This window comes from Toxorhynchites rutilus, chromosome 3 (assembly GCF_029784135.1).
Source record: "Toxorhynchites rutilus septentrionalis strain SRP chromosome 3, ASM2978413v1, whole genome shotgun sequence".
NCBI lineage: Eukaryota > Metazoa > Arthropoda > Insecta > Diptera > Culicidae > Toxorhynchites > Toxorhynchites rutilus.
This window is the reverse complement of record NC_073746.1, coordinates 138589030-138733208: the sequence shown is the minus strand read 5'-3', so window position 1 is coordinate 138733208 and position 144179 is coordinate 138589030. Positions and strand designations below refer to the sequence as shown.

Below are 144179 nucleotides of genomic sequence, written 5' to 3'. Positions count from 1 at the left end.
GTGGAATGGAACAGCCAGCATCTGATCCAGAGTTCGTCGTTGAATCCGGGTGGGAGCGTTCAGTGACATTTTTGCAAGTAGGCTGGGACAGTCAGCTTCTCCATTCAAAATCTTCGCTGCAAAGACTGCTTGTTGAACAGAGCGTCGTTGTTCAAGGGTATCCATTCCCAGCAAGCGGCACCGATCAATATAAGGAGGGAGATTAATGCGATCCCTCCAAGGAAGCAAGCGCAGGGCGAAACGAACAAATCGTCGTTGTATGCGTTCAATCCTGTCGATCCAAATAGCTTGATAGGGACTCCAAATCACTGACGAGGATTCAAGGATTGATCGAACCAACGAACAGTAGAGCGTTTTGAGGCAATGCATGTCAGTGAACTCTTTAGTTGTCCGCATGATGAGTCCTAGCAATCTTTTGGCACGATCAATAGCTATGGAGCGATGATCATTGAAGGTCAGCCTAGAGTCAAGCCGAACTCCTAAGTCTGTTACTTGATGCATTCGTTCAATAACTATATCATCAATTTTGTACTCCCAGTGGATCGGATTGGCAGAGCGACAAAATGTTATCACGGAGCATTTGTTAATACTGAGCATCATGTTGTTCAGTTTACACCATTCGACAAACAGATTTAACAGGCATTGTAGGTGAACGCAGTCAGCTGGGCTGTCGACTACGTTATAGATTTTGAGGTCATCAGCATACATCAGTCTACAACCAACACCCAATAGAGCTGAGACATCGTTGATGTAGAGTGCAAATAGTAGTGGTCCGAGATTACTGCCCTGCGGGACGCCGGAATGGTTTTGAAACCATGTTGAACTATATGAGCCAATCTTTACACAAAGCTTCCTGTCGTAAAGGTAGGATTTGAGCCAGTCCACATAAGCAGCCGAGGCACCAAGTTTAGAGAGCTTACATAGCAAAATCCGGTGGTCAATTCTATCGAAGGCGGCTTTCAGATCGGTGTAGATGGCATCAACTTGTTTGCCATTCTCCAGGTGGTTAATACATTCGGAAGTGAATTGGAGCAGATTTGTTGTCACTGACCTACCCGGGTAGAATCCGTGTTGATCCGTGGAGATGTAAGCTCTCGATTGAGAAAATAGATGACCGTACATGATAGTCTCAAACAACTTAGAGCCAGCACATAGAAGTTAGAATTTCAATGCATTTTTTGAATACGACAGCTGGAATTCCATCGGGTCCAGGAGCTGTGGACGATTTTAATTTCTTTGCTGCAGTATGTAATATTTCCTCGGTTATGACCGGTAGACTCAAGTCACACATACTACCCGGAACAGCGGATGCAGCAGACTTAGCTTGGCCCATTGTCGCGCTAGCAGTATTGAAAACGCTTACAAAATGCTTTGCGTAGAGTTCACATTTATCCGAAGCATTAGTTGCAACTTCATCAAACAGAGACACCGTAGCAGGCACACCATCGATACTCTTGCGTTTAGAGTTAAAAAAGTTCCAGAAACGTTTAGGATTTCTATGGAGGCTACTTTGCGTTTTGGCAACGTATTGCTTATAAAGAAAACAGTTGAGAGTCCTGTATGAATCGCTAGCGATTTGGAAACGGAGCTTATGGACGGGGGTTCGTAGTCTCCGGTAATGACGCTGACATGCATTCTTTTTGCGTTTTAGAAAATGAAGATGTGCATTTCCCCAAGGCGGTTTGGCAGGCAATCGCTTTTTTGGAACGTTAGAAGCAAGCCACTGTAAAATAGGATTGCTAAACTTCTCCACGGCAAGGTCCACATCAGTGCAAGACAAAGCATCTGTCCAGTCAATATCGGCCAAAAAAGCATTCAATGCAACGAAGTCAATGCAATTGAAATCCAGTTGGGGAATGTCTTCGTGCTCAAACAATGACTCGCTGCCGCTAAAGACGAGTGTTATTTCTAATGGTGGATGAGGACGATCGATTTTCACTATTGCAACAGCAGCTTCGTGAACAATACATGAATCAGCATTGGAAAATACGAGATCAAGAATGTGATTCCAAGGATTCAAAATTCCGCAAAATTGTTTCAGATTCATCAAGGCCATGTTATCTAGCAAGCAGGCACTTGCCGTTTCCACGCTGTTGGTATCAGCAGTTACAAAGTTTGACTCTTCAGATTTCCACAGGAGATTAGCTTGATTGAAATCACCGCATACGATGATTGTATCACCATCGCGGGTACAATCAAGAGCGTTATTGTTTGCATCGACAAAACGCCTCATATATAAAACGTTAGCACGCAGTTCGGGTGGGATGTATCCGGCACTAATGAGTAGGTTCGTGTCATCGATTTGGACTTTTGTGAACACTAGTTCGAAATCTAACTCAGCGCTGCACATAGGAGATGAAGCCAATTGACGACGAACGGCGATGAGAACACCTCCTCCAGATTTTTTAGTGCTATTATGAATGTTCCGATCATTCCTGAAGACATTGTAGTTATCACCAAACAGTTGTACTGATGTTATTGATTCGTCTAAATTGGTCTCCACTAGAATGATGATGTCGTATTCGCATCCACTCACAGCCAGGAAGATCTCATCCATTTTAGTACGTAGTCCCCGGACGTTTTGGAAATACATACACACTTCCCCGCGATTAGAGGGCTGAAACGATTGCACGGATGGTGATCCGTCACCGGAATTACCAACAGATGAATACTCGCCTCTGACGGAGGTGCAAGCACCTCCGCCTTCCATTGAAAAACGCCCCACATCACAATTTCTCACAATATCGCTTCGTTGGACATAGGCGAAACATAGCACGTCACGACCATCATGTTCACATAGTACGGGTATAGTATCATCATTCGGCTGCAACGGGCGAAGCATTTGTACGGGATCGTCAATTGAAAATAAAAAATACTCGCCATTGGTGGAGACGAGATGATCTCCACCGTCCACACGACATCGCCTTAAGCTTGAATCGGGCCCATAGCGTTGTCTAAAGGGATCTCAGCAGGGACCCTATCCGGACGACGCTTAGTCGAATGCTCCATAAACTCCCTAAACAGTAGTCCGGCAGGCCACGTAGAAGCGTCGAGAGCAATGTCCCGGTAAGAAGGGTTTAGGCCGATTTTGAAAGATACGTAGCTCAATTTAGTCACGTCGGCATCTTTTGCAACCAGACGCACTACGTCAGCTGGCTCAGTGACGTTCAGGCAGCGGGAAATAATCAATTGAACATCCTCAACATTTATCAGCGGTTGAAATCCAGAGAGATACAGCCAAAATTTTGGTGCGGGCGGTGGCGGCACAATGAACTGAACAGACAGATCGGTTAATTGTATTGGATTCGTTCCACGATCGGGTGGTGTCTGCACTGCTTGTCCGTCATTTCCACGACGTCGTTTCACTCCTTGTTGGGACCAGTTCAATGTACCTTGTGGCCTGGCTAATTGACGTTCATTGGCAATGTTCTCCACTTGTTTAGTTAGAGATTCAACAAGACTGGTAAGCTTCTTCACTTGACCAGAAAGCTCATTCAAATCAAGCGGCGATTGCAATTGCGAACTTGTTGACTCCTTGAGGAATGAGCAAACACTTCGACCATTAAGTGTGCTTCTGCATTTGGGACAAATGAACATTGCTTTCCCAGTCGAGAACAGCTCTTTAAGCGAACGATTGTTGAATCCGCAGCATTGCTGGCTGATATGGAAAAACGTATCACAAAAGCCGCAGCGAATTGGTTCCAGATCGTTGATTACCAAGCTGCATTCTCCGCAATGCCTTTTATCCATGTTTTGTTTTGCTCACGTTCGGTAGGTGATAATGGTCACGGGGCAGCAAGATGACAGACGACAATGGGAGATGATGTGCTGTGATGATGAATTAGGTGTCGAAAACTTGCAAGTTGCGCGAAATCCGAATGCACTTCAGTGTCCAGGAATATGTTGACAAAGTATACAGGTACAAATAAACAAAGACGTTTAACTCGATGTAACAGTCACAAAAACAGTAAAATTGAAGCACGATGAAACTGTACTAACAACAACATTAAACAGTGATGCCAGATGATCTTCGTATATTCTCAACCGTGTTTGTTTTCCTGACTACATCAATTCCTCTGTACATTTTAATCTGTTCATGAAAGAGAAATTCCAGATTATCTTCGATCGGGGTTCGTTCCAACGATCTTCGGTGCAAAGTATGGGCGTGTCACTTGTGATAATATGTACTTTACTGATGGTCGAATTTTTTAGCACTTCCCACAGTCTTCAGTATCCTTGCTCAATGTATATTGCTGAATTGACAGTGATTCACTGGGCGCTGGACAGCGTCGCCTCACGACCTGTTGAACACTATTACATTGTAACGTATAGTCTTAGCTTTGTCCAAGCTATACGTTCAGTGAGGCCAGAAAAGTACTCGCTGTACTTCCTTGAGAGAATACGAGAAATTTTGAGTGCTTTATCCAGACGCTGTTATGTCATTACTTTTGTCTGGGTCCCATCACATTCCTCAATTCCGGGTAATGAGAGGGCTGATTCATTAGCAAGGGTAGGTGCGATTGAAGGCGATATTCATCAGCGTCAAATCGCCTTCAATTAATTTTATTCTTTAGTCCGTAAAAATACCATCGCTAACTGGCAACGCAAATGGAACGAAGATGAATTGGGCCGGTGGTTTCACTCGATTATCCCTAAGGTTAGCCTCAAACCGTCGTTCAAAAGTCTGGACTTGAGTCGGGACTTTATTCGCACCTTCTCCTTACTCATGTCCAATCACTGTTCGTTAGACGCGCAACTTTTTCGTTTTGATTTTGCTGACAGCAACCTCTGCGTTTGTGGCCATGGTTACCGTGACATCGAACACGTTGTTTGGTCGTGTGAGGTGTATCTTGTCGCCAGATCGAATTTAGAAAACTCCCCAGAGGAAGGCAGCCCATGGTGCCGGTGAGAGACGTGTTGGCTAGGTTAGACCTTGATTACATGTCCCAAATATATGTATTCCTTAAAGCTATCGAACTTCGTGTGTGATTGTCCTTATACCCTTAGTTTTTCCTTTTCCTTTTCCTTTGTGAGAGATCGGATCCCTTCTTAAGAATAAGATGAAATGTAAATACATATTAGATATAAGATAGGTTTAATAATTGATCGTGATGAGTATGATTGAGAGTGTGAGTGTGAACATTGTCAGCATATCCTCATATCCCCTCCTTTTCCTGAAGAAAATATGTCACCCTACTAAACTCGAGTCGACCGCGAGTAATCGGTTTCCTATATTATTAACATTAGAATTAAGGAAAAATGTATATATACTAGTAACAATACAGTAAGGAGTTCGGCTCCTTTAAAACTGAGTCTGTAAAAATAAACGATTTAAATAAAAAAAAAATTGTAAACACTTTCTGATGGTTTTTTGAAACCCATGGCGAATCGATGAGGCACAATTCAACGGGTAAAAGTATAAAAGACATCATTTGCGATTTCAAATCTTCGTTCATTTATAAGTCACCGGATCAGCGACCAATCACCTTTTTTTTTAATTACCTTTCTCAAGACATTGAGATTCTTTAAGGTTTATTTTAATTAATCTCTCTCAAGGCTAGGGGCTAATGAACTGTGAAAGGTTTAACACTAGTACTAATATCATTTCTACTTCGGTATCACTATAGCCGGTGAGTAGTCAAAGGTCTTTGTGAAGGCTGAGAGTTAATTTTGATGTTTCCGAATTTCACTTTTTGAAGGCTACGAGACAGATTCGATAAAACCGCGTAAACCAATGATTGTTTCCTGGACCAACTTCTACTATAGAATCATTTATTAAATTTCACTTTATTCTAAAATAATATCCAAAGCGATTAGCAGGCGATCGTATTTATCAGAATCAAATTTCCGAGAAATCATGAGATACTCGGGATACTTATCCGTTAAAGCATAGTAATCGCCTGAAATGCTATCGTACATCTCAAATGGGGAAACATCTAATCCCTTACGGGTATTTTAGATGTATGCGTAGTATTTACGCAAGAGAAACTTTTCCTGAGAAGTAAAACCGGATGCCGGATAGAATACTAATTAATAACTATTTCAAAAACAGCTAGAAGTCAAGCAGACTTTCAAAAGAATGCCTTAATTCAAATGCTTTTCAGATCCGGCAAACAGGACTGGTATAGAAAGGTGACCTTAGAATCAATATATCAGCTAATGAGCCAGACGTATTCGTCTACATCGAAAAAAATACAGTAATTATTGAACCGTGATATACAACCTACGATTGCTGCCAAAAATAGAATATCATTGAAGATGAACAAAATTCCTGCTACGAGAATAGGGCTCAACCGCAGGTTCCTGATTTCATCTAACCGCAGGTTCCTGATTCATCATATTTGATGGTGTGTTTAACATCGAAACAGGTACGATATCAACATATAAACACAGATCATAAAATAAGCGTTTTGTATTCACTGTTGTATAAATCGAGTATGGTTTAGCCTCTTCCAAAGTATGAAGCATCCGATTATAACAATCAATAATTATGAATGAAAAATACTATTCACGGACTTTTCCATTTTCCGTGGGCAGGCTAATTTCTCAACGATGACTTGGCTTTTTCCTTCAACATCCAACAGCGTTGATTGGACGAGTAACCTAAATTAACCGATGAGCAATCAATGCGCCCCATAATTCTATCTATATTGGATTTGTATGAACCATTCAAAAAGAGTTCCGCCACACATTTGCCCCAAACATTCACAATCTCGCACGATTGTTGAACTCCGATCCGATTGCTCCAAATCGGTAACAGCTGTTGTTGGTTGCCCTTTCTATTTTTGCTTCAAAGTGGCGCTAATAACGATTCACGTTTGTCGATGGCACACGGTAAGTCATCAAATGAGCATCAAGAATATTAATACCAGGAACAGCAACAGGTTAATTGTAATTGGGGTTGATATAATAGCATGGTTGTATGAAGATGAGTTACACAATCTCACAATTATCCCATTCCATGAATTTCGTGCTCTGTAAGTGATGTTATTGAGGTTGCGCGCCTTTGTGGAGTTCTGTAAGTAGAGTTCCGCAGGTTCAACTTTTTTTTCGATACAATGTTATAAAACTGGCTAAGCAGATGAGAGATCCGGGTGCGAAATGTGGAGACTGTTGCAACTGTGCGAGTTTTGAAATCAAAACTGGTTCTTCCTGCCATCTGGGGTTCTGCTTTAGCATCTTCTGGTGATGTTGTATAAATTGTGGATTATGGGCTTATGAAAGTGGTACGTGGGAAGAGACTAACCATTCGTAAGAACATATGAGGTTTGGTTTTTTTTTTTGGAACAAGTTGTTTTTATAGAGACGGATATACCTCTGGGATAATCTTGTTTAGAAATTTACACAGGGGAATAACAGCGTGCTCATGTTTAACAAGCTGTTAACAACAAATAGAATGAATGAACACGCAACCTTTAGTATATTCCACAGAACCACGCAAGTTAACCTTCATTGTTTGTGACGAAAGTAGCTTAATGATGAACACGCGAGACAAGAGTAGGTAACTGTGTAAGGCGACACTAATTGTACTGGGCAGATATGCAAATGCGGAACGGCACAATCATGCATAGCTTTTAACCTCACGCACCATTATTTGTCAGAAGGATATAAAGCGTGAGCCATTCATTGTTTTTAGTGTTTTTTTTGCATTAATTACTCCCGAGTTGAGCTCACAATTAGGTTCAGTACAATACAAACAAGAAGCAGGACAATCGGATAAATATCTTTTATGTGTTCATGCTAAATTGTTAACATCAATGAACCGGCGATAGAGGTAACAAATTTGGCGTTTTATGATCATTTCGCATAATTTTTCAGTCTTTTACCTCTGGAATTTCCGACTCTGGAATCTACGAAGCTACAGTAAGGTCAGGAAACAATTTAAACCGTTACGAAATGTGTTTCCTTCCCTGTAGAGAATCATAATTAAGGTATTACATAAATCAAAACACGATCGAAACTCATTAGCTTAGCATGATCGCATAGAGGAAACAATCAAACACTATAAAACTTAAACAAGCGTGAAATGCTGCTACTTATTCGAGTCCGTGTGGTGAGTGGTGTGTTTGTGTGAGGTATGCACGAGGCATGTCCATTTTTTGACATCACCCCGTTATGAGCAGTTTGGGGCATCGCGCTGTGATATGCAGTTAATAAATGGTTGAACATAAAAAAAAATCCTACAGTTTGCATGTTGCCAACAAGTGACGAATGGTTGCACGCAATGGTAGCCATGCGATTAAACGGTTGGGGTGGCTTAAAATTAAAATAAAAAGCTGCGTGTGTGCCATTATGACGAGCGAAGGAAAGAAATGGGTCTGAGAGTGAAAGATACTTCGTTACTCTTGTAGTTCATATTTAGTGGTTATATATAATTTTTGCATGTGAATCTGTGAACATAAGGTTTTACTATTCACGAACGAACCACAAGGGGGTGTTCGACACCTTAGTATTTGGTGTGCATTCCTGATCATTTTGGGCATGCTGTTTTGAAACGGCTGCGTGGGTAATAAATTGAACAACGGCGCAACCACTTTGTACGTGATGTTTGGGGGCTTTAAGTTTATGGTAACAGATCATCACGCCCATGTATGCGTATGGATATGTAAGGACCGTATGTTTAGTGGACAGTTTGTGGTTGAAAGATGCATTCATTACAAGAAGTGTCATAGAGAAAAAATAATTGAATGCTTTGTACTACGCGATTCTACGACATGATACGGCTCTTAAAGTTGGTAAAAAATGTGGTGAACAATACACTATTGTTGTAAAATTGGGTCAGGTTTTGTTAACCTTATAAAGTTGGGACTGGAAAAAAGGTGTCAGCCCTGAAAGTTAGTATGTACTATGGTAGACTGATACTGATGTTGATGTTTTTAGCTCACAGTTGGAACTGCACAATTGATATCCTTCTAAATGAATTTACGAAGGTCGTTCATAAAATAAGTTTCAGTACCTCAGAAACCACGGAAAAATAAAGTTAGGACAAAAACCAAGGTGATTTTCGTAATCTACGTTTTATTTTCTATTTTTCTACATAATCGCCGTAACGTTCGAGGTATTTTTCATAGTGTGGTACGAGTTTATCTATTCCGTGCGCGAAGTGCGTAGCGTCCAACTTTTTGAAGTACGATGTAACTGCGTCACAAATTTCTTCAGTGTTATCGAATTTTTGGATCAGAAATTCTCTAAGATTTGTTTGATATGCTATCGTGATTCCCCAATTCTCAAACACGGTTTAAATTAACGAAAACTGGAAGTCTGTGACAGCAATAAGGTTTTAGTTATGCATCGGTGAGTTACCTTGTTGGGGACGGCGTGTGAACTTGTAGGTGACTTTTTTCAATCGGTCATTTACTTTTAGTTAATTCGAGCACTGATCCCTGGTTAAAAGTGGCATCAAAGTGCAGTGTATTGAAAGTCGGATGTACAAAAGGTATTTTTTTAGAGGTGGATGCTATGTTCTTCTGTGAATACTGAAAATGAAAGTTTGTTCTGGAACGGTTGCTGTCGCCGCCGCCCGAGCCGTCATCACATTACCAATTCGGTGATTACTTGATGTTATTTCAATACTTTGAAACTGTATTCAACTGACAAGCTCGATAAACTGTTCAAAAATTTGTACATCGTCAATAACGAGCAAGATATTTGGTTTAAATAAGCGATCCGCTATTTGAAGCCACACCACTTCTCGTTTGTTGGTCATCGAAGCAACATGGTTACCGCAGAGCGTCGAGCGGGAGAAGATTGTTTTCTTGTCGGGTGAAGGAGGAGTATGGAATAGAGTTTCGTTCCACAAGGGTCTTTCTCAGGTCTAGAGGCGGAAACCAAAAATAGAATCGAATGAAAACACAGATGCGAGTGAGCTAGCATAACACAACGAGCGGATATCATTAAGCCTAATGCTAATTTCACACGCATACACACACAGCTCGATACAAGGAGGGGAAGTCCTCCGAGATTTTTTTTGTGCTAACGCGGATATGGAAGAGTATCCAGAACTTTGGAATAAAGATATACACTACATTTATTTAGATAAACGTATATTTCATGAAAGTATGCTTTCAAATACCAGCAGGGTGACATTGTAGTTGCATGTTGTGGGGTTCGACCACATCTCAAGCGGAATATAGGAGCAAAAGGGTTCATTTGATATCGACATCTGAGTGGGAAGGAGAAAGTCTGATGCGAATTGAACCAAATAAACGAGAAGTGCAGATAGCTTTCGACTCTACTCGACTCTTTCGAGTTTACTGAAGTAATAAATAAATAAAAAGCTAAAAAGATATTACAAAAATTTTGATGGATTCTGAAATAATATCCGAAGTGATAAACAAGTGAATTGAATATTATAATTCCGTAGTTCTACGTCGAAAACTGCGGTCGTGTCCTATATACAACCCATTACAATTTTTCATTTCAATTTTCGATTTTTTTGGATCGATTCATTGTACCCGAAAAAGTTGTGAAGATCGATCTTTTGACGTAGGACTACGTTTTTCATTTATACTGTTATTGTGTAAGTTCAAAGTTTCGAAAACGAAAGCGTTACGCCCGAGAACGAGAATTTGAGCGTTAATAGCTACTAAACAACTGAACGAAATGGTATGATAAACACTTCATTCGAAAGCTAAAATGTCTACGCGTTATATACTTGTTACTTTTTGATCTAAAAAGTTGTTTCAAAAGCCCTAAAATTGCCTTCAAAACAGGCTATTGAAATCACACCAATCGGTATATGAGCGAGTGCCGCAACGATTGAGGTACGATCGCTGGAATGGATGGATGTTTCCCTTACACAGACTTCAAAACCATGGAGCCAGGGGAAATTGGTATAGCAAATTAGATGCAAGCCGCGGGTACTTTTGTACCCGTTTGCGTTTCTGGAAATCGAAATGTTTCCCTAACACAGATTTCAAAATCATGAAGCCTGGGGAAATCGGCATTGCAAAATAGATTCAAGCTGCGGGTACTTTTCTACTCGCTTGCATTTTTGCAAACCAGAATGTGTTTTCCCAATACAGATTCCGAAACCAAGAAGTTGGGAAAATCGGCATGCAGATACATTCAAGACGGCAATACTTTTATCCCCCAAGCATTTTCACACTCTGGAATTCTTTTTGTTATCACGGTCTACAAAAGCAGGTACAAATGCAACGCTTTGGCTCGATTATTCAAAACTGCATTGGAAGATATCTCTTCATGTCGCCAGCTCACTGAACTTCTACGCATACCGTTTGATGATTAGGCAAAATGTTGATAACTATTTGTTGCGACAACTGTTACCATAATGCATGAATTGACTTAAATTGGGATTTGTTTGCAATTGAATTCGTTAATAGTTTCATTCATTCACTAGTTTAATCAATAATTTAATCAATACACACAAAAGACACAGCGACGATATCGTACCCAATGAGGAACATCCGAGTTTGAAGAAATACAATTGATTACTAAGGCATCGGCAGTACTACGTCAACATTGCAGTTATATCATAGGTATAACCCAACCTTAGTTTTTCCTTTGATTTTTTTCCATCTTAGAGTTTTTCATGTATATCGATTTTAATCTCACCACCTGACAAATTTTATAAACATGAAGTCAACATTTGAACAGCTTTCGAGGATGTGAAATCAGTGATAGTAAATAGGATTGGGCGATTTTGAGTAGACATTCAGAAAATCGATCTTTTCTTCTTCCATTTTCGATTTTTCGGATCGATTCTTTCTACTTAAAAAAATTACGAAAACGAACTTTCCTTTTTGATCTTTCCGATTTTTTTATCTCAGAAAAAAACATTTGTTTTTCAGTGAATATTGATTTGAATTCCACCAAAAACCACTTGACAAATTTCATAAACATTGGATCCCTTTGAAATTAGCGGTCGTAAACTTAGGAGAAGCAATTTTGTAAGTTTGGTCATTACAAAACAAGTGGTCACAAGTTATATTTACACCATCACATTCACTAGGCTGACAGTGAAATTTGTGACGAGATGGGATGGTGACATCAATCCAGCTGAAGCGTTCTTTTCTAGAACTGGGACCACTACCAAGATTTCGACTAAATGGGACTACTACTAAGATTTCGATAAAAAAAAACGTATGACACGATTGAATTCAACGGAATTATTGTCAGCGGAGCTCTGGATGAATATCAGTTGTTGAATTTCTAATATGTAATAATTTTTAGTTAATTTATTTAATGAAATAATTCAATGATGGTTCAAGATGGATGCCCTGTAAAATAAATATTTTCTGGGTTTTCAAGCTTCCTTTGTGACCATGATTTTGAGAATAAAAATGAAATGCCTTTGATGCTTTAATAGAAATGTGAAAAGTTTATTCCACGTTTAAAGAAAAGACAACATATTACAAGTTTTTTTTTAATCAGTGAATTGATCCCTACACCGTTTAGAAAATCGATCCTTCAAGATCGATCTTTTTCTAAAGATCGTCCAATACTATTTCAGAACTCATCAACCAATTTATGGCAGTTTTCATCTAAGAAGAGTTCCAGGGCCTTAAGCTTTACAACAATTCTGTTCATGGTAACCTCTTTTTCCTGCATGGGAAAATTTCTTGATGGCTGAAACGGGCTAGTGTATCGTACTCACCAGATATTGCTTCACATTACCACTTGTTTAGGTTTCTGCAAATTATTCTTACGGGTAAGAAATTTTACTATTTATGTAGCATAAAATTTTGAAGCTAAATAATTGCGAAAAATTGTGGAGATAAACGGGGCATACATAATTCAATAAATGTTTGCCTTCTTTTTAGAACGATGCTTTCTTTTTTTCCTAAAATCGGAACGAACTTTACGGAATTAGGAATACCATCTGGTCGGCGTTGAAAATCAAGACAACTTTCACAGTACGACCAAATCATTATCAGTTTAGTATAGTATAGTATAGTATAGTTTTGAGATATAAATAAACAAAAACACATTGTATGTGAGGTGCACTTCAAGAGACCTAAATACTTAAATCTATTTATTTAACGTATTTCTCGGACGATCCATGCGGTGAAAATACTCCGGAGGTGATGTTTACTGTTCTATACGAGAATAGAAGATTTTTTGGCGGTTTCCGAGCTATCAAACATCATGCGCAATAGTGCCGGAGACAATTTATGGATTTTTAGGTGGTCTTCGTTGCCTAATTGGTTGCGTGTCCGCTACTAAGGAAACAATCATGAGCTTATAACTCAGGGTCCTCAACTGACCATTTTTGTGTGTTATTCTAGTTACTACGTCCATGCATCAATCAATGCATCAATTACGCTACATGTGAAAAAAACAACACATACGAACGCATTTAAATTAAAATTAGAGCAAAAGTTGGTCTCAAAGTAATATTTTTTTTTCAAAATTTCGAAATGCCTGAAAATATTTTTTTTTCTGTAACGCGAAAAACACTCTAAAAATTCTGAAAAAACACATATACCTGAAATAGACGTAGGAAGAAATTTGGATACAAACTAGAGTAGTACTGAATCTAAAAATAAAAAAAATAAATTTAATTTAAAATAAAAATAAAAAATAATTTGATTTTTTTTAGTATTTGATTTTTTGATGAAATAATTGTTTGAATATATTGAACGATACACGTTAGTAAGATGTATTTTCAGTATTTTTTTTATATTTTTGTCTCAAAGCTATTGAGAATGGCGTGGAAAAAAACGAATAGGTGCATTTTTCACCATAGACCCTATGGTGTACCATATAAGAACTCAAATATATGGTACTACTGTCAAAATTTTATTTTTAGTACGCTATACAATATTTTCCATACAGCTGTAGATTTGGTTTGGGGCACTTTTTTACTTCCTTACCCAACCCTTTGGAAATGTAAAAAGAAATATTTTTGACGTAGAAATACGTCTTTCAGGAAGGGTGCCAAATCAGAAAACAGGTCACGTTTTTATGAAATAAAGTTAAGGTTAATCACTTTTTTCACTGTGAACGAATTCTCATGATTTGCATACCAATCGAATCGGGAATTCTCTTAGATTTGTTTGATATGCGATACATTACAATTCGCTAATCTGTAAACGGTTTAAATTCATGAAAGCTGGAAGGACTTCCTTTTTTCCCATACATTTGTTCTGTCGATTTGTGTGCTAACCCTGCTCGTTTTTTGAATGGTTATAACTCGAACATTTTTTAATAGACTGGAAAGATGTTTGCATCAATTGATAGGAAATATTTCTACGCGTCCATCATAGTTAATAAAATATTATTTTTCGTGAGATGAACAATTGGATAACTGTAAAATGTCAAGCGTTTTCTAAACGCCCTAACTGCCAAGCTTTGATTGGCCCGATTAACGGTTTCCCCAACACATACTTCTAAATCGATGTACCTGTGGAAATCCGGTCTGCAAATATACATGCAAGTCGGAGGTACTTTTGTTCCCACCGAGCTTGGAGGAATCCGCTTTGCAAATACATGTAAGTCGGGAGTATTTTTTGGTGTTGAGCCGGTAGAGTCGAATGAAATGCAAAGTTTAAAGCCTCTCAAAAACAAAGAATGGAATTGGTGTTGAGTACCTTTGTACTCGCTTGTCGTCGTGCAGACCGGAATTTGTTTCCCCAAAACGTACTTTTATACTGAGAAGTCTGGGAAAATCGTCAATTCAGATACTAGATGCGAATGAACTTTCGCGGTTCGAGAACTACGTAAACATGAGTGTGCAATATTTTCAGAGGGAAATGTAAAATGATCGTTTGACAAATCTTCCGTTCACATATTTTGGTAGTCCTAGGCGTCATATCAAACGTAAAAGGACGTTCATCAAATTTATTTGTAACGAAGAACATGATCTATTATAAAAATTTCGATGCATTCTAAAATAATATTCAAAGTGGTAGACAAGTGGATTGCATAATAAAATTGCGTAGTTATACGTCGAAAATATGCGGTCGTGTCCTACATACAACCCCTTACAATTTTTTTGTACCGCGCAACACTGAAAAAATCACACATATCTAGAAAAGCAATTGGAACACATTTAAATATGAATTAGAGTAGTACTGAATCTCTAAATCTCGAAAAAAATTTTTTTTTCTAAATCTCAATATTTTTTCAGTACTTCAATTTTTGATGATTTGTTTTGATAATTTTGCTTGATACACCGTAGTGAGATGCATATTCATTTTTTCTTCAAATTTTTATCTAGAAGCTTTTGAGGATCGCGTGAAATAAACGGAAAAGTACGTTTTTCACTATAGATCCTATGTTAAACCACATAGTAGTTCAAAAAAAACCGAACAAAAATTCATATTCAATTTCCTGTACAATATTTGCCATACAGCTGCTGATTGGGTTTGGGGCACTTTTTACTCTCTTACCCGGCCAGGCCCTTTATCGGCGATAAGGAATTTAAATTCTCTCTAAGACGGATCATCGTGAAATTTTTACCGTCGAAAGATACAGGTTTTCCAAAAAAATTTGATGTCTAGGTTGGGGAAAAAGTAATCCATTACTTTTCGGTAGCTGGCTTCAGTGATCAATATCTCGCGTAATATCGATTATACAATTTAATGTTTAGGCTGGTTATAAAGGCGACATTTCACACTAAACAAATCCATTGCTGTTTTTTTGTTTTGCATTCAGTTGTGAGTTACAGGGTGTTAACAGTGGAAGTTAATAAAGAGCCAATTCGGTACATTTTACACTTTTCCTTTTGTAATGGCGAAAATGCAAGCCAGACCACTGAAATTGTGGATGGTGTTTACGGTGCCGATACTGTAACAGTTAAATACGTCCAATTAATTTTTGGCAGACTTATCTCACTTCTTAACTAGGCGAACCTAGCCAGAATATTCACCTGCTCCCGGGCATCTGAATGCCAAAGTGAGACTAGGCTCTGCGGAATGCACGTATCTGCATGCTCGTGCTTTTTAGTCCTAACCGAGGAATTGTCGGACCACCGCGCAGGCGCTAAGGATAACGACTTTTGGATGCTGGCCAATTCCTTCTCCATGTTCAACACCTTTAGCGCTTCCAGAAGAGTCTTCGGGACAGTTCCAGTTCCAGAGAGGACGACTGGAACAATTCCTGGGACCTCTCTTAGCCCCCACAGTTCCTTGAGCTCCACGGCCAATGGTCGGTACTTGCAAATTTTGCGACCGTGGGTCTCCTCCAGATTCTGGTTCAGTGGAATAGCGACATCGATTATGGTGACGCTCTTGTCGTAAACCATTATATCTGGGCGGTTGTGGTCGGTCAGAAACGCTCATTTTCCAGGACAGATGCGGGCAGGTACCGTTAGTTGGGTACGTTGTCTTCCAATAGGCCACATTGGAGCGCCAGTTGTCGATGGACAATACGGGCCACGTTGTTGTGGCGCTCGTTAGGGCGGCGTTGGCCAAACGGGATAGCCTCCCATAATCTGCTCTATGTTTTCCTCTGTTTGTTCTGGAGCTTAGTTCCCTCTGCACGTGCTGCTTGATCTCGTCGATTTCCGTTATGGAGAGCATGTTGTTGCGTACTATTGCTCTACGCTTCGCGTTCATCGCGTTCTGATCAAGCCTCCCGACGAACTCTGGATACGCTTCCTCGAACATTGTGAGTATTCGAGGGCGACCGCTCATGTCCGTCGCCAAAGCGGTGCAGATGTAATGGACGCGGATCACGAAACTATTCATATCGTGTGTCCACATGATCCGTCGCCTAGTGGTACCCACAAATGTGAACGACTGTCGTCTGGCAGTCGCAACACGCTTCGTAGGTCCAGCGTTTCGTGGGTTCCAGGCAGCTTCGATAACCATTCGGAGATATACAGAGAGCCAATGAACAATGGAAAGCGGAAGTTGTAAACGATTGTTGATGCTCCTGGGTCCCATTTCGTAGGCTTTTAGTTCGTTCTACAAAAATGTTAGGAATTCTTCTTTTTCTAAACCTTCAAACAGAAAGTTACGAATTTCGTCTATCGAATGTTTCAATCGTGTTAGATTGTACTATACCGAATGTAGAAATGAACATATACTGAGAGAAGAAATCCGAATTTCAATAACTTATTTGAGTTATCTGAATATTATAAGTAACGTTCACTAAATAAAAAGAAAAACCAAAAAGCATTTGATATTTGTTCTGTGATACAGTCTAATCTGTTGATTAAATAAAACGTGTTTTTTTGTTACTCAAACAAATCAAGATTTTTATTATTCGATTATGATGAACAGGAAGGCCTTGTGGCATTCTTGTCAGCTGATTCGCATGGTTAACCTAATTTCATTAATTTAGACATACTAATTAGGATTAAGATTCATTGCATAAATAAAATCCTTGAGTCAAGATTATAAATGTAACCATTCACCTACCGAGTATAAATATAATTATTCACTTCACTTCGCAAGTACCCTCAAATCGTTGTCTGTCGTTAAAAAAACAGCGAACCGCAATTGATTTGAATACAGCGTAATTAGCTAACCCACTCGATTAGGTCAAGGCTCGTGGCGAACGAAAGTAAATCAGACTCAGGTCATCTGATGATTACCAAATCAAGCCTCATTTGCCGGCGCTGTTCTCCTATTCTAATAAGACGGTGCATCACGACTTGCCTCTTACTTTTCTTGCTGCCTAATCGATGGTTCGAAATAAATAAATAAAATTCTCAAATTATCGTCACCTCAGCTCCGGGCATCCATTAATAGTCGCACGGCTGCCTCGTCACGGTGGCCGCTACGGGTGAGAGGAATCTTTTAAAAAGTTAGTTCCATCCAATGTCATCTTCAGAGGAAGTTTTTGTAGGTGCTGAAGAGTTGTTTTGTGCCTGCAAGGAAGACTAGTACACTATAAGTTCAGATGTTGCAATTCCTGCTCCAAAAATACAATGGATGTTAATGCTTTACTTCCCGTTCATCTGCAGAAATTTACACTTTAATGGTTCTAAAATCTAGTTTTAAACACTGATGGACATATTGTCTATTTGTATGCAACAAACGAGGCATTCATAGTTGGAGTATATTTCATCATCGCTGTTATTTCAAAACGACTGACAAGGTCGTCTCACATTGGAACATGCACATGAGCGACTGTATCTCTCTGGTGAAGCAGGGGCAATATTTTGACCATATATCTCCGAAGCTGTGCCTTTCCGTCCGGAAAGGTGCATGAGGCCCCTAATAAAAAAATAGCCAGTTGAGGAACACATTACGTCAACTCAAGAGCGTGTTTTGTTGTTTTGTGTTTTTGTTTGTACAGCAATTAACAGTTTGAATTTATTGAAAATGTGTGCCTTCAATAGGAGGAGCAAGACACCATCCCGCGTTGCATAATCATAGAAAATTGTCATCGAAACTTTCACTTATTATTTACAATTCACAATTAGCCGGTAATGCGGTAAGTGCTCTCGTAGGCAGCCATCTCTTTTGAAACGCGCATCAAAAGAAATCGCAATCGATAGTAATGCAATTTACTCGCTGGAGTAAATTTTAATGATTGCATGTTTAAATAATACGCGAAGATAGCACTGAGGCACGTAGCCATGCAGATTGCCGTTGCATTTGGCAGTTATAATTGAGAATACGTGGAGTACGCACAGTGACTAGTAACTAAGAGTAGTGCAATCATATTATGCAGTTGAGTTGCAGTATTCTCGGCACACATTCACAACATGATGAAGACAGACATGACAGATAACAATAAAATGGACAAGGTAGCAATGTTTTGCATAATGTCTACGCTATTTCGGAAGAAAAACATGTGATTTTTTGCTTCCACTTCGAAATGCCAGTTCATGACCTAAAGATATATTCTGCATTGAGAATCAACCATTACAGGTTTAAATATGAGCTGTAATTTTAGTTCAGTAAAAAATTGTAAGGGGCTGTACCTAGGTCACGACCGCCTATTTTCGACGTAGAACTACGCAATTATATTATGCAATCCACTTGTTCAACACTTCGAATATTATTTTAGAATGTATCGAAATTTTTGTGATAGATTATGTTCTTCGTTACAAATAAATTTGATGAACGTCCTTTTACGTTTGATATGATGCCTAAGACTACCAAAATATGTGAACGGAAGAATTGTCAAACGATTATTGTATTTTACATTTCCCTTTGGAATTATTGCACATCTCATGTTTACGTAGTTCTCGAACCGCGAAAGTTCATTCACCTCTGGTATCTGAAATGACGATTTTCCCAGGCTTCTCAGTTTAAAAGTACGTTTTAAGGAAACATATTCCAGTTTACACAACGATGAGCGAGTACAAAAGTACTCAACACCAAAAAATACCCCCGACTTGCCCCGATAATCTTTCGATTAATCGAATACTTCCCATAGAAATCGGTTATTAATCGAACGAATACTGCGCAACCAATAATCGAAGCGAACGAACAATTTACGTCGATTAATCGATCCAAACCCAGAAAAAAAAAACATACGGCTGCTTCAGTTTTATCCTGAATTTTTTTGAAATTCAATCATTATCTTTGACGCTCCCCTAAATTCGTAAACGAAGCTTAATTCGCGTTGACTGCATTGAGCTTCATTTGCATTTTTAGGAGAGCGTAAAAGATAATAATTGATTTTCAGGCGGATTGAACACCTTTTTTAATTCCAAATGGTTTTCTAGTAAATGAGAAATATTAGTCTAACTAATTATTTTTCTCAGTGTGACGATTAATCGATTAAACGACTGTTTGGGGCGATTAATCGTATCGAAGAACAAACTGCTGAAAAGTATTCGATTAGCTGATGAACGATTAATTTCAAAAATCGGGGATTACTAGGGGAAATCAGGGAAAAACCGACACAGTGGGTAGAATCGACACATCCTGATTTTTTCAGTCAGAACCAATTTTTTTTAAATTGACCGATGTCCCCTGTACACACTTGTTATTTCTTACATTTCGAGATACCTCACATTTGCGGAAGTCGCTTTGCTGTCAAAACAAACAACAAAACAAAACCGACCAGCAAACATAAGACAGTCCATGTAAAATTTCTCTCGTGGAATTCGAGTGTTTAAGTCGGAACATTGTGGAAAATTTGATACTTTTATGAGCTTAATTCATTGTAGATCATTGTTCAATGTGGTTTTTGAGACAGTAGGTGGTGTTGTTGGATATCAATTCTCGATAATATTGTTTTGAAATTTCGAGTCTATTCAGGGTAACACCGACACCTTCAGTCAGGGTAAAACCGACACCTGGTTTGAGTTGCACAGACAGGAAAAATGCGTTCTTACTTTTTGTAGATGCCTCTTGTTTATATTCGAAAGACAAAACGGCAGGGCTAAACTAATAAAACGTTGAATCGGGCATGTCAACAAAAAAAAAAGTCTGGCAGAGCTCATGGTATCCCTTCGTTCAACGCCCATCGGCACATTGCCTAAACTGGCATCTTAAAGTGTCCACATAGCATATAGATAACCTCTTAGTACTTTGAAATTATTGTAACAAGTTTTCATTCGTTTCTTCAAAGGTATCGGTTTTACCCGAGAGGGTGTCGATCTCACCTGCACTTCCATTTATTTCACCTGAAAATATAAATTTTTGTATTCTATCAAAATTCGAGTACTATTCAAAAAATGATCAACAGATACTGTAAAATGGCCAGTTGAAGAGAGGTTCTGTAACGATTTGAAGTCGAAGTCACATGGTAGATATTGGAAATATGTGGAAATTCTTAGGGTGTCGGTTTTTCCCTGATTTCACCTACTTGCATGTGATTGCAAAGCGAATTCTTCCAGGTACATTAATTTTAAAGTCCGTGTTAATTAAGGAATGTTCGAGTTATAAGCATTCGAAATACGGGTAGGGTTAGCACACAAATCGGCTGAACAAATGTATGGGAAAAAAGGAAGTTCTTCCAGTTTTCATGAACTTAAACCGTTTAGAGCAGGGGTTCTCAAACTGTTTTGGGCGAGAGACCCCTTTTCCAGAATGAAGTGATACCAGAGACCCCCGTAGCTTAATTTCTTCAAAAATCTCTAGTTTTTTTCTTATTCATACATAATACTTACCAATTTAAAAATTTTGCGGTTGATAAAATGAGAAAACTTAACCTTATTTTCTTATTAAAAATCAACAAAATAAATATATACATGAAATTCAGTAATTATCAAGTGTAACTAATAATTTTTAACACTCCTATACTCGCGCATTGGTCTATCAGACCGAGAAATCAATAATTGGTTCATTTCTCAGAAAATATCAGCACTACGACTTTGCGATTCTCTCTAGCTTCGTTATTCGTCGTTCGTCATCGTTAGCGTATCGCATGTGTTAGTAGAAAGGGGACGTGTGCCACTTTTTTAACACTTTCGGTCAGACACACCGACGCGAGTATAGGAGTAACTTTTTTGGACAAGTGCATTTTTTCATATTCTAGAATATTGTTGAATGAAATGTATAAATTAATGTTAGTAGCCTGGAATCTTTATTGAATGTAATGCATAAGATCATTACCGGACTATTCTTATTTGACTTCAGTCACTTTTGTAACTGCATTGAATGGATCCATATATGAACTATTCGTCGATATATCGTCGTTAAATTCATCTGTTCAAAAGCAAAATCCAAATGTTTGACTTTCGTATAGTATATTCGCTAAACATAACGGCCATACATATACAGGGAAACTTCGATATAACGTACCCTCGATATAACGTACATTTTACCTCGATATAACGTACACATTTCCAAAGTGTAAAGGAAATTTTTTTCAATATTTTTTTTCTGATAAAACAATGAATTATCTGTATTGTGATGCTAAAATAAGTTTTGTACCTTCAATCAATTCCGAAATACAGCTGGTTTTGTGATTCCGGATTCTAAATGAATTTAGCTTTAATCAACAGTACGAAGGTAAACATCATGAGAAAGGCTGGCTTCGTCTTCTGATTGGAGTTATTAATTAACTTTACTAAAACAGCAACACACTAATGCATTATAGACTACGTTTGTGAGTACTTTATTATGCTTCGATATAACGTACAATTCGATACAACGTACAATTTTGAAAGTGAAATGTACGTTATATCGAAGTTTACCTGTACACACTTGTGAAAGAATTTCACTTGTGGAAGAATTGTAAAAAGTAAACTATAGACAAATCGGTGGCTTATGGTAATTTTTAACAGTTACAGTTTCGGGGATATTTTTTTTAAATGGACAATGTCGACAAAAAACAAGAAACAGAAAAGGAAGTTCCTAGAAATCCTTTCATGTCATCTTTTTATGCCCATAAAAAAAATGACATTAATTCTTAGTTTACCAAGAATACAGAAACAAAGAATATTAGAACGGTAACTTTATATTCCAGAACCTTTATCATCTGGTAATTATTACACAATGGCAACATTACAGAGAAGTTCAATTTTCGGTCTGTGACACCGTGCGCGAGTATACGTGTTATGATTTTGCACGCGAGTACAGGAGGGTTAAACACACGTTACTTATAAATACTTAAGTAGATAATTAATTTTTGAAACTAACTTTAAAACCGCAAAGTAAAGATAAAAATATGTTGCGGAAAAACGTAATCCTACGTCAAAAACTATGGGTGGGTTATACCTAAAATACAACCGCAAAGTTGACGTAGGACTACCGTTGGCTTAGTAGACATTTGAGTGTATTGATTAAACAAGTGATTAAATGAAACAATTTCCGAATTCAGATGCGAAGAAATCCCAATTTAGGTCAATTCATGTATTGTGAAAAGATTACCTTCTTTGTTGCAAGTCGTATGGCATGGTGCCTTGTTCATCTCATTCATTTCTCGTGGACTTCCGTTGAACTTCGAGCACTCAGTTTTGATTTTGACATGTAAGTTAAACGCATAATGTTCAATCGACGTTATCGACGTTATCGCAGCAAATTGTTATCAGAATTTTGCCAAACGGAATACGTAAAAGTTCAATTAGCTGAAGACACCAAGGAATGTCTTCCAATGCAGTCTTAAATAACCGAGCCAAAGCATTGTATTCATACCGCTTTCGAAGTCTGTACATATTCCCGAGTGTAAAAATGCATGCGGGTATATATTTGCATATATTTGCAATGTCGATTTCTCCAGATTCCTTGGTTTTGAAGTCTGTGTTGGGGAACTTAATCCGGTCTGCAGAAACGCATGCGAGTACAAAAGTACCTGCATCTTGCAGCTATTTCTTCTTCTTCTTTTTTGATTTTAAGAGGGTTTAAACTTTTCAGTTCATTCGCCTCTTGAAAAATTTGCATATATTTCGCAATGCCGATTCCCCCAAGCCCATTGAAATCTGTGTTGGGGAAACTCATCAAGTAGCCGCACCTTGCATCAAATTAATGTGGCGAGTGAACAGAATTGTATAAAAAAATTGCATTAGGCATTAATCAACGTAAAAACGAAAACCAAGAAAACCGTACATTCATAATTTTCGGTGACAAGTAACCTAAACGCTACGCTCTTTTAAATTATTTTTAATCACTTCATTTAAGTTCACTTTCACTGTGTAATCACGTTGTAATCTCTTGAATTAAATTAGTCGATGAGTGTATTATCATTCAGGGTTGAAACTCAACCAAGAAAACCAGTAAAACCAGGAATTTTCATTCAAAACCAGGGAAAATTGGATAGATTAATGTTTTCAATTGTTATTTAAATGTAGTGCTCTTGTATGTTTTATATACATTGATCTTCAATCAGAGAGTCAACGGAGTTTTCTTCTCTAGTCGACGCAAGATTGATTTTTCATCTTCCAACAAACACAAACATGAAGAATTACGCCATTTTTTTTGAATGATTTATAATTCAGGCTGTTGAAAAACGTGATCAATCACTAAAAATAATAAAAATGATAAAAATGAAAATAGGCGCTGTCAAAGAAGATTCAACAAAAATCGCAGTCGTGGATACAATTCAAGACAACTGTAATTAGTCCATTTCCACTGAAACGCAGAATACACGCACGAGTAAGGTCGTGAGCTCATTTGGCCAATGTTCCTCAGCAAGTAGTAGACATGATCCCATGAAACTCTAGTGTTCTAGTGCTAAGCTTTTCCCGCATATGTTTCCGGACAGTGGAATGGTGCCAAAGATGCGGCTCAGCAGAACTAAAATGAGCTACCTGATCACATACGGTATTGAGCCATACTTTTTGAATGGCATCCTTCGTTTAGTAGAAAATTGCAAGGATATCGTTATCGGATTCGACGAAACGTTAAATAAGATTTCACAACAGCAACAGATGGATGTTAGCGTTCGTTACTGGAATGAAACGAAGGGAACGGGTGGAATTCAGGTACATTGGCTCAGCTTTTCTAAGCTCAACGCGTGCACTGGACTTGTTCGGCGGATTGGAGAAATATTTTGAAGCTAAACCTAGTTTGAAGTGGGTTAACTCAGAATGGACGGTCCCCATGTTAATTGGAGGGTAGTGAAGTAGTTGAATGAAGAAATTCGTGAAATCCGAAGCAGCTAAAACTACGAGCTCACGAATATATTTAGGTAGCTGCAGTTTGCGAGCTTTGACAATTCATTCTAAGAAGGAATGAAAAAGACTGTTTGGAAAATTGATGAATTCCTTCAGCGCTTATACAGCCTGTTTGAGAACGTTCCGTTAAGATGTGCGGAGTATTCTTGAACTATTGGATCGGCTGAAGTTTGGCGGAGTAAAATGGATCGAAAACCAACCGATGGTATACATAGCCCTTGACATGCTGCCGTACCGTAAAACCTACGTAGCCACAGTCTAAGCACAAACAAACTTACGTTCCCAAGTACAAAGATACACATCCAGATTTCCGTAGGAGCTTTGTTGCTGTTTTCACAGCCAGTACATTTAGAGTAGTTGCAGAGGCTTTTGAGGATAAATTGTTGGGGACTTTTCTTAACATCAGCTATTCTTTGTGTGGACACCCACTGGACAACATCGTTGCTGGACGAGCTGGACGGCGAGGGATCGAGTGCCTTTCTCAAGGCAAGTGGATGGAGGGGTAGTGCTGGAGTACAGTAATGTTTTCAAAGGGCCTTTCTCAAGGCTAGAGACGAATGAACTGAAAAAGTTTAAAGTCTCTATAATACAATGTCTTACCTTAACATCAGCTGCTGCAGTTCAACCATTTATGACGAGCTTTCAGAGTGACGAGCCTATAGCACCTTTTCTATTCGAACTGACAAATCCTTCCAAACCAGTAATGAATAAATTAATCAAGACAGCACTTTTGAGAGGGAATCTGAAGTCCCTTATAAACGTCGATTTTTCCGATGATTCGTTCCTGCTAAGCAGCGGCTGAAATTGAAATATGATTCGCTGTAAAAGTTGCAATCAACAGTGTTGTGGAAACAATCAAGTTTATGAGGCAAATATCTTGATTTTTGAAGCACAACAGCACAGCACAAGTTATTAGCGCATGAAAAATGAAAAATGCAAGGAATGCTGTGTATTGTTTCCGGGTTAAAAGTGGCTTCAAAGTGCAGCGTATATCAAGCCGAATGTATTAAAGGTATTTTTCTCGGGTGAGAGCTGTGTTCTTCGGCGAAAACTGAAGACGGAAGTTTGTTCAGCAACGCTTGTCCTTGCCGGCAATAATTTTGTAGTCCTACGTTAACAATGCGGTCGAGTCTTGGAAACCACCGTTCAATTTGTTTTTCAGCTGTCCAAAATGTAAATTTTCATTTCAATTTGCATCACGACTGGTTTTTATAAGGGCGTATCCAATATAATTGACTTTTTTTATTCGAGCAAATCATTACTCAAAAATGTTGGGAAATCAATCAACTATTTTACAAAAATAACATTGTATTTACAAATAACGTTGTATTCATGTTAAAAAATCTCACTAAAAAATCGAGTTCAATATAAAAAATTTTGATAACTCAAAACATGTCGCCATTTACCAAAATAATCCATTGATTCTCCGACAACTTTGCCGTACAACACAGTTCAGGCAGACGTCTGGATTCCGAGTTATTATTATAGCAAAGAAAAGTCAATGATTCTAGATATGCTCTTATAAAAAATCAGTCGTAAATAAAATTGATCATTCGATAATAAAAATAATGATGTTGGTACCTGCTACAAACTTTAAAAAAAACATGGAAATTATCGGGCAACGGCCGACTGATTTGGCGTGGAATTGCTCTATAATCCGTGAGCTTCACGAATTCTCACACTCGAAAAAATCGGTTTTCCATCTCTGTAAACATCTGCACCTTCCGATTTGCCAGTTGCAATAATTCTTTGTTACATATTTTTATTTCATAAATTATAACTTCTTTGATCATTGTCCACTAATCAAACAAAATATGTTCATCTATTTGGAATATAATGCTACTTTGAACACCTGACCATTTAGGAATTGACTTAAATACAATTCATACATTCTATTGTGTTTCTTCTACCCTTTCATTATTCAATGTATTCCAACGTAGTATCGAACAAATGATCACAGTTTTAATAAATTTACCATACTATGTTCCACCTGAATTAACAAGAGTTTTAAGAACAGTTTGTGCCTCGCCAATCGAAAATACTTCTCCCCTTTCTAATAAAATGATCAAAATTGAAAATAACTTCAGCAACATTGTTTCTTCTAACGAAGCCGATTAATGTCTGAAAGGTCACTAGCCGAAAGAAACCATAGTTTGTGGCGCGGGTTTTCGATCAATTCGCATAATTTTTTCTCTTTATACTCAAAATATGGTACAGATTGATAACAAAGAATGGGTGGGTTATATATATGATATAACCGCAAAGTTGACGTGGGACTAGCTTAGCTTAGCAATCATTTGTTTGTATTGATTAAATTTTTGATTGAATGAAACAATTTCCGGATTCAATCGAGTTCAATATATTTGCTTTGTGAGTAAAGAGATTGATTAAATGCCATGTAAGGTCAATTCAAGCATTGTGAAAGATCTTCGTTACAAATAAATTTAATGACAGTCCTTTTACGTTTGGTATGATGCCTAGGACAAAATATGTGACCGGAAGAATTATCAAACCAATATTTTTAATTCAATTTACGGATTACGTCTTTCGGGAATATATTGAGGTACAAATTGAAAATCGAAAATTGCGCACATCGTGAAAATTGTCCAATTTCAAACGCTTATTGCTCAGTCATTTCATGATGGATTGATGAAATTTTTGCGTCAATCGATTTCGGCACTCCATAACAATTTTTTATATTAAAGAAAATAATATATGTCATGAAACTAACTATCGAACAATCGAGAAATCTCATCCCCTATCCTATCCGAAATACCCTCTTTTGATTGGTCGAAATTGATGATACATGCGGCGGTTCCCTAACAGAGACATCAAAACCAAGCAGCCTGGGGGAAATCAGCATTGCAAATACATGAAAGTAGGGGGAACTTTTGTTCCTACCGAAATGTGTTCCCTAACGGAGACATCAAAACCAAGCTGCCTGGAGGAAATCGACATTGCAAATACATGAAAGTAGGGGGAGATCTCGTTCCTACCGAAAAGTGTTCCCTAACAGAGATGTCAAAACCAAGGTGCCCGGGTGAACTCGGCATTACAAATATAGTCGGGGGCATTTTAAATTTTAAGTAAGGTGAGTGATACGATTAATTCTAGCAAATAAAATTTGAATTTGGAACTTTAATGTTGGTTGCTTCGTGAAATTTCATATCAATGACCGATTGTGTATTGTGAAAAAATTTAGTGTAAGGGTAAATATAAAATTGTACAATTTTACAATTTTATATTTACCCTTGTACTAAATTGTGTTGTGTTAAAAATGACTTAAAATATGAAACGATTTATTTCTATTTTCATAAATAAAAAACAAGGTGTGTTCCCGCTCGAGAACGGGTCGTTCGGTTTAAGCTGTCTGTTTTGTTGTGTTCATTTTCACCCAAAGAAAGTTTATACGGCGAGAAAAATGGAAAAGTGAAGAAATATTAGAAAAAGTGATTTCCCATATGCTCTACATATAGTATAGTATAGGTGTTGTTAGTCCAATTAAAATTCGCATTGGGTTGAATAAACACTCACAAATCAAGAATTATAAAAGAAAATTACTTTTTACATTTCAAATATGATTTCTCTATATTAAAGTAACAAGTTTTTACTGATGAGAAAAATTGATAATTGCGTTCGGTATTGATAGTTTTCTTATATTACATTGGTGAGTTTATTTTCCTTTATTTCATCCATACATAACACAGGAGGCATCTCGTCTAGGATCACAGAGGGCGGTTTTCATCATATCTCATTCCACTTCGACATCTTTTATCTGATACGCACAATCCAACGACTGTTTACCATACTTCTATCATCATCACTCGGTAAACACTGGTGGAGTGAACCAACAATACCGAATAACCAAACAAAACGGCCCTTTTCAGGGCCACCAAATCATAATTAAAGAGTTTACCGATGTAATTTTTCCAACATATCCAAAATCAACAGACAGCCTAACGGAATCCTACGTCAACTATGCGGTCGTGTATCGAACACAACCCTCCTATGACTTTTACATTTTCATCTCAAGTTTGCATCTCTCAAGTGTATGTACTTCTCGAACCGCGAATTTGCTTGATTTGATGAACTTCAGACACTCAGTGCCAGAAATTCAGTGAGCGGAAGATATGTAGGCATATCCTTCAATGCATTCTTGCAACCATGTAACAACCGGATAGACCATGCGACCAGAAAAACAACGTGATACGTGATTATTACAAGAAATAAATATTCGCTCGATTAAGCGAATATTGAAAGACAATTATTCGAATGAATCGAATATTGAAAAATTCTCCAATTAATCGATAATCGAATAAATGAAAAAGTTAGACATCAGTATTTGCAATGCCAATTTCCTCAGACACCTTGGTTCAGAAGTTTGTCTTAGGGAAACACATTTCAGTCAGAACAGAAATGCCCCCGACTTTCGTGTATTTACATGTCGACTCCAACACTGCTTGGTTTTGAATTCTGTGTTAGGGAACACATTTCGGTGAGAACAAAAATCTCCATACTTCCATGTATTTGCATTGCCTATTCCCCCAAGGCTGCTTGGTTATGATGGCTGTATTGGGGAAACCGTAAATCGGGCCAATCAAAACGAGGTAGTTAGGGCTTTTAGATAACGCTTAACATTTTACAGTTATTCAATTGTTTATCTAATGAAAAATAACATTTTATTAATTGCGATAGATACGTAGAAATATTCCCTGTCAATTGATGCAAACATCTTTCCGATCAAAGAAGAAATGTTCGAGTTATAATCATTTGGAATCTTTCATTTTTTCCTGCATGTTCTGTGTTTAGGTTTTTATTTTACCCCCCATATTCTCCGGTTAGACGTAGTCCCACGTCAAAAAAATGGTAGAAAAAACGGTACTGTCCCTTTAAAAACACTTTCCAACTTCATTTTATAATGTGGTGTAATATTATCACGCATTTATACAACAGCACCAGTGACTATGTGGATAGCGCAGTCTAGTAAAATAGCTTTGCATTGTTTTGGGTACTGACGCTCAGTCTGAGAGAAAGAGAAGTCTGCTCCAATACATACAAACATTTTAAAACATTTGAAAAGGGTGATTTGATTTGTTCAATTCACACTTCAGCATTCTTTCTGTCGAAGATGATTTGTTTTCTGCCAACGCTAGTTTGGGTGTATAGTCATATTTTTAATTTTTAATTTAAAAAAAAAAATTAACATTATATTAATAATTAACCAAATTTCATCGCATGTACAGCCTTTTATAATAATCCCCACCGTAAAACGGCCACTAGGAAGTCTCATTAACCCACTGAAGCCCTGGGGGTAACCTTGCGCCTGCTGGGTCAAAACAAGTCCTCCAATCGCTGTGTCGTGATTCGTGAGATTGAAAACGAAAGTCGTTGTGTAATAGCACTGCAGCTATATATGGCCGAGTGTGAAGATCCGATTGAGTTTGGTCTGGCAATAGATTTGCGTTCTGTCGTCGGTAGTTGTTTACAGTGCACCGTGGGCTGACTATTATTACGCTGTTAACACTCCACTCCCATCCCTAGTTGATGTCAACAAACATGTGTATGAATGGACAGTGTTGTTATGAAAATGTCGTTTACACACCCGCAACGGCGGCAATGTGAGGATGTAACGGCCTTACCAAGGAAGACCAGTATACAGTTGGTTTGAATGGTCCGCACGAAATTTTACCTAATGTAAGCGAAATAGATGAAAATGGGTGAAGTTATCACATCAGCATCCACAAAGTATGTGTTTTGATTGTAACCCAATCATCAGCCCATTCGAAGTGCTAACCACTTAACTTAAGCTTCACATCAATGTCTCTTCTGGTTTTTAGAGATCATCGCCGACAATGTGGTAGATTTTGTTGTTACGGGAAATGTGTGAATTTCTCATGAAAATAGCAAAAAAAGAAATGCACTTAATACACTTGGGCGGGCAGCTCGAAAGGCCAGAGGGCAACCACAGATGTACCATAAATGTTGCTGCGGGGCAATGTGATTACACGGCCGGGCTGGTGGTTACAAATGTTGCATCAGTACCAACCGCGACTCGTGACGTTGGTGAGGAAAGTTGGACGTCGTTTGACAGATTATGTTATGGGAGATTAGCGCAGAATACGTCACGCTCTCCAAGTAAGCGGCGATGATAAATGATTGTCGGCATTTCTATAGGCATCCCTACATAATCTTAAGTAACCGTCACAATTTAACCTGCTGCAGATAAAAGGGCCAAGTGTTTAACTTTGTGATGGATGTTTGTTGAAAATAACGGACAGGTGGGTTGAGAAAAAATCAACTTTGCTCATTTTCAGCAATAATCATTATAAATCGTGTGTGGTGTAGATCAGTTTATTACTTTAGCATTTCCCTGATACATAATATACTTTCAACAGAAGGAAGTGTGTACTTAATTAGCTTGAGACCTTTCTCACCCGGGAGCGCTGTGGAAGACATGCCAACTCAATACCCCGAATGTTTGTCCAGTCACGTCACGTTCCGTGTTGCGCTTCCCAACACGCGCAGTACAAAACGGAATGTGCGCGAATAAAAGGGTGTCTGTCAGTGGGCTCGCCGCACTATTATGTAACCGTTTACATCGGCACATCTGTGACCTTACCGGCCTCACCAACCGAACCACTATTTTTTTTTCTTTCTGGCTGATGGTACCATCCTCTTATGGATGCATAAATTAAGAGATAATTTTCGGTTAATATGTAAATTTTAGCGTTTGTGCTTGTTCGTTTTTTGGTTGTTTTTTTTTGGATCTCTACTTTGCTGAATTTGTGAAGGTAGCCATTTAATCAAACGGCGTTTCGCTATACATCAATTATTCATATATTATATCACTTAATAGTCTTCAAATCAACAGAGTTTACATACGAATGATACATTTTAATGACTATATTAATTATATTCAAACCGGTTCTAGCATATTTCACTATTATCTTTTACCTGACGATAGCAAATATTTCTATTAATGATAAATTCATAAATTCAATTAAATTCAATTGAATTATTATGGTTTGACTTTAGCAAAACCGGATATGATATCAACTAGCAGATGTCAATTTCAATATTAGTCGTTTGAGGCAAACTGTCCTCCTGAATTAAATGGATATCAATAATTTTAAAGATTTTGTCAGGTTGTGCCTGAGGTTAAGCTTGAGTGGACTGTACATTCGGTCAAATATGTACCGGGAATTTGTATTTTCGCAGAAAATGCTCTGTTTATTATCCAAATTAGGGATTGCTTTACCGTGCTAAAGCTAGACATATCTATATATATATATATATATATATATATATATATATATATATATATATATATATATATATATATATATATATATATATATATATATATATATATATATATATATATATATATATATATATATATATATATATATATATATATATATATATATATATATATATATAAATGGATTTCTGTCTGTCTGTCTGATTCTTATAGACTCGGAAACTACTGAACCGATCAATATGAAAATTGGTATGTAGGGGTTTTTGGGGCCGGGGAAGGTTTTCGTGATAGTTTGAGACCCCTCCCCCTCTCTAAGGGGCGGCTGCCATACAAATGAAACATAAATTTCTGCATTACTCGAAAATTAATAAAGCAAATGAAACCAAATTGGGCATATTGAGGTTTTAGGGTGCAATTAATGTTTCTATGATGGTTAGACTCTCCACCCCCTCTCTAAGGGGGGACTGCCATACAAATGGAACACAAATTTCTGCATTACTCGAGAATTAATCAAGCAAACGAAACCAAATTTGGCATGTGGAGGTTTTAGGATGCAATAAATATTTCTATGGCGGTTGGACACTCCTTCCGCTCTCTAAGGGTGAGCTGTCATACAAATGAAACACAAATTTATGTATAACTCGAAAGCTAATCAAGCACAATTTGGGATGTAAGGGATTTTGGGTATAAGAAATGTTTCTATAATGGTATGACACCACTCCCTCTCCATTCCAAGGGGGCTCCATAAAAATATCACACATATTTCAACCAAAAATATTCCAGCCAAACAAGACAAAAGAACATTTTCGGAAAACTCTGAAGGAAAAACTAAAATTCGGAAAATTAAATTCCCATATGTTCTACAATTACATAGTGACAAGTGGTGTTAGTCCATTTGATGTTTGCGCTAGCGAAATTGAAATGATGTGTTGATGAGAGCAGAACTCGAGGAAGAAATTGTCCGATTTAGGGCTGTCTTTAATCTATCTTATTTTGTGTATCAAACATTTATTCCATGTAACGGAGAAACATGTTATTTACAAGCGGTTGAAAAATCTTGAACGAGAATTGTGTCTGAAAATAATCTGATACTATAAAAAATAAAATACTAGGAATTTTATAGTAAAAAGTAAATTCAACGGAGACGAATAGAAGATCAATCAATGAACATTTCTGCGATTGGATCCATGAACATGCGCTTAGTAAGAAAACATGGATGTGATAACGAAAAATAAATTTTGGGCGGTACGAAGTTTGCTGGGTCAGCTAGTAATACATATATTTGCATCTGTTTACTTCCCCCCTGATCGTGCTCAAATTAGTTGTTATGAGAAATTCTTCGAAGTTGCTGCAAATATTTTATGGCACCAGAATCAAAAATCAATATATACGGACATTTCAATCAACGAAATACGGACTTTATCACTGATTTTGACAATGAATTTATCTAGCTTCCAGTTGTTGGTGATAATGAGACTCTGCAATTTATTTTTGATAAAATAGTCGATCTTGGGTTGAATCAAATAAACAATGTTCATAATCGACAGAAATGCTTCTTGGATTTCTTGTTGACAAATATGACCGAAGATTTTTGTGTGACTGAATCATTAACTCCACGCTGGAAAAATGAAGCCTTCCACACAGCTATCGAATATTTTATATTTATAGATAACACCCAAAAACCATTTGAATATGAATTCGAGGAAGTCTCTGATTACACTAAAGCAAATTACCAATCAATTAGGTGTAAGCTTAACTATATCAATTGGCAGGATATATTTAGAAGTGTGGAAAACATCGAAGTAGCAGTGACGACTTTTTACTCGATGATCAATGAAATTATAGAGGAGGATATACCAACAAGATGAAAAAGAAGAAATATAAACACAATACAGGTAAACTTCGATAAAACGTACATTTCACTTTCAAAATTGTACGTTGTATCGAAGCATAATAAAGCTCTCACAAACGAAGTCTATAATACATTCTTGTGTTGCTGTTTTAGTAAAGTTAATGAATAACTTCAATCAAAAGACAAAACCAGCCTTTCTCATGATGTTTTCCTTCGTACTGTTGATGAAAGCTTGATTTATTTAGAATCCGGAATCACAAAACCAGCTGTATTTCGGGATTGATTTAAGGTACAAAACTTGTTTTAGCATCACAATACAGATAATTCATTGTTCTATCAGAAAAAAAATATTGAAAAAAAAATTCTTTACACTTTGGAAATGTGTACGTTATATCGAGGTAAAATGTACGTTATATCGAGTGACGTTATATCGAGGGTACGTTATAACGAGGGTACGTTATATCGAAGTTTCCCTGTATATTCGATTTGGTTTAATCAAAACATAAAGAATCTAAAAAAATAAAAAACAGAAGGCACATAAAATTTAAAAGAAATACAAATCTGACGCTTATCTCGAAAAATATCTGAACGTTTGCGAACAGCTTAACTCAACTGTTAAAAGCGCTTTTGAAGATTACAACTTAAAAACAGAGTCGGACATAAAGTCTAACCCGAAAAGTTTCTTTAATTACATAAAAACAAAATTGAAAAGCAATGGTTTTCCATCACGCATGCACCTTGACGAGACCGTGGGGAATGACCCAGAGAAAAATTGCAACCAACATTTTTTCAAGAAATTTATATTGAAACAGCTGAGGAGGACCGAGATCGTGACTTCTTTGCATTTCTTCTAGAATTTCCATGTGATGTTGGAGTCAGAAAACGAACTTACATTTAAATTTTTAACGCATTAAGTAAGCTTGATGTCTCGAAAGGGCCAGGTCCTGACGGAATTCCACAGGTTTTTATAAAAAATTTGGCATCTGAATTAACTCATCCACTTTTATGGCTTTTCATAAGACATGTTCCCAAAAATATGGAAAAACTCTTTTCTTGTACCTATATTCAAATCCGGTAATAGATCCGATGTAAGAAATTATCGTGGAGTAGCAATTATTTTCAGCATTCTAAAACTCTTTGAAGCCATAATAAACCAAAAATGTTTCCAACAACTAAAGACACGAATTACAAATATGCAACATGGTTTTTTCAAAGGACGATCAACAACAACAAATTTGCTGGAATTTGTCACATTCACTTTGAATGCAATGGATAACGGTAATCATGTTGAAGCTCTATACACTGACTTTAGCAAGGCTTTCGATCGTGTTGATAAACTTCAAAATATAGCAATAGAAGTCAAGCTATTGAAATGACTAAAATCATATTTGACTGACCGCACGCAAATGGTAAGATTTAATGGGAAAATTTCAAAACCAATATTTGTTACATCCGGAGTTCCTCAAGGCTCTCATTTGGGGCCACTTTTGTTCATTCTATTTTTTAATGACGATTGCGTTTTTCTTAACAGTGTTAAGGCACTCATCTACTCAGATGATATGAAGCTGTATATGGAAATAAAGAATGAAGAAGACTCTCAAACATTCAAAAATGAAGTTGACATGGTTTATAATTGGTGCACTAAGAGTTTATCACAGCGCAATGTTAGGAAATGCACTTTGATGACTTTTACAAGAAGAAGAACACCATTAAACAATGGTATTAAGCTGGGAAATCAACCCATCAGTGGATGTCTGTGAACATTCGAACAATAGCAATATTATTACACCGAAAAAAAAGGCGACATGTGTTGTGCATCGATAGAATAGGAATTCTCTTACGCCTAAACGGCTATTGTGTTATAGATAAAACAAATGTTTATCGATAGATAGCGATACTCTTGCGCCTCAAAATGGTAACAGTGTAATATAAAGGGTGTGTCACATCAAATTGCATCACGGAAAAAACGCTGTAGAAATTCGCCCAGTAGACCGATCCTTTTGAAAATTTTAGACAGTAGAAAAAAACTATTAAACAACTTTTGGCATTTTCTTTTTATTCATACTTCGAGCCCAAGCCCGTATGCTCGCACCTTCCTCTTTACCCCGTCCATAAGGTTCTGTACAACGTCAGGTTGTAGTTTTTTTTGAACAGAAATCCATTTTCTCTTGAAGTCCGCCTCCGATTTGACAACTTTTGGGTTCTTCTGGAGGGCCTGCTTCATAATCGCCCAATATTTCTCTATTGGGCGAAGCTCCGGCGCGTTGGGCGGGTTCATTTCCTTTGGCACGAAGGTGACCCCGTTGGCTTCGTACCACTCCAACACGTCCTTTGAATAGTGGCACGAAGCGAGATCCGGCCAGAAGATGGTCGGGCCCTCGTGCTGCTTCAATAGTGGTAGTAAGCGCTTCTGTAGGCACTCCTTAAGGTAAACCTGCCCGTTTACCGTGCCGGTCATCACGAGAGGGGCGCTCCGCTTTCCGCAAGAGCAGATCTTGGATAGTTTCTGCTTGCGAATCTCCTCCGGAACGCTGAATTTGTCCTCTGCGGAGAAGAACAACAGGCCCGACAGCTGACGAAAGTCCGCTTTGACGTAGGTTTCGTCGTCCATTCCCAGGCAATGCGGCTTCGTCAGCATTTCGGTGTACAGCTTCCGGGCTCGCGTCTTCCCCACCATGTTTTGCCTTTCGTCGCGTTTAGGAGCCTTCTGAACCTTGTATGTACGCAGGCCCTCCCGCTGCTTGGTCCGCTGGACGAATGAACTTGACAAATTCAGCTTATTGGCGACATCCCGGACCGAACTTCTCGGATCACGTCTAAACTGCTTAACTACGCGCTTGTGATCTTTTTCACTGACGGAGCATCCATTTTTGCCCTTCTTCACCTTCCGGTCGATGGTTAGGTTGTCGAAGTATCGTTTTAGTACTCTGCTGACCGTGGATTGGACGATTCCCGGCATCTTACCGATGTCCCGATGTGACAACTCCGGATTCTCGAAATGAGTGCACAGGATTAATTCACGACGCTCTTTTTCGTTCGACGACATTTTTCCAAATTTACGAAAAATTGACAGTGAAGCATGGCCAACGTGATCTATACACTCTTATCTGATTATAAGCGAAAGCTGAAGATATAATTCCTAAAAATTAAATTTCTACAGCGTTTTTTCCCTGATGCAATTTGATGTGACACACCCTTTACAACAAAAGTTATCCTAAGATAAAAAATGTACATGAATGAATTCGGCTTTGTTACAGCTGAATTGCTAAATGAGCCTTATAAAATAAACTGTTGGGATAAAAAAAACTAGCAAAACATTGAGTTAAGTTCTGTGTGTCGTCCCGAGCCCTTACTTGTTCTTTGCGGTCGTCCCAATCCGCAAAAAAAATATTTCCATTTTTACACGGTCGTCCCGATACGCACTCCTATCATTATCGTTTTTTCATACGATCGTCCCGATCCGCAAATATTTTTACTTCCATTTTTACACAGTCATCCCGATCCGCACGCTTATCATTATCATTTTCTATCCGGTCATCCTGGGCGATACTTGTCCTGCGCAATCGTCCCGATCCGCAAATATTTTACTTCCATGTTTACACTATACGGTTTACACTATTCGGCAGAGAAATTTAAAGAGAAAGTGGTAACGATGCGATCGTGTAGTGAGATGTCCCACTCTTTCACCAAGGTTCATGATCCTATCAGTATTTGTTCGATTTAATAGCAACGATGAAGTTCTGTCTGTACAAGAAGCGTTTGGCAATTGTCACAATATTTAAATGCGGAAAGCGGCATTCGAAGTCGATACGGCTGCACAATGTCATTCATGCTGTTCGTTCGACGCAGAGATGCCAACCATCCTGATTTTTCGAGATTTCCCAGACTTTTTGGCACGTTTCCTGATATCCAGATAAACACTAAATTTTTCCTGATTTTTGTCCTTTTTACTTCATCAGAATAAAAATTATCCCTCTTAAATATAGACCTCAGTCCACCGGATCATTCATTCAATTACCAACTTGGAGGAGCGTGCCTGTGTACGTTGTTTGAAACTTCAATAGAAATTGTTGACGGTGAGAAAGGTTATATTTTACTTGTTTTACTCGCTGTAGAACATACCTTGACTACACAATTAATCTTCAATTGTCTATAGTCTTCTTCATAATTGCGTTGCAGGCTGTGTTTGTAGAAGGTGTCTATGGCATCACTTTTTGTTAGACGTTACCTTCGTCTAATTATAGCAATCACATTTTTTTCCTGAATTTTACATACAAGTTTGTCCAAACGACAAACACTGAATGAGATGCGAACTCATTCGCCAGGTGCAGTAACTCGAGAAAATTCTCGAATTCATCCAGCGCATCGTAAGCTATTGAAAATGATTAAATTTCAATGATTTAGCCGCACATAAATATTTCCTACGTTGCGATGTGTGTGTACCAGTCGTGGTGCCGACGAATGGTAGTATAATTATGTTGCAAATAGGCCGTGCTTAGCCCCAAAGTACATCTGAGGTAGCAAACGGAGAAAACAAGCGTACCGACCGAGTGACTACCCGGAGATCGTTTCATATTCATTAAATTAATTGCATCTGGCTCATCTTGAGATTCGACCCGAGGCACACTCGAGAACCGTATGCATACCTGCTCATCATTCATCATACCACGTGTGATGTCATCTCAGTATGAATACAACATATGTGGAATGTGCTCTCGAAAAAAAAACTCTCCGTTTCATGTCTCGCACGTCTAGAGCACACTTCGTGACTAGAATGTACAATCTATTCAAGGAATCCTTTTAGAGCGTTTTGTGGAGAATAATCAATGGTTGAAGAGATCTCATATCCCTAGATGAATATTAATTTGCATATGTTCGTTACGATTTGTTTTTCGGTTCACATTCAGAGTGCAGGTGAATATGTTGAAATATTTGCAGCCTTTAAAAAATCTAAAGCATTTGAATATTGTGTTCCGGAGAACTGAAAGCGACCTATCTGACGTGTCCTATGCGAAATTCCAAAACAAAAGTCACCTGTTGTGTATGTGGGTTAGCATGGTGTTCGCATTTCTAGATTATTCAACAATTTGCAACATACCAAAGGACGAACAGGTGTTTTATAACACAATGACACTGCAGCGAATGCTTGCTATCATTTGGCATGGTTATTATTCAACCATATTATAACATTGTTTACATATTCACAGCATCATCTGCTAGACACATACATAATCTGTTGATTAGAGATTGTGGTGATGATGTGAAAAAGAAAGCTTCAGCTTGCGGATATCAACAGTAGCATATTTCAAACCAGTCGTAAAGATGATGCACCCCGATTTCGAACGCTGGAAGGCAATGCAAAATTTGACTTCGCACTGTTTGATTTCGGCGAAACTTTTGATAAACAAGCATCTATCACTTTCCTTTTTGGCCGATGACATCGTAAATCCATTATAAGCCAATGGACATTTCATCTAAAGTATGGCTAAAAAAAGTTCATCGATAACATGTTTTGAAAACAATGTTATGTTAGCAGATTCACTATTTAAACTTGAGTAAGTATTGGATTAGTGGTAGCAATAAGTGTCACTTTACGATTCTACCAGAAAGTTTGACAACTTTCGACAAATAAATCAATAGTTAACCCAAACGACCACCTTGAGGGCCCTGAGATTTGAACTCTCAATCGTTTGCTTAGTGATTAGCGGACGCGAAACCATTTTGAATACGAATTTACTGGAACAGCACGGCTGTCAAAGCTGTCAAGCTGTCACTAATTAAATTAAGCTCAACACTGCCTAGATTACCAGCTTTCGAATAGGTTTCAGAATTACGCTCTTTTTCACTCAGATCGATTACTAATCCCTATTAAAAAAATCAGCAAATTGTATAAAATCTAACTTTCCTTTCACGTTATTACCAAACCTAGTGCATTGAGTAGTCAACCTTGAGAAAAAAACAAAAATGAAAGATGTGCAAGTTTCGGCTAATTCCATACTTACTGAGCGACGTAGATCTGTTTTGTTTTGCGTTGGAGGTCATCTTAAACATTTTCTTTAAAATTAGCATGTAGTGGCGTCAATAAGTAGACGCTATTATTGAGCTGTAAACTATTAGCAAAAGAAACCTTCAATCGGTGAAACGCCATTCCCACTTACTACACTTAAAAACCTAATAACGATGCAAACGATTTTCGCATTTAGTATAACTTTTTTCAAAATGATAATTATGCAAAATTCCTTTGCGAGCACCTAGGACAAATGTTACAGTTTTATTGGTCTACTTTTTTTTAAACATTCCATAAATCCATTCTGACATTATATCATATGAAGTTAAATAATATTTATCAAGTGGTAATATTTACCAATCAATCACATAACCAGTGCAACCAAAAATGTGATGATTATATCGAGCGAAGAACGATGATGAGGATCAGGAATGAAATATCGTTGAGCTGTGAGATTTTTATCACTCTTCAGACGCGGCAATACCTTCACCAACCGAACCGGCTGGCCCTCGAGAACGAGATTCGTAGTACATTGCACCCCTATGATGCCTCTTACTATTTAGCTTAATTATGGACCTTGTGCGTTCCACATTGGTTTATATATTTGACAAATTATGTGGTCATCTGCCACTGTTTTCTGGTTTACGGCAGTATGTAAAAGGCTAATCTCTAACAACAATTCTTCCGGGTGCTCAGTTCAAGTTCATTTCTTCAAGTTCAAGTATCCTTTCATATCAATACAATTACTGGGTGATTACCCGAGAATGTCATACACAGTTTCGCTAATGGTTATAGTTCACTGGTTCTGTCGGATTCATTAGTTAAATACTCGTGGCTTCAAAGTAATTATGTGACCATAGAAATGATTTGACGCAAAACCATGCAATCTACCATCTTAACGACAGCTTTAAGCAATTCACCACTATTATGATCGTAAATCCTAAACTGTGAACTATGGTTCGTGCTTATGTGACTCTGTTCCATCAAATTGTCTCAATTCACCAAACATTATGCTAATCGCATTATTCTCAGTAATCACACATTTCGCTGAATAATTACAAGCATTTTAATGTCATTGTGTTAACTAAATTAGCATCGATTGCATTCCTTTGCATCTCGGATAAATTGTGCCGCATTTCGGCACAATTTATCCGAGAGAATCAAGTGAAAAAAGTGAATCTGTTACATCAAAGATGTTGTCTAGAAGCTTAATATACATTGTCTTGCTTCTGAAGCCTATAGGGTTTCGGCCCGCAAAGCTATTATATTTTTATGTACTGAGAATCAGGCGTTAATTATTTCTTTGCGTCATTTGGAAAACAAAACTCAACATAATGATAGCAGCAGCGGCGAAAAAGGTAGGTACTTGCGAAATGGGCAAAGTTTGAATATCATTGCCACCGGTTTAACTGATCTTTTCGACGAGACAGCAGAAGCGAGGCGGTCTTTGTTTGCCGGAGAGAATTAGCTATTGGGTTAATGAATCTTTATCTAGTTCAAGAAATCAGAAAGACTGGTTGCGTTTTATTTATGTTGCGTCGTTAACAACAATTGTTTACAACAATCGAGTAATTGATGATCCATTCGCTGGTGGCATTATGATTTTCTCACAAAGTTTAATTTATTGAGCCATTTATGCCATCAGTAGTCACAATAAACTGTGGAGGTGATGATAAAATAAACGGTTGTTAATGCTGAATCTCATTTCTGCGTCCACTAGACGAAGATGGTAAATGCACTCATCGAATTTCAGATGGAAGTTTTTCAATGTTTTTCAATGTTTTCCAACAGGAGTGCTTTTTAAATTCATACAATACTAATGGACCGGAATGTCTTCCCGCCAAAAAATTGAATCGTTTCAACTTGACGCTCCCGATAAAAAAACTGTTTTTCTCAAAATTTTGACCTGGTCCTCCAATTTGTTGGTATGAGGTTCGATTTTAAGACCCAAAACACCACTACTTCTTCAGTATAACATATGAGGCTCAAAATAAAACGTTTCAAAGTTGTTGGACTTAGGAAGTTTCTCAAACAAACGAGAAATCAGTGATGTATTTAGCGGTTTTGAAGTGATTCAATTCTATTTTATGTACTTTAGATGTTCATCATGTTCATACCAAGTAAGAATGAGACTGTTTATAAGTTATGCTCTGCATTGAAGGAGGGAGGGGATGCGTTGGAAAAGTATTGTTTGTTTTATTCTTAATGCATAAAGAATACAAAAATACATTATGGAGGTAGATAGAGGATATTTTAAAATACTTTTTGCGTTACCTAATATATGAAAAGTACTTGGTAAGTACTACCGGATCTTGCTTGCCATTCAGCTTTAGTATTCTTTGTACTCTAGGACCATGGACTTATGGACTAAATATACGAATATTCGCAACCCCAATTTCAAGGGGTTCGTAGAACTAACTTTTTCGATGTAGGTACCCTTAAGGACAAAAAATCTGCCAAAAAGTCATTTTTGATAAAAATGGCGTTTATGGGGTTTCTCAAACAAACGATTCAATTGGTTTTCTGAGTTTTCCCCGGAATTGTTTTTGTTCTCGTACATTGTCGTACAAAATATACTAATCAATGTGACATAATGAAGCAAAAACTCATCTCATCTCATTATCAACTAAACTGCTCAATTCACGTCGGCGATGGTGTCAATCAACTTTCTAATGAATCGGCAGACTCGTAGGCAGAATATTTTTTTTATAATTTGAATGAATATTATTGCTTAATGTTATTGGAACACTTAAGTCATCTAGTTTTGACCCTTACAAAGTCATGTTTTTATAAATTTCTATACAAATAAAACACAAATTTCTGCATTAATTGATAATTAATCAAGCAAATGGAACGAAATCTGGCATGTGGAGGTTTTACGGTGCAATAAATGATTCTATGGTGGTTAGACACTCCGCTCCCTGTCTAAGGGGGCTGCCATACAAATGAAACACAAATTTCTGCATTACTCTAGAATTAATCAAACAAATGAAACGAAATTTGGAATGTCGAGGTTTTAGAGTGCAAAAAATGATTCTATGGCGATTAGATACAACTCCCCCCTCTCTTAGAGGGGCTGCCACACAAATGAAAAACCAATTTCTGCATTACTCGAGAATTAATCAAGCAAATGAAACCAAAATAGGCATATGAAGGTTTTAGGGTGTAATAAATGTTTCTATGGTGGTTAGACACTCATTCCCTCCTCTCTAAGGGGGGCTGCCATACAAATGAAACTCAAACTTCGGCGTAACTCGAGAACTTATCAATTAAATGGAGCCAAATTTGGGATGTGAGGGGTTTTTGGGTATGAGATATGTTTCTATGATGGTATGACACCCCTTCCTCACACAGCTGAATAATGTGAACTAAAATGAAGTGATTGAAAAATAACTTAAGAGACATTTAGTTACGCGTTGCCAGACCGTCAGACCGGTCCAAGTGACATTTCCATGATTTCGAGAAGCTTGAAGCTAGGTGATATAAAGGATTTTCATTGATCATTCAAAATAAGTGCTGTACGTTTGATTTTTCAGATCTGATAAATGTGGTATGTACCTCACAACATGCTTGACCTAATTCAATCAATAACTCGAAATTTCTAATTTTGCGACTTGGTTCTCTCTGACTTAACACCGACCTCTTGTCACCGAAAATTATGAACATTCGGTTTTCTTTGTTTTCGGTTTTTACGCTGATTGATGTCTAATGCAAATTTTCTATGCAATAGTGACTATATGCAAGTTTATCAATGAGTAGACTCGTGAACATACCTGAAACAACTAGTACTTACACTTACATAAATGCGTAGTAAAATAAGCTACAAAATATTTGGTACATACTTTCTACTAAAAATGACTTTGAGGAATGACATCGTTCAGAGACTAAATGACGAAGTGTTATTACAGACCAACAGATCCTCTCTCCAGTTGGGCGAGTCTGCATTACCTGTCAATGGAGCTCTGTTGTTAGGGTATGTTTGATATATTAAAGATGAACAAAGAAACCGTTCGAACGCGGTGATTTAATGATTCAACTCACCAATATTAAACTGGATTTAGATAGATTGGTAGAAAGCCACCAGGTTCATTCATTACAATAATTTGATGCAAGGTGCGGGTATTTTTGTATTCGCATACTTTTCTGAAGATCGGAATAAGTTTCCTCAACACAGATTTCAAAACCAGTGAGCCAGGGGAAATCGGCATTGCGAAATAGATGCAAGATGCGGGTAGTTTTGTACCCGCATGCATCTTTACCCTCGGGAATATGTGCAGACTTCAAAGGCGGTATGAACACAATGCTTTGGCTCGGTTATTCGAAGATATCCTCTGATGTCTTCAGCTCACTGAACTTCTACGTATACATGTCAAAATTAAAACTGAGTACCTGAAGCTCAATCAATCAAGCAAGTTTGCGGTTCGAGAAGTACGTACACTTGGGAGATGCAATAAATTCAGAGGGAAATGTAAAATACTTTGATTGTTTAGCCATTCTGGCGTTCACATATTTTGGAAGTCCACGAGAAATGAACAAGGTATCATGCCATACGACTTGCAACGGAGAAAGTAATCTATCACAATGCATGAATTGAATTAATTGGGATTTGTTAGCATTTGAATTGGGGAATTGTTTAATTCAATCACTGGTTTAATGAATAAATTAATCAATACACTCAAATGACTACTAAGACAACGGTAGTCCTACGTCAACCTTGCGATTGTATTTTAGGTATAACCCACCCATAGTTTTTGAATGCGTCTTTCGGGAACTTATTTTTGTCTCTACATTGCGATTTTAAAGTTAGTTCCAAAAATTAATTACTTACTTTAGTATTTGTAAGTAATTTGTATTAAAAATTCTTAATTACTCTTGATAATTACTGAAGTTCATGTATACATTTATTTTGTTCAATTAATGAGAAAATAATGTCAAGTTTTCTCATTTCATCAACCGCATGGTTTTCAGATTGGTAAATATTATGTATGAATAAGAAAAAAATGAGAAATTTTTAAAGAAATTTGATTATAGGGGTCCAATGTCCTGGAAAAAAAGGTAATGAAGATGGTAGAGTTTCGAGCGACATAGCATGCGCTGCCATAACTATTTCTCAAAAATGACGTCAGTCGTTGTGTTTATCTTCGATTACCCACCGCATCCATGTGAAAATGCTATTTTCAGGAAGTAATTTATGAATTGAAAACTTACATTTTTTTAGAGTTCCCGTTGAATATGAGGCGAATGTGATAGCGTGCAGTGAATATTTGTGAAATCACGTCGAAAAAGACGGATATAAGTGATATTTCCATGTGCCATTTTCACTCCCCCATGTTCATAGAAACAAACGGAGTTTAATTATTTCAACGTTATGAAGTTTATGTTTCGAATACTCCCAGTGTCGGAGTGCATGTTGTTAGAGAATAATCGCCAATTAATTAAAATTTCACCGAAAATGTTACTGCTTTCGAAAAGTAAGCAAACGACTGCTCTCTAGACCTTTTTACCACATAAGTAATCGAAATAAGCCACGATATAATTGTCATCTGTTAAAAAAACAAACAGTTGAATGATTTCATTAGAATTTTGGCTCAAATTATCATGCAACCGTGAGTACTTTCAACATTGTTTTGTTTCTTCCATATACATTCTATATTGAATGCAAATAATTACGACACGATATTTTGCTTGCCAATACAGATATACTTCGCCTACTGCTTCACCTCTATATGTACCTCATTGATAGGGGTCTATGGTATCACTTCATTCTGGTTTTAATTCGTAAGTCATTTTTAGTTCGCAATCAATTTAATCAACCTATTCGGCGTACTTGAAACCAACCTGTGGCAGGTGGAATTTTGTATCTCGTTACACGCAGAGCTAGCTGCTTGTTTGAGCTCTTTGAATCTTCCATAGTCCCTGTTAACTACATCTATTCTTCGGACGATCACACCCCATAGGATCTCGATTGGGTTTCGAATCGGTAAATAGGCAGGGTGTTCCAGAATATGAAGCCCCAGTTCAATGAACGACATAAAGGTCTTCCAATGTTTATGAACCGATGCGTTATCCTGTTAGAATACCCAATCATCACAGTGGTTTCGGTGCAATAACAACAGTAAATGATTCAAAAATAGCCCTTGATCGGCAACTTCAATCGGTTCAATAATATAACGCAAATTCTCAGTCGAATCAGGTGGATTTTTTATGCCATCCTGCCGGTTCCCGGAAAAGTTTTCTCCATAAAACAACTGCAATAGAAGCAACCGCTCAAAAAAGTGTAAGGTCACAAGTAGGCTAAAAATATTCTGACGCGGAAAAACATTATGCGTTTAAGACGATGTGTGATACCATGCGCGATTATACGAGTTATGATCCTGCGCGCTAAATGTTCAAACCAAAATACCAATAATTGTGGAAATTTCTTCATATCGTGGTGCAACAATTATTAATTGCAATGAATTATATATTTCAAAATAAAAATTGACCTGGTGAACATAATGCAAAAGTATATCGACCTTGCTAGAGATTCGTATCCTATGTATCAAACTATCCGGGCAATCATTGGTACACAGGTTTGCGAGCGGGAGACCGCCTCTTCCTACGGCGGGTCGGTGGTTGACTCGGTTCGCGTCATCTTGGTGGCTTGGACCGCCTAGATTCCTTATCCTCGTTAAGTGAGGACCTCCTCGCCCCCATTACATTGACCTCAGAATAAATTTCGAAAAACGAAAACGATAAAAAATAATTTATAATACAATGCCTTTTTCCTTTTGGTGGAACATTTATATCGATGTTGTTTTTCCCTCGCCATAATACTTCCAGCCTATTTTTTCTGAGCGGTTGTTTCTGTTGAAGTTGTTTTCTGGGGAGATATTTTTCATGATCACCTTTAGTGTCAGAAAAGTATCCATTGTCACTCGCCATATGGATCTTCTCGTTACAGTGACCGAGTACCGTTTAACCCTAACGTATCAGAACTACTGGAGGACAAAGAACTCATCTACGAAAAGGCTTTAACACTTCTGTGGCGCAAAACAGATTGGTTTGTTCAGACGCTTGTTACGAGCATTTACGGAAACATGGTTAAAAATCAGCACGCTCTCTAGACAAATATTCGACACAGAGTTTACAATTTATCACGCTGATCGGGACATGGGTCCTAAAATTACTGGCGGAGGAGCTTCACTTGTCATAAACCCTCCAACAGTTCCGTCGAATTGCAATGGTGTTGAACAATTGTGGGTGTCCTACACTCTACAATTTAAATCTGTTTTCGGCTGAGTGGTATATCAGCCTCAAGATCGAATTAGAGCTTCTCAATTGATAAATAAACATATATTTTTTGACGTAGGACTACGTCTTTCATTTCTATACCGGGGTGTAAAATCAAAGTTTCGAAAACGAAAGCGTTACGCCGGAGACCGAGATTTTGAGCGTTAATAGCTCCTAAACAACTGAACGAAATGGTATGATAAACACTTCATTCGAAAGATAAAATGTCTACGCGTTCTATACTTGTTACTTTCTGATCCTAAAACTTGTTTCAATAGTCTTAAAATTGCTTTCAAAACAGGCTATTGAAATCATCAATCGGTATATAAGCGAGCGCCGCTCGGAAATCCACTCAGTTCTAATTGAACAGCGATTGGTGCATGTTGTCGCTGTTGTGGTGAAGCTCTTCATTTATCATGAAAGCGCGGATGAACGGTGTCACCAAGAGCCTGTGTGTGCACCTTAGGCCAGAAGGGAATCCATCAGGAGGAGAGTGATGCCACAAACGGTTCCCCGGGAAGATCTCGAAGCAGCCGCTACACACACACACACACACACACACACACATACACGCGCGGAATTCTTTCCGTTTGGATGCCATTCAACATCGAGAAAGATCTGGAAAATAATCTGCCAGTTCCTCTGGGAATTTAAAAATACATTCATGTGAAAGAGTTTATTTGAATGTTTTCTATCCATGTAACACTGTGACCAAATATGTTTCAATCAAGTGCTATTAACAGATGGTTATCGAGTTAGCATTAACCACTGGTGGGCTTCCAGTATCGAGGAAAATGTGGAAATATCTAATCGTTACTGAAAATAATCTGCCAGTTCCTCTGGGAATTTAAAATTACATTCATGTGAAAGAGTTTATTTGAATGTTTTCTATCCATGTAACACTGTGACCAAATACATTTGGTTTTGTGATTTTCAATCAATCGCAATTAACAGGATAGCTTCTGAAGATTATTCTTCCCCATCAGTAGGATATTTCCGTATCCAATATTGGATGCATAAAACCTTGTGCCTCCAACGTAACGCTCTCGTTTTCGAAGTCCCCAAATATTCATTCATTCAGAATGAATTTAGATTCAACTTCAAACAAATGATCTCTAAATCAACGATAGTCCTACGTCACCCTTGCGGTTATACCATAGATATAACCCACTTCCTGTTTTTTCTTCTGGATCGAATCGAAGATGAATACAAACTACGAGAGAAAATTCCATTCTCACCAACTTATCCTCCATGGTTCAACCATATTTTAAGGTGTCTAAAATCGTTTTCGTTAATGGAGGTGAACTCGTCTCAAATGGTGTAAGAGAAGCTTCCATGCTCTGTTGAATCCCATTTAAATTTATCGAAAGATGACGTCGGTAAATCTGGCCCTTGCTTGAAAAACATAACCTGCATTGGTCCTGATGGGATCCCTGTCATGGTGATTGAAAACTGTATAGGGTAAATCATGGTAAAACCGACACCTCACAGGTCTCGCTGCTGAGTATTAGGTTTGCGGAACGAATGGTTCGGATTGTTACACGTTGTTTTTTCTGGCCAGTTCAAAAACCAGACAGTTCTTAAGATCATCCAGGTGATGGATAAATTCCTGCTCCTGGTCCGGAGTACACGCGAGAGTTTTGATCCCAGCTTAGGTGAGCATCTACGTGAGATGTACTGATGGGCGTTGAACGAAGGGATACCATGAGCTCTGTCAGACTTTTTTGTTGACATGCCCGATTCAACGCTGGTTTTGGCTGTTTGGTCGGCCACGAGGCATCTACAGAAACTAAGAGCGCATTTTTACTGTCAGTGAAACACAAACCAGGTGTCAGTTTTGGCCTGACTGAAGGTGTCGGTATTACTCCGAATGGACTCGAAATTTCTAACCAAAGTTTCCGAGCATCGATAAGCAATAAAACCACCTATCGTCTCACAAAATACACTGAACAATGATCTAAGATGAATTAAGCTCACAAAAGAATCGAGTTTTCCAAAACTTTTCGACTAAAACACTTAAATTCCCCTAGCGAAATTTTACACGGACTAACTCCTGTATGCTGACCGGTTCTGTTTTGTTGTTTGTTTTGACAGCAAAGCGAATTCCGCAGCTGTGATTGGATGATTCGAAGCGTAAGGGTGGGTTTAGACTAGTATTTAGACTAGAAATATGATGAGATTTATAGAAATCGCATCAACCGTTTACACTAGCGTGAACTTCTATAATGAATATATTCATATTTTCGGTGAATTTATTCACCTGAAGTAGAACTGCATCCAACTTTAGTGATTTCTCACCAGTGAGAAATTCACAAGCGTTTACATATGTTGAATTTATTCAAGTTATATATACCTCGAATAAGTGTATCATATTTATTCTCACCCGTTTACACCTATTTTCAGGTGAATAAATCCATCTATAGCTATAGTTCTCCCTAGTGTAAACCCGCCATAAGAAATGACAAGTGTGTACAGGAGACATCGGAAAATTGTCAAAAAATGCTTTTGACTGAAAAAATGAGGAGGTGTCGGTTTTACCCTGATTACCTCTAGACGTCCTGAGCGCACTTGCAGCTATTTTCAACCTTTCATCAAAATCTGTAGTTTTCTCTGACGTTCGGATGGATTCGTTTATTTTTTCTGTTTTTAAGGAAGGTGACAAGCATTCTGTTACCAACTTTCGGGGCATTATGGTATTGTGTGCTGTGTATAAACTTTGTCCACAATTGTCCAGTTATATTGCCGCGGAACAACATGATTTTATGCGGAAGAGATTCAACTTCAACAAACCTAGTACAATATGCATCATTTAGAATCCGCGAATATGAAAACAGGGAACAGGTAGATACTATCTATACGAACATTTCGGCTGCGTTTAACAAAATTAACCATAAGATTGCTGTTGCCAAACTATAGCGGCTTCGCTTCCATGGTACACTTCTCAACTGTCTTCGATCTTATCTCACTAGTTGTCAAATGTCCGTGAAAATAGGCGATCATATTTTTCATCTTTTCTCTGTATCTTCAGGTGTACCCCAAAGACTCCATCTGGATCTTTTCGTATTTCTGATTTATTTGAATGAGATTCTAAAATTGAATGCCAGAAGCGCGGTCCCTATCTCTCATACAAAAAGGTTTACTTGTATATGTAATTTGTTGATACAAGACATAAAATGCAAATTACTTTCACTAGTTTGGGTGGAAAAGTCATCTGGATTAGCCCCTCTCTGAGAAAGTTCTTCTTAAAGAATTGTACTTCCGGCTCCAGTGCTGCAAGTCGAAAGGTGCCTCCATTATGAAGCAATACCATCCAAGTTGAGTTTCTTTTCATTAGAGAAGATCACCTGGGAACCAGATAGGATTAACAGCGACGTTAATTTTAGATCCGCAAGGTACGAGGCAGAAGTTCGATGGTTTGGGTAAGACTTTCTTATATGAGGCTGATTCAGATGGGTTTTTCGCCAACATGAACAGTCAGGAGTCGAACGAAATACTCCTGAATTGTTTACTGCCGTTTTTGCATTGAATTTGATTATTGGGTAATCCAACAGAATAAGGCTTCAGTTCATAATAGCCGAAAGACCTTTGCATGGTTTCAGATTCTTGAGATTCCGATGACGGTCTCTGCCGCGCTGCTTATTGCTGGTTTCTTGCTGTTTCAATATTTATCGAGAGGGGCAACATTCAGCTTATCTAACCCCAGTAACGCAGCTTCAAGACGCTGTGAATGTTTCTGCAACGTTCTGCTCCTGCAGTCGTCGTAGATGCTACTGGGTGAGTACCGATGTCTTCTGTCATTGACGACTGACAGGTTTGGAACGCAATTTGAAACGTGGTCGATTAATATCGATTAATGTTTTGATGTCGTGTTTTGGGTAGTGATTATTCTAGCTGCGCGTAGAATTCTTCTTCTTCTCTACCTAGATAAAGGCTGTGAACGTTGATGGTGCTGATGTTGAAGAAGTTATCTTGTATCCTCAATCTGTACATTTATTAATTGATTGGCCACCAATCAATCGCTCGTTTCTGCATATCCGCATCGATGGATGCTGCTGCCACAGCTCTGGTGGCAACAGCTTTCATCGATGGTATAACTATCTTGAAGCAATCGCACCTTTCCAGTACATCTCATGCAGCGCTAAGATGTTAAAATGGCGGGCTCTCAATTTTCCAAATGAGTTCGGGTACTCGCAGGTGTGGTATATCGTGGCTAATTGGCATCAAACATTCACGTTTTCTTACTATGAGCAAGTTCATGGGTCCAATCGCAGAACTGTTCATTGATTGATCTTCTATTCGTCCCCGTTGAATTTACTTTTTACTATAAAATTCTTAGTATTTTTAACAAAACTTATCATTATAATATCAGATCATTTTCAGACACAATTCTTGTTCAAGATTTTTCAACCACTTGCAAATAACATGTTTCTCCGTTTCATGGAATAAATGTTTTATACAGAAAATATGATAGAATAAAGACAGCCCCAAATCGGACAATTCCTTCTTCGAGTTCTGCTCTTATCAACACATCCGGCGATCCTTTTTTGGTATGGATTGAAGAAGATATAGGAGTGCGTTTCATCACATTTAAATCCATTTCCAGTTTCGAGCAAAGATCAATTCCGCTAGTGCAAACATCAAATGGACTAACTGCACATGTCACTATGTAATTGTAGAACATATGGGAATTTAATTTTCCGATTTTTCCCGTTCTCCTTCAGAGTTTTCCGAAAATTTCCAATTGTCATGTTTGGTTGGAATATTTTTGGTTGAAATATGTGTAATTTTTTTGATGGGATCCCCTCTCCATTCCAGAGGAGGGAGGGGTGTTGTATCATTATATAAACATTTTACATACCAAAGAACCCTCACATTCCAAATTGTGCTTGATTAGTTTTCGAGTTATGCAGAAATTCGTGTTTCATTTGTATGACATCTCACCCTTAGAGAGCGGAAGGAGTGTCTAACCACCATAGAAATATTTATTGCATCCAAAAACCTCTACATGCTAAATTTGGTTTCGTTTGCTTGATTAATTCTCGAGTAATTCAGAAATTTGTGTTCCATTTGTATGGCAGCCTTAGAGAGGGGGGAGGGGTCTTAAACTATCATGAAAACCTTCCCCGGTCCCAAAAACCCCTACATTCCAATTTTCATGTTGATCGGTTCAGTAGTTTCCGAGTCCATAAGAATCAGAGAGACAGACAGACAGACAGACAGACAGACATACAGAAATCCATTTTGATATATTAGGCTGACAAAAAAGTCCGTCGGTATTTCCGCGAGGTGTCGTTGTAAGCGCTTAGTTCTAGTTGTATTCATTGTATCAAGTCACACTATAGTTGAATTAAACATTATAACTGCGTTGTTCGTCCCCTGTGGGCTCGAGACTGGGGAGTTGCCGATTTAGTAATTACGAACAATGCATAACAGCTTCCTTGGTAGGTCACACATAATTTGCAATGAATCATAGCATTCCCCATGTTTGCACGTACTGGAACACATGATTCTTTAAACTTGTCATTTAAAACACAATCAAGGCGAGTTCTTGGCATCGTAATCTCAGTCAAGTATTTGTAGAACAGCACAAGTAATATTACGTCAGTGCCCTATCTATATATTAGGCTGTCAAAAAAGTCCTGCGGTATTTTTTTTGAATTTTCATTTGTTCATAAAATTAGTTACAATCATCTGTTTTAAGTCAAATATGCGCCGTTTTGTTCGATGACTTGTTCCCAACGAGATGCCAACTTCATAATACCCCTGTTATAGAAGCTCGCTTCCTTATTGACAAAAAACTCGGATAGCCAATTTTCACAGGCCTCTTTTGTGGCTAACTTCTGACTACCTAGCTCGTTCGCCATGGACAAAAACAGGTGGTAGTCACTTGGTGCAAGGTCCGGACTATACGGCGGATGCAAAAGAACCTCCCATCCGAGCTCCCGGAGCTTCTGGCGCGTCACCAAAGAAGTGTGTGGCCTGGCGTTGTTCTGATGGAAGACAATGCGGCCTCTGTTCATCAAAGATGGCCTCTTCTTCATGAGTGCTACCTTCAAGCGATCCAGTTGTTGGCAGTACAGGTCCGAATTGAGCGTTTGGCCATAGGGAAGCAGCTCATAATAGATTATTCCTTGACAATCCCACCAAACACACAGCAGAACCTTCCTGGCCGTTAATGAGGGCTTGGCCACAGTCTGAGCCGCTTCAGCGGGCTTCGACCACGACCGTTTGCGCTTCACGTTGTCGTAAGTGACCCACTTTTCATCGCCAGTCACCATCCGCTTCAGAAACGGGTCGATTTTGTTGCGATTCAGCAGCGATTCACATGCGTCGATACGGTCAAAGATGTTTTTTGCGTCAACGTGTGTGGCACCCATACATCGAACTTCTTTGTGAATCCAAGCTTCTTCAAATGGTTAATAACGGTTTGATGACTTATCCCCAGCTCTTGGCTGATGCTACGGCTGCTACTATGCCGGTCTTTCTCGGCTAATTCAGCGATTTTGTCGCAATTTTCGACGACAGGCCTTCCGGAGCGTGGCGCATCTTCGACGACCTCTACACCAGAACGAAAACGTTGAAACCATCGATGTGCGGTGGAAATGAGACTGTATCGGGTCCATAAACTGCACAAATTTTATTGGCAGCTTGAGATGCATTTTTGCCTTTGTCATAGTAGTACTGTAAAATATGTCGGATTTTCTCTTTATTTTGCTCCATATTTGCGACACTATAACTCACGAACGACTTAACCAAACAAAACACTGTCAAGGACTATATTATAGCGCGCAAAAATACCTTTCCAACTATAGTGTGACTTGATACAATGAATACAACTAGAACTAAGCGCTTACAACGACACCTCGCGGAAATACCGACGGACTTTTTTGTCAGCCTAATATATCAAAATGGATTTCTGTATGTCTGTCTGTCTGTCTGTCTGTCTGTCTCTCTGATTCTTATGGACTCGGAAACTACTGAACCGATCAACATGAAAATTGGAATGTAGGGGTTTTTGGGACCGGGGAAGGTTTTCATGATAGTTTAAGACCCCTCCCCCCTCTCTAAGGCTGCCATACAAATGGAACACAAATTTCTGAATTACTCGAGAATTAATCAAGCAAACGAAACCAAATTTAGCATGTAGAGGTTTTTGGATGCAATAAATATTTCTATGGTGGTTAGACACTCCTTCCGCTCTCTAAGGGTGAGATGTCATACAAATGAAACACGAATTTCTGCATAACTCGAAAACTAATCAAGCACAATTTGGAATGTGAGGGTTCTTTGGTATGTAAAATGTTTATATAATGATACAACACCCCTCCCTCCTCTGGAATGGAGAGGGGATCCCATCAAAAAAATTACACATATTTCAACCAAAAATATTCCAACCAAACATGACAATTGGAAATTTTCGGAAAACTCTGAAGGAGAACGGGAAAAATCGGAAAATTAAATTCCCATATGTTCTACAATTACATAGTGACATGTGCAGTTAGTCCATTTGATGTTTGCACTAGCGGAATTGATCTTTGCTCGAAACTGGAAATGGATTTAAATGTGATGAAACGCACTCCTATATCTTCTTCAATCCATACCAAAAAAGGATCGCCGGATGTGTTGATAAGAGCAGAACTCGAAGAAGGAATTGTCCGATTTGGGGCTGTCTTTATTCTATCATATTTTCTGTATAAAACATTTATTCCATGAAACGGAGAAACATGTTATTTGCAAGTGGTTGAAAAATCTTGAACAAGAATTGTGTCTGAAAATGATCTGATATTATAATGATAAGTTTTGTTAAAAATACTAAGAATTTTATAGTAAAAAGTAAATTCAACGGGGACGAATAGAAGATCAATCAATGAACAGTTCTGCGATTGGACCCATGAACTTGCTCATAGTAAGAAAACGTGAATGTTTGATGCCAATTAGCCACGATATACCACACCTGCGAGTACCCGAACTCATTTGGAAAATTGAGAGCCCGCCATTTTAACATCTTAGCGCTGCATGAGATGTACTGGAAAGGTGCGATTGCTTCAAGATAGTTATACCATCGATGAAAGCTGTTGCCACCAGAGCTGTGGCAGCAGCATCCATCGATGCGGATATGCAGAAACGAGCGATTGATTGGTGGCCAATCAATTAATAAATGTACAGATTGAGGATACAAGATAACTTCTTCAACATCAGCACCATCAACGTTCACAGCCTTTATCTAGGTAGAGAAGAAGAAGAATTCTACGCGCAGCTAGAATAATCACTACCCAAAACACGACATCAAAACATTAATCGATATTAATCGACCACGTTTCAAATTGCGTTCCAAACCTGTCAGTCGTCAATGACAGAAGACATCGGTACTCACCCAGTAGCATCTACGACGACTGCAGGAGCAGAACGTTGCAGAAACATTCACAGCGTCTTGAAGCTGCGTTACTGGGGTTAGATAAGCTGAATGTTGCCCCTCTCGATAAATATTGAAACAGCAAGAAACCAGCAATAAGCAGCGCGGCAGAGACCGTCATCGGAATCTCAAGAATCTGAAACCATGCAAAGGTCTTTCGGCTATTATGAACTGAAGCCTTATTCTGTTGGATTACCCAATAATCAAATTCAATGCAAAAACGGCAGTAAACAATTCAGGAGTATTTCGTTCGACTCCTGACTGTTCATGTTGGCGAAAAACCCATCTGAATCAGCCTCATATAAGAAAGTCTTACCCAAACCATCGAACTTCTGCCTCGTACCTTGCGGATCTAAAATTAACGTCGCTGTTAATCCTATCTGGTTCCCAGGTGATCTTCTCTAATGAAAAGAAACTCAACTTGGATGGTATTGCTTCATAATGGAGGCACCTTTCGACTTGCAGCACTGGAGCCGGAAGTACAATTCTTTAAGAAGAACTTTCTCAGAGAGGGGCTAATCCAGATGACTTTTCCACCCAAACTAGTGAAAGTAATTTGCATTTTATGTCTTGTATCAACAAATTACATATACAAGTAAACCTTTTTGTATGAGAGATAGGGACCGCGCTTCTGGCATTCAATTTTAGAATCTCATTCAAATAAATCAGAAATACGAAAAGATCCAGATGGAGTCTTTGGGGTACACCTGAAGATACAGAGAAAAGATGAAAAATATGATCGCCTATTTTCACGGACATTTGACAACTAGTGAGATAAGATCGAAGACAGTTGAGAAGTGTACCATGGAAGCGAAGCCGCTATAGTTTGGCAACAGCAATCTTATGGTTAATTTTGTTAAACGCAGCCGAAATGTTCGTATAGATAGTATCTACCTGTTCCCTGTTTTCATATTCGCGGATTCTAAATGATGCATATTGTACTAGGTTTGTTGAAGTTGAATCTCTTCCGCATGAAATCATGTTGTTCCGCGGCAATATAACTGGACAATTGTGGACAAAGTTTATACACAGCACACAATACCATAATGCCCCGAAAGTTGGTAACAGAATGCTTGTCACCTTCCTTAAAAACAGAAAAATTGTGTGTTCCATTTGTATGGCAGCCTTAGAGAGGGGGGAGGGGTCTTAAACTATCATGAAAACCTTCCCCGGTCCCAAAAACCCCTACATTCCAATTTTCATGTTGATCGGTTCAGTAGTTTCCGAGTCCATAAGAATCAGAGAGACAGACAGACAGACAGACAGACAGACATACAGAAATCCATTTTGATATATTAGGCTGACAAAAAAGTCCGTCGGTATTTCCGCGAGGTGTCGTTGTAAGCGCTTAGTTCTAGTTGTATTCATTGTATCAAGTCACACTATAGTTGGAAAGGTATTTTTGCGCGCTATAATATAGTCCTTGACAGTGTTTTGTTTGGTTAAGTCGTTCGTGAGTTATAGTGTCGCAAATATGGAGCAAAATAAAGAGAAAATCCGACATATTTTACAGTACTACTATGACAAAGGCAAAAATGCATCTCAAGCTGCCAATAAAATTTGTGCAGTTTATGGACCCGATACAGTCTCATTTCCACCGCACATCGATGGTTTCAACGTTTTCGTTCTGGTGTAGAGGTCGTCGAAGATGCGCCACGCTCCGGAAGGCCTGTCGTCGAAAATTGCGACAAAATCGCTGAATTAGCCGAGAAAGACCGGCATAGTAGCAGCCGTAGCATCAGCCAAGAGCTGGGGATAAGTCATCAAACCGTTATTAACCATTTGAAGAAGCTTGGATTCACAAAGAAGTTCGATGTATGGGTGCCACACACGTTGACGCAAAAAACATCTTTGACCGTATCGACGCATGTGAATCGCTGCTGAATCGCAACAAAATCGACCCGTTTCTGAAGCGGATGGTGACTGGCGATGAAAAGTGGGTCACTTACGACAACGTGAAGCGCAAACGGTCGTGGTCGAAGCCCGCTGAAGCGGCTCAGACGGTGGCCAAGCCCTCATTAACGGCCAGGAAGGTTCTGCTGTGTGTTTGGTGGGATTGTCAAGGAATAATCTATTATGAGCTGCTTCCCTATGGCCAAACGCTCAATTCGGACCTGTACTGCCAACAACTGGATCGCTTGAAGGTAGCACTCATGAAGAAGAGGCCATCTTTGATGAACAGAGGCCGCATTGTCTTCCATCAGAACAACGCCAGGCCACACACTTCTTTGGTGACGCGCCAGAAGCTCCGGGAGCTCGGATGGGAGGTTCTTTTGCATCCGCCGTATAGTCCGGACCTTGCACCAAGTGACTACCACCTGTTTTTGTCCATGGCGAACGAGCTAGGTAGTCAGAAGTTAGCCACAAAAGAGGCCTGTGAAAATTGGCTATCCGAGTTTTTTGCCAATAAGGAAGCGAGCTTCTATAACAGGGTTATTATGAAGTTGGCATCTCGTTGGGAACAAGTCATCGAACAAAACGGCGCATATTTGACTTAAAACAGATGATTGTAACTAATTTTATGAACAAATGAAAATTCAAAAAAAATACCGCAGGACTTTTTTGACAGCCTAATATATAGATAGGGCACTGACGTAATATTACTTGTGCTGTTCTACAAATACTTGACTGAGATTACGATGCCAAGAACTCGCCTTGATTGTGTTTTAAATGACAAGTTTAAAGAATCATGTGTTCCAGTACGTGCAAACATGGGGAATGCTATGATTCATTGCAAATTATGTGTGACCTACCAAGGAAGCTGTTATGCATTGTTCGTAATTACTAAATCGGCAACTCCCCAGTCTCGAGCCCACAGGGGACGAACAACGCAGTTATAATGTTTAATTCAACTTCATTTAATCAACATCAATTCCGCTAATTTGAACGTGAAATTTCCGCATCTATCGCGAGCCTCGTAAAGCCATAGCGAAGAACTGATTCAACGGAAAAAAGTAGCAAACAATCTTCGTTTTCCATTGCGAAAAAATTTCAGCACTTAATATGTTATTTACTTCACGCGAAGTGTTGTTTTTCGTTTTGGAACTGGGGCTCGACATCGTGTTTAATTAGTGCTTTAGCGCTAGTCATCCGTCATCACACGTTGCTGTCTCCATTCCAATTAAACTGCACACTTATTTAATAAAAGCACGTGGTTCCCACTATCAGCTGCAGAGTCTGGTACAACTTTTAACGTTCAAAATCGATGAAACTCGAAACACATGTGTTTCGAACCGGTGAACTATCGTTTTTTTTGTATTATTTTGCCGAGACATTGTCGATTTTGGCGATCGATTTGCATATTATGTAAATGTTTTTAGGCGATGACACAACTCCAAGTCGGAACAAGTTCGAGTTGGCATCTCTCATGGAAAGAAGGTGGAAACGATGCTGGATTCCGGCCGGTTTGTATTCACGTTAACTAAATATACAAATTTCGTTAGCAACTGGGTTGGCGGCTCCGTATCGAACTGACGCTTCGCAGACGAAGTCAATTTTCGCCCTAATTTTAGAGCCTATGAATTTGATTTCCAGACTAAAAATAGTGACGCTCGAATTCGAGAGAAGCTGCTCTCACAATGGGTAAAGATTTTTGTAGTGCGTTTTTTGATGCACGATGGTATTTTTCCATTATATTCATTTGACTATTTCTAATACATTGTCTGGAAAATTTCAATCCTACTTCTCGACTGCCTTCATAAGAAGAATAATAACTGCCTTCATAAGAAGAAAAATCTCCGAATAATAAAACTAAGCGAAAAAAGAATTTTTGAAACTTTCCTGTTTAACTCGTTCCGAATTTAAACCTGTGGACTCTTGCTATTCCACAGTTTTGTTCTTTGCTTTTTCGCCTGCATAATTTTGGGGATTTTCAGCTTTTTATTCTATTTTTTACAGTATTCCGAATGATGATAAGCTGTTCAGGAACCCTTTATGGGTTATGAAGTTCTGGAAAGTTGTTCGGTAAACAACCCAACAGACATTATTAACGAATAGACGAATAACAAATGAATCTGAATATTGTTAGTTTCGTTTCTATACGATTCCCATGATGTAATGGGCTTAGTTCACATGATCGATCGATTCACAATCGACGGAATACGCTACAATGACCAACATCCACAGCGTTTCCTTCCATGTTGCTTACTGCAATAATAATTGCAACACATGGATGACCAACCGCCACCGATAGCAAACAAAGCTGCCGACAAAATTATTCTCGAACGTTCAAAGCTTATGTACCCACAAACCTTTTTACCTAATGTTAATCATAATGCCACTCGCACTGTGGGGTACCAACAAAGGCCCAAATCGAACAGAAAGTACAAGCATTGAAAAAGGGCACTGTCTCGGAAGTATAGTCTCGAACAATGTGTTCGACACAAAACTTAATCATCCTGTGTTTTGTTACAAAAACGCAACTCCTCACGAAGCTTCATGCTATCGCAACAAGGCTAAGAAGATGTTTTTGAGCGAACCACCTTCATGGGCTTCGGTTGAAAGTTGTGAATTAGCATAGGACCAAGTATGGATACACATAATCTGTAGACAGATTCATCAATAGTGTTTTGGTTCATTAGCAGGTTTTGCAGGCGCCGTATCGTTGCCGCACGATGAGCAGGTTAGGCAACGTTGAGAAAAATCTTTGTTTAGAACAAGATCTTTTCCTATCGCACTGCATTTTCTAACCTACATCCGGCAATTCATGAATGTTAAGAAAAATGATTGACCCCTCAACTCGTTTATAATGGGTGTTTTGAAAGAGGGAGAACTTTGAGTTGGAAACACTTTTTTGAAATGTTTGACATTTTGACTGCTGCTAGTTGTTACATGTTTTGTGTTTAGTTTTTTTTTGTCATTTCATCATTACACTGAACGACACCTAAAAATTGTGCCGTTTTCTACGGAAACTGTGGTTCGGTTCAAGAATCTCATCGCATCGTTTTACAAGCAGATTTAATTCAGCGATAAAGCTACATAGATTTGAGTGCAAAGAATTCTCGGGTCATTGTTGAAACACCATTCAAATGTTTAAGGTCGATTTTTTGTAACCGTTAAAATTCTCTTAGATTTAAAAATATAGATTAATTATTGCGTTAAGAAAGGCCGGAACCTGTTCGCTGGCTGGAGTGAGACTAAAATAGAAACTGATCAATTGATTCTTTTTATTATTACGCCATTAAATTCTCGGCTCAGTGGTCTAGACTCGAAAATACAGTCCAGAAAAAAATCACATCTCTGATTTTTTGGATATGCTATGTAAAAAAACTCGTGCTCCAGTGGCCAAGTGGTTAGCGTCCCACATTATTATGCCGGGGGTTCGGGTTCGATTACCGTTCTGGCCGGGGGATTTTTCGCCAAAGAAGTTTCTTCCGACTCGCACTGTGGTCACGCGTATTCAAGAGCTTGCCACTCCAGAATACACTCAGAATACAAGTTAGTGCCATCCAGGAAGATGTAAAAAAAAACTAGGCTTTTAAGAAAAAATGCCAAAAAATATAGCGCCCTCCATCTTTAACCATGAAAACTATCTATAAAAAAGAAGATTAGCTAATTGGCTTTAATTTGATATGTCGATCATCTGAATTAATTCAAAGTTTAAAAGAAGCTCATAAGTTATGATTTTTTTTAAATTTTGTTTTTGGAAACAAGGGGAAAAAATAAAATTTCCGGACGATCGGTTAACTTTGAAAAATTATAACTCGGCTCGGTTAGACCTTGATTACATGTTCCAAATATATGTCTTCCTAAATGTTACCTATTTTATATTCGTGTGTCATTGTCCTTATATCCTTATATTCTCCTTTTCCTTTTCCTTCGCGAGAAATCAAATCCCTTCTTACTAACAATAGAATAAGGTGATATGTAAATACATATTAGAAATAAGATAGGCTTAAGAATTGAGTTTGATTAATGTGAGTGTGAACATTGTCAACATATCCTTATATCCCTTCCTTTTCCTGAAGAAAATATGTCACCCTTCTAGACTCGAGCAAACCGCGAGTAATCGGTTCTATACTTCATTAACATTAGAATTGAAAAAAATGTTTATATATACTTGTAACAATACAAATAGGGTTTTTTTTATCTGTATTATAGTGACTTTCAACTCATTCGGCTGGTTCGTCACTTTTACTTCCATTTTTGGAAGAATGTCGGGAGTGAGAATTGAACTCGACCTTTAGCGTGAGAGGAATGGATGTTACCAGTACGCCAGATCGCCTGCACAATACAAATAGTAGTTTGGTTTCTTTAAACTTATGTAACTGAGCCTGTGAAATCAAACGATTTAATAAAAAAAAAAAACCAATGGACCGATTCAGATGTTCGACATATCAAATTAAAGCTAATGAGTTGGTTTTCTTCGGAAAGGTATGACATTTCCGAAAAATTTGGATTTTTGATTTTGTTATTATTGATTGTGTCAGTTTTTCATAGTTTTCTCGGTTGAAGATAGAGGGCGCTATATTTTTTAAATATTTTTTTCTTGAAATCTGAGTTTCATTTACATAACATATCCAAGAATCCTATCATTTCGCAAGTAGGATATTTTTTCAAAGAAGCTTATTGATTTCATTTTAATATGTTAATCATCTGAATCCGTTCAGTAGTTCAAAAGTTATGAATCTTTAAAAAAGTAATTTTTGGATAAAAGGAAAAAAATATCTTTCGGACCACCGGTTAGCTTTGAAAAATCATTATTCAAAAACGAAAAAAGCCCCTCTAAATTTGGATATTTTATGTAAAAAACACCTCAGCTTTCAAGGAAAAATATTGAAAAATATAGCTCACTCTAGTTCAAAGTAGTGTAAACAGTGAAAAAAACAAATACAATCAATAATTACAAAAACAAAATACAAATTTATGTAAGTGTAATATTTTTCCAAAAAAAATATAACTAACTGACTGTAATTTAATATGTATTGGTTAAGTAGTTCAAAAGTTATGAATTTTTGAAAAAAAAAGTAATTTAAGCAAAAAAGTGATAAAAATGTTTTTTCGAACCTTCCTAAAATGGAAATGGAAAAGCATTCTAATGAAAAAATAATAAAATGCTATCACTTTTAACGTAAATCTGAAAGCCACTATATCGGTTTGACTCAAAAACAATCACATATCTGATTTTTGGATTTGTCATGTAAAAAAAACCCTAGCTTTCGAGTTCATTCGCCTTCATCTATGAAAAGGTCTTTTAGAATATTTTTGAATATTGGAGGTTACTGGAAAGACTGGGTAAGCGGACGCGAGATTGTTTGACTTCGATGACTCCCTTTTTCAGACTAAAGGGAGGGTAGGACTGGATAGGAGAAGTCGCGAACGAAACATTTTCATACTCTCGTTCGTTACAAATTGGTTGCAAACGGGTGGAGCTTATATTGTAATATTTTTCTTCTGAGTGTATAAAGCTTGTATTAAATTTGCAAGACGAGCGAGCGTTTCATGCGCGACTACGTTTGAAGTAATACGTTCTTGTTTCTGCAAAGGAAAAGAAAAATGAAATTGTGTATGTTCCTCGCTGAATTCTAATCAGCTATCTTGACAATTTCTCCTACCAGGAGGTTGGCAAAAGCGTCTGATTGCTTCTACAATTGCTGCAGTGCCAACGGGAACCCAACTGAGCCAACGTTTTCGATCCATCAGATGAGCCCAACAGACAATGATCGCGGTTGATCGTCGGTGACGATTGATTATCCACGGAAATGTGTGTCAACGGTCGACTGTTGATAGTAAAGGGTGTGTCACATCAAATTGCATCACGGAAAAAACGCTGTAGAAATTTAATTTTTAGGAATTATATCTTCAGCTTTCGCTTATAATCAGATAAGAGTGTATAGATCACGTTAATCAGATGCGTCCCTTAGTCTGTATCCCACATTTAGCCTGGGGCGTCTCTCTCGTCTTGAGGAATATAGGGTAGAATGTCTGTCACAATCTCCAGAATCGTCACTGACCACAAAATAGAATCGTCACTGACCGGTACAATCTTCGGCTCTTGTTAAATACAAGCACAACCTTCGGGCCGTGTATCTGTGCCGAGAAGATGTATGTATTGCGGCGACTACGTAAAAAATTATCGATCGCAAAGGAGGGATATGATACAGGAATACAACGGAGGAAACAGAAGATCAGGATCACGACTACCTAAGATATCCCAGAGGGGATATCCGATTCTCTGCCTTGTGCCCTCAATGCTCTGGAAGTTTGCGAGCGGGCAGCATGGAACCGGATACATGACCAGACAACATGTACGATGTCGAGATAGCCATTGTCACAATCACATGATAAAGATGCGCGTTTAGGTTGTAGTGATGTGACATAAGCCGAGATATATCGTGAATGAAATCATGGCCTAACACAAATCCCTTGAACCATGCACTCGTCGGGTACTTATGGATAATCGTATGCAACCATCGTAATTTACAATGTTATCGTACGTTATCATATTTCCAGAGTGAGCCTACTTGATAACCCTCTGAAGTTGTCACATCAAGCAGTTTCGTGAGCGCTCGACAGCGTAAGATCTTTCTAATGTGGTGGTGGTTCAGCGAAGCGCCAATTCATAAGCTATCGAGCGCTATAGAGCATTGCTTGATGGTCTCGTGACAGTAGTCCATACTTCGACGAAACATTCCTCAACACTTTGACGGCCATGAGTGCAGTACTGCACTCAAAAATTATTCCGCTGGGGCCATGAGTTCAGCACTGCACACGCGAAATCTTCCAAAGTTTCAAACGTGTGCGCTACAAAACACGTTAAAACTAATGTGTTTTTCGTTTTCTACTGGCCTCAATGCATAGTAGGACACTTCGATCTAATAGTTTGGCATCACTGCTTGTATTATTCTACCAATTACAATTTATCACTGCCCGAAATGCTCCGAAATGTTATTTATGAGTGGATTGTTGTAATAGAATTCATTTTACGAGTTTGAAATAATGCTATAAAAAATGTAATTTCGAAAAACTAAATTGTTTTATAATGATTTTTATCGATAATTTACTCGTTTACCTTGAGTTGGGACCGCGTGTGCAGTACTACACACGGGTAGTTTTTATCCTTATGTGGCAGATGGGGATGAAATTTCATACTAGATGGATTCATGGCACCATCTAGTACAGTGGTTTTCAACCTTTTTTGCTCAATTCCCCTCTTTACAAAAATTGATCCCGGTGGTTCACCCTTATCAATATTTTTGTGAGAAAGTCTGTATCATATCAGTAAAGTAATGTAAGAATACTAACGGTTTTCAAGTTATATTCGCAACAAATTTGATTTTATACATACATCTGATAACAAAAAAGGTATATAAAGTTTGGCAAGTCAGTCGAAAAGCACACCCCCACCCCTATTCTGTATTTCGATCGATTCGAATTATTTCGAACGAATACATAAAATTCCATTCTGTATTCCATGTCCAAATTTGTTCTTTTTTTGTAATGATGTAGAGAGATGATGAGATTGAATATAGTCGAAAGCTTGATCTTTACTGATCGGTGGTTCATTTGAGACTGACCTGTTCTTAACATTTCGTGCCCTATTTATATGATTGGTCCCATAGTCATTTGAATTGCTATTGATTCTTTTGTCGGGTTCCTTCTCGAATGTTCGCTATAAACAAAACGCTCTGTATAGCGGGTTCGTTTCCATGCGTTCCCTATTCCCTGACAATTCTCTTGTTATTGTTATGATTATTTAGATGTTTTTTTTGTTGTGCTGTTGTGTTGTGTTTTGTAAGCTGCTATAGATAAGTATGTATAGCACAATTGTGTGCAATTTAATTATCTCTCTATATATATAAAAATGTTGTCTTCGTTTGTGTACGCGTCAAAAACTCGAAAAGTACGGAACAGATTGAGCTCAAAGTTGGACACAATATACATTGCACTCCAAACAATGTTGTTACGGCATAAAAAAATTAAAATATTGGAGAAAAGTGATTTTTTATATGACCATAGTGCGTCTCTGAAATTAAGCTTCTAATGAAAATCGACCATGCTCAAACTATGATACGATATACAAAATAACCTACACTTCTTGGATTGTTGTTTCGACATGAAAAATTGAAAAAAAAAATCAACTCATCCCGATTACCACTATGTGCCACAGCAAAGCGTGGCAGAGTGCAGCTAGTAATATATAATTTTCGTTGCAGGTTGCCTGCAATGAAAAGATAAGTGACAATTGGCATTCACATGTATAGATAATTAATAATTTTTTTGGTTTCAGGCGCGGCATAGTGTGTTTTTGTTTAGGGGCTGTCCACATACCACGTGGACAGAAATAGCACGGTTTTAGACTCCCCCCTCCCCCTCCGTGGACAAGCGTGGACATTTTCATACCCCTACCCACCTTTGTCCATGTGGACATTTTTCCTTTTTAAATTAAAATAATTAAGGAAAGAACTGATTTGCGTCTAAATTCCATTTAATTTTTCATTCCATTTAAGGGAGACCCCTGTCTCCCTTGATTAATTTCTTCCATTTGATTCATATGGAATTCCAGTAGGATATTTTACTGCAGAGATGCATTGTTTTGCATTGTTTTATGGCAGAGTAACAGTGTTACTCAAAATTTTAGATGAATAATGCTTTGCCCACTCCGGGATATGATCGATCACTGCTAATGGCGATTCATCTTCACTCTGGAATTCCGATTCACCTTTAGTCGGCAGCGCAATTCAAAACTTTTTCCGCCATAGTTCAGAGAATTTTCAGAGGGTATTCAAAGCGTATTAAGATATTTTATTATTTTTCAAATGCTTATAGACCATTCGACATTGATTGTCTAGATGACTTCCAAAGTGCTCGCGGGGAAGAATTACATCAGACAACTCACGTTTCTTTGATTCCCAACTATGAAATCGAGCTCAAATCTCAAATATGAAAGTTGAACAGTTCTTGAGACCCATTTTTTGCCTTAAATTGATCCCAATTCAAAAGTACGCTACATAGAACAATTTTATTGAATTCATTTGAAAAATGAGAAAATTTTCCGTAATATTCTGTTGTAGAACATTTTAAATAGTGAAAGATAACAATAGGAATAACATTGTAGTGTCGAGGAAGGAATTTTAGAAGAGTTGGAGAGCTTTAATTTTGTTGATATAAACAATCAAATTCATCATCTATTTTTGGGGGGGAAATATTTTTTTTTCGTATTATAGTAACTTTCAACGCTTCTGGCTGGTTCGTCACTTTTACCTTCCATTTTGGAAGAATGTCGGGAGTGAGAATTGAACTCGTGATCTTGAGCGTGAGAAGTATGGATGTTACCTCCACGCCATATCGGCTCCACGGGGGGGAAATAATAAAACCCTTAAAAAATGAAAAATTTTAAGTATTTTTTCACTTCTAAAAGGCACTTTAATCAACCAATTCAAATGTTTTACAACTGCAATCTATGCGAAATTTTCTGAAAAAAATAGAATACTGGGTTAATTGATTCATGTTTGACGACTAGTGGTGCATGGATCATTTCACGCAAATGAAATATTAATCCCTAGAAATTGACGGGATTCCAGTACTTTGAAAAATTCTAACTTTTCGAGAAAAGTAATGCGAAAAAATGATTTTACACGAAATTCTGCATGAAAAACTATACAGACATTATTATCCTAAGACTAACTGTTCTCGAGAGCTCTATACAAGCTCTATAGAAAATTGTATTTGACAAAAAAACCATATGTGTAATATCAAGGAAACTTAACCATTATGGAATCGCTTTTTTTATCTGTATTATAATGATTTTCAACTCATTTGGCTGGTTCGTCACTTTTTACTTCCATTTTTGGAAGAATGTCGGGAGTGAGAATTGAACTCGTGACCTTTAGCGTGAGAGGCATGGATGTTACCACTACGCTAGATCGCCTCCCATAAAACATAAAATATCCAGAAATCAGAGAGGCGTTTTTTTCATTTTGAGTTATTGTTTTTCTAAGTTAACAGATGGTTCAAAAAAAAACAAATTTGCTCTCTTTTTTCATAGTTTTTTAACTAATGGACCGATTTAGATGTTCGAACTATCAAATTAAAGCTAATGAGTTGGTTTTCTTTGGAAAAGTATTACATTTCCGAAAAAAATGGTTTTTGACGTAGAACTACGTCTTTAAGGAAGGGCGTCAAATCAGAAAACAGGTCACGTTTTTACGAAATAAAGTTAACGTTAATAACTATTTTCACTGTGAACGAATTCTCATGATTTGCATACCAATCGAATCGGAAATTCTCTAGGATTTGTTTGATAAGAAATACATTACAATTCGCTAATCTATAAACGGTTTGAATTCGTGAAAACTGAAGAACCGTCCTTTTTTCCATACATGTGTTCTGTCGTTTCATGTGCTAACTCTACCCGTAATTCGAATGCATATAACTCAAAAAATTCATAACAGATCGGAAAGATGTTTGCATCAATTGATAGGAAATATTTCTACGCGTCTATCACAATTAATAAAATATTATTTTTCATGAGATGAACAATTGAATAACTGTAAAATGTCAAGCGTTATCTAAACGCCCTAACTGCCAAGTTTTGATTTGCTCGATTTACGGTTACTCCAACGAAGACTTCAAAATCGACGTACCTGTGGAAATCCGCTCTGCAAATATACATGCAAGTCGGGAGTATTTTTGTTCCCACCGAGCTGTGTTTCCCTAACACGGACTTCAAAATCAATGTGCCTGGGGGAATCCGCTTTGTCAAAACATCCAAGTCAGGGGTATTTTTTCCCCGCTGTGCTGTGTTTCCCTAACACGGACTTCAGAATTAATGTGCCTGAGGGAATCCACTTTGCAATTACATTCAAGTCGGGAGTACTTTTGTACTCGCTTGTCTTGTGCAGCCGGAAAATGTTTCTCTAGAACGTACTTTTAAACTGAGAAGCCTGGGAAAATCGTCATTTCAGATACCAGAGGTGAATGAATTTTCGCGGTTCGAGAACTACGTAAACATGAGATGTGCAATAATTTCAGAGGGAAATGTAGAATACAATGATCGTTAGACAAATTTTTCTGTTCACATATTTTGGTAGTCCTAGGTATCATATCAAACGTAAAAGGACGTTCATCGAATTTATTTGTAACTAAGAACATAATCTATTACAAAAATTTCGATGCATTCTAAAATAATATTCGAAGTGGTTAACAAGTGGATTGCGTAATATAATTGTGTAGTTCTACGTCGAAAATATGCGGTCGTGTTCTAGATATATCCCCTTACAATTTTTTGATATTGTAATTATTGATTGTGTCAATTTTTCATAGTTTTCTCGGTTGAAGATAGAGGACGCTATATTTTTTGAATATTTTTTTCTTGAAAGCTAAGGTTTATTTAAATGACATATTCAAGAATCCTATCATTCCGCAAGTAGGATAGTTTTTCAAAGAAGCTTATTGGTTTCAATTTAATATGTCGACCATCTGAATCGGTTCAGTAGTTCGAAAGTTATGAATATTGAAAAAAGTCATTTTTGGATAAAAGGAAAAAAATATCTTTCGGACCACCGGTTAACTTTGAAAAATCATTACTCAAAAACGAAAAATAATTACTCAAAAAAAAGTAATTTAAGCATAAAAGTGGAAAAAAAGTGTTTTCGGACCTTCCTAAAATGGAAATGAGCATTCTAATGAAAAAACAATAAAATGCTATCACTTTTCACGAAAATCTGAGAACCACTATATCAGTTTGGCATGTAAAGAGTGGTAAATAGTGGTACAATATTCAGGTGTTAATTACAAGAAAAGAGTTTTTGAAAAATTCTCTCTTACTTTGAATGAACATGATCCGTTTATCCTATGATTGATTCGGTAATTAATAATCGAATTAGTTTGATAATAATTAATTTAAAATCATGATTTTTCTTTCCACGTGGTATGTGGACAGCCATTAACTCATAATTGAAAAAAAATAGGAGTTTTCCATGTCCAAGATATGACCGAAATATTGACGTAGGACTATGAAGTTAATTAATTCAATTCACTTGCTTTCACCTTCGGAATGTTGGTACAAAGTTCCGGTTCCGGGACAGGACCGGTGGTTTGTATAGTTTTGTAGAATCAGTTAAAGATGGTTCGTTGATGATTCATTCTGGTCCCCACAAAATTGACAAACAGGCCTTATGTCGCAATATGTTTCAATAACAATAAAACATTCATTGGTGACGAATGAGAAACAGAAGGTTCTTTAAGATTGTCGTTCGCTGAACCGCTTCTGTTGATTGAACAACTGGAACAAGACTCACCGATAATTCTAGGAAACATCTGGTAGGGGAATCGCGGGTAATACGGACAGTGGGGGTAATATGGACAGGTAGTTGATTCGTACAGTTACATTTTGAATTTCAGATTTCTGTTAATGAGAACACCTTCTACAGGCTATTCTATAATATTGAAACCATCCTATGACAATGAATAATGATCAAAAGTCGAATAGGGAAACAAAAACAGAAAATCATACATGATTTCGCGTGTGGATGTAATTTTAGTTGCTTCGATATTAAGCATTTTGAGTGGTTTAATATCAAAATTAAATTCACTGATGGTTATATTTCGGTTTGTGAGTTAACAGAGAAACGATATTAGGTATATACGAAAAAGTAAATTCGTTTTTGAGTGGAAAATTGAAATTATTGAAAAAATTGTACTGGTGGGGTAAAACGGACAGTTGAGAGTGGGAGTGAGATTGACAGTGAAAAGTCTCTTTAATATGTTCCTAAGTAATGCCCTGCGTCTATAAATGGAAATCAAATCGCCAAATGTGGACTGTTTAGAAGCTGACAGGAACCAGAAGCATAATAGTTGAGGGTCTGTCCGTTTATACTGCTGAAAAGCACGATATCACTTCTAGGTGGATAATTCGATTTTTTTTATCATGCAACGGACATTCGTGATGAGTTCAGACCTTCGTTGAATAAAATTATTCCTCTCGCGATCGATAAACCGATAAATCGAATATTACCCCCACTATATGTCCATATTACCCGCATCGAAAAAAAAGTTGTACTTCTCGGTCTTTTTTTAATTTCAGTAAAAACATTGAAAAACACTTTCTTGTAAGATATTTGGCCAATTAGGTAGAGAAACAGTATATTGAATTGCAAGAAACCGCTTCAAAGTTTTGGGAAACATGAGTTTCCAAAGATATAATTGAAGTTCTTCTTAACATGTCCGTTTTATCCCCATATTTTGGCAGACTTATCTCACTTCTTAACTAGGCGAACCTAGCCAGAATTTTCACCTGCCCCCGGGCTTCTGAATGCCAAAGGGGGACTAGGCTCTGCGGAATGCACGTATCTGCATGCTCGTGCTGTTTTAGTCCTGACCGAGGAATTGTCGGACAATCGCGCAGGTGCTAAGGATGACCGACTTTTGGATGCCGGCCAATTCCTTCTCCATGTTCAACACCTTGAGCGCTTCCAGAAGTGTCTTCGGGACAATTCCAGTTCCAGAGAGAACGACTGGAACAATTCTTGGGACCTCCCTTAGCCCCCACAGTTCCTTGAGCTCCACGGCCAATGGTCGGTACTTGCAGATTTTGCGACCGTGGGTCTCCTCCAGATTCTGGTTCAGTGGAATAGCGACATCGATGATGGTGACTTTGCGGTCGCTCTTGTCGTAAACCATTATATCTGGACGGTTGTGGTGGATCGAGAGGTCGGTCAGAACAGTGCGATCCCAGTACAGCTTGAAACGGTCATTTTCCAGGACAGGTGCAGGCAGGTACCGGTAGTTTGGTACGTTGTCTTCCAGTAGAGCACATTGGAGCGCCAGTTGACGATGAACAATACGGGCCACGTTGTTGTGGCGCTCGGTGTAGGCTGCGTTGGCCAAAACGGGACAGCCTCCCATAATGTGCTCTATGTTTTCACCTGGTTGATGGCACATCCGGCAAATGTCATCAACGTCTTGATGCCAGACGTACCGCCTGCAGTTTCTCGTCGGCATTATCCTGTCCTGGATGGCTATCATGTCGGCTTCTACTACTGAAGAGAGTTCACCACGCGTTAGCCACAGATTAGATGCGGCCTTGTCGACGTGTGGCCGATCCAGTTGATGGGGGTGGGCACCATGCACTGCCTTCTGCTTCCAAGCTGCAATCTTCTCCTCCACTGTCTGCAGATTGCAGTTGAGTTGGTACTCCGCTTGCGCCAAGTGCAGAGCGCTGTATCCTCTGTCGGCGGCGCAGACAGCCCGGTATAGCGCGTTTTGGTTGGCGCGTTCTGCGAAGTACTCGCGCAGTTGTCGTACCTGGGCAACACACAGTGCAGATATGTCGACTATTCCAAGTCCCCCTTCTTTGCGTGGTAGTGAAACTCTCTCCAGTGCCGATTGAGGATGGTGCATTCCGGCCTCTTTAAATGCTTTCCTCATCCTCCTCTCAAGGTCCTCTAGGTCAGTTTTGCTCCATTTGACTACACCAAAACTGAAGGTCAGCAGGGGAACCGCGAATGTGTTGATCACGCGTACCTTGTTCCCCGCGTTGAGGAAAGTCCTCAGGACACAGTTCACTCGACTCAAGAACTTGTCTCGCAGCTCCGTCTTGATGTCGGAGTGGCGAATCCCGGTGAGCTGTCGGAATCCAAGATATTTATAGGATTCGCCATGAACCATGTCTCTTATGAACTCGCCGTCATAGACCTCGTAACCTCCGGATTCGGTAAGCTGCCCTTTCAGCAGATGGACACAGCGGCACTTGTCAAGGCCGAACTCCATGCAGATGTCCCTGCTTATGTCTTCGACAACCCGGATAGCTACACCTAGACGCTGACGTGAATCAGCGTAGACCTTGAGATCATCCATGTAGAAGGTATGGGTCACTTCTTCGTGGGCGCCGTTGCCATACCTTATTTTATAGCCATGACCGTTTCTATTGAGCGTCCTACTGAGGGGGTTCAGTGCCAGACAAAACCAAAGCGGGCTGAAAGAGTCGCCTTGGAATATCCCCCTCTTTATCTGCAGCGTTCTAGACTGCAACACATTTTCCCCATCACTGAGGTGCAGAGACGTACTCCACTGCCTCATCGCATGCTGCAGGAACCTAACGACGACGGGATCAATTTTGTAGAGCTCCAATACCCGGACGAGAAACGAGTGAGGTATGGAGTCATAAGCCTTCCTGTAATCGATGTAGGCCATACTTAGGTTCCGCTGGTTATATACCGCCTGGCCGACTATGGCTGCGTCGATGATGGCCTGGTCTTTGCAGCCATGCGTATTTTTCCTGCATCCTTTCTGCTCTTCTGCGATGATGTGATGCTGTTCGCAGTGAGCAGAAACTTTGGCGGTAATTATGCTGCTCAGTATTTTGTACAGACTCGATAGGCACGTTATCGGTCTGTACTTTGATGGGTTCAATGTGTTGCTGTCTTTCGGGAGGAGGAAGGTGACGCCACGGGTGGCGAATTCAGGAAGGTTGTGTGGGTCACGTAGCACCTTGTTGAAGCACTCAGCTATCTTTGGATGTGCGACGGTCAGCTTCTTGTGCCAAAAGTTCTGGACACCATCGGGGCCCGGTGCTGCCCAGTTCCTCAGGTACCGCGAGGCTTCGCGGACATCGTTCTCTCCGACGATGATAGCTGGCATCTCTCCAATTTCACCACAACTCTCCTCCTCCCGTCTTAACCACATTTGCCCGTCGCGATGTTCTACTGGGGTCTCCCAGATACCAGCCCAGAAGTTCGTCACATCGCTAATATCTGGCAAACCTTCGCGGTAGTCGGGCTTCTCGTCGCTAATGTGGTCGTAGAATGCTTTCTCGTTATCTCTGAACATCCGATTTTGTTCCTGGCGCTTTGCAGAGTCAGAGTAACGTTTCAGCCGTTTTGTAAGGACGCTCAATTGCTGTACCAGTGTGTCGAGTTTTTCCGTCAGCTGGTGAGCTCCCAGCTGGCGAAGTTCAGTAGGCCGCACGATCACAGCAACCCGGACGAGAAACGAGTGAGGTATGGAGTCATAAGCCTTCCTGTAATCGATGTAGGCCATACTTAGGTTCCGCTGGTTATATACCGCCTGGCCGACTATGGCTGCGTCGATGATGGCCTGGTCTTTGCAGCCATGCGTATTTTTCCTGCATCCTTTCTGCTCTTCTGCGATGATGTGATGCTGTTCGCAGTGAGCAGAAACTTTGGCGGTAATTATGCTGCTCAGTATTTTGTACAGACTCGATAGGCACGTTATCGGTCTGTACTTTGATGGGTTCAATGTGTTGCTGTCTTTCGGGAGGAGGAAGGTGACGCCACGGGTGGTGAATTCAGGAAGGTTGTGTGGGTCACGTAGCACCTTGTTGAAGCACTCAGCTATCTTTGGATGTGCGACGGTCAGCTTCTTGTGCCAAAAGTTCTGGACACCATCGGGGCCCGGTGCTGCCCAGTTCCTCAGGTACCGCGAGGCTTCGCGGACATCGTTCTCTCCGACGATGATAGCTGGCATCTCTCCAATTTCACCACAACTCTCCTCCTCCCGTCTTAACCACATTTGCCCGTCGCGATGTTCTACTGGGGTCTCCCAGATACCAGCCCAGAAGTTCGTCACATCGCTAATATCTGGCAAACCTTCGCGGTAGTCGGGCTTCTCGTCGCTAATGTGGTCGTAGAACGCTTTCTCGTTATCTCTGAACATCCGATTTTGTTCCTGGCGCTTTGCAGAGTCAGAGTAACGTTTCAGCCGTTTTGTAAGGACGCTCAATTGCTGTACCAGTGTGTCGAGTTTTTCCGTCAGCTGGTGAGCTCCCAGCTGGCGAAGTTCAGTAGGCCGCACGATCACAGCAACTTGGCGACATAATTTCGCCGATCTGCTGCCTCTTTTGTACGCCATCAGTCTTCCAATTGCGGCGCGCTTGTTTAGGATCCGTTGCTCCAATCTCCTTCGCCATGGAGGCTCACGCCTTTCACGGAGATGTTGGAGCAGTCCGCCTCTTGGCCTAATACGGTATCCTAAACTTTTGGCGGTCGCCACAGCAGCACAGTAAACTTTCAGTTGCAGCTCCTCCATGTTCTCAGCATCAACCAAGTGCAGCGGAAGAACGTGCTCGTTCATGAGCTTTACTGCACTTGTCAGCCTGCGGGAATGCTGCAACTTCGGGATCCTGGGGCGCGACAATGGGTCTGTGTCGCGGAACTGTGAGATCGCCTCGTCGTAGTGGAAGACCAGATCGCGTAGTAGTTGTTGATCTGGCTGTGGGTCTTCCGGCTCAGGGGGTTGTTGTACTGTGGCCTCCACTGGCGCTGATTCGCGTGCCCCACTCGCGAATGAATTGCTCAGCCGTACTGAACTTCGTCTCGACACATCGCTTGCTCTGTTGTTCCTGGAGCTTATTTCTCTCTGCACCTGCTGCTTGATCTCGTCGATTTGCGTTTGGGAGAGCATGTTGTTGCGTACTATCGCTCTACGCCTCGCGTTCATCGCGTTCTGATCAAGCCTCCCGACGAACTCTGGATACGCTTCCTCGAACATTGTTAGTATTCGAGGGCGACCGCTCATGTCCGTCTCCAAAGCAGTGCAGATGTAATAGGCGCGGATCACGAATTCATTCATTTCGTGTGTCCACATGATCCGGCGCCTAGTGGTACCCACAAGTGTGGACGACTGTCGTCTGGCAGTCGCAACACGTCTCGTAGGCGCAGCGTTTCTTGGGTGATGTCGATGGCTGCTGTTTCCGTGTGGCGGTAGCTCTTCGGGTTGAACCCGGCTGGTGGCCCGCTCTTGCACATCGCCCTCCAGCCGCTGGCCGCTCGCTCTTACACCCGTTCCAGGACCAGCTCCAGTTCGGGGACCCTCCTCGGGTGATCGCATTCTAATTAATCTTCGTGATCGTAGCTCCATGTTATTGGGTGTATCTCCTTTGCCCGGGAGACAGCGGGTTGGCAAGGCCTCCATGACCCGGGAGGCCTTCCCCGGGAGAGATATAGCGCTCTGACTCGCTCGCACCCCCTCACTTAGCCACTTTCGACACCCGTTCTCGGAGCCAAGACCAGGTGTGTGTTTCCAGTTCACGCCCGATCTAAAAATGTCGTCATATGATCTTCGTGGAGGCGTGAGATAGGAACATTTGAGACCAACAGGCAGGCTCCTACCCTATGTTGATCCCCATTTGAGAACCTACTTTTTAGATTTTTTTTTTTTTTTTTTTTTTTTTTTTTGTAAAAACTTAGTGTATTTCAGTTATTTGTTAAGTCTATTTACACGAAAATAAATTAAAATTCAACTTGTAGATGGAACTCTAGTTCCCCTATGTCCACTACGTTATCACAAATCATAATGAAGGTAACATAATTGATAAAATGTTTGAGGATTCTTGTTTTTTCTTCTCTGCCTATACCGCTCAGAATGGGATACAATAGATCATCGATTGAAAATATTCTTTGGCTGTTTACTACTGTCGCTAATACTCTCTGTAAAGTTTGCCAAGCTGCCGTCACTCGTTGACAGTCACTCAATTTGTGTACAATTGTTTCTCTCGCCGCGTTGCAGTGCAGGCATTGCTCGTTGTCCGCTCGACCAATCGTGCACCACAGCACTCGATGCTCAATTTTTTGATTTACCAGCAGGTACCAACTACTACGCTGGGATGAAGTCAATTCTCTGCTTCCAATGTTGAGCCACACACGCTTCCAATTAATTGTAGGATGACGCAGCTCTACTCTCGGCTTCGCTGTCTGATCGATGAAAAACCGATGGATTTGACCGGAGGAAGGATTTCGTTTGATTCCGGGAGGCAAACGTGGTAATGTTTGCAGGATTGTTTTCAGGCAAGGAAGGTCAGCTGGAGGAGGGCGGGTATATGTTTGGTTGAGGAAGGAAGTGTAATAGGGAGTGGAATCGATCTCTTGAAGTTGGCGATTGATCAACAGTGCTTTGGATTTCAGCACCGGTAGCTGTAGATTTAATCCTCCTTGATCCCGTGGTCTCGCGAGTTGCTGCATAGGAACGCGAGCCGGCTGTCTGCTCCACAGGAGCATGCCCATAGTAGCTGTTATTTTTGCTATGTGTATATTGTAAGGTGGCAGAATTGATGACAAATACCACATCTTCGCCGTTATAAAGGTGTTGAGAAGAATCACTTTCTGTTGCAGTGTGAGGGTGCGCATAGAGTGTAACCGCACATGATGCGCAATGGTGCCCACCAACTTATTCCAGTTAAGGGAGATCATAAGCCGTACCGATTTAGCAAAAATCACACCCAGGATTTTGATGTTGTTTTCTGTTTTTAACCAATCTACTTGAATCGGATTTCCATTGATGAAACCGATATCAATGGACGTAGTTTTATGTAGGTTGAGTACCGCTCCCGAAACTCTCCCAAAACGATGAAATATATTTCGCATTTCCTCTATTTTGCTACGAGATGTGACGATAACGCTAATATCGTCCGCATATACCACAATCAAATCGGTGCCGCATACACGTTCGAGCGATGTCAACAAAGGGTGTAAATATAGAACAAACAAATGCATGGACATGGGGTCTCCTTGCCTCACCGATCGCTGGATGGGAAACGATGTACTCAGATGTCCATTTATTAATAGGCGGGAAGAGGATAGAGTCATAATTCGGCAGAGCAATTCCACGAATGTGCTGTTAATACCGAGAGAACGCATGTTATCAAAAAGAAATGAGTGTCTTACTCGATCGAAGGCATGATCCAAATCGAACGACACCAACTTGCCGACCTGTTTGCTCGTGGTCAGCTGTGCGATTCTATCCTTCAGAGCCAGATTGGCTTGAAATATGTTGTTGTGTGCGTTCGAGCATTTTTGAGATTTGCTCAGAATTTGATGTGTTATCATTACATTCTCCAGACGTGTCTTCAAAATACGGGAGAGGAGTTTGTAGTCGAAATTCAAAAGCGAAATCGGTCTATACGAGCCAACAGTGTCGCCAGTTCCTCGTTTCTTCACCAGAACGATAACACCGTCCACAAATTCTGACGGAAAATTCGATGATAGTGCTTCGTTCAAAACAAGGTTCATTTCGCGGTGGATAACATCGAAAGCACGGAGGTAAAATTCTTTCGGAATACCATCCGGTCCAGGTGATTTTTTGGAGGCACTCAATTTAATTGCGGTCCATATGTCGGCTGTTGTGATCGCATTCATAACAGCTTCATTCGTCGCATCGTTTTCGGGAACGATTTGGGCGCACTGGAAGTTGTGTTGCTCCGTTCCTTCAATTTCCTCCGAATACAGATTGGAGAAATATTGAAGCACGTGGTTTTGTATATTTGCCGAATCATGGATTATCTCACCCCGATCTCCAACAAGTCGTGTAATTGTTGTCCGCTTTCTTCTCCTCTCTCCGAGGTGGAACACCGAAAGAGGTTCTCCTGCTACAATTTGCTCGTGGATGCGTACAAAAGCTTGTGTGAAGCGACGTTGCAAAGCGAGCATTTCCCCCTTGAGGCGGTTGATGGTTGCTAACATTCTCGGGTTCTGATAGTAGCTATCATATGCTCGTCGTAGCTGCTGATACAGTGTTTGTTGCGCGTTATGAAATTCATCGTAAACTTGTTTCGATTTCCATCGAAAGAAGCTGCTTATTTTTGGCTTGCCATAGTGTAACCACCATTCCATCCAGCTACGGTAGTTGCGTTTTTGACGTGTCCAGAATTGCCATCGTATCTGAAGTTCTCCTATGTTTTCGTCGGTCAGAAGATGAGGACGGAGTGACCAAAATCCCCGTCCTTGGGGTTGACCGAGATTTGGTAGACATATGCGTGATGTCACAGCCATGTGATCGGAAAATGAACATACGTGTGTGTTTATATTTCGTAGTTGTTCGCATAGTCCTCCGCTTACGTAAATTCGATCTAATCGAGAGGAAGAATTTGCCGTGACGAAGGTATGACCACTGTCTCTTATGCGAAGTTTGAGCCACACATCATGTAGTTGCAGCTGTTGTACTGTGGCCTGGAGAGAAGGGCTCATGTTGTAGCCTGTTGCATCACACTGTCGCAGTACGCAATTGAAATCGCCAGCTAAAATCAAATGTTCCGTACGATGTCGAAGGTAATAGGCAATCGTGTTATTGAAAAATCGCTCCCTCTGAGTGCGGAGAGCTGTGCCGGATGGAGCGTAAACACAACAAAGCGTAGTATCTTGAACACGCAGAGCGACCAGGCGACCATCCAAACTTCTCTCTACGTGCGAGAATTTGATGTGATCTTTTAATGCGATAGCAGTGCCTCTCCTCAAGTGATCGACATTTGCTATGACGTTGTAACCAGGAAGGATAAGCTGCTCGTTTTCTAGTTCTTGAATGAACACGATGTCCAACTCCATCGTTCGGATAAATGTTCGAAGCGCGTTGATTTTGTTAGTGTTCGTGATTGTGTTCACGTTTATAGTCGCAATGTTATAACTGGTGAACATGTTTACTATTTTCAGGGGTCATTGTCCTGCGGGTCGTCGTTTTCGTCACAGCGCATTTTTTTGCTACTGCGTGTAGAACGTCGGCTACAACTTGATGAGTCCGTCTCGTTACCGTTTGTTTTCCTTTGTAGAAATGATCTTCTCTGAACTTTGGTCCATGATTCGTTTTCTTCTTGTTGTATGCTTGCTGCTAAAGCGAAGTCATCGGACTCGCCACGATGAGATAGATCAGCAGGAGGAGGCATTGTTTTGCTTGTAGATGTTTCTGTGGTTTCTGGTGATGATTTTTCGGTTCCCGCTGAGGGTACCATGGTCTTCGTAGCTTGTAATCGCGCGGCTAAAGGTTTTGTACGCGACTTCGAGTTGTTTTTCGTAACATCTGCGTACGAGAAATTGTTTGTGGCCAGTTTTTGAACCAGCAGCTTTTTATTTTTCACACATGAAACACCATTGTGGATAAATTCGCCACAGTGTCGGCAAGTTTGCTGCTGGCCGTAATACGACACCAGTGTCGTTTCACCATCAATCGTAACGTAGGATGCTATGTTTTTCTTTATTGTCATCCGTACGATGCGGACACCGGTCGGTAGCCCAGGAAAGAAATGTTTCTCGTCCCAAAGTTCCTCTCGAATTGACAGAACCTCCCCGTATGTATTGAGGAATTATTCGATTTTGAGATTCGTTACATCTTCGGAGAGATTGAAGATCTTTACCTCCACTGCTCCATCCTCCATCATTAGTCGTAGTGCGTACGATTTTCCGTCCACTACTATCTCGTGCGTGTTGTCGTTGTCTTCGACGATTTTAAGTGCCAACTCGAGAGAAGTGGTTTTCACAAAGGCGACTCCGAGATTGCGACTGTATTGGATACGCTTTATCTCGTCTCGCGTCATGCCTAAAGTAACACCGACGAAACGGTGTACCTCTTCCGACGATGGTTTTACCGGCACATTCGCATAGTCAATACGAAATGTGTTTTCGCGGCGTTTTATCGCGGACATCGCGATAGCCTACGAAACTCGAATAAGAACTTTGGAAAAATATAGCCGGCGAAGGACTTCCGTAGTCGATAGCAAAACACGAATGCTTCTGATCAGCTCGGAAGTTGAGCGCTAACTAGATTGAATGTACTTTTATGTTCTAATGTTTCAAAGAAAATGCAAAAAAACAAAGTTGAACACTCATCTAATGACAAAATATGTCAATGAATTTTACATGTTTGGAATGATCTTTCATTATCTATTAAAAAAGACTTCGAGAAGAGAACAATGAAGTTCTTCTCAGATGATCAGAGTGAAGAACTTGCACATTGTATTTTTAGCTAATTTTGACGTAGGATTACGTCTTTCGGGAACATACTGGGGTACAAATTGAAAATCGAAAATCGAGCACATCGTGAAAATTGTCCAATTTCAAACGCTTATTGCTCAGCCATTCCATGATGGATTGATGAAATTTTTGCGTCAATCGATTCCAGCACTCCATAACAATTTTCTATATTGAATAAAATAATATATATCATGAAACAAACTATCGAACTATTGAGAAATCGCAACCCCTATCCTAACGGAAATATCCACTTCTAATTGGTCGAAGTTGACGACACATGCGGCGGTTCCCTAACAGAAACATCAAAACCAAGCTGCCTGGGGGCGCTCTGAAAAATCAAACTTTCTTATCTTTATAGATAGAGACAAACATAGTTCAAAAATGTTGTAGCCCCAGTTATTTTGAACAACTTTGGAGAACAAAGCTTTTTTCTATCTTTTAAAATAATCGATTTGACGCTTTTTTTAAGTTGCATTAGGGTGATCATGAAAAAACGCGTTTTTTCTGCTTTAACTTTTATATTTCAAATTCTACATCAAAACTGTCTTCGTACGACTTTTAGAGCTTATCGATACCAACATTTTGCGGTGCAGAACTTGTCTATATCTTAATCCTGCTCAATGTTATTGATGATTTTTTACCCAAAAAACTCATGATTTAAATATTAATCTACTCAAACACAAAAAATAACAGTAAGTAAGTAAAGTTGAGATAGTGACAAGTTCTGCATCGAAAAATGTTTGTATCAGTAAGCTTTAAAAGTCTTTCGAAGACAGTTTGCATGTAAAATTTGAAATATAAAAGTTTTAGTAAAAAAACAGTTTTTTTTCATGGTGACCCTATCGTAACTTATAAAAAATGCGATATATCTGTTATTTCAAGAGATAGAAAAAAACTTTGTTCCACAAAGATGTCTCAAATAATTGGATCTACAACATTGTCGAACTATGATCACCTCTATCTAAAAAGATAAGAAAGTTATATTTTTTATTTCATCGACAATTTTGGTCACCCTATCTTAGACAACATAAAAACGAGCGCTCTATCATGAGTAACAACTTTGTCTAAGACAGTTTTTGTCTAGAGAATAACTGTCGAGCTCTAAATGCTAATTTCCACTTAAATGCATCTCATGGACCATTGTGCACTGTAGCCATACTTCTGAACGACACTGTGCCCGATCCAAGTTCGCACGGAAAGCTTTCCTACTGCAGAAATTACCTACAGTCTCTCGCTCTCCCAGTCGAACTCCCAATGGGCGCTCTCCCGCCCGTTGTGAAGAGGTCCAAAACCGCCATGCTGAAACCTTCGACAGGCAGTACCACCGCTGCAGAGAGTGCGACGGTCCATTGGCTTCAAAGCCCATCATTGTTGCTGCTATTGTTGTCGTTGTATTAATCGTCATCGGAGTCGCGGTGGTCGTCGTTGTCGTCGTTGCGATCATCGTGCAAAAGGGGGTCCCACAATCGCGGATCCGCAACTCGGCAGTTCGGGCACATTTAGGCCAGCTATAAACCGATACCAGAACGTTTTTCCACTCAGTCATCTCTCCAACTGCCGAAGCGAACTGATCTCTGCTGGCCACAACAAGACCAGAGAATCTCAAAGGAATAAAGTGTCTTCCCCACTAGTGCCTTCGAGGAAATATCAGTGTTTTTGTACGTGATTTACTGGAAGTGTGATTGTGGTGTTAATTTTAAGGTAAGTTACAACAAAACAAACTGACTGAAGTGTGCTATCATGAAGAGCTGCGTTACACATCCGTGAAGGTATCGTTTCTCGCTGCGGTGGTGTTTTGTGGACTTGTTGTTGTGCCCCACAGAAAGTGGACAAGTGAAATCGAACCAAAACAAACCGTTATAATCGGATCCACTGGATGCTGTTCGCGCGAATAAGGCAAAAAAGTGGAATTTTTCCATCCCTCTCGAGTAGTGCAGAAGCGAAAAAACAATCAACAAGTAAGGAAATAAGCCGCGAGTTTATCGCACCGAGCCCAGAGTCCGTAGGGCAAGATGGAAACATTAAATTCCGCTTCTCGGACGGAACGGGTAGCGGTAGCGGGTCGACTTCCCGAGGAAAGTTGCCGACTGTGCTGCTTTTAACAGTTCTTGCATTTCTCCCATTCTTCGCGTTGTTGGACGTGACGCCATTTAATTAAAAATTCAAAACTGGTAGCGGTTTCGCTCGAAAATCCGGCCAACCTTCTTTCATCGGGACCGGGAGTAGTGAGCTGAACGATTGTGAGGGCGCGCGCGCAAAAAGAGAAACCCGCAGACGATCGCCAAGTGCAAAAAAAAAAGCTTAGCTCCCAACAGGGATGGTGATGGTTTGCGAGTGAATCGGAATTCCCTACTTCAGTGTGCGAATAAAAAAGTGTCTTTAGGTCAAAATTGTGTAATCCGTATAAGCGGGGAAGCTTTGTGATTGCTTGTGTGATGCTTTGGGTGGTTTGGGTGGGAGCGTATGTCTGGAATGTATCGGTTTTCGGTGGCATAGTTAATCAAGAATGGTAGGAACGATGCGTTCCGCTTTATGGTTCAGTGGAAATGTAACGGTTATGCAGTTTGGTTCAATTTTTTCGCTGTTTATATGCGTTTTCGCAGTTGATAGGATCTATTTTACGCTTATAAAAGGTTATCAAAAATTATGTGAAAAACCAAATCTACGAAATATGGTTGGGTGTGATTTCTTTGTACGTGCCTGATCAGCAGAAGCTTCCAATTGTAGGAACAGTTGATTTGTGATTCGAAACATAGTGAAAACAATTTGTTTTGCATTAGGTTTCACATGTACGAAATATTACGCCATAATGTCCTTTCTGGCATAATTTGGTCACTGCCAACGTCAAGCAGTTCTCCATGGTTTGGAAATGCATCTTATTTGAAATATATTAACTGAATTCATCCGCATTTATGGTAATAATATGGCATTTTGAAGTAGATGAGACACTGAAAACATTATAGGGGTTTTCAATAGAGAGAATGTTGTAATGAAACACCGGGGAATTCAAGTAGTTTATCTCACTTTTTGTTCAATTATCACTCACTTTTTATCAACGCAATTGACGTGGTTCCTCAAGGAATAGTCCATGACCAAACACCATTAACCTGTTGTTGCTGAAAGGTGTTCACTCGTAAAAAAATCCCAAGCGTTGAATTGATGTTGGAATCCCCAAACATTGAATTGATGTAGGATTTTTTTTACTATGAACAACCAGAAGGATTCCGATAATTATGTGACTTAGTTGTAAACTGCTGACATTATTCGTGATGGTCGAATTCTTTCGATGCAATAAACTGCATTGCACGAAAGTGCAATGATCATTTCAGACACTCCCCGTGTAATAGAAATTGGTGAGACATGGCTCAAAGCTGAGTACTGTTCGATTTATAACATTGTTGGGTATACAGCAGTTTATTCGTGTCGATAGGTCTCTGTTCTATAAAAAGTTCAATAAGAGATAGAATCATTGACTATCCGACTGTGAATTGATTTCATTCTGTACGCATCGAGCTGTCTATAAATGGTCAATTGTTCGAAATCTTAAGTGTAGGGGAACCGCGGGTAAGACGGACAGTGGGGGTATAATGGACAGGTGGTTGATTTGTATAGTTGCATTATGAATTTCAAATTTCTGTTTATGGGTTGATGGGATATTGAATAATATTTAAATCATCCTATGACATCTACTGTTTCTGACTGTTTCCATGAGTGTCTTGTCAGATAATGTGGAGAGACCCAAAAGGACGCTATTTATTTCGTCCTTTTAAAGGAATTGCCTTCAACAAAGTCTCTCGTGAACTAGTTACAGCGAAGCTCAAGCATATAGGTCTCCCTGAATGGATGACCGAGTACAGGGAAACTTCGATATAACGTACCCTCGTTATAACGTACCCTCGATATAACGTCACTCGATATAACGTACATTTTACCTCGATATAACGTACACATTTCAAAAGTGTGAAGGAAAATTTTTTTCAATACTTTTTTTCTGATAGAACAAATAATTATCCATATTGTGATGCTAAAATAAGTTTTGTGCCTTCAATCAATTCCGAAATACAGCTGGTTTTGTGATTCCGGATTCTAAATGAATCAAGCTTTAATCAACAGTACGAAGGGAAACATCATGAGGAAGGCTGGCTTCGTCTTCTGATTGAAGTTATTCATTAACTTTACTAAAACAGCAACACAATAATGTATTATAGACTACGTTTGTGAGTACTTTATTATGCTTTGATATAACATACAATTAGATACAACGCACAATTTTGAAAGTGAAATGTACGTTATATCGAAGTTTACCTGTACCATGTATGAAATTAATTCTCACGTAAGTTTGTTAATTGTCAATTAGCAGTCATCCCTGGTACCTTCATCAGAACCTGTTCATAGAGCCTCCGAGCGCTATTTGAACATTCCGTTTGAATGTTTGCTAGTTCGAGAGATCGACATTCTGCTCGCAGACAGATCCTACGAACGGTACTACGGGCGGCACAGTACCTCATTGCGACTTTATTATCTGAAAGTCCGAGGTTTGCTCTAATGCATCTCAAAAAAAAGTCCAAACGATGTCAATGGGAATCGAACCAAGACCGGCTAAAATGCAAGACTGTTTTACACGACCAAGTTATCCACATAGCTACTAGTATTGAACAGAACATAAACGTGAATATATATCTATCTCTGTCTGGGTCGAGGCCTTTCAACACGGCAGTGCGCTTCGCCGGAATGCTACCGCTGTACGGAGCACTGCGCCGGAAAGTATGCATATCGCGCTGGTGTGATCGATGTGCAGTAGCACTCTCATGTCGTCTAAAGACGACGCTCGTACACAGAGCTCATCGCACGGATGTCGTCTATAGACGACGCTCGTAGTGAAAGGGTTAATGCGTGCTTTTTTGCAATGTGAAAAAACGGCTGAACGTATCAATATGTAATGTTCACAGGAATGTAGAGAATACACTAGGTTAAACATTTGCCTGCAAACATTAGAATTTACTATAATGTTTGCAAAATTACACACAATTTACCAAAACACCTGTTTTTGGCACTTTTTTAAAATCAAATTTAAATAATTTTTTTAGTCGAAGCAATAAGTTTCATTTATACAGATTTTATTGAAGTTTTCAAAGCTGTCTTTCGATTCGCAGTGCGATCATTGCCTCTTGAATTATTCATTATCGAAGACGAAGGGGTAATTTTTGATTCAAACAAAAATATCTCTGTATGGGGAGGTCCTACAGGAACATTCTAGGAACCAAATGAAAGCTGGTTAACAAGGATTTGCTATTGAGCTGGTTATTTAAAAAAAAAACGTTAGTCCAAAAAATCTTTGCAAAAACAGAAACAATTGATTTCCAATTTCTTCTCAATATTGTTGCCCACTACACACCAAGATAAAAACATGTTCGCAAAATATTCTAATACCTGAAAGTTGGAGCTTTAAAATGATGTACACCCCATCTGTATGCGTTGATTTTTTAAAGAGCGTTATTCGAACGCCAAAAGTGTCCATTTTACGGTTCATTGATGTGCTCTTACCTTTAAGGCCATGCTGAATCAATTGTTGTAAATATTTGGTTCGAATATCTAAATATATTACTACATACCAAGAAAATGTTTTTAAGCATTCGCTATATTCGCTAGACATGTTTCTTCTTTACATGGAATGCATGTTTGATACAGAGAAATAAATTTTCATTAATAATTTTTATTTTCCACTTGAGAATCATTTTCGTTTCACACTAACGGAACACGAAGCTTAATTCCGCAAACGTGAAATTCAATTGAACTAACAACAATGGCATTTTGAAACACATGACAATTATTTTCTTTCGTTAGTTTCTTTCTCGAAGCTTTTCAAAAATTCAAAAACTTTTTTTCACCATAACAAAGATCAATTTCGTTAGCGCAAACATCGAATGGGCTAACAACGTTTATCATGATGTCATTTTCGAATATATGGGTATTGACGAAATTCATGCAAACTCGTCTTAGAAAAAATTAACAAAAAAAAATTTGGAAAAAAATGTATTGTTGTAAATTTTGTAAATTTCGCTGACAAAAATTTGTATTATTTTGAAAATTAATTTTATTTTAAAAATTAAAATTCATTTTTCTCAAAAACTTTTTTTTTTAAATTCCCGAATATATATATACATATATATATATATATATATATATATATATATATATATATATATATATATATATATATATATATATATATATATATTATTTTTTTTTAAAGGCCATGCTGAATATATATATATATATATATATATATATATATATATATATATATATATATATATATATATATATATATATATATATATATATATATATATATATATATATATATATATATATATAATGTTTTGCTCGTAACATTATTGTGTATAAATTCTCACGTTTGACATGTTCCTGACATGTTTATAAATTGAGAAAAGTTAGCAGAGCATTTAAAATGCGATAATTTATACAAAAAAATGTTACGAATTGAACATTGATAGCTTTTTTTCAAAGAAAAACATGAAAAAGTTGTTGTTCGAAAAACTTTTTTCATGTAAATGTACCCATCGTCCGATGTATGGAAAACTTGTTGGAAATTTTAAGGGCTATTTATATCTATTTCTTTCAGAACTTTGTTTTCAATATATAGCATATTTTTTTATCCCATTTATTTATTTATTAGGCATATTTAGCATTTAGCTGTAACAGAGCCGGGTTTAATCTTTTGCCTTCATTTCTCAGATCCACGATCAGTTTGCGAATCTCAACTGGGATTTTATTGTGGGAAACGGCCATTTTTCTAAAAACAATTGGAACTGAAAATAAACACTAAATTTTGAAGATATTACCGTTTTTGCAGCTGAAAACACTGGAGCGCACTTCTTTGCTAGGCAACGGATGCTGTTTGTGCTGAGTGACAGATGGTCGATTGTTTACATTGCTTATTTTTGAAAAAGGTCGTAACTGTACGGACAATTTTTGAACTTTTTCAACTTTATTACGATTTTATCGAGCTTAACCATTTTTTTCGGTTATTTTGATGGCTGGGCAATAAAAAAAGACATATTTGTTTATAAAATGAAACAGATTTACTGCTGCATAGATTATATTTTATACATCCTTTTTTGTGCTACAATATTTGAGGCACTGCTGTACGGACAATTTTTTGATACAGTGTATATCTATCTCGGTCTGGACCGTGTATGTGGCAACGTATGCGAAAAGCTTTAATGCGTGCTTATTTGCAATGTGTCTCTTGTTTTCGCTCGCTCATATTGATCTTACATTGCTATACCATATATACAATTGCTATACTAGTCATTATCACATTTTCTGTTATTTTAGGCTCATTTAATGTAATAAATCGAGATGAAAAAACATGGCCCAAAAATTATTCATGTTTCATTATTCGTTTTTTTTTCAATTTAATCATCCAATCAGATGATCAATCTAATCAGTGATAAATAACACAGAAATAATTTCTTATTTAGTTTATTTAGTTTATTAAATTTAAATTTAGTTTTCTCAAAAACTTTTTTTTTAAATTCCCAGTATATATATATATATATATATATATATATATATATATATATATATATATATATATATGTATATATATATATATATATATATATATATATATATATATAAATATATATATATATATATATATATATATATATATATATATATATATATATATATATATATATATATATATATATATATATATATATATATATATATATATATATATGAATAGCCCTCAAAATTCCCAACAAATTGTTCATACATCGGAAGATGGGCACTTTTATAGGCAAAAAGTGTTCCTAACAACAAGTTTTTTATATTTTCTTTGAAAAAAATACAACTAATCCTAATTTTTTTAAAGCAAGATGGCGATATAGTTTATTCAACAAAGTTTTAGATCTTATTAAAATGTGAACTTTTGTCGAAGATGTCAACTTTCTATCTGTTATAGTTTTTGAAATATAAGTCATTTTTGTATGAAGACTTCTGAAAACAAACATTTTTTGTTCGTAACATTTTTGTGTGTAAATTCTCACGTTTGACATGTTCTTAACATGTTTCTAAATAGAGAAAAGTTAGCAATCTCAGAATTTAAAAAGCATATTAATTTATTAATAACTATCAAAAAAATGTTTGAAAAAAAATTTCATTGCAAAAATTTTTTTTAAAATTAAAATTCATTTTTCTCGAAAACATATGCTATATATTGGGGGGTCTTCCTAGCCACTTGGTTACGCGTTCGCTTACCAAGCGATCGATCGTGAGTTCAAACTCAGGGCCCTCAGTTGACCATCTTTGTGTTGTTATAGAATAATTACGTCCACGCAACCATCATCAGCGATGGAAATCGATCCACGGTGGAACAAAGATCGATTCATCCATACAACTGCTCGGCTTTGCAAGAAACATCGGGCTGCTGTTCTATAAATAACCCAACAATGAACAATATCAACTGTCTCCGCTGTCCGGTCTGCTGAACAATGGAAGAACAGAAAGAATACCCTTACACCTGAATGGCTACTACTGTGTAATTTACCATAATGTAATGGAACAGAAAACTTAACGCCTAAATGGCTACTACTAACTACTGTGTAATTCACAATTCATGGAAACATAAACATATGTACATGTACACGATTAAACCCGGCTCTGTTACAGCTAAATGCTAAATATGCCTAATAAATAAATAAATGGGATAAAAAAATATGCTATATATTGAAAACAAAGTTCTGAAAGAAATAGATATAAATAGCCCTTAAAATTTCCAACATGTTTTCCATACATCGGACGATGGGTACATTTACATGAAAAAAGTTTTTCGAACAACAACTTTTTCATGTTTTTCTTTGAAAAAAAGCTATCAATGTTCAATTCGTAACATTTTTTTGTATAAATTATCGCATTTTAAATGCTCTGCTAACTTTTCTCAATTTATAAACATGTCAGGAACATGTCAAACGTGAGAATTTATACACAATAATGTTACGAGCAAAACATTATATATATATATATATATATATATATATATATATATATATATATATATATATATATATATATATATATATATATATATATATATATATATATATATATTATTTTTTTTTAAAGGCCATGCTGAATATATATATATATATATATATATATATATATATATATATATATATATATATATATATATATATATATATATATATATATAATGTTTTGCTCGTAACATTATTGTGTATAAATTCTCACGTTTGACATGTTCCTGACATGTTTATAAATTGAGAAAAGTTAGCAGAGCATTTAAAATGCGATAATTTATACAAAAAAATGTTACGAATTGAACATTGATAGCTTTTTTTCAAAGAAAAACATGAAAAAGTTGTTGTTCGAAAAACTTTTTTCATGTAAATGTACCCATCGTCCGATGTATGGAAAACTTGTTGGAAATTTTAAGGGCTATTTATATCTATTTCTTTCAGAACTTTGTTTTCAATATATAGCATATTTTTTTATCCCATTTATTTATTTATTAGGCATATTTAGCATTTAGCTGTAACAGAGCCGGGTTTAATCGTGTACATGTACATATGTTTATGTTTCCATGAATTGTGAATTACACAGTAGTTAGTAGTAGCCATTTAGGCGTTAAGTTTTCTGTTCCATTACATTATGGTAAATTACACAGTAGTAGCCATTCAGGTGTAAGGGTATTCTTTCTGTTCTTCCATTGTTCAGCAGACCGGACAGCGGAGACAGTTGATATTGTTCATTGTTGGGTTATTTATAGAACAGCAGCCCGATGTTTCTTGCAAAGCCGAGCAGTTGTATGGATGAATCGATCTTTGTTCCACCGTGGATCGATTTCCATCGCTGATGATGGTTGCGTGGACGTAATTATTCTATAACAACACAAAGATGGTCAACTGAGGGCCCTGAGTTTGAACTCACGATCGATCGCTTGGTAAGCGAACGCGTAACCAAGTGGCTAGGAAGACCCCCCAATATATAGCATATGTTTTCGAGAAAAATGAATTTTAATTTTAAAAAAAATTTTTGCAATGAAATTTTTTTTCAAACATTTTTTTGATAGTTATTAATAAATTAATATGCTTTTTAAATTCTGAGATTGCTAACTTTTCTCTATTTAGAAACATGTTAAGAACATGTCAAACGTGAGAATTTACACACAAAAATGTTACGAACAAAAAATGTTTGTTTTCAGAAGTCTTCATACAAAAATGACTTATATTTCAAAAACTATAACAGATAGAAAGTTGACATCTTCGACAAAAGTTCACATTTTAATAAGATCTAAAACTTTGTTGAATAAACTATATCGCCATCTTGCTTTAAAAAAATTAGGATTAGTTGTATTTTTTTCAAAGAAAATATAAAAAACTTGTTGTTAGGAACACTTTTTGCCTATAAAAGTGCCCATCTTCCGATGTATGAACAATTTGTTGGGAATTTTGAGGGCTATTCATATATATATATATATATATATATATATATATATATATATATATATATATATATATATATATATATATATATATATATATATATATATATATATATATATATATATATATATATATATATATATATATATATATATATATATATATATATATATATATATATATATATATATATATACTGGGAATTTAAAAAAAAAGTTTTTGAGAAAAATTAATTTAAATTTAATAAACTAAATAAACTAAATAAGAAATTATTTCTGTGTTATTTATCACTGATTAGATTGATCATCTGATTGGATGATTAAATTGAAAAAAAAAACGAATAATGAAACATGAATAATTTTTGGGCCATGTTTTTTCATCTCGATTTATTACATTAAATGAGCCTAAAATAACAGAAAATGTGATAATGACTAGTATAGCAATTGTATATATGGTATAGCAATGTAAGATCAATATGAGCGAGCGAAAACAAGAGACACATTGCAAATAAGCACGCATTAAAGCTTTTCGCATACGTTGCCACATACACGGTCCAGACCGAGATAGATATACACTGTATCAAAAAATTGTCCGTACAGCAGTGCCTCAAATATTGCAGCACAAAAAAGGATGTATAAAATATAATCTATGCAGCAGTAAATCTGTTTCATTTTATAAACAAATATGTCTTTTTTTATTGCCCAGCCATCAAAATAACCGAAAAAAATGGTTAAGCTCGATAAAATCGTAATAAAGTTGAAAAAGTTCAAAAATTGTCCGTACAGTTACGACCTTTTTCAAAAATAAGCAATGTAAACAATCGACCATCTGTCACTCAGCACAAACAGCATCCGTTGCCTAGCAAAGAAGTGCGCTCCAGTGTTTTCAGCTGCAAAAACGGTAATATCTTCAAAATTTAGTGTTTATTTTCAGTTCCAATTGTTTTTAGAAAAATGGCCGTTTCCCACAATAAAATCCCAGTTGAGATTCGCAAACTGATCGTGGATCTGAGAAATGAAGGCAAAAGATTGTCCGAAATCGCAGATGTTGTGAATCGACCACGATCGTCTGTTCAATATGTGCTCCAGAACTTCAAGAAAACTATTTTTTTGGAAACAACTCCTGGAAGAGCACGCAGACCGTCACCATCGCATACTTCTGCGGGAAATCACAAAATCCAAAGTTGAGTGCTACTAAGTTGACTGACAGCTTGTCACAAAACGCCAACATCAAGGTTAACCCTCAAACAATACGGAATGTGCTCCATGACAAAGGGTATCGAGGATGCGTTGCACGAAAGAAGCCATTCATATCAGCTAAAAATAAGAAGAAGCGTCTGGAGTATGCCCAGAAGTACGTGGTTAAACCAGAGGAGTTCTGGAAGAACCTGATTTTCACGGATGAGAGCAAATTCAACATTTTTGGGTCTGATGGACAAGTTAGAGTATGGCGTAAACCGAATACCGAATTGGAATCGAAAAATTTACGACCAACAGTCAAGCATGGTGGCGGTCATGTTATGGTATGGGGTGCGTTTAGTGCAAGTGCAAGTTCTGGAAACCTGACGTTTATTGAATCTTCTATGGATCGATTCGTTTACTTGGACATTTTGAAGACGCATTTGAAAGCAAGCGCGGAAAAGTTGGGTCATGGATCCAATTTTCAGTTCGTTCAAGATAATGATCCAAAACATTCGTCGCATCTTATCAAGGAATGGCTCCTCTACAACGTCAAGTCAACGCTTCCCTATCCTCCCCAGTCACCCGATCTCAATCTGATTGAGAATTTGTGGGAAAAAGGCGTCTACAAAGTGTGATTGCTGCGAAAGGAGGCCATACCAAGTGTTGACTTGGTACTTACGATCGATTAATATGACATTTCTGTTGATTGATTAAATATGTGTTTAAGCTTATTTTTTATTAGAACAGCAACTGTACGGGCAATTTTTTGATTCACTGTAGATTCAAGTTTATGCTCTCCTTTTTACTCTTAGAAAATAATTTCCAACTTATTTTTATGATGAAGGGTAATAGTCGTGTAAAACAGCCTTGGACTTTTTTTTGGGTACAATCATAAAAAAAGATGAAAAAAGAAAAAAGAAAGGGATGTCTGCTCCCATACACACAAACATTTTAAAGCTTTTGAAACAGGTGCTTTTATTTGCTCATTTCACCCGCCAGCACACAGTTTTTTTTCTGCCGAAGATGAAATGTTTTCTGCCAACGCTAGTTTTGGTGTAGCAACAGAATATCATACTTTGTTTCGAACAGACTTTGTAGCCAATTTCGGTATCGAAGCAATTATTTGACTTTTAAAACTCGTTTTAAATCCGACACTTTGACAATATTAATCGCAAAAATACTTTTTTCCGGTTGAATATAGTTTTAAAATTCGCCACAAAGCGCGTGCGAATGAATGTCACCGATGAAAGCATATATCCACAACATTCGTGCGCCTCGAAAGGTTTGCCGTCATGATGCATACTTTCGATTTCTTCCAACCTTCACTTTGCGCGTTATCGAAGCCGGTTTTTGCTGTTGGGGGCTCTCATTAGCCCCGCGCACATAGGGGCGGTTTTTGACCGGGGATCGTTAAGTAAACAAAAATACTGCACTTGAAACTGGTAAATCCATTTCACGCGCGATCACATTTATGTTTCGTTTAATAAATTGTGCGCGTGAGTTCCGAGTTAAATGGAGAGTGAAACCCTATGTTATGATTAGTGCGTTTTATAAAGGCTCGCGGGATACGGTTATATAAATATTTCTTCAGGAACACTTTTGTATTTTCAGTATTGACTTTTTGATACATGCCACTTTTTGAAGAATTCCGATTCCGATAAACGCACGATGAATGGGCTAGAATTTACGACCATCTTCACGCCTTTTCTGCACTAAACAGCTTCGGTTCTCATTAAAACATCCCTGTATAGATCTTTCCAGACGATTCAGATAAAGATAAATACTTTACGATGCGCGAGCTTTCACTGAATGATAATAGGTCTGTTTACGACCCCATGGGTCGGGTTAAAGTCAGCGGCGGCAACGCAGAGTGCCCAAAGGTCTGACGATCGGATCATTTATCAACTTGAGGGCCATGGGAGCCGCCACCAGAACCAGCCACGATTTTTCCACCTCCGGAAGTTGGCAACCTTCATTACCGCTTCGATTACGTAAGCTGTTTTCCTGAACTATCCCGGGTTGAGTCACCGTAACCTTTTTTTCTGTTTATTATTATTATTTTTTTTTTTGGAGAAAGCTCACAACAGCAACCGCATCGTAGATCGATATTGAATGCGCATTAAGTTATGACAAAACTAACGCTGCGCTGTTTGGCAGCATTATTCAACACAATTTGTATGTCCGGGAACTCCGCCATAACGCCATAACGACGAAACTTTGCCAAACAGCATAAGGAAGCGCGCGCGCATGCACGGGGAGGACAAATGCCACCGGGTTTGTTTTCGATGGGACGATGCACCGTTTACTTTACTACTTTCTCGATGCTGCTGTTGTTCAGCAAATTCATGGGGCAAAATAGAAATGTGCCGGGCGGAGTGGCATCGAAAGTGGTTTGCGGTCCTCCGCGTGAAGATGCAATATGCGGTTATGAAAGCAGAATCGAAAACTGATTTAACCCGATACACGTGCCCGACCGTGTCTTTGAATACTAATTTGCACACAACTCGCAGTCTGTTGAACTAGGCCGTTAGTGGGTCGCAGGGAAATAGTTAGCATATGTCCTTACATAATTTGGACTGTGGAAACTTTGACTCACAGACCATCATTTGTTGGATTTGTTGTTGTTTGATGAATCTGTTTTTCATTAATATTATTACAAAATTAATTCACGGGGATTTGACTGTAGCATCGAATGGAAACAGTTAAGGTGATATAGTTTTTTGTATAGTTAGCAAGATCCGTTTTATGCATCTTCTAGTCGCATCCTTGGCCTTTGAGAACTCTGACCTCCATGTAAAAGAGGATCACAATATTTGTATTAAATTTTGCATAAAAATGGAATTAGGTGTTCCAAAATAGTTGAAATGTTGACAGTAACATGCGGAGGGTTGGTTCTGATTAAAAATAATGTTTAAATGTGGAAGATGGCCGAGAAAATGTCAATGACTAACTTTGCTTTGGACGCCCCAGTACAATAACAACAGATGCAAACGTTAAACAGTTTGCAATTGAATGATTGTTTCGGAAAATCGTCGAATCTCCATTAGAGATGTTGCTGAGTATGTTGGCACATCGGTTTACTCGTGCTAAGCAATCTCTTCAAACATGTTGGGCATGAGAAGTTTGTTCCGAAAATTTGAATCACCGTGTGAGTATCGCGGTGACGAATCACAGGTGTATAGTCGCAACCAAAGTGAATACCCAATTGAAGATTCTAGGGGAGTCAAGATGCATAGCAAGATCGTTCGAACATCAAGGTTTTGTTTAATGTTTTCTTCGATTACCGTTGCGTGGAGTTCATCATCGTTACCACAAGGAGGTACTGTGAGTAAGGAGTACCACCCTGAAACTATTTGCCATTTGCTAGAAGCAATACAAGAAAAACGTCCGGAAATGTTGCTGTTGGAAACCAGTTGCTTGTGATAGATTGTTAACCAAAAATAACAACACAATCATTCCCCAGCCCCTTCAGAATTTGGACCCATGCAACATTTTCCTGTTCCAAAAACTGAAGAGTCTTCTGTATAGACGGAGGATTGTAGCGACTGAGAAGATAAATACAAATATCACAGGAGGAATCCAAGGTTACACCAAACCGAGATTTTATTTTGAAGAGGACAAAAATAATGTTGATGTATAAATTAATATTCCACATTTTGATCACACCTCGTATGGGTATGTCGAATTTTTTTTTATTCCATCTGTTTAATTTGTCTCATTTAGCAATTCAGCTATAACAGAGCCCAATTTATTCGTGTATATTTTTATATAACGATAATTTTGTTGTATATTATTGTTCATTTTTTGGCGCAAGTGTACTCCTATCTCATCGATACACAGTAGCCATTTAAGCGCAAGAGTATTCCTATTCTACCGTTACACATCTCGCCATTTTTCCTATAATAATCCTGTTGTTCGAATTTTCACAGTTGAATCATACACAGCGGTACTGTTGATATGAGACTTCCATTGTTGTGCTATTAATAGTATCAATTGCCGATGCAGCAGACCGTAATATAAGGACTGGGATTACCGTCACATGATGATTGTTGCGTGGAAATAGTAGCTAGAATAACACACAAGGATGGTCGATTGAGGGTCCTGAGTTATGAGCTCATGATTGTTCGCTTAGTAGCGGACACGCAACCAATTAGGCTACGAAGACGAAGTTGTTGTTAGAAAAACTCATTTTGTTGTTACAAAAACTTGTTATCTGTAGCCGTGCTCTTCTTCCGTTGTATGGATGTTGGTAATTGTATGGGCTATTCATTTATTTCCAGAATTTTTCTATAATGTTTTGAGAAGAATATTTTTAATTTTGAAAATGATTTTTTCCGATGAAATTAAAAAAAAAAGTTTGATATTTTTCATATATACATTTTTCATACTTGAACGGCTTCCTACATTTCATTATTTCACCAAAATTTTGTTGGTATTTTAGTTTTTAAGCCAGATTTTGGTTTATTTCAACCTCAAAAATCTCAAAATACCTCGAAAATTATAAGACAAAATTTTGGTCAAATAATGAAATGCAGGAAATCGTTCAAGTTTTCATTGCAAAATATCAAATATTTTTTGTGCGAGGTGTATCTGGTCGCCAGATCGAATTTAAAAAACTCCCTTCGGGCCCGAGGAAGACAGCCCAATGTGCCGGTGAGAGATGTGTTGGCTCGGTTAGACCTTGATTACATGTCCCATATATATGTTTTCCTTAAAGCTGTAGATCTTCGTGTGTGATTGTCCCTACATCCTTATACCCTCCTTTCCTTCCTTTGCGGGTAATTCGTCCCCTTGCTATAAATAGTAGAATAAGTTGAAATGTAAATACACTATAGATATACGAATAGATTTATAAATTGAGTGTTCATCAACATTGTTACAATTTCCTTATATCTCATCCTTCTCCTAAAAATATGTCACCCTCCTAAACTCGAGTACACCGCGAGTAATCGGTTTTCCACCTTACTAACCATAGATGTAAGAAAATTGTTTATATATATAGTTTTAAAATTATATTTAAGAATTCGGCTCCTTTAAACTTAAGTAACTGAACCTGTAAAAATAAACGAATTAAAAAAAAAAAACAAATATTTTTTAAATAAAATTTATTTGTACAACAAATTATTCTGAAAATTAAAATGATTTTTTTCTCAAAAAAGATTTTTTTTTCAATTCTGAAAAAATATATGATTACCAACAAGTCATCCACACATCGGGAGAAGGGCACTGTTATATGAAAATAGTTTTTCTAGCAACAATATTTTCATGCTTTTTTTGAATTTGAAAAATTCTACTTATCATTACTTGTAACTTTTACTCGGTACACGACACGACGACAACGAATTAGCGGATGGACTACAGATATCTGAAACCACCGTTCACGAGCGCCTGTTGAAGCTTGAGTACTTAAATCGTTACGATGTATAGATTCCACACAAATTGAACGAAAAACATTTAATGGGTTACATCTTCAATTGATTTATAAACTCGTTGCAGCTACGACACGTTTTAAAAAACGTAATGAAAACACGCCGTTTTTGAAGCTAACCGTGACGGGTGATAAAAAGATGCTTTCATTTGTGCAACAAGTCAGTTTTGTTAGCAGTCGTTTCAAATTACCAGGACAACATTATGTCGGTTTAATGTGAAGTCCAGCCTAAAAAAAAGACAAATTTCTTCATGATTCGATCGAAAGATATCCGTTTTGGTTTCTCAGAACAGTATTATTTGTGAAAATTCTGATGAACATTTTGTGTCCATGAAATATTTCACTAGTAAGAAAAGCTCTAATGCCGAATGCACCGTATCCTCGCATAACTAAATATTCTAAGGGGTTATAAAGGGTCTTATCTGATAAAAAAATATATCTATGTATTTGGTCAAATCCCAATTATGACAGAGTTTTCGAACTTTTGTTGATCCCAAACTATTTGCCTTAAACTCACACTAACACTTTCATTTGAAAAATGACAAAATTTGGCATGAAATAAAATTGTGAAATATTTCTATTAGTGGAATTAATTACTATTATTCATCGTCCAAACTGCATTCGCTGATGACGTGAATATCTACCGTGTGATCTCGTCTCCCTTGGATTGTTTGTTTTTACAAGACGACATCGATAGGATGCTGGAATAGTGTGGCGACAACGGAATGAGGGTCAATGACAAAAAATGTAAAATAATTTCTTTTTGTCGCTCCAACAACCCCGTAATCTATCAACATTTGTTGGAATCGTCAGAACTGAAACGTGCATCGACTATCAGCGATCTCGGAGTTACGATTGATTCGAAACTCCGATTCAACGTACACGTAGGCATTATGACTGCCAAAGCTTTCATCGTGTTGGGATTCATCCGCCGTCATGCATATGAATTCACAGACACTCGTGCCCTAAAGATGCTATACTGCTCATTGATCCGCAGCATTCTGGAATACGCTGTTCCTGTTTGGTCCCCTTTTTATGTAGTTCATGCTTTGACGATGGAACGGGTGCAGAAATTTTTTTTTCGTTTTGCCCTGAGACGGCTCCAGTGGAATGACCCATCTAATCTTCCTCCTTATTTCGACCGGTGCAAGCTGATAGAATGGGAAACATTATCAACCAGGCGCGTTACATTGCAGAGAATATTTATCTTCGACATACTGCAAGGCTCCATTAACTGCCCTGAACTTCTTGCACAGGTTCCTTTGCGCATTCCTTCCCGTCGTTTTCGGAATTCATCACTACTAGCTGTTCCATATCATAGAACAATTTGATTCATGTTTCATCTTCGCCTGTTTGATTATGTATGTAATGAATTTGATTTCAATTTAAAAACGTTTTTAGAAATAGGATAATTAATTACACATAGATTGTAAGTAAATAGTTCAGTCTGTGCGAGTAATCGAAGACGGTGGTAATAAATAAAAAAAAATAAACTAAAAAAAGTTTGTGTTTTTAGGGCGTTTCAGTAATTTCCTACCAAAATTCAAGATAAACTTGATTGTTTATATCAAATTAAAGCTCGCAAACCGTTCTTAAATTCGTTTTATCACACCAAACTGTTATCTCCTTTACTTCTGTCGCAATTTCATTGCAAACACACACACACGCTGGGATCGACACTGATATTGTGCAGAAGCTCTCCGTTAAGTGCTGTCTCGCTCTCTTCTAGTGAACTGAATAACGGTTCGGGTTCGGTTCAACCTGTTAACTGTTCACTGTTAAGAAAAGCTATATAATCATTCGGATCCACATATTTATTTATTCATTATGGCTAAACGTCTTTACAACATGGCCTGATTCACAATTTTTCTCCAATTAACTCGGTTCGTGGCTATCTCCCTCCAATTCCGCGGGCACCCCGTGCTCACCATGTCATGCTCCACTTGGTCTAACCACCTTGCTCGTTGTGCTCCTCGTCGTCTCGTACCAGCCGGATTCCCGATGAACACCATTTTTGCAGGATAGTTGTCCGACATTCTTGCAACATGTTCTGCCCAGCGTATCCTTCCAGCTTTGATCACCTTCTGGATACTGGATCTCGCGGCTGGTATCCTTGTCAGACGTTACCATTGAGCCAAGGTAGACAAATTGGTCCACTACCTTGAACTCATCGCCGTCGATCATTACACTACTACCTAATCGGGTCCTGTCGTGCTCGGATCCGAAGCCAGCATGTATTTGGTTTTAGACGCATTGATTTTCAGTCCAATTCTCTCTGCTTCGTGCTTAAGTCTGGTGTAATGTTCAGCTACCGCCTGTTCTGCCGACAATGTCTACGTCATCAGCGAAGCAGATGAATTGACCGGATCTATTGAAAATCGTACCACGCAAGTTAAACGCCGCTCGTCTCATAACACGCTCTAGCGCGATGTTGAACAGTAGGCAATAAAGTAGAGACCATCACCTTGTCGAAGCCCCCTGCGGGACTCAAATGGATCAGATAATCCACCCGAAATTCGCCCACAGCACTGTATTCCATCCATCGTAGCCTTAATCAGTCTTGTCAGCTTCACGGGGAAGCCGTTTTCGTCCATGATTCTCCATAGCTCTTTTCGCGTTATTGAATCATATGCGGCTTTAAATTCGATGAATAGATGATGCGTGGGGACTCTGTACTCACGGAATTTCTGGAGAGTCTGCCGCAAGGTGAAAACTTGGTCAGTAGTAGACCGACCTTCGATGAAGCCGGCCTGATAACCTCCCACGAATCTGTTTGTCAGTGGCGATAGACGACGGAAGATGATTTGGGAAAGCGCTTTGTAGGCAGCATTCCGGACGGTGATTGCACGAAAGTTTTCACAGTATAGTTTGTCTCCTTTCTTGAAGATAGGGCAAATAACCCCATCTTTCAATTCCTGCGGTAGTTGTTCTGTTTCCCAAATTATGACAATCAGCCAATGCAGATAACTAACCAATTTTTCCGGGCCCATCTTGATAAGTTCCGCTCCGATGCCATCATTGTCAATTGATTTGGTGTTCTTCAACTGTTTAATAGCATTCCTTACTTTACCTATCGTTGGGGGTGGTACATCTTCATTATTTACTGCACCAACGTAATCGTTTCCATCGCCATTCGGTCCTCTGCCTGTACGCCATTCAGGTGTTCATCGAAGTGCTGCCTCCACCTTTCGGACACATCACGTTCATTCGTCAGTATACTCCCATCTTTATTTCGACACATTTCTGCTCGCGACACGAAGCCTTTTCGGGAGTTTCTGGTAGAACTTTCGCGTCTCATGAGAACGGTGCAGCTGTTCGAGTTCTTCACACTCCTCCTCTTCCTGGCGGCGCTTCTTTTCCCGGAGAAGTTGGGTTTGCTGTCTCCGTTTCTGTCTATATCGATCCCCGTTCTGACGGGTAGCTTCACGCAGCATGAGCTCCCGCGCAGCGTTCTTCTTCTGTAACACTTGCTGACACTCACCATCGAACCACTCGTACCGTCGTTTTCGTTCCACTTGTCCTAGGATGTTCTCCGCTACGCTGTTTATGGCTGTTTTAATCATGCTCGCTTAAGGGCATCGGTACCGCATGTTGTTCACAACGGAGAGTTTTGGGCGCATCTTTACCATCACTAGGTAGTGGTTCGAGTCGATGTTAGCGCCTCGATAGGTTTTGACGTCAGTTATGTTCGAGAAATGTCGGCCGTCTATCAGAACATGGTCGATCTGAGATTCAGTTTGATTTGGTGACCTCCAGGTGTATTGGTGGAGGAATTTGTGTTGGAAGAAGGTACTGCGTATGGCCATATCCTTAGAGGTGGCAAAATCGATGAGTCTTAGGCCGTTTTCATTTGTTAACTGGTGTGCACTGTACATACCAATTACAGGTTTGAGCTCCTGCTCTTTACCGATCTGGGTATTGAAATCTCCGATGATGATCTTGTCATGTTCGTATTCGCGTTCCAGCTGCGTGTAGAATTCGTCTTTGTCATCATCTTGACTTGCAAGATGAGGGCTGTGTACGTTAATGATGCTGATGTTGAAGAATCGGCCCTTAATCCTCAATCTGCACATTCTTGGGTTGATTGGTCACCAACCAATCACTCGCTTCTGCATATTGCCCAACACGATGAAAGCTGTACCTAGCTCGTGAGTGTTGCCGCAGCTCTGGTAGATGGTATGACCATCGCGAAATGTTCGTAAAGTAGATCATCTCCAACACACTTCCTGCAGCGCTACGATGTCAAACTTGCGGTTTTTCAATAGTTCGGAAAGCACACGAGTGTCATCGGAATTGAGAGATCGACAATTCCACGTCCCGAGTTTCCAATCGTTAGTCCGTTTTCGTCGCCTGGGTCTGTGTTGATTAGTCCGGTTCAAATCTTCTTGTGTATCGTTCGTTGCTTGGTGTTTTAGTGGTGCGGCTTGCAAGGCCTGCGACCAACCCCACTATCTGGCAGGAGGACTATCGTGATACTGCTGCTTTACGTCCCCAGTACCACCAGGACTGGGCAAAGACTCTTATAGCGGCGTCAATTCGCTTAGAGGAGCTGTTTTCCGGGTTTGTGGGGCTTTTCTTGGGGACTGGCAATGCCCAATGCTCATCCCACCACACCCCAGACAGTTCCCCTTTACCAGTGCAAGCCAGAAAAACGATCTATGACGATAGAATTTCTGACCCGAACGGGAATCTACCCAAAGCCCCCATCTTGGCAAGCGCAACGCTTACCACTAGGCCACGAGGACCACACATATTATTCTAAATGAAAAATTATATACAAATGATGTTCTGAGACTAACTGACACATTTCATACAATGAAAATTGGGTCAAGTGTCGGGTCAAAATTGATTGTTTTTCAGTTAATTTGACGTGGAAAGATTCAACATTTCAAACACGAACGACTTGATTAGTCTAAGCGACGAACCTTTCTCGACTTGCAACATTATGTCCGACATGACACAAAAATGTTTCCCAATATGAAATAGATTCATACAGAGTGTCGCTGGAAGGACCCATGGAACGATTATATCATAGTATTACAAAAAAGGTCTTCCATCTGCACACATCTGCCAGCAGATCTAGATTCTTGTACAATTTCATTGGTGCACATTTCTCGGGCAACGACTTTACGATCGTTTGCAACTATCGGCTCTTCTTATGCGATAGCGAGAAAAAAAAACTGCTTATTCAAGCACAAAATTTCACACCCACAGTAGTACATTTACTCAACGCTGCAAATGATCTGAAAATAAGATAGAATCTCAACCATGAGCGTCTGATTGCGATAATCGCGATTGCCCCATTGTATGAAGCGAAACGGTTTATTTGCAACTTATTTACACAATTCCCGGCATGTGAACGTAAATTGAGGACCTAAGGGAAACGCACCACGCGTGACTGCTCCGCTCGTCACTTGTCTCCGCTCCTCTTGCATTGTTATTATGGTGGATAATCTCTGCCTGTCTGCAGGAGCGGGCATCGAACACGATCATTATGGTATCAGGGTCGACATAGATTCCCCTTGTCACTGTCGCCGCCGCGTTATTTCTAGCGAAAACTGTCAAAACTTCACCCGTGGCGGCAGGTGATAAAATTACCAGACACACGAAGATAGAAAGTGACAAGATCAGATGAAGGGGGCGGGGTGGGCACACGAGCCGTCCGACCAGACCTCTCTTTAGAAAGCGAAAACATTGCCAAGGTTCGAGATCCGGAACATGTTCTCTCGGTTTCTGTTTCTGTCTCGCTCGCGGTTTTTGCGTCCGGCTCCGATATAAGGTTATACTTAGTCATGTGCGTATGCATTCGGTTGAGCCAGTTTGCCATATGCGCATTTCGGCCGTTCAAATGAAGCTCGTGCCCGTGCGGCCGCACCTCGCGGTCCTATTGCCAATGTTGGTGGTGGGTGAGGTTTTCGGATTCATCTGCAGAAGAATACCCGATGTGCAACCGTATGGGTACAGAAAGTAAAATTAATCAAATTTCTGCCTGGTAATGATGGGTGCGTTTGTAATGCTTGCAACCTTTTATTCCCACAAAAGTCACCGGAGTCGACGGAGATAAGGTTCATTCAAACAAACAAAAAAACCTAAATGCAAAGGGAGAGGTGAAACCTTCATAACAGAATTCCCACCAGCAATAAAAAATAAACAGCGGATGATGAGATGGTGAATTGTGCAGTGGAATCAATTCAGGTAGCGCAAACAATGCGCGGTGGCTAAGGTCAGTGCGCGCGAGGTTGGATTCGATTGGGAGAATGCATCTCAATTGAACACAGCTAAACAAGCCCAGTTGTGCACTTTGCAGACTTTGTACAATTTCGATAGCTCCGAACAATTATTAAAAGCAACTACACACAGGAAAGTACGAACTGTAAAGGAATTCTTAACTCAGTAAAAAAGTACGACTAGCCTATAAAAGTTGTATATGTGAGGCTTTATCTGTCGAAATGTAGAACACATCATTAAATTAATCAACTAAACGAGCAGTTTCAATCAAAAATCAGTTGTCGTGCCAGTCCGAAGATCCACTTCCAAGTCCACGAAAAGGTCCACTTTGATGTTTCGCAACTCAACAAGTTTTCTCACACGAGTGAATCCATGGTCTTTTCGGAGGTCAAACACTACATATTGAATATTAAATTTCCCTTGAGTATTGAATCTCCCTACAAATCTTGCATATCCAGACGGTAATGTTTTTATCAATGTAGAAGAAATCCAGGGACATCATAAGGCCGAAAGTATATATTTCGAATGAAGATGATACAATCACGTTTTTCATGAAGTTTTGACAAATTGATCAATGTATGAGCTTGATAAAAAACGCTGAATGACGATATCACATTAAGAAATAATAATATCCACAACATCCTGTCACGTCACGTCTGTCTTTAGGCTTGTTCCTCACTACATAACGATTACATTGGCTAGTTTTGCATCTAGTAAAAAAATTGTTCTAATTGTACTACACATGTTATACTTAAATCGCAAATTGTGAACATGTTTTTATTCTCTCTTCGTTATGGTGTATATTTTCATTATTATGATCAGCTTCTTCAAATGAATGTTGTAGATCGTGCAAATTAGCACTGCAAGAGTATATACGTTAATGGTCTCTATTAACCCATCGACGACCAGCTGTACGAAAATCGAACAGCAACTTTGATAATTTTTCATGTGTTTGGAATGTTACCATATGATAATGTTTTGCACCAAATGATACCTTAATTTTGGGCAAAACATTATTATACTTACCATCAATTTCATTGAATTTTGTATCGAGCAATATGTTCGGTTTGAAGCAGTTATGTGCGGAAGATATTTTCAATTTGAATAACAAAACCTAATAAAATACAAAAAGATTGTGAGCTTGTCTACAGTACAGTGTGGAAAATTCGTTTAGGAGGGACTCTGGTCTGGAAGGTCGAAAAGATCGAATTTTTGTTTTTTTTTTTGAATTTTTGGGAAGCTTACGCCCTCAAAAAGGTAGTTCTAAAAGGATTTTTCTATATTTAATTTCGTTGGAAAGTTGTCAGGCAGTCAGAAGTATGAAGTCAAGGAATATAGTATAACTGCACAAAATTTAAACGCGAAACCATTTTTTACAACTGATGGTATCCATATCTGAGGATCTACTTGACCGATTTGGCTGAAACTTTTTCTCAGCTTGTAAAAATGAATTACCATTTTGAAGCGTTACATAGCCGTTTTATGATATCTCGTTTTTATGATTTCAATTTCAGATTTTCAAAACCCCCTATGTAACGTTTACGTTTCCTATACAAACATGGGCAGACCAGCAAGGCACCGATTTTCAAACAGCATCTAGGCATCCAGCTGTCAACAGCGTAATGATCATTATTTGTGCACTCAAAAAATGGAAAGCACATCTTCAAATATACCCTTAATAATAACCAAAATACCCGAACACTTCACTCTATTCTTAACATCCGAAAAAAACACGAAAATTTATTATTTTTTTACCTTTTAGACAGGGGTTCCCCCTTAAACGCAGTGCCTTATTTCAGTGCTTTAGTAAGCAGGGTTGCCAACTATAATTTTCAGAAACCAGGGAAAATGAAAATAAAAATCAGGATAAATCAGGATAGCTCATTTTGGGACGTGCCGATTTTTAGGAGAACAAAGGCATCATTTTTATAGGCCGACATTCATTTATTCAATTTTATGTGCACAGTTTTGTTCTACAATCTTTCGTCATGTTTCATACAGCCTTAAAATTTTATTCTACCAGATCATGTTCACTTTCTCGTCGGAAATTGTTAAAGGTATTTTTTATGCTGCCCATAGAATCGAAGTTCTAGCCCTTGAATGAATCTGGTAGAGACCTGAACCTTACTTGAGCAAACTTCCACTTGTCCTTTTTAAGGCATTTCCACAACTATGCATTATGAGTATTGTGGTTCGTGATACTATGACAACGACAATAAATGTCATATATTTTTACGGTTTTTGAATAATTTATAATGATTTACCTTACAAAAAAAACTACTAAATATCTATAACTCTGTAGTCCTTGACATAAGATCCTGGAGAGAGAGAGAGAGAGATAGAAAGAGAGCGAGAGAAAAAGATCTCGCTAAATTATCCTCAATTTTCATTCACTCGATTGCCGTTGACGGTTTCATTTTCTGTCATTGTGAAGCGAGAAACATAATGGATTTTCAGGTGGAATAAACGCACAACGTGTTTTTAGCATTCAAATAAATATTAATACTTAATAATAAATAATAAACTAAAGAAATAGCAATCACTACACAAAATAGAAACGGAGAGCTTTTTATGTAGGCTACTCTGGCCGTTCTCCTTTTTATTGTGATAAAATGAAAGACTAAAAAATCAAGAAAACCAGGATCACTTGAGAAAAATCTGGCAAAATCGAGTGTTTACCAGGATGTCAGGATACGAGCCAAAAAGTCTGGGAAATCCTGAAAAATCAAGAAAGTTGGCATCTGTGTAAGTCATCAAACAATAATTGATTCACAGCAATTGCAAATGTTGGCCCCTTCAAATCACAATTTATTACAGTATTGTTTCCAATTCTAAGTTCTTATTTGACAGAATAAGCAATATAAATACGTTTTGAGAGAGGAAATTCGTTTAAACGCACTTTAGTTTTTACTGATGAAAACAATGATTTAGTTAGCATTTTCAGGCAAAACAATAAATAATATTTAGTTTGCTTTCCGTTCTTGCGAATAGTTTCGAAAATTTTGAAATTAGTGAGATTTCCAAGCAGCTGCGATGGACCTCCAAGATTCTCTCACAGTAGCTTCTAGTTCCCGAACTGTTCCGTACTGCCTTCCACCGCTGTACACACGTCGTGCAAGAATTTCCCAAAGGTTCTCAATTGGATTTAGGTCTCGATTATGTGCTGGCCAGTCCAAGGCCTTGTTACCTCACTCCGAGAACCACTGCATACTTTTCTTACTGCCATGGATGGCTGCATTGTCTTGAAGAAAAGTGAAGTCTTCAGGCTTAAAATCCTTGGTAAATGGTACCAGAACGTCTTCCAATAATTCCACATACTTTTCTGAGTTCATCTTGGTTGAAATTGTAGCAAGAGAGGTTTTTCCATGACGTGACAAACCACTCCAAATCATGAGTGTTTCGCCTCCAAAGTTTAGGCTTAGCTTGACTTCGGGTTCCTCCAATAAGGGCTTTGGGAACTTTGTTTCATCCGAAAATACAGCGCTATCGCATTCATTTCACCATGCCATATGCATTTTAGCAAAATTCAATGGAGCCTGAATATTTGACGGAGTAAGATTCGGTTTCTTGGTCTTCTTAGTGTATTTGAAGTAACCAGATCCCCGCAATATCTATGCAAGGCGCTTATTGGTAATTGAGAGTCCAAGTTCATTCCTAATTTCCGATGCATTGAGCTTTCCGGCCAGCTCCAGAGTTCGATTCCTGTCACGATCGCTTATTTTGGTATTCCCCTTAGTTTAGTTCTTAACGTCATTTTTTCACTTTTTTTCAGCACAGTTCAAACCGATGTTTCGGATCTGTTTACTCTCCTTCCTATTTTCCGGTTACTCATACCAGTTTTCTTCAGTTCACGAACAACACTTTGTTCTGATTCACTCAGAGATCTTTTTTCGGCATTCCTCATTTTTCAAATGTTTTGCGAAAACAACAACGAAACTGAAATGTTAGATTGCCAATGTTTTAGGTGTCACAGATGCGCTAGTAGCTTATATGCAATTGCGTGCGTTCAAACGAATTTCCTTCCTCAAAATGAAATTTTGCCTCCTGTTAAAGGTATACGCAATTCTCAAATTAAATGATTGTAGGATTACGATTGTAGGAATGATACCCGACAATCAATCAAATCTAGTTGTGAAGACAGATTTATGATCGCTTGTTTGTGGATTACGAACAAAAAATAGCTTGCATTTAAACGAATTCTCATCACCGTGTAAATTCGATAAAAGAACACACATTGTGATGTAGGACAAATACCATTCGATTGAGTCCCCTACAGAAAAAAAATATGCAAAAACAAAGTGTTCGAAAAATCGAACATTGGCCATAACGAAATTTTTTTCAGCTATAACAACTAACACATCTGACCTCGCATTCAAGATTGCTAACTTCGGAAGTCGATGTATTTTTTTTATCTAATTTTGCATTTCCAATAGTGAATGTTCATAAGTATCGATTGATTTAGCAAATATTGTTGAAAGGTTACGATTTTGTTCGTAACACCCTTAGGTGATGGAGGATGAATGAAAAAATTAAATGATACGATAGTTTCTGTCTAGAACAGTAATTGTCCACTAAAGAGAGTTTCTTCGACAAGAAACGTTCCATGGTGGAACAAAAGGCTCAAGCGACTTCTCAAAATAGCGCGGAAACTGTTCAACAAAGCTAAAATGAGGGGCCTAGAATGAAAGGGGTGTAAGTGACTTGATCGATTTCTCTTCATCAACTTTTTTTTTAGTCAATAACTCTACTACAAAAACGTTCCAATTTAAGTTTGCTATATAATCCGATAGTTGAGGTTCTGATCTGTCTTCCACATTGTCAAATACAGCTGGGAATGTATTTGCAGCTAAGTTATGACCAAAAGAGAGAGTCGATGTAGAGAAATCGATCAAATCACTTACACCCCCTTTTGATTCTAAGCCCCTCAAATTAATTCGGATTGGTCTCAATACAGGAGCGCCCTCACCGAATGTAATAGAGAACTAAGACGATCTAAACGAAAATCTTGGGTAAATGACTGCGAAAGCATTGAAAATACTCTTGCAAAAGACCATTTCAACAGGCTGGGCTCCCTGAAAAAGGACAACGGTTCGTTCACAAAATCTCCCTCAGAAGTATTAGACTTACTGATGAAAACTCACTTTTCCCGGGATCTACATCTGTTCATTCTGATGCCAGTCCTAGCTATAATCGCGGCATGAAATGCTCTCGAAGGTTTCCTGAAAGTACAAAAGAAGTAGCAAACATAGTTGCTGGATTGGTTTTCACGAGGGCCAGAGTAGAAAATGCGGTGAGATACTTTCAACCATACAAATCCGCAGGTGCAGATGGAATTTTTCCAGCCCTGATTCAAAAAGGAGAAGCTAAGCTAATTCCATCTCTAACGAGATTTTTAAGGCAAGACACATTGACATTCCTTCCACATGGAAACTCGTTAAAGTGGTCTTCATTCCAAAAGCTGGAAAACTTGAATTATCACTCCCAAAATCATTCATACCAATAAGTTTATCATCAATACTGTTGAAAACTATGGTGAAAGTACTACATGAATACATAAAGTCGGTATTCATGTCCAAATACCCTTTATCAGAATACCAGTTTGCCTATCAATCAGGCAAATCCACAGTCACAGCGCTACACACACTTGTGACAAAAAATTGAAAAATCTCTTTTGTCAAAAGAAACTGCATATTGTGCGTTTTTTGATATCGAAGGTGTTTTCGATAATGCTTCTTATGTATCAATGGCACAGGGTCAGAGAAGAAGACATTTCGATGAATGGGTCAAAGGCATGCTCACAAATAGACAAATCACCTCAGAGCTGGGCGGTTCGTCGAAATATGTGATTGCAACGAAAGGTTGCCCACAAGGAGGGGTTCTATCACCTCTCCTTTGGTCACTGGTGGTTGACGACCTTCTGATAAGTTTGGAGTCAAATGTTTTCGAAATCGTGGGTTTTGCTGACGATCTATTCATAATGGGACGTGGCAAATTCGACGATGTGATATTGAATAATCAGCGTTTAATATCGTGGCGTAATCCTAGATGCTAAACTAAACTGGAACGCACACCTAGATTCAATCATCGGTAAGGCCAGTATGTTATGGGTATGTTCTAAAATGATAGGAAGAACATGGGGCCCTAAACCAAAAATGATTATGTGGATCTACACTGCCATTGTGCGGCCTAGGTTAACCTATGCCTCATTAGTGTGGTGGTCAAAGACTATGGAAACAATAGCTACTAAAAAGCTAGACAAACTTCAACGACTGGCATGCGTTGCTGTAACAGGAGCAATGCGAAGCACACCCTCAAAGGCATTGGAGGCTATCCTTCACCTGTTACCTTTGAATCAACAGCTAAGAAAAGCGCTCTAAAGCTAAAAGATATAAGAAAATATTAGACGAGGACAAAACTGGTCACTTGAGCATCCTGAATCTCTTACCCGTTGGACCAGCCTCAGAGATGGACCAGCCTCAGAGATGGACCAGCCATACAGGGTGATCGAACTCGTTCAGTATGGGATGTCCCAATGTTCGTAATGGTTCAATCCTGTTCTATACCGATGGGTCGGAAATAGGTAATAGAACAGGTGCTGGAGTATATGGTCCCAGAATAAAAATTTCTATAGCTATGTGGAACTGGCCGAATGTTTTCCAGACAGAAATAGCGCAATAATAGAATGCATGAATGTCTGCATCAAAAGAAATTATAGACATTCTAACATTTGCATCTTCTCAGACAGTCAGGGCGCTTAAAGCCCTCAATGCTTTCAGGTGCTATTCAAAAATTGTCTGGGAATGCGTTTGCCTTTTACGGCAACTATGTCAGATATGTTCGGTACAACTGTACTGGATTCCTGGCCATTGCGGTATAAAGGGAAATGTACAAGCAGATGAACTCGCAAGACGCGGCTCAAGCTCACCCTTCACTGTTCCAGAACCATCCTGTGGAATTTATGAATGTGTGCTGAAGAGTGAGCTGAAGAAATGGGAATACCTGGAAGTGACGGCCAACTGGATGGCTGTACAATTTAACCGGCTAAAATTACTCAACAATTGCTGAGTCTTAATAAGAAACACTTCAGCACATTCCCTTGTCTTATAACAGGACACTGTTCGAGTAAATACCATTCCAAAAACATGGGTTTAGTGCAATATGATATTTGTCGCTTTTGTAATACCGAAAGCGAAACCTCGAAACATTTGCTCTGCAATTGCGGAGTTCTAACACGACGCAGACTTCAACACCTTGATAAGACTATTCTGGAGCCCAAGGAAGTTTGGTCTGTGTCGCCGATCAGGACTATACATTTCATTAAATTCATTTCACTAAGCTTGAAGCGTAGTAGAAAAAATGGGGCATACCACAATAGTTCAAAATAATGGACGCAGTGGTTCACACCCAACAAGGGAAAAAACATGTTTCCTTCGTTCTATCATAATCACATTTGATTTATGTTATAGGTCATTAAAATATTCAAACACACTTATGATACATTATTTATTTTTTATTTCACAACCATAATATTAACTATACAACGCTCGCCGGGTCAGTTAGATGACGAATAAAAACTTGTCTCTCCTGGGGCATTGATTAGTCCTGATCGTTGAATGCGACCTGATGTTGTACTTTCGCATAATTGATAACTGATTTGATCCACACCCTTAATATTTTCAATTTTTTTTTCAAATAAGTACAAAGAGCAACAGATCGCTTCCTTTCTCCCCCCAGAAAAGTCTTTATGAACTTTCGAAGTCATTTCCATTAAATACATTTCACATAAGTCAATATATTATAAACAATTCGGTGCATCCCAATAGGAAGTATCCCGTGTCGGGCACACGTACAGAGCATCGAAGACTGCGACATACCAATTATGAGAACACTTGTAATACTAACCTCGAGTCAACCGCGAGTAATCGGTTACATATTACTAACATAGTCTAAGCAAACATTGTCAAAATATTGAACTCCCGGCCCCGTTAGGCTGACGCCATATGAGCCTTAATAAAATATATATTTTGGATAAAAAAAAAAAAAAAAAAATTCGGTGCTACCAACATAAAACAATGAAACAAAATATTGACGTTGAATTTTTGAATGACCGTTTGCATCTTTATTATGCAGCACAAGTACACACATTTTTTAAATCATTCAAAACAAACACAACACACATTATTTTTACGAAAATTCCAAAGCCCTAATTGGTTTAACTTATTCATATGATCCAGGTAAACTGTACGAAAGCATTTTCTTCATACAGCTAACAGTTCATGCGGAAAAATATTTCAACAACAGTCTCTACTGACTCAGTGCATCAAAGAACTTATCAATTTGCTGTAAGTCTGATTCATCTAGGTCAAATTTATAGCCAAAGAGTGGATTTTGAACTGTTGTACTCAGTTATGAACTTTCGCATATCTGTTGTCTCTATTGATCTTAATTTTGTAATCAAAATTTGTATTCTCGGGTGATTTTCGGGAACTGATTGACCGTATTTTGAATTTTCATGTTTCACGCTGAGAGGACAATGGTGGAAAATTCCACCTGTTTTTCCGATATGTTAATATACATTTATACACAATGATCTAACCACATTTGAATAAATTAAATGTCAGATTAATCTACTAGCATGCATGTTCTATCAAACTTATCAATCTTAATCACCGCGTGTTGTTTAACAAAACGCAACACTATTACAATCGAAAGCATAAGAATGCATTTCTCAGCTAGCTTTCCTCCCGCGCAAGCGTGTTTACAGCCGGGTGAATAATTTCGGCAATACACGCCTGCTTACGTAGATGAGATTGATGACACGCGATCTTTCTTGATCCACACACCACAGAGGCTCGCGACGCCGCAAAAGGAATGAATCAACAGCGAGAACTGCCGCGATTTGATCGCGCGAAATCTTGCAATCTTTTGCGGAGCCGCTACTAATTACCGTACAATGGGGCAATTTGCAAGCGCTTCCAATTTTATGCCAATTCATAGTCACCTAATAATCAGCAGAGTTCACAGAACAAAGATAGACCGGCGAGCGAGCAATGAAAACTATATCTGAACCGATATTTAGCAACACTCCCACCGGGTGACGAAACACACGCTAATGAGATTTTTTTCTGTTACTTTCATTTCAGGTGAGTTCTAGCTGAGAGATAAAGACGACTCTAGACGGGGAACCCGATGTACAGGGTAATTGCAAGGTTTCAACATTCTCCTCTGCCATCGGTTCAATGACCATGTTTCGCAAAATTGCTATTGCTACATAGAAACAGTGCACATAGAGCTAGTGCTTCGCAAAGGAACATCTTTTTGCAGCAAAACTCAGGTCCAAGCAACTAATCTACTGTGTTTGTGTTTGTGTATGATCCATTGAATCAATCAATCCATACTCAGGATAATCATCTGATCACTTTACCGATGTTAATCCAATGGCTCTCACCAGCAGCGAATTGCATCTGCAAACTGTGGTCCGCCTCCTTATTTGGCTCCCAAATGAGTTTCCTTTTCAAATTACATCCCCATGCGACGAAGGCTTCGCCGACAGGTTCTCCGGCAGTGCCAAACCAAACTGGTACCGCGTAACATAATTTGGGCGAGCAGTTGTGTGAGGATGAACCGTTTTTGAAATATGTGGCAGAGGTATGTTTGTAAAAGTTGTTTCTCCGGTGCTCGGCTGCAGTCGCGAGCCGCGGTGCAGATTTTCCTTTCACTATCAGGCAATTGAAAATAAACCACATGTAGGTACACTGTTGTAGATGGGGATGGTTTCTCTTTTATCACGTCGCAAGGGACGATAAATAACTTCTTAAAACTATCTGATGATGGAGTTGAAATATGACAGGGAGAATAATTGAGTTTTGTGTGATGCGTTGAGTGTACAAGAGATAATTTTTTTTTTTGAAAATTAACACTTCGCACAAGAAGCCACGAGTCTGCATTCGAAACTCGTAGTTTTTCTCAATTTTGTTTTGTCATCTATGAATATATGCCAATTCGTTTTAGGAGCTGGCAGCACCATCTCAGATACCAGTGAAACTTTGTGGGTGTAAAGACATGAGTCATTTAAGTAACTACGCAAGTACTTGAATATTTAAAAAAAATTAGACTACTTTTTGAAAAGGCTCAAAAAATTTTTCTCAGTTTTTTACAAAAATTTACTTACTCGAAAACTATAATACCTAAAAAATTCAAAATATTTAAATTGTCATGAAAAAATGCAAAAAAATAAAAATGAAAAATTTCGTTATATATATATACATATAAATGAATAGCCCTTAAAATTTACAACAAGTTGCCCATACTCCGGAGAATAGGTACTTTCACAAGGAAAAGTTTTTCTAACAACAATTTTCCATGTTTTCTTAGAAAAAAAAACTAATCCTAATTTTGTTTGAAGTCAAGATAACGATATAGTGTATTCGACAAAGTTTTAGATCTTATGAAAATATGAACTTTTGTCGAAGACGTCAAGCTTCTGTCTTTTATAGTTTCTGGAATATAAGAGATTTTTGCATGAAGACTCCTGAAGAAAATAATGTTTTACTCATAACATTTTGTAAGTAAATTCTCGCGTTTGACTCGTTCTTGGCATGTTTCTAAATAGAAAAATGTTACCAGAGTATGTAAATCGCGATAATGTATACATAAAAATGTTACGAATTAAACATTATTAGTTGTTTTTCAAAGAAAAACATTAAAAAGCTGTCGTCAGAAAAACTTTTTCCCTGTGAGGATGCCCATCTTCCGATGTATGGGTAACTTGTTGGAATTTGTAAGTTAAACCTATTTTTTCAGTATTTTAAAAACTTATGTTTTCGAGAAAAATGATTATTAATTTTCAAAATATTTTTTTCTAAAATTTGTTTGATGTTTTTTAATGACCACCTAAATAATTCCCTACATTTCATTTTTCTACCAATATTTTGTAGACCTTATAGTTTTGAGAAATACTCAAAGTTTCAAAAAAAAAATTCTCATAAAAAAATCTAAAAATTTTAATAAATTATTTATGCTATCATTAAAAAAATATTTAATCAATTTTTGAAAAAGAAATCATTGAATAAAATTTATATTTTGAAAATTAAAATTCATTTTTCTCGAAAACATGTTTTTTTTTAAATATTCTAAAAACATATACAGCGCGGACTCGATTATATATAGTTTCGGATTTATTTTCACTCTATATAATCTAATCATGTATCAAAAAAAATATTTTTATTCGATTTTTTTGCTTGTATTTTTCGTTTTTCAAATATAAAATAGAAATTTGATTTTTGATTCATCCCCTTAAAGTCAGAAAACTCTTTTCTCACATGAAAAAAATAAATTTATCCAGATTCTCTCAGGAAGTGATAGACGATCATATTTGATGAATAAAAAATACTTCTACCAACTTCTACCAACAATGACAGAGTTATAGAACTTTTTTTTTCGGACTTTGTTGCCTCAAACTTGCTCTACATTACAAAGTACGCTTCAGAAGACGTTTCTGGCATTCATTTGAAAGATGAGAAAATTTAGTACTGGATATAGTTGTGAAACATGTAAATTAGTGGATTTAAATAACATTTTAAAAGTAAAAAACTTCAAAGTTAGTAATTTTTAATGTGTTATTATTAATTTTATCCTGAAAATTCATATTGAACTTGATTATTTCTGTCAATTAAATTAAAGCTTTCTAATTGCTCTACAATTTGTTCTTTGACACCCAACTTCAGTCTATCTCAATTTCGCTGAAATATCGATATAAATATTTCCTGGTGAAAATTCAAGCAAAATCTTCAAAAATCACGATTTTTACCCCACTGTATATGTGAAAGCCACTTAAATCACACCTTAACGTTGAAAGGTTACATTTCTTCTTGAAATAAGTCATATTTGAAATATAATAAAAAAAAAATTTTCCAAACTGTATATAATCGTTTCCAAACTGTGTAAATCGAGTCCAAAATTATATATAATCGAATCACATACATCCAGTTTTTTACGCGTACCTCGCGAATACGCGAATACGTACCTCGTAAAAAAAACCGCTTAAAAAAACCGTGTTAATTCGAAAATCCGATACGCGATACCCGCGTAACAAAAACCGCGTTAATTGGAAAATCCACGTAAAAAAAACTGCGCTAATTGGAAAATCCGCGTAAAAAAAACGGGTTAATTGGAAAATCCGCGTAAAAATACCTCGTAAAAAAAACTCGCAAAAAAAACCGCGTAAAAAAACCTTGGTGTATAATTGAGTCTGTATATAATCGAGTCTGACCTGTATATAAATAGCACATATAATTTCCAATAAGCCATCCATACATCGAAAGATGTGACACTTTCAGTCTGGAACAAACGATTCCTTCTGTTGATCCGGGGCATAAGATACGTCGCACCGTCCAACGCGAATCCTTTCAGACGATCGTTGTGTGGAATTTCGCCCTTATGAAACTGATCAATCATTACATTGTAAATGCTTTTATGATCAGCATCACCAAGCGATATTGCGGCGTAAAAGTCGTCATGTACCTTGATGTTACTTTGTTAAAATGTAAGAAAGAAAAAATCTGTACCAATCTGTACTTTTTGACGAAAATCTGTACTCTGCACCGTACAGAATCTGTACCAAAAATAACGAAAAAATCTGAACGTCTGGCAACACTGATGGTCACCCTAACGAAAAAATAAAAAAATACGGGTCTAATGTTTTGTGATAAAGAACAAAACTACCACTTTTCACGAAAATCTGAGAACCACTATATCGGTTTGGCATGGAATTGCTGTATATAAACATTTCCTTCGCACTTCTAGGTGGATTAACACTATTTTCGTAATTCAAATAATTATTCAAGACACTTACATATTGTCAAATTATCTCGAAATTATTGAGAAATTGACAAACATAATGCTTAATAGCAAGTAATATTCACTACTTCGTCCCATTGCCACCCCCTCTAAGGGATGGGTAAACTTTCATTTAATCGCAGTTCATTGAAAAATTAATATTATTCAACAATTCCCTCTACACTCATAAGTTCATCTTTAGAGAACATATCTACGGAATCATAATTGCGTTTTACTCTAATTTACAAAAGTTATTCAACAGAAAGTTCACTACTTCGTCCCATTGCCACCCCCTCTAAGGGGTGGGTCAACTTTCATTTAATCGCAGTTCAGTGAAAAATTAATATTATTCAACAATTCCCTCTACACTCATAAGTTAATCTTTAGAGAACATATCTACGGATTCAGAATTGTGTTTTACTCTAATTTACAAAAGTTATTCAACAGAAAGTTCGAAAGCTAACTTTTTGACCCATTCTCACCGCCATCGATGGTATTCATAATTTGAACTTCGAAAAATCACAACAATTTCAATAATAACTCTTCAAAATTTCACCCTCTCAGTGTTATTGTCAGCTTTATGTTCAAAATAACCTATAACTACATGTTATTTATAACCCCAAAAGAAAATCATGCTCAACTACAGGAAGATCAAACTGAAGCATTTCCGAGATGAGGATGGGCATGAAGGGCCTGGCCGGGTAAGGGAGCTAAAAGTGACCCCAAACCAAATCACCAGCTGATGGCAAATATTGTAGAGGATCTTAAATAACAAATTTTGGCGGTTTTTTGAACCCCTATGTGGCTCAACATAGGATCTACAGTGAAAAACGTACTTTTTCGTTTATTTCACGCCATTCTCAAAAGCTTCGAGATAAAAATTTGAAAAAAAAAATACTGAATGTGTGGTGTATCAAGAAAAATTATCAAACCAAAATTTCATCGAAAATTTAGGTACTAAAAAAGATATTGAATTTTGAAATTTTTTTTAGAGATTCAGTACTACTCCAATTCATATTTAAATGTGTTCCTACGGCTTTTCTAGATATGTGTGATTTTTTTTATATTTCCAAAGGGTCTGGCTGGGTACGGGAGTAAAGAGTGACCCCAACCGAAATTACCAGCTGTATGGAAAATATTTTATAGGGTACTAAATATGAAATTTTGACAGTAGTACTAGATTATTTGAGTTCTTATATGGTACAACATAGGATCTACGGTGAAAAATGCACCTATTCGTTTTTTTCACGCCATTCTCAATAGCTTTGAGACAAAAATATTGAAAGTACATCTTGCTAAGGTGTATCCATCAATATTTTCAAGCAATTTTTTCATCAAAAAATCAAATACTAAAAAAATTGAAATTAATTTTTATTTTAATTTGAAATTAAATTTATTTTTTTTATTTTGAGATTCAGTACTACTCTAGTATGTATTCAAATTTCTTCATACGTCTATTTTAGGTATATGTGATCTTTTTAAAAAAAATTAGAGTGTTTTACACGGTACAAAATAAAAATATTTATATTTTCAGGCATTTCGAAATTTAAAAAAAAAATATTACTTTGAGACCCACTTTACTCAAATTTTTATTTAAATGCGTTCGTATGTGTTGTTTTTCGCACTTTTAGCGTAATTTTTTCATTAATTTTTAAGAGAATTGCGCGAAAAAAAAATTGTTTTTGCCTTTGGGTTTTTTAATCTTATTTTGAATTTAGAGACCCATTTAAATTTATTTAAATGTTGTTTTTTATATGTCTAAATTTTGTCGGTATATTTAGAGCATTACGCTGAACAAAGATTTTTTTCCCATATCTTGAAATATATGAGATTATCTTTACATTGGAATTAGATGGTTTACCAAATTCATAGGAGTCAGCAGTACGATAGAGCTCTGTGAGAAAAATAAAGTCCTTGTGGAAAGATCATTCGGATTAATGAGAAGCACACTTAAAAACGTTCAAAATTATTATTATTTTTTAAATTTTAATCTTACAATTGAAAACCACAAATACAGTATAATAATCGATTTCAAGAAAATAAAAATAATAAGGCAGACAATGAAGAAACTTATGTTTGTGTCTCGCAATGCCGTTAAAAATTAAGGAAAAAATTGCACCACATGTGGAAAAAAGACACATACGAACGCATTTAAATAAAAATTAGAACAGAAGCGGGTCTCAATGTTATATTTTTTTTTAAATTTTGAAATGCCAGAAAATATATTGAATTTTTATGTACCGCATATTAAATTTTTTTTTATTATTACATTTTTTGATGAAAAAATAGTTTGAAGATATTTATCGATACACCTTGGTAAGATGTACTGTCAGTATTTTTTTTCCATATTTTTGTTTCAAAGCTATCGAGAATGGCGTGAAAAAACAAAAGGTGCATTTTTCACCATAGATCCTATGGTGTACTGTATAAGGACTCAAATATATGGTACTACTGCCAACATGTTTTATTTAGTACCCTATACAATATTTTCCATACAGACGGTGATTTGGTTTGGGGGCACTTTTTACTCCCTTACCCAGCCAGACCCTTTGGAAATATAAAAAAAAAATTTTTTTTGTACCGCGCAACACTGAAGAAAATCTGAAAAAACCACACATATCTAGAAAAGCCGTAGGAACACATTTAAATATGAATAAGAGTAGTACTGTATCTCTAAATCTCAAAAAAAAATTTTTAATTTAAATTTTTTTAGCACTTGAATTTTTGATAAAAAATAAGTTTTTTGATAGTTTTTCTTGATACCCCATAGTAAGATGCACATTCAGTATTTTTTTCAAATTTTCATCTCGAAGCTTTTGAGAATGGCGATATCCTATACAATATTTGCCATATTAATTTGGTTTGGGGGCAAAAATTAACAAAAACGTGAAGCATCTATGCCTCAGATATGCTATGAGTTTTACGATGCAGAATAAACCCAATCAATTGGAATCAAATCGACACTCTCCGATGCTACTTAAACAGTTCGCCAACCGCAGCATATCCAATATTGGTCAATAATTTATGTTGCCTCACAAGCTCTCTTCTCTGTCGTAAATCAAAAATCGTCTGCAATGCAAGTTCTCCTGGCTTTTGCTCGTTGCTCAACACGGTAATATTTCATAACAACTCATTATCCGGAGCTAACTCACACCCTAGGTGTTACGACAGTCGAAGATAATTTTCCACCGCTCGTTCGTCTTGGGGAAGAGCGAACCCTGCTCCATCGGCCTTTTCCCCGGATGACCTGCATCATCATTAGCCATCATCGAGATGGAAGAGCGGAGAAAAATACACGTCGCTTCGAGGAGATGATTGACTTCCAAACCGACAAACCTCGCGGGAAGACAATATCGGCCTCGGAGAGACTCGTGGAATCGTGTTGTTCCATTATGACCGTCTGCCGGGGAGCAGCAGCAGCAACAGATCGAACCCTTCGGTGATTCATTCGAGTGCTCAGAGCGGTTATGTAAGATCGTGACGGAATATTGATACTCTCAGTTTCGTTTGTTTGCAGCATCAATTTGAACGATTACGAAGACGGGTATGGGATATTTGACATCAAGTTGATTTGTCGGTCATACTTGGGACGAACTCAGGGTTGTGCGCAAAAAATATTGATGTTCTACCATGATCTGTACCCCTGAACACATTTTTTTGTATATTATTTAATTCAACCGAGATCATCTAATGGTGAATGTCGTTAGTTCTAAGACACATCCATAATATATCTATCGCAATTGACATGTGCACAGGTGCATATGCTTGAATAACTCATGCCATCGATGGTTATTTTATTTTTCTTGTTATCTAAATGGTTACAAATGACTGAATCGCGACATCAACGATTTAGTTAATACCATCTCAATGCAATAGCATTGAGTTATTCGCGCGCGAACTGCAACTAAACGGCCGAACGGACGGCACCAAATTGATGACCTAGTTGGTGGAAATTCTTATCATTTTGCCAACGGCAGCTCGTGTCTGCAATGCAAATGCGGTAGCGATGTTTTGTTTTGCGTTCAACCAAGATGCGTTCGCTAAATGTTCGCTGATGTATTGACCGTGAGTTTTGTTTTTCGTGTCGACAGTGGGTCCATTTTAAAATACGCGGGCTTCATTTGCATGTCTTGACGATATCACTGGTAGTTGTGCTATTCTTGTACTGAGCTACACTTGCCACAGCTGGATTGATGCAATATACGATTGACGATTGTGAAAGCATTGTTTGGACTCTATACGGGTCAGGTTTCGATGTTGGACGCGCCCACGCATAGCGGGGCGACTCCTCACAAATGCTCGCCAAACAAAAAACAGTGTCGTTAAATGCGAAAAAACATGGTATTTACATATTTTCGAGAGGTTGGAACCTGACATCCTTTTATATCCATGAAGCACGTTCTTCTTCTTCTTCTTTTCATAACTGTCATCAGATTCATCATCATGTTTTCCTGGTTATTCAACAATTGTTCGAAAATAGAAATATTACTTCATCGGGAAGTTTTTTTCAATTTATTATACCCTTTTCAAAATAGGTGGATCTGTGGAAATGAGAAGATGATTGGCTATACCATGATTAGTATTTTCTCGACTATTTTTACAAATGAAATTTGGAATTCATTATTGTTGGCTTCGCAAACAGGAGCTCGATTTCCAAAAAATAAATCACCACTGTTTTTGCTTGGTAGATTAAAATTTCTTTTAACGGACATTTGATTGTTATTTACATAGAAATATTTTTGATATAATTGCCTTACGTTTTAGTGACTCCTGTTGCCTTTTTTTTGTCAGGAAGCCCACTCAGGGATATTCAATCTGCCTTCTAGCTAAGCCTGATTATTTTGAGTATAATGTTAGAGTATTTTTAAGGTAAGTGAGTAATCTAATCTAACCTGGCAATCCATAAAACTTCTAAATTGAGTTTAAGTCTTTATTTTTTCCGAACTGCACGCTTGCTAGTTTCTTTTCCAACTATCTCTAGATTTTTCTTTTTCAACTATGCTTACTATTTATTATTTCTTCAAACAGTGGTTGCTATGGATTCTTTTTTTCCCTTTCTCCGTCCATTGAACTGGAACTCTGAACTAGATAAGAGGAGGCAATTGGATGTTAAGGTGCGCTCAGCCTGAGAGGCGTAACAATTATATTTATCAGCAGGAAAAATCCCTTTCACTGTTGCATGCAAATGAAGCCCGCGTTTTCATTTCGTCTAGTGATTTTCGATGCTTCATTGTTTCATAGATTTGTTTCTCTAATCCAGTTTCTTTGGTTAAAAGAATATATTGAATTATAAGTAGCAAACCATGCAACCAGCTTACTCCATTTTGAATTGGTGATAAAACGGATAGTAGTTTGGCCGGATATCGGATATCTAGCATGCTTCGAGGCCGGATGGCTGAATATCCTGCAACCGTATATTTGGGCCTTTATTTGCGAATACGAAACTGGGAGAAACTACATGTGTTCATGCAGCAAATGAAGGATCATATTTTGGGGAGAAATATACATAGTTTTACATGAAAATAAAAAACGATGTTTATATTTTTCGTTTAGAATCCAAATCCTTTAATAGAATTCTAAACGAAAAATTTAAACATCGTTCACCATTTTTATGTAAAACTATTAATAACAAAAGTTTTCTGGAGAGAATCTTGAATAGATTTTTCTTCTGATAAGGATTTTCTACTACAATGATGAGATTTTTGTGAATATATTGAAATAATTATAATACTGGACGCATTAGAGTAAGGACTGGGAATTTAAATATGCAAAAAGCGCATCAATTAATTAATTGCATTCAAAATTGAAAAACTTAGAACTGTCTTCAGTTCTAATAACAACTGTCAAAAAGAAATAACAAAATTACAAGTCTCGGCCTGTCCTGTATATTCGAGGTGATTCGCTTATTGCTGCATAAAACGTATTTGGACAAGGACAAGGACTGCACATAGAACACTGAACTAACCTCGCATGAGAGTATCTTTAAACGTTGGATTGGGAAATCATTTCAACTGCAGCAAAAGAAGGATTACATTTTGGGGAGAAATGAACATAGTCTTACATAAAAATAAAGAACGATATTTATATTTTCGTTTAGAATGCATTTCCTTTTATAGAATTCTAAACGAGGAATTTAAACATCGTTCACCATTTTTATGTAAAACTATTAATAACAAAAGTTTTCTGAAGTGAATCTTGAATAGATTTTTCTGCTGATGAAGATTTTTACTACAATGAAGACATTTTTGGGAATGTATTGAAATAATTTTAGTACTGGACGCGTACGAGAGAAGTCTGAGAATTTAAATATGCTTGAACATCAATCAATTACTTGCAATCAAGATTGAAAAACTAAGAACTGTCTTCATTGATAATAATCTGAGAGAGGATACACTTACTTCACTACAAATCAAAAAGAAATAACAAAGATTACAAGTTTCGGCCTCTCCTGTATATTCGAAGTGATTCGCTTATTGCTGCATAAAACGTATTTGGGCAAGGACAAGGACAAGGACTGCACATAGAACACCGAACTAACCTCGCATGAGAGTATCTTTAAACGCTGGATTGGGAAATCATTTCAATTACTTAGGAAAAGTGCCAAATTATCCAATTGCAAACTTTTTGGACCCGAGGAACAGCCCGGCAGAAAATCTTATTAGAGTATATAAAATATCTTTCGATGAAGCTTCTGAGAATAATAGCTCATCACCGTCTTCAACGTCTACTAAACGAAGCAAAAGAGACGAAACTGAATCAAACCTTACATGCGAAACTCGCGACACCTTTTGGAACTGTTTCAACGAAGTGATAGGTGAAAATAATAGTCAGCGTCGCGTTCAGAAATAAAATCCCATTGCTAACGAAATGGACTGTTATATCAACACATTTCGAATCATTCGCATCACGATCCTTATATTTGGTGTTCATTGAACTCTAAGCGGTACTCCAAAATAGTAAGGTTTGCTAAAGTTTATCTTTATATGTTTCCAGCGAACTTCTGAGAAATTATTCATCGTAATTGACCAATGTTTAGTTTTGAGTTCTGTTAATAAATTAATATTAAAATTAATACTGTTAATAAATAAACGTTATGAGTTAATTAAAATTTTATTTCGAAAAACCATTCTTGCATTTCAGGTATCAAACATTATTTTTAATTATGTATGAATGATGCTAATGAGCTATTTTGCTATGATTTATCTTTTGTTAATGAGAAATTATTGATTTTTTTTTCTAATATCCGGTATCCGGCCGGATAGCAAATTTTGGCCGGATAGGCCAAATACCGGATAGTTACCGGATATCATTTCGTCTCTACTCTGCGGAAGACACAACAATCATTCACGCTCCGACCAGCTTGATGTGTTGACGTTGAGAGTTCATTTGGGAGTGTTGTTGTTATGTCCTTTTTCGCGCCGCTCAAACACTCTCAACACTCATCATGCTGGTCGGGGTTTGACTGAATGTTGTATTGACCATTCTTTGTTTTTAAGAGGCTTAAAGCCTCTTAACTTTGCCGTTCATTCGCCTCTAAATGATGTATCTTCCGCCCTTCTCTTATATATACATCGCGCTCCAATGTAACATGATTCTCTGAGCGGCGCGAAAATGGGCATAGCAACTACATTCCCAGAATCCATGCCATGTAAGCTTATTTTCGAATTGAATGGAATGGAGGAATGCTGTTGTTGCACTTAGTTGCACATGTACGAGCAAAATCGTCCTCTTTCATCGCTACATTCAGTGGCATAGCGTGACTGGGTGACACCCGGGGCGGATGGCTTGGGTGTCACCCCTCCAACCAAATCCTGTTATCAAGTCTGCGTTTCGTTCTCTAATGAAACATCAAACTTACCGATCCAAGAAACTCAGATTCAAGATATAATCATAAAAGGCGACTTTATATGCGTTTGGATTTTAATTTGCAGAACAAACATAGCAAAATTGTTTTGGTGGCAAATCGACTGGTCTAAAACTAGAGATGATTTGCTCGCCAAATTCATTGCGGAATAGGTTCATCATTCCGTGTGCTATGTGACATGTGGCACCATCTTGTTGAAATCACATGTCGACCCGATTCATAACGTGCATTCTTTCACTAGGTGCCACAGAAACACGAATCGTTAGTAATCGCTAGTCAAACGTTAACATCGACTCTCAAGTTCATTGAGAAACTTAAAATTTTGAAGCGTTTCTTAGAAGCCGCATTTCACGTTAAAATGTCCAATGCTTCGAATGCTGTCTGATAAATGATGTCGGCCAGGATAGTTCCTGTGGCCTTCAAATGTCCATATCCGGAACTTCGTCGTACAAATTTGTCAGCTTCGAAATAAAAACGTTGATAAAAACGCTAGTTATCAGATACTGCTAATATGTATCTTGCTTGAGTTGATTTTAAAATTTTGGTTACTCGTTTTGACTATTTTTATCGCTCTTGTAACACCCAATGAAAACCTTTCTATGTCTTTCTCAACAGGAAAAATTACCAGTGCATTGAGTCTGGTCGCAACGTTACTCAGAGAAAACCCTTTGATATGTAAATAGTTCTGCGTTAGATCAACTTCACACAGTAAAGGGTCACATGTCACATCAAATTGCATCACGGAAAAAACGCTGTAGAAATTTAATTTTTAGGAATTATATCTTCAGCTTTCGCTTATAATCAGATAAGGGTGTATAGATCACGTTGGCCATGCTTCACTGTCAATTTTTCGTAAATTTGGAAAAATGTCGTCGAACGAAAAAGAGCGTCGTGAATTAATCCTGTGCACTCATTTCGAGAATCCGGAGTTGTCGCATCGGGACATCGGTAAGATGCTGGGAATCGTCCAATCCACGGTCAGCAGAGTACTAAAACGATACTTCGATAACCTAACCATCGACCGGAAGGTGAAGAACGGCAAAAATGGATGCTCCGTCAGTGAAAAAGATCTGAAGCACGTAGTTTAGCAGTTTAGACGTGATCCGAGAAGTTCGGTCCGGGATGTCGCCAATAAGCTGAATTTGTCAAGTTCATTTGTCCAGCGGACCAAGCAGCGGGAGGGCCTGCGTACATACAAGGTTCAGAAGGCTCCTAACCGCGACGAAAGGCAAAACATGGTGGGGAAGACGCGAGCCCGGAAGCTGTACACCGAAATGCTGACGAAGCCGCATTACCTGGTAATGGACGACGAAACCTACGTCAAAGCGGACTTTCGTCAGCTGCCGGGCCTGTTGTTCTTCTCCGCAGAGGACAAGTTCAGCGTTCCGGAGGAGATTCGCAAGCAGAAACTATCCAAGTTTGCCAAAAAGTACATGGTGTGGCAAGCGATCTGCTCATGCGGAAAGCGGAGCGCCCCCTTCGTGATGACCGGCACGGTAAACGGGCAGGTTTACCTTAAGGAGTCCCTACAGAAGCGCTTACTACCACTATTGAAGCAGCACGAGGTCCCGACCATCTTCTGGCCGGATCTCGCTTCGTGCCACTATTCAAAGGACGTGTTGGAGTGGTACGAAGCCAACGGGGTCACCTTCGTGCCAAAGGAAATGAACCCGCCCAACGCGCCGGAGCTTCGCCCAATAGAGAAATATTGGGCGATTATGAAGCAGGCCCTCCGGAAGAACCCAAAAGTTGTCAAATCGGAGGCGGACTTCAAGAGAAAATGGATTTCTGTTAAAAAAAACTACAACCTGACGTTGTACAGAACCTTATGGACGAGGTAAAGAGGAAGGTGCGAGCATACGGGCTTGGGCTCGAAGTATGAATAAAAAGAAAATGCCAAAAGTTGTTTAATAGTTTTTATTTTACTGTCTAAAATTTTCAAAAGGATCGGTCTACTGGGCGAATTTCTACAGCGTTTTTTCCGTGATGCAATTTGATGTGACACACCCTTTACATCGCATCAGAAGTACAGATAGCACAGGAAAGAGAAAACCAAAACTGTCGGAAGAAGGGGCCATGTGTTCCATTGATCTAGTATTCGAAATCTCGAAATGGTCTTACAAAACTTCAATGGCAGCCCAAAGTCAGGGTCTTTCAGATCAAACGCTCACGCAACAAATTTTAATAACTACAAAAGTGAACCGATTTTTGTTTTTAAAAAACGAAAATAAAGCTTGTTTTAGGACATTTTTGGTGTGACCACCCCTTTTTTCGATAACGCGTTTTAAACGGTGCACAAAATTCTTCATGTACAACTCTAACATTACGATTTCGATGCTGTTGAAAATCCGAGTTATTTCTTCTTTAAGTTCCTCCAAATTTTGTGGCTTATTAACATAGCAACGATCCTTTACGTACACCCAGAGGAAGTAATCGCCGATGAGAAATGTTGAAATTCTTACCATAAGAGGACAAAGTTTCATTAAGGCTTCGGTTGCTCGAGTAATACGATTCCACTAAAATTACACGTTCTTGTAAATTGTACATCTTGACACTGACACATCCGATCAGACTGAACGAGTAGCCGAATATTATCATCCCGAAGTGGGGAATACACTGTTACCATCGACGGAACGAAAAAAAAATTTATAAGGAGCTTTTCGATTTTTTTCGCGTGAGCATTTAATCTGAAAGACCTTGTAGTTCGCAGAAATTAATTTCACAACATTACAATAAGCACTCCTTTGAGTTTGCATCAATCATTTTACCATCACACTTGTGTTACTCAGGAGCATATGCTATGAGTTGAAACTGCAAGACGAGAAAACTACTTCATCAGTTCTCATCAAAAGCGCGTTCGAAGAGTGGTCTACAAACCCTGGAATACGGCTCATTTTGTTTTGCTTTCTCGACAAAATCTGAAGTCCTCTATTTGAACTCGAACTCGACGCCGCTGGCTACATTGTTCACTTGTTTCTCTATTTCCACTATATATGTCGCGGACAAAAACATAACATTTGTGTATTCGGAATCAAAATCCATTCATTAATTGAACAGATACTAACGTTCAAAATCATTCACTGTTTCCACCCCAAGCTTTGAAATAGGCCCCTATATTGAAAGGTTAGACGTAGTCCTATGTTAACAAATATAGTAAAAAAATTTATATCACTTCTCTCACTAATACGATAATTTGCGCAGTTTTTCAAGCTATCATTGAAGCTACAGAGCGTTTCAATGTAATGTACTTTTTTCCAAAAAGTTGCCAAAAAACTTCAATATGCCAGGCTTTGGTCAGATTTGATGATATTGCACTCAAATGTGAGATTTAAGCAAATAAGAAAGGAAAAATACTAAGAATCAGCTGGTGCCGTTTTCGTTTTTTGCCTGATGGCCAGCGATTCCCCACTGTGCCACGGCGCAAACATTTTGTATAGTCAATATGAATGCGCCGAGAAAACATGTGACATTCTTGATTGATCGTTCGTTGTACTCAGTATTGTGGGGCATAGGCAAGACAACCCGATGAGGGTCTACTATCAGTTCAACTGTGCGCACGTAAGTTGTCACGTGATGTGCTTACACTCACACCAATGCACACAGTTAGCATAGAACCGAACGAGGCCTTGCATTCTCCCTTGCATCGCGCTTGCTCGTCAGTTCATCCGTCAGCAGTCCCACAGGCAGGACGTGTGTTATATAGCTCCGCGATGCTCGGGCGATTGTCAGCAGTAACGGCCGACTCCACAAGTATTTGCTGCCAGTTATTTGGAATTACTACACAGTTTTCATAGTTTGGTAAACGAACATCCAAATAAAAAACTTCGAAAACACAATTTATTAGTTTCAAAAGCGTTGCCTGAAAGATGAGTACAACCAGTGCAACCACTCGACGAAAAATGTGACGATTCATTAAGAGTTTTCAAACACATATTACTCAAAATCGTTATTGCGGCATATGTTGTGTTATATACCATTAGACAGTAAATTTATCCAGATTTTTTTTTTGCTTGAAACACGAACAGAAGATATAGTCAAAAAGTTAAACAACTTGACGATTGAAATCGGTATGTTTTGACGTAGAACTGCCAAAGGGTGCCAAATCAGAAAACATATCACGTTTTTATGAAATAAAGTTAACCTTAATAACTATTTTGCGAACGAATTCTCTAAGATTTGTTTGATGTGCTATACATTACAATTCGCTAATCTCTAAACGGTTTAAATTCATGAAAACTGGAAGAACTTCCTTTTTTCCCATACATTTGTTCTGCCAATTTGTGTGCTAACTCTACCCGTATTTCGAATGCTTATAACTCGAACATTTCTTAACAGATCGAAAAGATGTTTGCATCAATTGATAGGAAATATTTCTACGCGTCTATCACAATTAATAAAATTTTATTTTTTCTGAGATGATCCATTGAATAACTGTAAAATGTCAAGCGTTATTTAAACGCCCTCACTGCCAACTTTTGATTAGCCCGATTTACGGTTTCCCCAACACAGACTTCAAAATCGATGTACCTATGGAAATCCGCTCTGCAAATATACATGCAAGCCGGGGGTATTTTCGTTCCCGCCGAGCAGTGTTTCCCTAACACAGACTTCAAAATTAATGTGCCTGGGGGAATCCGCTGTGCAAATACTTCAAATCGATTGCACTAACCACTCGCTTTCCTCCCCGACGCAAAGAGCAATTTTGTTGCCTACATACGGGCGTAAGCTCGCATTATGAGTTGATACGTGTTATGAATCATTCTCCATTTGCCGATAATAGGCATTAATCAGTTGGCAGAATTAATGGAGGGATGATCTCGGAAGATGGTTTTACTCTACTATCCCCAAAGTTCAATCAATTCGGGCTCATGCACGGCTTTATCGTGTCGGTCTTATTATTAACAATTTATGTAATTGTGCTCCAGGCTGCCACAATACCGAGCATGTTGTTTGATTATGTAAAAATTAAATTAATGAATTTAACTGGCTGCTTATTTAGAAGTTCGAAATGGTATACTCACGCATGTCAGATTATAACTTGAGTAGTCGCGATCTCAATATAATGTTCCCCATATATGTCTTCCTTAAAAAGCCTTATTCACTTCCTCGAATGCACTTGCACTTGCGAATGCATTCTCCTTTCCCTTTCCTATACATAAGCAGAACTTAACACCCGATGAGATCAATTCCCTACAGCAGCTACTCGAACTTCCCAAGAGAGCTCTCATGACCATAGGATACTCAATATGCATCAAAGCTTTAATGGTATTTTTGTGTACAATTTTTAACAGAATGTGGTTCCGGATTCTACCACGTTATCTCATCTAACCCGTTTAAAGGGCACAAACTCATATAATGGAAACGGGTTTTTTCAGGGCTTCCATTTAATATATCAAAAGAGAAAAAATACAGATTTTGAACAATGAAAAAACTCAATTCAAATGCAATTACTAGACATAATCAAGATCCAGTCCGTGCCGTCAGGCATCAGACCCATCAACTTTTTTTTACGGATTTTCCAATAAAGGGTGTGTCACATCAAATTTCATCACGGAAAAAACCTTGTAGAAATTCGCCCAGTAGACTGATCCTTTTGAAAATTTTAGACAGTAAAATAAAAACTATTAAACAACTTTTGGCATTTTCTTTTTATTCATACTTCGAGCCCAAGCCCGTATGCTCGCACCTTCCTCTTTACCCCGTCCATAAGGTTCTGTACAACGTCAGGTTGTAGTTTTTTTTTGAACAGAAATCCATTTTCTCTTGAAGTCCGCCTCCGATTTGACAACTTTTGGGTTCTTCCGGAGGGCCTGCTTCATAATCGCCCAATATTTCTCTATTGGGCGAAGCTCCGGCGCGTTGGGCGGGTTCATTTCCTTTGGCACGAAGGTGACCCCGTTGGCTTCGTACCACTCCAACACGTCCTTTGAAGTGGCACGAAGCGAGATCCGGCCAGAAGATGGTCGGGCCCTCGTGCTGCTTCAATAGTGGTAGTAAGCGCTTCTGTAGGCACTCCTTAAGGTAAACCTGCCCGTTTACCGTGTCGGTCATCACGAAGGGGGCGCTCCGCTTTCCGCAAGAGCAGATCGCTTGCCACACCATGTACTTTTTGGCAAACTTGGATAGTTTCTGCTTGCGAATCTCCTCCGGAACGCTGAATTTGTCCTCTGCGGAGAAGAACAACAGGCCCGGCAGCTGACGAAAGTCCGCTTTGACGTAGGTTTCGTCGTCCATTACCAGGCAATGCGGCTTCGTCAGCATTTCGGTGTACAGCTTCCGGGCTCGCGTCTTCCCCACCATGTTTTGCCTTTCGTCGCGGTTAGGAGCCTTCTGAACCTTGTATGTACGCAGGCCCTCCCGCTGCTTGGTCCGCTGGACGAATGAACTTGACAAATTCAGCTTATTGGCGACATCGAGAACCGAACTTCTCCGATCACGTCTAAACTGCTTAACTATGCACTTGTGATCTTTTTCACTGACGGAGCATCCATTTTTGCCGTTCTTCACCTTCCGGTCGATGGTTAGGTTCTCGAAGTATCGTTTTAGTACTCTGCTGACCGTGGATTGGATGATTCCCAGCATCTTACCGATGTACCGATGTGACAACTCCGGATTCTCGAAATGAGTGCGCAGGATTAATTCACGACGCTCTTTTTTGCTCGACGACATTTTTCCAAATTTACGAAAAATTGACAGTGAAGCATGGCCAACGTGATCTATACACTCTTATCTGATTATAAGCGAAAGCTGAAGATATAATTCCTAAAAATTAAATTTCTACAGCGTTTTTTCCGTGATGCAATTTGATGTGACACACCCTGTTACGCAGTTTTTTACGCGGTCTGTTTACGAGATACCTATCCTTCTCGTAAACAAATCTTGGTGTTTTTGAACCAAAAACATCACGGATCATTGCAGTAATTTCACTAGGTCACCGTTAATCATTTTTCCGAGCGAGTTATGTGTAAAATAATACATCTAAGGCAAAGAAATAAAATGAAAATTAGAGATATTGGTTTATGTTTCAAGCTTCAAGTTTAAAGATAATGGTAGTTTTTTCTTAAAAGAAAGCGAGAGTAACATTATATCATACTCACAATATCCCTTTCGAATCAAATAAATCATGTTACTAAGAAACATGAATGCTAAAACAAATGAAATAAAACTTAAAGCATCCTTCGCTCCCATGAATCTCACTATTTAATAAACTGCCCACGACCCTCATCACCGGGGTAATCCCGTATGAGGCATCAAAACCTTAATCAACTCGCACACGGTGCCCGGCGCTGCCAGCACCCCGGCGGGAAGAAATCATTATATCAATCATCACGCTATGATCCCTTCCTGACATGACAGGTTCAGTCACCCTCCTCGGGGATGGCCTTTTAAGGCCGTCCCAGCAAGTTTCGGCCCGGGTGAAAGTTTTTTCGCATGTAATCACGAGTGAATTATCTCTTCGCGGGAACGTGATTCGGAGTCGGATGAGTTTTGTTTGTTTCTGTTTTTTCGGCTTCCTTTGCCAACAACTCGAATTATGTAGAATGAATATCGTTCCAAAGTCGTTATGCAATCGATTATTTTCCTTTTGCTTTCGATTGGCGTAAGATAGTTTGTTAAATAATGGTATTAGAGAACGAGTTGAAATTAAAAACATTCGACGGGGAATTTTCTGGAAAATTGATGTGTCATACCTGCAACTGACAAAGTGCCAATAATCGATGGTGAAGTACTCACTCAGTTCGGTCCAGTCGGTTTACAATTGACATGTTAAGCCAACCCATTCAAACGAATCAATTTCATCTATAGAAAAGTACATTAGCATAACAATTGCGCCACAGATAAAAACATGCCGATTCAATCGTAAAATTGAAATTTAATGTTCAAATACTCCCGCCATTCCGAAGATTGACAACAAAGCCATCGTCATCGTATGGGCAACCAAACAGCATCAGGAAATAGGTTTGGCCCCACCGGGCTGCCATTGTGGTAGAATTGCGCGCCCACACGAACTTATACTCCGTCAGTTGTTGTCAGTCGAATTCAGTCCGTTATTTTACCCCGCTTATGTTGACTCTTAGAATTTTCCTCCTATCGTAAATCCATCGGAATTCCGTTGTTACATTTGTCGCCTCTTTTCTAATTCCAGGATGTTCGTGTTGCGAACTCTGACGCTGCTGGCTCTCGGTGCCACGGTGGTACTGGCTCAGCGACGACTTGCCTTGCCTGACCCAAGAAGTTGCTCCAACCGTAAGTACAATCACGATCTAGTATACCGAACAATGTCTATATTGCCCGTAGTTAGTTGCGTTAAAAGATTGTTATGAAGTAAGACAAATTTTCCTGACTTCTGATGGCAGTTGGTGGAGAAAGGTGTTGGTTACCCGAAAAGTAAATGCCGTATTTTCATTACAAACAGAATAGAATTTTGTTGTAAATTGAATGAACGCATAAAGATGGGATGTCCATCGTTTTAAAGCCTAAACACTCTCAAGTTTTGGAATGTTTTACGAACAGTTTTTTAACTTGGTGTGTGTAGGTGTAAGCAATTTTTTAATTCGTCATTATACTGGTTCTGGTGAAACTAAACCAAAAAATCGTTTCAAAACCTTGATTCATAAAAACATAACTTCTTTTCTACTCAATTAAATTAAAATTTTTGTCAAAAATACAGAAACTTTCGAAAATTCTCCATTTTGTATGGAAAAAAATATAGGAGGTTATGTCCAAGACATGACGCTATCTAATTTTAATCCTAGAAAACACTTTCCAGCTTAAAGAAGATCTATATCCATCTCGGTCTGAGCCAGTGGCCAAGTAATGCGTGCTTATTTGAAACGTGTCTCTTGTTTCGCTCGCTTGTATTAATCTTATATTGCCGTACCATATATATTAGGCTGTCAAAAAAGTCCTGCGGTATTTCCGCGAGGTGTCGTTGTAAGCGCGTAGTTCTAGTTGTATTCATTGTATAGAGTCATACTATAGCTTGTTGGAAAGGTATTTTTGCGCGCTATAATATAGTCCTTGAAAGTGTTTTGTTTGGTTAAGTCGTTCGTGAGTTATAGTGTCGCAAATATGGAGCAAAATAAAGAGAAAATACGACATATTTTACAGTACTACTATGACTATGAGGTCGTCGAAGATGCGCCACGCTCCGGAAGGCCTGTCGTCGAAAATTGCGACAAAATCACTGAATTAGCCGAGAAAGACCGGCATAGTAGCAGCCGTAGCATCGGCCAAGAGCTGGGGGTAAGTCATCAAACCGTTATTAACCATTTGAAGAAGCTTGGATTCACAAAGAAGCTCGATGTATGGGTGCCACACACTTGACGCAAAAAAACATTTTTGACCGTATCGACGCATGTGAATCGCAACAAAATCGACCCGTTTCTGAAGCAGATGGTGACTGGCGATGAAAAGTGGGTCACTTACGACAACGTGAAGCACAAACGGTCGTGGTCGAAGCCCGCTGAAGCGGCTCAGACGGTGGCCAAGCCCTCATTAACGGCCAGGAAGGTTCTGCTGTGTGTTTGGTGGGATTGTCAAGGAATAATCTATTATGAGCTGCTTCCCTATGGCCAAACGCTCAATTCGGACCTGTACTGACAAAAACTGGACCGCTTGAAGGTAGCACTCATGAAGAAGAGGCCATCTTTGATAAACAGAGGCCGCATTGTCTTCCATCAGGACAACGCCAGGCCACACACTTCTTTGGTGACGCGCCAGAAGCTCTGGGAGCTCGGATGGGAGGTTCTTTTGCATCCGCCGTATAGTCCGGACCTTGCACCAAGTGACTACCACCTGTTTTTGTCCATGGCGAACGAGCTAGGTAGTCAGAAGTTAGCCACAAAAGAGGCCTGTGAAAATTGGCTATCCGAGTTTTTTGCCAATAAGGAAGCGAGCTTCTATAACAGGGGTATTATGAAGTTGGCATCTCGTTGGGAACAAGTCATCGAACGAAACGGCGCATATTTGACTTAAAACAGATGATTGTAACTAATTTTATGAACAAATGAAAATTCAAAAAAATACCGCAGGACTTTTTTGACAGCCTAATATTATACAAATGCCCACCAGTATTTGTGAGTCATGGCATTTTCTGTCATTTTTACGCTCATTTAATGTGATAAATCGGGATGACAAAACATGAGCTAAAAATCAATTTTGGGTGCAGATACTTCAGCGAGTGAGTAATTTGGTCGCGTCCATAGCTCAATCCGAAACGAAAACATGTGATGAAACAAAAAGCTAAAGACCAAGCGATGTTCATTGCTTCGAATACAGAACGTTACTGAAAGTTTGCCTCAGCGAGATCCAATATTTATGCTCTAGGCAAATATTCCCCTTCGTTAGTAAGTTAGTTTTTTTTGTATTATAAAGGCTTAAACTTGAAAGTTCATTCACCTATATCCCCTTCATTGCTGGTCGATAAGCTGCTCTTTATTTACGGCACGGGTAGGAAAGCTCACAAATGAGTAAAAATAAATGTATGGGAAAATCTAAATGAACTGTTTTCTGATTTGACACCCTTAATGAAAGACGTAGTACTACGTCAAAAATACATAAAAACAAAAGTTTTTCTGCGTTTTCAGTGCAATGGTTTGGAACGACTATTTGTTATTTATATAATATTTACTTATATAATATTTATATAAATAATATTTATAAATGAAAATAATGGTTGTTTGCATCTGCCAAATATATACCGGAAACTTGTGTTTCTGAAGAAAATGCTTTATTTATCATCCAAATTTATATTATCGACGAACAATCCAGTCATCGAATACTTTTTATAGCTGTATTCAGGAATTTTTGTCTTCGATGCTGTCAACACGGGTCCCGAGAAGCGGTAATTTGAGTTTAAAAAAAAAAAATAAAAATAGGAAAACTCAAACTGCCCAGTAATTATGCGTTGGATGAACGTGGGATCAGAATTTGTTCGTACAAGTATGCTATTTGATTGTGATGAAATTTTTGAAGAAATTTGAGCTCTGTTGCCACTAGTCATACTTCGGCTTTTCTCATGCCCAAAACATCAACCAAAATATGACTAGCGGTATCATGAGAGATGAGACTCTCTTAGTTAAATGACGATTCCCTAGCACCATTACTTCTATTTTGTCGATGTTTTCATCAGTTGAAGAGGTGGATGGACATCCTTGACATGGCAAATCGTTCATCTCTTCTCGGCCGTCTTTGAATGCCTCATAGCATTCATACGCCCGTGTTTTCGACATAGTTGAATCGCCAAATGAATTCTGAAACAATTTCAATGTTTCGGCACAACAAATTTCGTTTGCAATACAGAATTTCACAAAATATCTTTGACCAACAGAATCCACATCAAAAATCGCCGGGTAAAACAGATCGGGCTCAAAATCAACATTGAGACCACTGACAGTAGTACTAACTTTATAAGTAAATGAAAAATGCTCAGCCGGAAGATTTAAAATTACAAATTCCCGGTACACATTTAACAGCTTCGCGGTCCCGTCGGTATTTATTTCGATTTTTTAGCAACGATAAACTTCGGCCTCTACAAGAAGCGTGCGGCAAGTTTTGCGTTTTTGAAGTGCGCGAAGACGGCGAACAGATCTACGACCTGCGGAAACGTCTCTCTATCAATGAACGATTCGTGATCCGTACACTACAACGGTTCTAAGTAACACCTGGTGTGGAAGATGGATCCAAGGTCAGAACAGCTGCACAATGTCTTCCATGTCGTTCGTAAATGTCTTCGGAACAATCCTATTCGCAAAAGAAACCGTCTAGCAGTAGAAATAAACATTTCCAAGCGCAGCATAGGTCGTATTTTTCGTGAAAACTTATAGCTTGATGCGTACAAGCCATGTGTGAGCCATTTATTGACCAGATTGAAACAAGTACAATTGGACCGATGCAAAGAACCCTCAAAACTGTTCAAAAACGAAAACGAATTGAAAGATTGATCAATTAATTTTCTGGAACTCAAGCCACGAGCGTTCGCTTTCTGAAAGAACGTGAATGTTCAGAAGTATTCATATCAATAAATCAATTTTGGGCAGGACAAAGTTAGCTTGGTCAGTTAAATGAACTTATAAACTTAATTCTAGTGTGGAGCCACGAATTTCGGGCGTTTTTTCGAGGTTGAAACTAATAAAACAAAGAATATTCTAACTATACACTAGTTCATTATTTGTTTCCTTATCTTCTAACAACACAACAAAAACTAAACGTGTGCAGTGAGTTATCATGATCGTTATGTCAATGATATAGTTTTCAATGAAAAAAGCAACATTGAATTAAGAACTTAGGTACAAAAATGGGCATGGCCACAAACATTTCAGTCTCGCGCTCTTTTTGATAGACTTGTCCGTGATATTGAACATTCATGAGGCTTCGTGCACTTATAAAAAATAACAAATCACATGATTTAGGCAGCTAATTTACAGGACCGGTCCTAAACGAGAGAATCGCTGTTCACAAAAATCGATCCTAAATTGTTCTGTTGTTCCGCATGCTGTTCCGCTTTCTTAAATAACGTGACGGGGATCTTCTTCTTTGATAAAAGAACAATCATTCCGTCGACAGTTGCTGTCCTTTTCTCTTCCTTCGTGTTGTAGAATTTCTGACAGATGTTTGACAGATAGTTCATTTCTTAGGGATACTGTCCTGATTTAGCAGGATATGTCCTGATTTTGAGATCCTTTTGGGACGTCCTGATTTATTTTTTCATATTCTAGCATTTGTTCTAATTTTCAAACGTATTATCATTCAGAATTTTCATTTCAACGGGCAAGGTGTTTTTATGTTTTGTCTCGATATTCCGATATCCCAATCTAAATATCTAAACAGTTAGTGTTGTTTTACTAACAAATTGTGCCGGAAGTATCATTGTTTCACAGAAAGACGTAATGATTATAAGGCTAAATACTGCATAAGGTACACCGGGGTAAGTGGATCCAATAAAATGAAAAGTCCTTCTTCAACTTAGTATTACATTCTAGAAAATTAGTATTTTACCGTCTACTCAACATGAAATAAATCTAAGGGTATTGTAAAGAAGACAGGTATGAAACTAGAATGTTTAGTTTGACTAGAACACTATAGAAGCGAATTGAAAAAAGAATACCAGGTGATCCACTTACCCCTATGTTAAGGGGTAAGTGGATCATTATTGTTCATATGCAACATGGCTTCTTCAAAGGCCGTTCAACTGCAACTAATCTGTTGGCTTTTGTGACTTTTATTTTGAATGCAATGGAAAATGGCAAACACGTAGAAACTCTTTACACTGACTTCAGTAAAGCATTTGACCGCATCGACATTCCATTACTACTCTTCAAATTGCAGAAAATAGGAATGGAACAAAAACTCTTAAACTGGCTCAATTCTTATCTAACAAACCGTGAACAAATTGTTCATTTTCAAAATTCTCTTTCAAATCCAGTAAAAGTCACATCGGGAGTCCCACAAGGCTCTCATCTTGGTCCTCTTCTTTTCATTCTGTACGTTAATGACATCTCCTTCGTTCTCAAGCGTATCAATATACTTGTGTATGCCGACGACATGAAGCTTTTCGCGGAAATTGGAAATGAAAACGACATCGAAGCATTTCGAAACGAAATACATGTATTCCATACTTGGTGTGATAAAAATCTACTAACACTGAATGTGAAAAAGTGCAACTCTATAACATTTAGCAGAAAAAAACATGTACCAAATATTGTAATATGTCTTGGAAATCAAAATGTAGAAAAATGTGAAATAGTTAGAGATCTAGGCGTCGTCCTGGACTGTAAACTCACATTCATAGAACACTACAACTCTGTAATAAATAAGGCGAATAGTGTGTTAAGTTTTGTCAAACGCTTCTCACATAACTTCCAGGACCCATACACAATAAAGCTTTTATATATTACATATGTAAGGCCTATTCTGGAATACTGTAACATCGTTTGGAACCCGTATATGGTCGTACATGAAGAACGCATTGAGTCAGTCCAGAAACAGTTTCTTCGTAAACTCAACTGGACCTCATTTCCACTTCCTTCATATGAAGCACGTTGCATGCTCATAAACATCCAAACACTAAAAGAACGCCGTGAATTTGCAATGCTTTCTTTTGTTAATGACCTAATTTCGCAACGAGTACAGTCAGCTGAATTACTAGAAAAACTAAATTTCTATGTACCTGGGCGTCAATTAAGAACGCGAAATTTGTTTCTAACCAAAACATCCAGAACAAATTATGCAAATAACGCCCCTATCAATCGCATGATGCGTATATACAATCAGCACTGCGAAATAATTGACACAACAATGAATAAAAAACAGCTAAAAAGAAACATGTACCGCAAAAATAATATTTAACCTAAGAAAACATTGTAACATTAGTGTATAAGTGTGTAGTCTACATTTGTTTGACGAAATGAATAAATAAAAAAAATAAAATAAAAATATGGATAATAATACTGAATCATAGGAGAAAAAAGGCAAATATATCTTATTAACTTTTATTAGCTCAAATAGTGTATAGATTAAAAGGCAATTGAGAAAATACACAAAGTGAGTCCATCATTAAAAAAATTATAATCACTTGGCAATCGGAACAGGTGGCTTGTGTGAGGTGGGAGTTTCAAAACCACGACTTGCTTCTCCATAGCTTTTTCAGTCAGTTTCAGAATGATATGCGATGAATGGCCGTCATATATCAGAACAACTGGCCGTGTCTGCGGAATCACTCTCAAAATTGGCGCTCGAAATAATTGGTGAATGGCTCAGTATCCGTCCATCCGTTTGGAGTAGCTGCGTAAGCTAATTCAGGAAACTCGTCTTCTTTAGATGCCATCCAGTATGTCCATAGGTTTTTTGTTTCAAATACAATCAACGGAGGCAGTTTTCCACCAATTGCGTTCCCACGCATCAATACGGTAATATTCTCTTTGGCATGTCCTGCTGCTCACGGTGTGCTGCTCTCCCTTTCTCTCCAACAACCTTCACACGAGTAGGATCAAGGCAGAAACTAGATTCATCTACATTGTAGATTCTATCAGGAGGAACTCCATGAGTTACTTCTTCTAGGAATTGAAAATAATTTGTCATGGATCGACATCTCTCTTTCGAGCAATCTCAATAGATTGAGCCTTCTTTTGAGATAAACCGTGACGTTTCTTGAAGTGATGAAAATATTCATCTCCGGGCAAAGGATGTTTGACAGGATTGGGAATATGGTTTTCAGTCAGATACCATGCGATGGCCTGTAGAACCTCGGTCCTGGATAAGCCAAAACCCCATTTATCCATCGTTTCAATGCAAATGCTTCTCTGTTCTCTGTCGAGTAAATCTGGGGATTTAATAGCATCGTGCAGTTTGGGACACTGTCATTCTTTCACCTTCTACAACGTCAATGGCCGCATCTAAAGAAGCTTTAGAATATGCCGGTGCAGACCTTTTCTTCACGTATGTCCAAGCCATTGCTGCTGGAATGATATAAGAAATAAATTGAATTTTCTATTGAACGACCAGGTAGAGAAATAAGCTAACTAATTATGCTGCAAGAAAGATTCAATTCCCCCAGTTGAATTAAATAATTGGGTAAGTGTATCATGATGAACATATTAGTTTCTAATGCTTGAATCATTTGTTATTCATTCTAGACTTGTTTAATACTTTGTTATAGATGCTTTAACAATCCCTTTTAGCGCCTATTGAAGCTTACATCGACGTCGTAAACTAACTTTTTCTAGAGCTAAAAAAGACGTTTCGCGTATTGCGCTTCATAAATGTGTACATACACTAGATTTGTTCGTAGTATTGATGCTGGGGTGTTGTTAGGGATCGATTCGTTATAAGACGCTCATTTAGATCAAAACGAATGTACAGTAGATTTTATAAATCAATTGATCCACTTACCCCGAAGGTACACTTACCTCGGTGTACCTTATGTGATTCACACGTTTCGTTGGCTAATATCGGTAATGTACATTTAGTCATTTAGTTGAAACAGAATTTTGGGATCAACATGAACCATTCCAAGTAGATCTGATTTAGGAAAGCATATCCAAGCAACGAAACATTACAAAAATATTCAATTGACATCCACCACCTCCATACCCTTTGCTGAACTATGTGGTGCAAAAATCAATTCAGTCGCCCAAATCTTCTAGGGCTGCAGAAGGAACTCTTGCGTTTCATACCATGATGCATCATAACAGCTTCAAAACCATGGTTTGTACTATGGCACTATTGTGCACTATGTTTGATGACTCGGAAACAGCAAGAAAAATCTTCTGTGCTCGTACAAAAATAGGAACCATCATCTCCGAAGTATTTTCACTGCATGGATCGTCCGAATAATATTCTCTTGAAGTGAAAATTACATACAACGGGTTTTTTTTCTTACATAAGGATAATAGTTTGGTCATTATCGTATTTGTGACAAGTGTCGTGATTTTGAACTCCGACCATAAAGTATCCCTATCATGTTTACAACAGAAATAATTTATAAAATTTTGTATACTGTTAACTTTAGATGTTGAATTTTATCTTTATCTGAAACAAACAAAAACATGTTTTAGTGGCATGATGTGTTCCCATCGTTTTTTTTTCGAAAATTGTGTGCATACTTTCCATCAGCAATTATCATTTTTCCCAATTTCTAGGAGTGCGACACGCAACGTACCGAGATGCCCGCGGCGTAGCACATTCGTACTTCTTCAGCTGGGAGCACAGCCCTACCCGCAATCTGGAAGTTGACTGGCTCGACGCCCGTAACATCTGTCGCCGTCATTGTATGGATGCTGTATCGCTGGAAACTCCACAGGAAAACGAATTCATCAAACAGCGCATCGCCCGCGGCAACATTCGTTATATCTGGACCTCGGGTCGCAAGTGTAACTTCGCCGGTTGCGACCGTCCGGATCTGCAGCCACCGAATGAGAACGGATGGTTCTGGTCCGGATCGGGAGTTAAGATCGGCCCAACCACTCAGCGCAACACTGGCGATTGGAGCTACACCGGAGGATACGGACAGGCTCAGCCAGATAACCGCGAGGCGGCCCAGGTATGAACCATCCCTCGCATTTCTCCCAGATATCTTCACTGATCAATTCTCTCTTCCGCAGGGTAACGATGAATCATGTTTGTCAATATTGAACAACTTCTACAATGATGGCCTGAAGTGGCACGACGTTGCCTGTCACCACGTGAAACCTTTCGTGTGCGAAGATTCCGATGAACTACTGAACTTTGTCCGCTCTCGCAATCCAGGAGTTCGCCTGTAAGCACAGAGACGTCCGCCCATCTGCAATCCAACCAATTGAGCTTTAGTCCAAATTATACGGAAATTTAACCAGTGTCGGAACAACAAAGATAAATCCCAATCAAAATCACCGCCACAGTTGATGGTCAGTCTAGACGTGGCGGCATTGTAATGTAATCGTGAAAAAAAGGAAAAGCGAGACAAAAGTTGTGTGTTATACTTACTTTGTTTTATTATTTATTTTATTGTAATAATGTTTTAAACAATGAAAAAATTATTAAATTGTTTGTGCAAATTTTCTCTGTACAAAAGAAACAACAAGCTGTAAGAATTCATAAATGAATGTAAAAATGATGTTAGATTACGCGACAGTGTGAGGCGCTTTGCGCCATTTTGTATAGACAAAACAAAATTCAACCATGCGATGAAAATAATAGGGAAAATGAAAAACGTTTCACTGCAAAAACAATCATTTACCACTCTAGACTCTAAATTTCATCATTTTGTACATTTGTAAGTTTTTGTTTTCTTGTCTGGAAAATAAAAAGTACCGAATCAAAGCCGATTGGCGTTTAATTGAAGCAAGAATGTATCCGAATAGTTACTGGAACAATGGTGATGGCCCTAATTCATATTCTAGCCGAACAAGTTGCCTTTAAGATATTTACTTATTCGAATTTTTCTTTGTAATTTAAAACTGCAGGCAAGGTAAAAGAAAAACTAAGTGGACTGAGGATTATGTCATAGTGCCGTACCGAAAAAAGTAGAGAAATAGTTAAAAACACTTTGAGCAATGAATCTACTTGAGTGTGAGTCTGCTACACTTGGGTCGAAGTCCTTACCGTGCCTCGTGGTCGCTCAGCTCTTATATATATTATATATATATATATTATTTTAGAGAAAATGTCTCCAAAAACATGGTCCGTTAAGCCGGGTTCAGACGGTGCGAGTAAGCATACAAGTCGGTCTAGTCAGTTACTGCAGTGCAGCTACTCACACCGTGTGAACACATCATACCAGTTAGTGTCATGTGTGATTCGGCGTGCGAGCTACTTCAAAGTTTTTTGAATTTACTCGCACTCGCATCCCTCAAAACGTCAAAAACTGAATTTAGCGCTCGAATCAAGGATGCCAAATCTTTACATTGTCTTTACATGTCTCTATTTTTAAGATATTTGAAAATATGCGAAGATATTTATAGACTTGAAAATTATTGGAAAAACTAATAAAACCCTCATAGTTTCTAAACGGAATTGTTGTTATTTTGTTTTGCACGCTGGCGGGGCACGTTTTCTTTTTGAGGTAATCTATTGGTAATCTAAATATAAAATCATTATCGGGCACAATTTTCATTCAGAATTCACTCACAACTTGCAAAAAAAATATATTGTTCTAAGAAACAGAATACATATTCGATTTAAAAAAGTAGATTTTCATTCATTATTTTAGTTTTTGAAGCGTATTTATTTCTCCTGCAATTCTACTATCATTTTCATTTCACGAATTGGTACACGAAGCTGCTGTCAAGGCGAAATAAATCAAATTTTGAAAAATCTTTTAGACTGCCTATTGTAGCACCACATACTTTCGGAATTGATTCAGCTATGGATGCTTTCGAGATTCTAAAAAATATCGACAATAATCTGAACGATATTCCAGAAGAAAGGCACATCATTTCTAGATTCACTCTTGTAGAGTATAGGGTATAGTGAGTGTATCTTGGCGTTGTATTTGTGGAACAATTAAATCCAACAGTTTTTTCACTTTTTCAGGTGTTATTCTCAACACTGCTCTGTACTCTCGGGGATCATCACCGTGGAGTTCCTTCAATATTGTATTTGTTGCTCCTTTTCTTTGCATCCAATTCCTGGCCCGAATCCTTTTTTCGGATAGTACCTTCAGTTCAAAGAAATTCAGCACAAAGTATTTGTAAACACGACCAGCGTGTGTTTCGCGATAAAATTGTGTAATGATAAATTCAACTGAAAACCTAAGACGAAAACTGCCAATAAAGAAGTCGATTTCGGATCAATCATCTGACAAATTCGGACCTGATTACTGTTTCTGACTATTTGATGGACATTTGAAAAATTGTCTGGCATCTCTGGTAAACCCGTGCCGTAGTATCTAGTTTCTTGCCAGCAGCAAGACGGGTCTATGGTACTAGGTGAGGCCGTTTCGTCACTAAGTTGGTTAGGGGAGCGGTATATGAAAACAGCACGGAAGAAAGTAGAAGGGGAATTATTTGCTTGTAGCGTGAAAGAGACAGACTGATCACGAGCGACCTTCGGCAATAGCGTATTGTGTTTTATTTACAAACAAAACACAGTAGACTTCCAAGATGGCTGAAGAGTGGTTTTAGCAAGTTGACCCACCTTAGTATATACTTCTAGGCGCCTTGGCCAGCAGCTCACATTGTGTGAACGGACAAGGCGAGTCAACCATTTGTCAAGCGAGTTCACCGGGTCAGTAGCTGCCCATTGTGAAGTCAGCTACTAGCAACGTATAAATGGGCCTTTAGGCTGGCTGGCAGACTGCACACGAATGGTGTTTTTTTTTGTTCATTATGCTATTATTGTTATCCGATTGATCGTTGATTATTGACTGGGGTAATGAAATTGAAGTATTGCGCAGTTGATATCAATTCATCAATTGTGTTCGCATCTTCAAGCCATTGCTTTCATTTTTTGATTTATGCCATTTCTCTGCATCTGTAGAACTTCTCTTCTCATAATTCTAATAAAATACATTAAAAAACAAGAATTATGAAATCACTACGAACATGAATAATAAAATGAATCATGAACCATCATGAACGGAACAGAACGAAAAAGATGCAGAATCCGTTTAGTTTACGAGTATTCGTTTGAACTCAAAATACAACTCTTCGATGCCAGAATTTTTTTCTAGTAAATTATTTCACAAACCACTAATGAATTTAGCTTTTCGCTAATTTTAATTTAACCAATT

At 38.3% G+C, this 144179-nt stretch overlaps 2 protein-coding genes across 3 annotated transcripts; one reads left to right on the top strand and one right to left on the bottom strand.

Moving 5' to 3' along the window:
* Positions 1–1138: 1138 nt before the first annotated feature.
* On the bottom strand, positions 1139–2557 carry LOC129773519 (uncharacterized). The gene has a single exon (XM_055777133.1). It carries the CDS (start codon positions 2555–2557, stop codon positions 1139–1141), a length of 1419 nt encoding a protein of 472 aa, XP_055633108.1.
* A 78716-nt stretch (positions 2558–81273) lies between these two features.
* LOC129779016 (uncharacterized) lies at positions 81274–141769 on the top strand. 2 transcript variants are annotated; one of them, XM_055786249.1, is made up of 4 exons: positions 81274–81631; positions 132117–132217; positions 140611–141011; positions 141073–141769. In XM_055786249.1, the coding sequence occupies exons 2-4, from the start codon at positions 132118–132120 to the stop codon at positions 141229–141231; spliced, it is 660 nt and encodes a 219-aa protein (XP_055642224.1). In that variant the 5' UTR covers positions 81274–81631; position 132117; the 3' UTR covers positions 141232–141769. The 2 variants fall into 2 exon arrangements, with proteins under 2 accessions (XP_055642224.1, XP_055642225.1); XM_055786250.1 differs by lacking the exon at positions 81274–81631 and adding an exon at positions 127640–127768.
* The last annotated feature ends 2410 nt before the right edge of the window (positions 141770–144179 follow it).

Bases quoted from the DNA above. Each gene is read 5' to 3' on its own strand.
- LOC129773519 (XM_055777133.1), bottom strand. From the start codon at position 2,557: ATGGATGAGATCTTCCTGGCTGTGAGTGGATGCGAATACGACATCATC.
- LOC129779016 (XM_055786249.1), top strand. From the start codon at position 132,118: ATGTTCGTGTTGCGAACTCTGACGCTGCTGGCTCTCGGTGCCACGGTG. The intron at 132,218-140,610 runs GTAAGTACAATC...CCCAATTTCTAG, and splicing joins CCCAAGAAGTTGCTCCAACC to GAGTGCGACACGCAACGTAC. The intron at 141,012-141,072 runs GTATGAACCATC...TCTCTTCCGCAG, and splicing joins ATAACCGCGAGGCGGCCCAG to GGTAACGATGAATCATGTTT.